This window comes from Equus asinus, chromosome X (assembly GCF_041296235.1).
Source record: "Equus asinus isolate D_3611 breed Donkey chromosome X, EquAss-T2T_v2, whole genome shotgun sequence".
Taxonomy (NCBI): Eukaryota; Metazoa; Chordata; class Mammalia; order Perissodactyla; family Equidae; genus Equus; species Equus asinus.
Window position 1 is genome coordinate 39,033,782 of NC_091820.1, and position 108,575 is coordinate 39,142,356.

General features: G+C 50.2%; 7 protein-coding genes and 1 long non-coding RNA gene across 19 annotated transcripts; 7 read left to right on the forward strand and 1 right to left on the reverse strand.

Moving 5' to 3' along the window:
• The first annotated feature begins 2,665 nt into the window (after positions 1 to 2,665).
• GRIPAP1 (GRIP1 associated protein 1) lies at positions 2,666 to 24,486 on the forward strand. The gene is made up of 26 exons (XM_014834574.3): positions 2,666 to 2,744; positions 4,813 to 4,879; positions 5,020 to 5,081; positions 6,067 to 6,093; positions 6,995 to 7,102; positions 10,400 to 10,550; positions 11,319 to 11,503; positions 11,698 to 11,745; positions 12,453 to 12,484; positions 12,587 to 12,634; positions 12,766 to 12,865; positions 14,169 to 14,246; positions 14,467 to 14,559; positions 15,262 to 15,396; positions 16,171 to 16,266; positions 16,545 to 16,757; positions 16,892 to 17,005; positions 17,819 to 17,896; positions 17,999 to 18,094; positions 18,220 to 18,276; positions 18,381 to 18,480; positions 20,041 to 20,171; positions 21,738 to 21,860; positions 21,998 to 22,091; positions 22,928 to 23,082; positions 23,936 to 24,486. Exons 1-26 carry the CDS (start codon positions 2,703 to 2,705, stop codon positions 24,026 to 24,028), a joined length of 2,526 nt encoding a protein of 841 aa, XP_014690060.1. The 5' UTR covers positions 2,666 to 2,702; the 3' UTR covers positions 24,029 to 24,486.
• Positions 24,487 to 26,211: 1,725 nt separating this feature from the next.
• KCND1 (potassium voltage-gated channel subfamily D member 1) lies at positions 26,212 to 34,252 on the forward strand. Of its 4 annotated transcripts, none has more exons than XM_070502945.1 (8): positions 26,212 to 26,337; positions 27,665 to 28,906; positions 30,617 to 30,779; positions 30,874 to 30,957; positions 31,045 to 31,143; positions 31,415 to 31,665; positions 32,745 to 32,923; positions 34,022 to 34,252. In XM_070502945.1, the coding sequence occupies exons 2-8, from the start codon at positions 27,786 to 27,788 to the stop codon at positions 34,132 to 34,134; spliced, it is 2,010 nt and encodes a 669-aa protein (XP_070359046.1). In that variant the 5' UTR covers positions 26,212 to 26,337; positions 27,665 to 27,785; the 3' UTR covers positions 34,135 to 34,252. The 4 variants fall into 4 exon arrangements, with proteins under 4 accessions (XP_070359046.1, XP_070359049.1, XP_070359047.1 ...); XM_070502946.1 differs by having other exon boundaries at positions 26,231 to 26,337; positions 27,751 to 28,906; XM_070502948.1 differs by lacking the exon at positions 34,022 to 34,252 and having other exon boundaries at positions 26,222 to 26,337; positions 32,745 to 33,106.
• Positions 34,253 to 36,722: 2,470 nt separating this feature from the next.
• Positions 36,723 to 63,405, forward strand: OTUD5 (OTU deubiquitinase 5). Of its 4 annotated transcripts, XM_070502950.1 has the most exons (10): positions 36,725 to 37,044; positions 37,226 to 38,090; positions 48,311 to 48,404; positions 55,994 to 56,058; positions 56,146 to 56,302; positions 56,401 to 56,549; positions 59,966 to 60,169; positions 61,648 to 61,849; positions 61,938 to 62,051; positions 62,337 to 63,405. In XM_070502950.1, the coding sequence occupies exons 2-10, from the start codon at positions 37,497 to 37,499 to the stop codon at positions 62,456 to 62,458; spliced, it is 1,701 nt and encodes a 566-aa protein (XP_070359051.1). In that variant the 5' UTR covers positions 36,725 to 37,044; positions 37,226 to 37,496; the 3' UTR covers positions 62,459 to 63,405. The 4 variants fall into 4 exon arrangements, with proteins under 4 accessions (XP_070359050.1, XP_070359053.1, XP_070359051.1 ...); XM_070502949.1 differs by having other exon boundaries at positions 36,723 to 38,090; positions 62,334 to 63,405; XM_070502952.1 differs by having other exon boundaries at positions 36,723 to 38,090; positions 48,314 to 48,404.
• Positions 63,406 to 66,358: 2,953 nt separating this feature from the next.
• Positions 66,359 to 71,530, forward strand: PIM2 (Pim-2 proto-oncogene, serine/threonine kinase). Its single transcript, XM_014834559.3, has 6 exons — positions 66,359 to 66,656; positions 66,804 to 66,913; positions 67,640 to 67,690; positions 69,217 to 69,589; positions 70,088 to 70,264; positions 70,363 to 71,530. Exons 1-6 carry the CDS (start codon positions 66,596 to 66,598, stop codon positions 70,524 to 70,526), a joined length of 936 nt encoding a protein of 311 aa, XP_014690045.2. The 5' UTR covers positions 66,359 to 66,595; the 3' UTR covers positions 70,527 to 71,530.
• Positions 71,531 to 72,710: 1,180 nt separating this feature from the next.
• SLC35A2 (solute carrier family 35 member A2) lies at positions 72,711 to 80,477 on the forward strand. 3 transcript variants are annotated; one of them, XM_014834564.3, is made up of 5 exons: positions 72,711 to 72,927; positions 74,473 to 74,655; positions 77,010 to 77,161; positions 78,689 to 78,835; positions 80,162 to 80,439. In XM_014834564.3, exons 1-5 carry the CDS (start codon positions 72,837 to 72,839, stop codon positions 80,288 to 80,290), a joined length of 702 nt encoding a protein of 233 aa, XP_014690050.1. In that variant the 5' UTR covers positions 72,711 to 72,836; the 3' UTR covers positions 80,291 to 80,439. The 3 variants fall into 3 exon arrangements, with proteins under 3 accessions (XP_014690050.1, XP_014690048.1, XP_014690047.1); XM_014834561.3 differs by having other exon boundaries at positions 72,730 to 72,927; positions 78,099 to 78,835; positions 80,162 to 80,477; XM_014834562.3 differs by lacking the exon at positions 74,473 to 74,655 and having other exon boundaries at positions 72,720 to 72,927; positions 78,099 to 78,835; positions 80,162 to 80,476.
• Positions 80,478 to 80,528: 51 nt separating this feature from the next.
• On the reverse strand, positions 80,529 to 84,603 carry PQBP1 (polyglutamine binding protein 1). 2 transcript variants are annotated; one of them, XM_014834567.3, is made up of 7 exons: positions 84,465 to 84,603; positions 83,977 to 84,061; positions 82,044 to 82,155; positions 81,692 to 81,804; positions 81,191 to 81,496; positions 80,907 to 80,970; positions 80,529 to 80,744 (listed from the first exon to the last, which is right to left on the reverse strand). In XM_014834567.3, the coding sequence occupies exons 2-7, from the start codon at positions 84,041 to 84,043 to the stop codon at positions 80,588 to 80,590; spliced, it is 819 nt and encodes a 272-aa protein (XP_014690053.1). In that variant the 5' UTR covers positions 84,044 to 84,061; positions 84,465 to 84,603; the 3' UTR covers positions 80,529 to 80,587. The 2 variants fall into 2 exon arrangements, with proteins under 2 accessions (XP_014690053.1, XP_014690052.1); XM_014834566.3 differs by lacking the exon at positions 84,465 to 84,603 and adding an exon at positions 84,248 to 84,390.
• Positions 84,474 to 88,432, forward strand: TIMM17B (translocase of inner mitochondrial membrane 17B). 3 transcript variants are annotated; one of them, XM_070502954.1, is made up of 6 exons: positions 84,474 to 84,573; positions 85,694 to 85,793; positions 86,815 to 86,878; positions 87,664 to 87,792; positions 87,879 to 87,989; positions 88,078 to 88,432. In XM_070502954.1, the coding sequence occupies exons 2-6, from the start codon at positions 85,734 to 85,736 to the stop codon at positions 88,164 to 88,166; spliced, it is 453 nt and encodes a 150-aa protein (XP_070359055.1). In that variant the 5' UTR covers positions 84,474 to 84,573; positions 85,694 to 85,733; the 3' UTR covers positions 88,167 to 88,432. The 3 variants fall into 3 exon arrangements, with proteins under 3 accessions (XP_070359055.1, XP_014690054.1, XP_014690055.1); XM_014834568.3 differs by lacking the exon at positions 84,474 to 84,573 and adding an exon at positions 84,685 to 84,825; XM_014834569.3 differs by lacking the exon at positions 84,474 to 84,573 and adding an exon at positions 84,890 to 85,030.
• Positions 88,433 to 93,475: 5,043 nt separating this feature from the next.
• LOC139042779 (uncharacterized) lies at positions 93,476 to 100,893 on the forward strand. Its single transcript, XR_011499885.1, has 3 exons — positions 93,476 to 93,593; positions 99,606 to 99,709; positions 100,772 to 100,893. It is a non-coding gene; the product is annotated as an uncharacterized lncRNA (long non-coding RNA).
• The last annotated feature ends 7,682 nt before the right edge of the window (positions 100,894 to 108,575 follow it).

The following is a 108,575-nucleotide window of genomic DNA, read 5'->3' on the forward strand; positions in this document are numbered from 1 at the left end:
AAAAAAACTACAATGAGATACCATTTCTTACCTCTCAGATCGGAGACAATTTATAAATACAACAACACAGTCTGTTGGAGAGGCTGTGGAGAAACAGGCACTCGAATACCTTGCTAGTGGGAATGAAACTGAACAGCCCTTTTGGGAGGAAATTTGGAAACACATAACAAAACTACATATGCACTTTTTGATGCATATCAAATAATAAATAATAAATAAATTATTTATTAGATAATTTATTTATTAGATTTATTAGATTTATCAGATAATAAAAAATAGATATATGTACAAGGGTGTTCTTTTTGGCATTGTTTATAATTGCAAAATATTGAAAATAACTTACATGGGCAAACATAGGAGAGTGGTTAAATTATGCTACATCTATAAGATGGGGTACTATGTAGCTGCAAGGAGACACTATCAAATGAAAAATGCAAAGTATGCTACCATTCATGTAGGATAAGTAAGATATACAGGTATTGGCTCATTCGTGCAAAAGGAAACACAGAAAGGATAAGGCAGAAAGCAAACAGATTGGTTACCTCAACAAGAGTGGGAGGGGCAAAATGGGATTCAAACAGAAGCAAAGGGACCTAACCGAATTTCAAATGATTCACACAGCCTCACTGAAGAGGCCTGGGAGGGGGAGAACTAACCCAAGTATTTATCTATTTATTTTTTTTTGGTGAGGAAGATTGGCCCTGAGCTAAGATCTGTGCCCGTCTTCTTCCATTTTGCATGTGGGATGTCACCACAGCATGGCTTCATGAGTGGAGCATAGGTGGGCACCTGGATCTGGACCTGAGAACCCTAGACTGCCGAAGAGAGTGCACGAAATTAACCACTACGCCACTGGGTGGCCCCCCAAGTAATTTTTGAACACAGTATTTTGACTACCATCAGATTAAAGACAAAAGGAACTGCATCAAATATTGAAACTGTAGTAGGCTTACTAAACAAGTATTTTGACTATAGACCACCATGAGCCTAAAGACAAAAGAAACTGTAAAAACAAGTATTGACCTCTAGTTGGTAGATTAGTTTTTCACAGCCTTATGCGTTAGCAATTCTGGTTACTTAATGTGTAGTATATGATTACACAAATAAGTAAACTTATTGTAAATAATGGGAGCCAGTTTTCTTCCTGTTGGAAAAGGGATTTACAAATGTGGAAAGTGAGAAAACTAGAATGAACCTTGAGTTGTTGAGTTGAAATGGAAGGTATTAATAATGAATTTATGTTTTAAAAATATATATACCTATAGCAATATATATAAATAGACACAGATACGTGTGTACAGATGGATTAGAATACATACATATATTTCCTAGCTTTGTACACTGAGAGGTTCTAGAAACAATTACACCCTAGTAGCAATGAACACTTTCTCAACTGGGGCTGAAAAAGAATAAGGTGAATCTGGATCATCTTGTAGTGCCAGAAAGCAAGGAAGTGCTAAAAAAAATAAACGAAAAATGATGGGGCATGTCAAAGAGACACAAGTCGACTTGAAGAAGCTCCCACTGGCCAAATCTGGGACAATTTGAGGGTTAAAGGAAATAATGATAGTGATTGATTATAATTCATTGAATAAAATAAGAACATGAGTCTGTATAAATATAAATACATAAATGGGGGAGAAGAGAAAGCTCTTCCTTATAGTAGAATAGCAACTAATAAATATTAAAAGAATGTTGGTGTTAGAAAATCATCAACGGATGCTGAAGCCAACGGTTCAAAAATTTTATATAGAGAGAATGTTAAAGCAAAGGTGGCAAAATGTAAACAATTGGTGAATCTGGGTAAAGGGTACATGGAATTCCCTTGTACCATTCTTGCTTTTCTGTACGTTGAAACTGACAGCAAAATTAAGTCACCGCCACATCCCCCTCCAAAAAAAGGAAAGATAAAGAAAATAGGGAGTATTTTAGTACTGGAATGTTGTTGCTAAACATACTTCCTAACTTTTTTCTTTCTCAAATAAAAACTACTGCTTGGGTGGCAGGTTTGTAGAGGGGGCCCGGGAAGCTTAAGAGAGGCCTATAATGCATTTTAATACTTATTTGGATGTTCCTGGTGTTTCGCCATCCTGTTTTTCTTTTGTTTTGTTTGTTTTTTAAATGAAGCTGTTTCGTTTGACTCACTGCCATCCTTTCAGGTATTTTAAATTTACTGGTGGCTAGGCATTTACCTAACGATGTGCACCATCCTGTTAATAAAATCAGCGTCAATTTTTTCTTTAAAGGCTAGGGGCTCCACAAGAGGCGGGATTCCCCTTTGGGGTCACCCGGAGGAGGGCGGGATCAAGACCTGCGCGAAGCTTCCGCTTTCATTTCTACGGTTATTAAGTCAACAATTCTCATTAAAGGAGTACCGCGGAAGGGTGATTTTCTGTCGGCACACACTTCCCTAGCGACGAGTCCACCTATAGCACAGGGATGCCATAGTGTCGCATCACAATGGGTAGTCTAAAAGAGCTCAAAAGTCAGATCAGATGACCTAGATTCTGGTAAAACATTAAATTGCAATTCATCTGACCTGTCAGTTTCATTCTCTTCTCTCCGTCTCCAAAATGCTGAACTTCCGGAGTAGACTCCTCCCCCTCCATTCCTGGCCAGTGGTTTGGTCCGATCCTAATACTGACAGGGGGGACGAACTGCGTCTGCGCAGAAAGCTGTTGGGGGGGGTGGGGGGGAGGAACATGGCGCAAGCTCTGTCTGAGGAGGAGTTTCAGCGGATGCAGGTGCCACTCGCCGGGGAAAAGACCACCGGACTAGGCGACGGGGGGCGGGGTAGAGAGAAATCGTGCCACCGGCTCTGAGAAGGGGTTGGTTGGGATGGACCTTGAGTCTAAGGGGTTGGTCTGGAGAAGGGAAACTGAGGCTCTGAGTGGTGAGACTGTTGGATTCCTAGATACTGTTGGGTTCTGAGGGGTTGGATTCTATTAGCCTTATGGGCGGAGGGGAGAGTCCTAGAATGGGCGATACTTAGACCTGGCAGGGACGAGACCCTTGGGCCCGTGCGAGGGCCACCATGGGTGGGTGATGATAATGCTGGGCTTCAAGGGAAGGAGATTTTGAGAGGGCGAAACCATTTTGTCTGGAGAGGAAGGAAGCAGGCGTTGGGCCGTTTGCGTCATTGTGGGGGGAGCCCTTGAAAGGGCAATACCATTACCCAGTAGGAGGTGGAAGTTTTTGTGGGAGGCACCACTATGCCAGGGGATTGGGGAAAGACCCCACATGGTGTCCTTGTTCCTGGGAGGTGGAGATCCTGTGTGAGTGGTGGTAATGTATCCCAAGAAGGGGTGGTATCATTGGATGATTAGGGGTGATCCCTTTAGGCCTGGGGTGAAGAAGGCCCTGAATAGGTAATACCATTAATCCATGTTGGGGAGAGGACCAGAGAAGATGAAAGAGTGATACCTTGGATGGTATGGAGGGGAGATCACGGGGCTTTGGGGAGGTATCCTGTCTGGGTACTCTGACCACTTGATTCTTTTGGGGAGTAGTCTGAGATGAGATGAAAGGCCAGAGTGGGCCCTTGTTGAGAGAGTTCCTTACTGGGAAAGGCCGTTGGATTCTGTGTGTGGGGAGACTGAAAGGGGGAAACCCTGAGTAGGGTCCTATGGGAGGAGAGGAGGAACTCTGAGTGAGGACAGGTAATGGGGAATTGTCCCTGTGTGAGGGATCCTGAAGGTGGAAGGGTGAGATCATTGGACCGCAAAAGGGGAAGACCTCTGTAACTTGTGCAGGGGATTCTGAGTGAGTAAGAGTAATCCAACTGGCCCATCCAAGTACTTGTGGAGGAAAGACCCTGAAGGATATAGGGCCATCGCATTGGGTCATAACTGGGGAGATCTTGAGGGGTGTGGGGGACTCTTGAGTGAGGAAGATTGATTCCATTGGGCCATGAATGAGGGAAAAAACACTGGGCTCTGATGGATGGGGACTCCAAATGGGTGCCAAGGATGTTCCAATTGGATCAGGACTGGGGGAGACAGATCACTGGGTCCAGGAGAGGACAGGGACAGGAAAGATTCTGTAGAGGCCAAGCCTTCTTACCTTTAGCAGACCACCAGGGGGTGGAGGCTGGTGCCATAGGAGGGAGACATAGGTCTTGGTGGGGAAAGGGACAGTGGTTCTGGGAAGAACTGGCCTCAGTGCCCTACAGGGCTCATAAGCAGGGGTATACTGTTTGGAATGGCCCTTACTTCACTTTCCCTCGATTCTTGAAAGGGGTCTGGCCATGTTTTGAGAGTCTTGTGAGTGGGCACCCTGAGCAGCCCCCTTTTACTCAGTGAAATTGGTCAGGAGAATACCAGGCCCTCTTCCCTTGGGAAAGAGGGAGGAAGGCAAGCTCCTGCCCCCTGCTCTGGCCAAGAAGATAGACAACACTCACTCCTGACAGAAAGACAGAACAATGTTTAATGTGTGATGAGGTCAGCCAGGATGAAGAGGAGGAACTTTATCCTATGGGACTAGAGAGCCATGGAACACACATGAGCAAGAGCCTGACTGGGTCAGCACTCTGTCATGGCCTGAGTGCAGAGTGGATTGGAAAGGGAGAGGTGGAAGCAGCAGAGAGACGGAGAGGTGAGACTGGCTGTGGTTATAAGTAGAAGCGGAGAAGGTGGGACAGGGGCTGAGGGGCTGGAAAGTCATTTAGGATGCAGCGTGCACAGGTCTTAAGAGTGACTAAAGAGGCACATGGAGGGCAGCAGTGTCCGTGGGGCTCAGGGGATTGGCTCTCTCATGGTGAGGGTAGGGGGACATTCCTGACCAAGTCATTTCTCTTCCTTGCTTCCCTCTAAGGCTCAGCTCCTGGAACTCCGGACAAACAACTACCAGCTTTCAGATGAACTACGCAAGAATGGTGTTGGTGAGCCAAGAGGGTCTCATTAGATAGGGGTGGCTCTGGGGGACAGAGGCTAAGGGAAAGAGCCTCAGAGGCCTGGCAGGAAGACTTGTCAGCTCCTTGCCACTGACTGAGGCTGAGACTCCCTGCTTTCCCCACACCAGAACTCACCAGCCTTCGACAGAAGGTCGCCTACCTGGATAAGGAGTTCAGCAAAGCTCAGAAGGTACCTCCCTCCACCCACTCACCCACCTGTGCTTCCCTGTAGCCATCTGACTCACTCATCTATCCAGTGACCACCTACAGTGAACCAGACCTCATGTTACATGCTGTCATTAGTCATTCAAAAAATTCTCATGGAGTCTCTTTAGTCTGCTACTTCTATGTAATCCTGCTTGATTTATTAATTTTAATTTACTCTGAATTCATTTTTAATTTAAATTACTTATTCACTGACTTTTAACTGAATAGTCAAATCTATCAGTAAATCTGCCTTGAATCTGCCTCCTATCCTCCACTCTCGCTCCTGCCTTGTGCTCCTACTTCCCATCCCTGCCCTGGTCCTGTTGGTAAAGTGAGACTAAACCTACCTCTCAGATCCTCTGAAGACGAGATAGCATAGAACCTATTGTGGCCCCTCGAGGCATTCAGGGCCCTTCTTTGTCTCTTTCTTCACTGCTCTGTCCCCTTGCATAGCACAATGTTATACATAGAACGTGCTCCATAACTATGTGTTAGATGAAGGAATACAGAATGCAGAAAGTCTGGCAGTCAGGAAGCTGGGCTTCTCTTTGGTGGGGTGCTGATTCCCCAACCTTGCAATGCCCTTGGCTGCCCAGAACGGGAGCAGCAGTTTCCACGGTGCGTGGGAGGGATCCACATAGACGTATTTGGACAGATACAGCAATGAAGCCACACAGTTTCTGAGCCTGGAGACCCAGCCCATGAAGGGTTGAATACTAAGACCTATGAACAGCCTCAAGAGTTTAGAGGAAAAGATAAGCAGAGTGCTCCTTCATACACTTCCTCTATTGCTCCATCATTCCTGTGGGCTACAAATTGTCATGCAAATTCTGTGCTTGAAGATATTCCCATCCCCCAACCCCTGTTATCATTGGCCGCCCTTGACACTTGCCACAATGTCACCATACCCTAGTGAGGGAGTCCATCTCTGTACGCCTTATCTCTCTTCCCACCCTTCTTACCTTTAGGCACTGAGCAAGAGCAAGAAAGCTCAGGTAAGGGGAGCCATGGGGTGAATGTGTCTGGGAGACTGTGTCTTAGAGGGGATGTTTCTGTATGCTGGGTTCTCCTTGTGCTGGCCTTTCTTTCTCTTTGTGTGCACTTGCATCTGTGACTACCTCACTGCCATGTGTTTCTCTGTCTGTCTTTGTTTTCCTGTGTTTGTCTCTCACTCCATGTGTCTCTCTCCGTGTCTTTCCTTCTCTCTTTCTATCTCTTTATCCTTCTCTCTGAGTCTCTCTCTGTCTCAGTCTTCCTGTTCCTCTCTCTCTCTCTGACTCTTATTTCTCTCCCCAACCTTCTCTTTGTCACTCCCTCACCTGTTCCCATCTCTCCCATCATTTCTCTCTTTTTATCTTTCCCTGTCTTTATCTCTCTCTTTCTCTCTGGCTTCTTGTTTTTCTCTCCCCCATTTCTCTGCCTCTTCCTGAGTTCTTTCTTTCCCTGACCCCCCTCTCTCTTCTCTCTCTGTTCTGTTCTCCTCTTGTTGATCTCTCTATTCCTATCTCTCTATCTTCCTGCCTTTTCTTTTTCTCTCTCTCGCTGCCCATCCCTCTGTCTTCCTCTCTCTATCCCCCTTTCCACATTTCTCTCTAATTCCCCTCTCCCCTATTTCTATCTACCCTTCTTTTTCCTCTCACTCTCTCCCCCCATGTCCCTCTTTCCCTCCCTATCGTCCCTTCTCTCTACCTCCCATGTCCCTCTTTCTCCCTCCCTGTCTCCTCTTTTATCCCTCCCTGTATCTCTCTCTCCCACTATCTTCTGATTTCACCCATCTCATTCTCTGTACCCTGTGTTCTTCCCCCAATGTCATTTTCTCCCTTTCTCTGTTTCTTTGCCCTACCTCTCCATCCTTTGTTCCCCTGTTGGAGACCTGGCCCCTGTCTGCCACTGCAGGAAGTCGAGGGGCTGTTGAGTGAAAATGAGATGCTACAGGCAAAGCTGCACAGCCAGGAGGAGGACTTCCGTTTGCAGAACAGCACGCTTATGGCTGAGTTCAGCAAGGTACTAGTGCCCGGGATAGCCGAGGGGACTCTGAGGAGTAGGGGCCTCCTGGGCTGAAGCCGGAGGGCAGCTGAGGGTGGTTGGACAGAGGCTGGCCCTGGACCACTGTCCATGGTGCTGAAACAGGTGCTGGATCTCTGCTGGGGGGCAGCAATCTGACAGATAGGGCCACCCACTGTGCTGGGATGAGAAGACTGCAAGCCCTGAGGTCAGCTGGTTCCTGGCCAAGTCACTCCTTTTCTCTGAGCTACAAGTCTCCTTGTGTATATTTTGGGGCTGATGCTATGGAGCCCCAGGGCGCTGAGGGGTCTTAGGTAAAGTTATGCTTAACATGGGATGGAAAGATATTCGAGCTGCTTCCCTGTTCTCTTCCTTCCCTTCATCTGACATGAGCCTGGGGTTCTAGTTCTTCTAGATAAATCATCCTGGATTGGATAATTCTGTCTCCTCACTGATTTTAGTGTCCTGGCTGTTTCTAAACCGACTGGGTAGTTGAAAACATTGTCTTTTGTTCCCTTATCTGTCTTCTGTATCCATGGTCAGTAATTTTCTAAGTTTTTGGTGTGTTTTAAGGAAAAAATCTCACAGCAGTAAAAATGGTATTTCCAAGGCTCTCCCTGAGAATGTAGTACTTAAGACCTTAAAAAAACAAAACAAACCAAAAAAACAACCTTTATGCAGGTACAATACCAGGAGAGGCAACTGAGCAAGTCGTAGTTAAGAGCTAGAAGGCCTGCATTAAACTCTTGGCTCTATCTTTTACTAACTGTAACCTTGAGCAAGTCACTTGTCCTGCCAGTTTCTTGGTTCCAAAATGTCTAAAATGGAAATGATAATAATGACAGTACCTGCCTGGCAGAGCTTTTGTGAGAATTGAATGGGTTAATGTCTGTAAACCACTTAGAACAGAGCCTTGCAGGTAGTATCAACTATGTAAGTGTTAGTTACTAATAGTATCCTTTTACTAATTCACCTTCCCACTAAAATATTTCTTGACTATTTAAGAGTTTTATATCTATTCTGTGGCCCTGCCTTCCCTCAACCCTTACCACCTTTCACCTGCTGTATTCCCACAGCCTTCTTGCTGGTCTCCTCGTTTCTAGCTTCTTCTACCAGTCCAAGCCATAAAGGTTTTCCTGACCCACAGGTCTTACCACATCACTCCTTTAAACAACACCTCCCAGTGGATCCTTGCCCCCAACAGTTCAGAGCCCCTGGTGCTCACATAACAGCCAACCTCCTTGCCTTGCTTCTCACTGCTTCCTGCCTCCAGCCTCAATGGTATCGTGATTTCTTGTGGTGTGAGGCAGAGGCAGGCATCTCCATAAATCCTGCTTGTCTTTCCCAGCACCTGCCCTGGGCAAGGCCCTGGGCCAGATATAGAACCTCCTCTATAGTCCCCCTTCTCCTCCTCCCAGGAACTGCAAGTGCTTACAGAGAGACCTGGGTTCAAGGCCTGCCTCCACCACTTATTTGCCAAGATATTTCCAGTCAATTGTTACTTCAACAAATAGTTATTGAACACCCACTCTGTGCTCTGTGTTTTGGAAATAGTTGTGAGCAGCACAGAATGGTCCCACTCTTGGGTAGCTTACATTCTGGGGTTGGATGGGGAGACGGATGATAACATAGTAAACAAATAGTACTGATCGCTGACAGTTATAGAGCATTTCCTGTGTGCCAGGTCCTGTTTGATGTGCTTTACATTACTCACTCATTTAATCCTCGCAACAAACCTGTGAAATATTACTAATAGTATCTCTATTTAACAGATGAGGAAAACAGCACCAGAGGATAAAGTAATTTGTCCCAAGGTCACACGGCTAGTAAGTGGCAGAGTAGAAATTCACATCCAAGCAGTCTGGTTTCAGAATTTGTGCTTGTGACCCTGCTCCAAAATAAAATTTAATTGTCAATCATAGTTTATGATCCAAAATTTTTCAGGGCTTTAAGAAATTGCAAACATATTAGGCAAATTTCATTGTGATTAGGTGAGAAAGAAGCGAACAGAGTGCTGTGCTGGAGAGTATTGGAATTTCTGTGTTGGGGAATACTACTTGAAAGGGGACATTTTAGCAGAGCCCTGAAGGATGCAAAGAAGCCAGTCATGTGAAGAACTGGATGAAAGGAATAGTATTCTCAGTAAAAAGTATTCCAGGCAATAAAATAAAAATCTCTGTGGGCCTCCGTATTCTCATTTGAAAATGGGAACAGAGGATCTTTTCTTTTTTTATTATTATTTTTTTATCTTTTTACATTTATGTTTTTAAAGATCTTATTTTTCCTTTTTCTCCCAAAGCCCCCGGGTACATAGTTGTGTATTTTTAGTTGTGGGTCCTGCTAGTTGTGGCATGTGGGACGCCACCTCAGCATGGCCTGATGAGCCATGCCATGTCCGCGCCCAGGATCCGAGCTGGCGAAACCCTGGGCTGCCGCAGCGGAGCGCGCAAACTTAACCACTCAGCCACAGGGCCAGCCCAAGAGGATCTTGTCAGGTCTGCTGTGAGAACTGTATTTTAGCCAGGAGTTGAGCACGGGGCTGGCTTAGTCTTATTTGCATTGTACACCTCTCCAAGACCAAAGGCTGACAGTGGGGAGCTGAGGGCAGTGGTGGCTCTGGAAATGCCCTAAAAGCTGTCTGGTGGCTAGGCTTCCAGACACAGACCCCTCTACAGAAGAGAGCTGGCAGTGGGGCTGTCCATGATGCTGACGTCTTGGACCAGCAACTTCTAGAGGAGCCTGAGGCCTTGGATTGCGACTGTGAGGCTGGGAGTGGGCAAGCAGAAAATTGTTCTCAGTATTCTCAATCCTCTGTGACTCTGCCACTGAACAGATGTGTGAATTTGAAGTCGTTTATGGGGCCGGCCCGGTGGTGCAGTGGTTAAGTGTGCACGTTCCGCTTCTCAGCAGCCCAGGGTTCGCCGGCCCGTATCCCGGGTGCAGACATGGCACCGCTTGGCAAAAAGCCATGCTGTGGTAGGCATCCCACGTATAAAGTAGAGGAAGATGGGCACGGATGTTAGCTCAGGGCCAGTCTTCCTCGGCAAAAAGAGGAAGATTGGCAGTAGTTAGCTCAGGGCTGATCTTCCTCAAAAAAAAAAAAAATAGAAGTTGTTTAACATCTGTGTCTCAGTTTCCTTATCTCTGAAGTGGGGATAAAGAATAATGAAAGCATCTATGTCACAGGGGCATTATGGGAATTAAATAAATTGTAAAGTGCATGGGCCAAGTGCTATATTTCAGTGAATGTTGTTCTGATTCTCTACTTTTCTGCTACCTCACTCTTCCCTTGCTAAGCTCTGCAGCCAGATGGAACAGCTGGAGCAGGAGAACCAGCGACTGAAGGATGGGGCTGCCAGGGCAGGGGCTGTCCAAGCTGGGAGCCTTGTGGATGGGGAGCTGCTAAGACTGCAGGCGGAGAACACAGCCTTGCAGAAGAACGTGGCAGGTGCATGGAGGCCCTCCTGGGGATGTGGGAGGTTGGGGCTTGAGGAGGGTGTTGTCCTCCTGGGGGTAGGGGAGAGGTTTCAGAATCAGGCTTGGCCCTGCTGTGAACGAGTGTATGACTTTGGACAAACCATTTCACCTCTCTGGGCCAGGCCTTCCTCATCTACAAAGTACATGTAGTGATGTCCACCACCTGGAAGATTGTGGTAGAGATAAGAGGTGGTATCTTTCTGAGTTTAGTTCAATGCCTGGTACCTAGCAAATGTTACAGATTAGCAGATTGAACACCAGAAAGGAGATGTTTGCTAAATGGAGAAAGTGAATGAAGGGGCATTGGGAGGATTCTGACTTTTGGAGAGCAGCTGGGGCTTGCGGGGTGGTGGGTGGTAGTTTGGTGATCAGGAGAGAGACTTTGTAGAATGTGGCTGGGGATTAGGAGGTTATAGGAGTATTCAGCTGTGAGTAGGGGTTGGAGGATGGTGGGCGTCACCTTGGAGGACTATGGATGGGGCTTGGGGGATGGAGGGTGGGGCGTGGGAAACCAGCTTGGACTGATTTGATGGTAGACAGGATTTCAGTGGTTGGGGGGCTTAAAAGATTTATGAGAGGTGTGGATGGAGCTGAACCTTTGTTTTGTAGGCTTGTGATCATTTGGGGCAGGGTCTCTGCTGCCTGAGGGGTCAAAGACCAATTTTTCCCTCTATTTGAGGCATGGCAGGGGTCTTCGGAGACCACCTTATCCATCATATATCTCACTTCTACCCACCAGCCCTGCAGGAGCGCTATGGGAAAGAGGCCAGGAGGTCCCCACCTGCCAGTGAGGGCCAAGGGGACCCCCCGGGGGGCCCAGCCCCCGCTGTCCCGGCCCCCATGCCGTTGGCAGAAGTGGAACTGAAATGGGAAATGGAGAAGGAGGAAAAGAGGTTGCTCTGGGAGCAACTGCAAGGCTTGGAGGTAAATCTGGGTCTGTTGGGACTGGGGTGCCAAGAGGCAGGCAGATGCTGTAGCTCTGCCTGTGGTCCCACAGAGATGTCTGTGACATCACCACCTCAGTGGGTTGATGGATTAGGGAGGCAGGAGGGCAGAGAAGGCACAGGCCTTACCTCCCCCTTGCTGATAAGAACCCCCTCCCTCATCCTTTCCTGCAGAGCTTGAAGCAGGCCGAAACGTCCAGGTTGCAGGAGGAACTTGCTAAGGTGGGGCTGCTGATCTTTCCCTGGACTTTGCCCTATCCCACTCCCCAACTGCCATGCTTCCCCTGGCAGGGCAGAAGGGGCAAAGTACCCCCTCAAAGCCTCAGTTTCATCATTTGTGAAATGGAGAGACTCACATTTATGTCTCAGAGTTTCTTTCAACATGGAGTGGGCTAATGTGGTCACTTTCTGTCTTGTGCGTGGCAGACCCCATCCCTTCCTTCTATGTCCTCCTTGCTTTGCTTGTTCATCCATCTGTCCATCCATCCATCTATCTATCCATCCAAGCATTTGTAGACTGCTGGCTTTTGTCTTAGGAACTGGAGACCCAGTGGTGAGGCAGCCAATCATGGTCCTGCCTTCCGGGCCTCCCAGCCTCGCCATTCTGTGTCGTGGCCATTGGTCAATGTGTTGGGGGCATAAATACTGGGCTTTGAAGTCTGAGGGAGCTGGCTGGAGATCTTACTGCTGCTGCTGACCAGCTGGGCAACCAAATGACTTAACCCTTCTGAGATTCAGTTTCCACATTTGTAAAACCAGTAGTACTCACTTCTCAGGACTGTTTTGAGGATTCCGTGAGATAACATAAGTAAATTTTGGCTTCCAAGAAGGACTTAGTAAGAAGTATCTGTAAATGTTAAGTTTATTTTTGTCTTTGTTAATATTATTCTCATTGTTATTACTTGTCTGCACCCCCTCCCCCACCCCAGCTCTCCGAGAAACTGAAAAAGAAACAAGAAAGGTAAATTTCTTTTTTCCAGAGTTGGGGGAAGGGTTTTTGGGGGACTAGGGAGAAGATTGACTTGTGGAACTGGCCCATCTATGTCTGTCTTTCTGTGCCTAGTTTTTGCCGTCTGCAGACAGAAAAGGAGACACTATTCACTGACAGCCGGTAACTACCGGGGCTGGAGGTGTTGGTGGGCAATGGGAACAGTGCCTAGCAAAATTAACTGAAGACCACAGGGGCAGAGCTGGGGGACTGGGCCTCAGGCCATGGTCACTGCGCCCTCCCCTCACTCCCAGGAACAAGATTGAGGAGTTACAACAGCGGAAGGAAGCTGATCTCAAAGCCCAGTTGGCTCGAACTCAGAAGCTGCAGCAGGAACTCGAGGCTGCCAATCAAGTGAGTGGCTGGGTTCTGAGATCGCTGGGATAAGGACCAGGGCTGGGAATCCTGGGAGTTCTGAGACTAGCTGGGAAGTCTGACATTTCCTGCGCTGGAAATTTAGGGACTGAATGGGTCCTGGGCCCCCCAGGAGCTAGGAAAACAGGAACCAGGGAGCCCCGAGACCCCTAGGAGTTGGGCTAGGAGTCTGCATGAATCGAAGATCTCAGGGGACCTGAGGACTTTGGGGCTGTGTGCCACAAGTTTAGATGAATCTGAAACTCTGGAGGATTGGAGACAGGAGTCTGGAGAAAGCCATGGTCACTGGGGACAGGAGTTGGAGTGAGTCCGAACTCCCTGGAGGTTGGGTGACTTTGAGACCTCTAATGGCTGAGTAGATGCAAAGACTTTCAAGGGTGGGACAGTGGGGCATGGAGGCTAAGTGCATTTGAGACCCTCATGGTATAGGGGCTGATTTGGGTCTGAGACACCCAGGAAGTTGTGTCACATGGGCTAAGTGGTCCTGAGACCTCTGGGGGCCGTGAATAAAAAGTTGGTGAGTCTGAGACATCCATAGACTGGAGCAAAAGTCTAGGTGGGTCTGAGGCTCCTGAGGGTTGGGGGTTGGGTGACTAAAGCTTCTAGGCTTCCTGCTAGAGTGGATGAGTCTGAGATCCCTTGGATTGGGGGATATGGTGGCTTGTGGGTCTAAGGCCCCTAGGAGCTGAGGACAGAAGCCTGGGTAAAGCTGGATCTTCAGTTAGCTGGGTCCGAAGATCCCCAGAGACTGGGGACAGGAGTGGCAGATAGGGGGTCAGTCTGAGACCTCACCAGGAGCAGGGAACTGGAAGACTGTATGAGTTTGAGACCTCTGTGGTCTGGAGCTGTGAGTTTGGGTGGGTCTGAGACTTTTGGGAGCTAGGGACATGGGGGTTGAGTATGCCAGAACCCCCGGGGGTTGGGGTCAGGAGTCTGGGTGAAGCTGTAGTCCCTAGGGGCTGAGTGTGTCAGAGAATCCTGGGGCCTCTGAGCTGGAATCTGGGTGAGTGACCTCTTATGGATGGGGGCTGAGTGAGTTTGAAATCCGCAGGAACCTAGGTGTTTTCTGAAATGCTTGGAGCTGGTATATAGGGGTGTCTGAGGTCCCTGGTGGTAATGACTTAGCGTCTGGGTGAGCCTGAGATCTCTGATGGCTGGGTAGTCCAAGACCCTTAAGTGCTGGGGACAAGCTGTCAGGTGGTCAAAGAGGGAGTCTGTATGGTTATATGCACCCCGGGGAGGCTGAGATCTGGAATGGGCTCCCCTGACGTGGTCCCCACAGAGCTTGGCAGAGCTGAGGGATCAGCAGCAGGGGGAGCGCCTGGAGCATGCAGCAGCTGTGCGAGCCCTGCAAGATCAGGTACATTGTACTGTGTGGGTTCTGGGAGGTGGAGGTAAGGGTGGGGGCAGCCTCAGTGAGTATTGTACAGGGAGGCAAGGCCCCGGGGGTGCTCCTTCCCCTGGTCGTGGTTCGTGTGTGTGTGTTTGTGTGTGTGTGTGTGTCCTTTCTTTCTTGACTGCGGGTAGGTCCTGTCCCCCTGTTCTGGACCCACTCTCACCTGTTTTTGGGATGAGGCCAGGTGTCCATCCAGAATGCAGGTGCACAGGAACAAGTGGAAGGACTTTTGGCTGAGAACAATGCCCTGAGGACTAACCTGGCTGCCCTGGAGCAGGTACAGGACATCTGGGAGCCCTCTCTGATCCCTCCCCAGTTCCCCATCTCCCTCTGCTTCTGATCCACATCCGGGCAGGGTAATCTGGACCTCATGCTGTTCTCCTGCCTCTGTTTCCATTTCATTTTCAGCTTCTTTCTGTTGGCTTCCACCCCTCTTCTCTCTGACCATCCATCCCTGCTTCTCTTGCATTTTAGTTTCTCTCCAGTGAAGTGCAAGAAGTATGTTAACCTTAAGTGTATACTCAGTGAATCATCTCTGTCTGTCCATCTATCTATCTCCATGCAGCCACCACCCAAATCAAGATATAGAGCATTTTCAGCACCTCAGAAGGTCCCTTTTACCCCTTCCTCAATCAACACTTCCCCACAAGTAACCAGTTCTCTGACCTCCAGCAACAGATTAGTTTTGCTTGTTCTTTAACTTTGTGCAAATGGAATCAGACACCCATTTTTGTGTCTGGCTTCTTTCCTGCGGCATTGTATCTGTTCTTTTATCTCTGTGTAGTATTCCATTGTACGAATATACCACATTTATTCGTTCCCCTGTTGATCTCTTTCTCTCGCCATTTGTCTCTTTGAAATTCTTTCTCTCTCCTCTTGGCTCTCTTTCCACCTCTCCCTGGAACTGGGAGGTTCACACCCTGTGACTGGCCCCTGGGGCCCCTTTCACTCTGCTTCCCATCACCACCACTTTCTCCAGATCCAAACTTCAAAGACCCAAGAACTCAATATGCTCCGGGAACAGACTACTGGGCTGACGGCTGAGTTGCAGCAGCGGCAGACTGAGTATGAGGACCTCATGGGACAGAAAGATGACCTCAACTCCCAGCTCCAGGTGATGCCTCTGGTTCCAACCTGTCTTCTCATTCCCTAGTGCTGGCTCAGTGAAATTTCCCATGAGGTGTAGTAGGAAGGCAATGGAGTCCGGAGGACCTGGGTTCCAGTCTGGCTCCGTAACTTATTAGCACCTGTGCGTTCTAGACCAAGCTGTTTCCCTCCTCTGAGACTGAGCCTCCTCAGTTAGGATAGCCATTCTGATTCCATAATAGAAAACAGGATAGTAATGGTTTCTATTAAATAAGATAGAAGTTTAGTTCTCTCATGTAAGAGTCCAGGTAGGTTGTCCAGGGATGGAACGATGGCTTTCTAATTACCAGTGACCCAGGTTCCCCTACATTGCTGTTCTGTCACCTTCAACACAAGACTTCTATCTTGGCATTCCAAGATGCTTGCTCAAGCTCCCCTACCATCATGTTTGTACTCTGTCTGGAAGGCAGGAGGAAATGAGGAAGGGCCCAGCATGCCCCTTTCCTTTATGAACATAACCTAAGTTACACTCACCACTTCTGCATACAAAAATTAATGGCCACACCTAACTGCAAGGGAGGCGGGAAACGTCAGCTGGACGACCAAGTGCCCAACTGCAAAGTCTATCAATAGGGAAGGAGGGGGAGCAGCTGACAGTCTCTGCCATGTTTCTCATCTAGCAGTGGAGAGATTAGCGCTCACTTTTCCAGGGTTAAGGGAGATGGTGTACCAGAAGTGTCTTGGGTGACTTGCATCTCCTGGGGGCTGTTTATCAAACTCACTCGCTTTGTCCCTGCATTAGGAGTCATTACGGGCCAATAGTCGGCTGCTGGAACAGCTTCAAGAAATTGGGCAGGAGAAGGAGCAGTTGACCCAGGAACTACAGGAGGCTCGGAAGGTGGGCAGCGCTGGGCAGCCGGGAGGCTACAGGGGGAGGGGCTGTTGACCTGGTCTGCAGGGATGGGCCCGGTGATATGGCCAAACCCACGGGAATGGGAGGGGACGGAAAGTGACCAGTTCCCTGAGGATGAGTGAGTGACTTAGCCAGTTCTGTGGGGATGGGGAGGAGGTGGAGTTTGGCTCATTCCTTGGGCCTGGGGAGAGGGTGGTGGGCCTTGTTTGGCGCTGGGGGAGGAGGTTGACTGACATCCTCCTGCCCACCCTCCTGGCCCCCAGAGTGCTGAGAAGCGGAAGGCCATGCTGGATGAGCTAGCGATGGAGACGCTGCAGGAGAAGTCCCAGCACAAAGAGGAGCTGGGAGCAGTCCGACTACGGCATGAGAAGGAGGTGCTGGGTGTGCGGGCCCGCTATGAGCGTGAGCTCCGCGAGCTGCATGAAGACAAGAAGCGGCAGGAGGAGGAGCTGCGGGGGCAGATCCGCGAGGAGAAGGTGGGTGGGTAGATGATGGTACCCTTCTGCCCATGAAACCTGGGGACCACAGCATTGCTGATGGGCCAGGTGATGGCGGGGGTGAGGTGCCCGCTCCTCTGCTTGCTGGCCCCTGATGCTCTGCCCTCTCCCAGGCCCGATCACGGGAGCTGGAGACTCTCCAGCAGACGGTGGAAGAACTTCAAGCTCAGGTTCACTCTATGGATGGAGCTAAGGGCTGGTTTGAACGGCGCTTGAAGGAAGCCGAGGTGAGTTGGTGCCTGGTGAGGCAGGGAGCCTGGTCAAGGGGCACCCATGCCAAACTAGGGGGGCAGGAGTGGTGAAACCCTGGAACTTTCCGAGATGCCCTGGACTTGAGAGCAACCCCTGCAGCCCCCCTAGCTCACCAGCAGCCCTCTGGAGGGGATCCAGGGATGGCCAACAGTAGGGCAGAATGTCAGATCTGCACATTTGAAAAGGCACCTCTTCCTTCTGAAACTGTACTCTGTCATGGAATTATCATAATATACTGATTTTGTTTGAACAAGAACTTTTACTACCTTTTTCTGGAAAACTCATGATAATACATGAGGCGATAACACATAGCAGAGAAGAGTATAGATGCTAGAGCCAGTTGTTTGCCTGGGTTTTCAATCCTGGCTGGGCCACTTTCTAGCTGTGTGACCTTGGATGAGATATCTGACCTCTCTGTGGCCCATTTTCATGCTCAGTAAAAAAGGGCTAACAGTAATACCTGCTGTCTAGGTGTCATGGGAGGGTTATAGGAGGTGAGTTAATATATGTAAAATCCCTACAACAGTCCTGGCATGCAGTAGGTGCTGTGTTCTGTTTTATTAAAATAAAATGTAAACGCTAACATCGGTCTTCGATGTGAACGGCAGAGCCCTAGACGGGACACTTCCGCATACCGCCTAAAGGCGCGCGGTATTCCCTGCAGGCGTGTCTTTTCTGCATACCTGGGAGCCCCTGCTGCAGTCCCTCACACCCTCACTGGGCGTGCTGTCTTCTTGGGGTGCGATGTCCTTTGGGGGCCGTGGCCAGGCTTGGGACTTGTCTCGTAGGAATCTCTGCAGCAGCAGCAGCAGGAACAAGAGGAAGCCCTCAAGCAGTGTCGGGAGCAGCACGCGGGCGAGCTGAAGGTGCCTCCTACAGCATGATGTTCCTCTCTCTGGGGAGGGCCAGGCCCTGCTGGGGAGACCGAGGTTTCCCAGCTGAGGCTTGAGCTGCCTTCTGCTTTGCAGAGCAAGGAGGAGGAGCTACAGAGGGTGCGGGACCAGCTCCAGCAGGCCCAGGAGGAGCAGGACTGCCACCTGAAGACCATCAGCAGCCTGAAGCAGGTCACTGTTCCCGCCACGGTCCTCAGACCCAGCCCAGGCCTCAGCGTGCAGTGATGGGGCAGGGAAGGAGCACACTGCATGCAGCCATTCCGGCACCCTCCAGCCATGCTTTCTCTATCCCTCAGGAGGTGAAGGACACAGTGGATGGGCAGCGAATCCTGGAGAAGAAGGGCAGTGCCGCGGTACGATGGGGAGGTATCCCAGCACGGCCCCCTCCTGGCCTGTGGCCCTCCACCTATGGGCCCACTGGGCCTCAGCCCCCATCTTTCCCTCTGTTCCCCCACAGCTCAAGGACCTCAAGCGGCAGCTGCACCTGGAGCGGAAACGGGCAGATAAACTGCAGGAGCGGCTGCAGGACATCCTCACCAACAGCAAGAGCCGCTCGGGTGAGGGACCGGACGGCAGGGGAGGCTGAGGCGTGGGGGAGGCAGGGGAGGCAGGGGAGGTTGAGGCGGGGGGAGGCAGAGCTTGGACCTGAAGGCCGGAGCTGCTTCGCATACCTCACTCCGCCAGGCTCTCCTGCGTCTCCCTTCCCTCCTGAACTTGGTCTGTCTTTTGCTTTTTCTCTCCATCTGTCTCTCCTTTCTCTCTCTGCGTTATCTCTTTCTGTGTCTCTGTCTCCTTTTTGCTGTGTCTCGTTTTCTCCCTCTGCCTCCTTGTGTCATCTCTGTCTGTCTCTGCTTTTCTCTCCCTGCTTTCTTTCTCTAGTACTCTTCTTCTCTCCTCCCACCTTTTTCTTCTCTCTGTTCCTTTCTCACTTTCTTTCTCTCTTTCTGTCTTTCTTCTTCCTCTCTTGTCTGTGTCTCTGTCTGTCTTCCCACTACCCCTTCGTACAGACTTTTACACCTCACCCAGTGTCTAAATCTCTTGTATCCATTCTCTCATTCTATAAATAGGGACTAAGCCCCCACGCTCACGTCCAGGGTCCCTGATAGGAAATCCCCAAGTCTCGGTCCTCTGGGAGCTAGAAAGACAGACTTACAATCAGGCAGCAACACTGCAGTGTGATCATTATGCAGCTAAAATCCATGTTATTTCTGCCACTTTAGGCAGAAGACAAACCGAAAATCTTGAGTTGCTTCAGACTTTTTTTAGAAGGAAATGGCCTATACATATGTTTACGTAACTCAGTAAGATGCAGTGATGGCCCTGGTGCATCTCCCATATCACAAGCTCAGAGGAAACTTGCTCCCTTGTCCCCCCCGCAGCCATCCGGCCCTTGCTGGAGATCCTGGGGATGTGGTGTCAGCCCTTCTCCCAGAAGCAGCTGCAAGAGCAAGAGGCCCAAGCTCAGTGGCCATGTTTTAAGTGACATGGCAAAAACCGATGTCTCTCTCACCAAATCAGTGTCTCTCCGAGGCACTCAGTCTCCTGAAGTAACCTCTCTTTATAAAGGAGGAGTTTTGTTTCTGTTTTGTTACAGATTGATGTATGAATCAACAGACAGATTTGAATTGTGTGCCATACATCCTCCTTGTCCGTTAGATGAAATTCAGATTTAAGTGCATGGCTATGAGAGTCTGGCTCCATCTTTTACTGTCTCTGCTCTGACTCGTGTCCTTACCCAGGGTCTCTGTTTGCCTCTATCGTCTGTTCCGGCTTGTTGTCTCTCTGGTGTTTTCTCTCTGCACGTAGGTGTGCCCCATGCCCTCTGCAGCTGTCCATACCCTGAGTCTGAGTGCGTATGCCACTTTACGCCTGTGTGTGTCCACATCACCATCTTCTCCCCATCTCTTCACCTTTGTTTCTCTTCTGGTGTGTGTGTTTGCCTAGAGAGGCAGCTCCTTTTTCTGTTTCTGCCTCTCCCTACCCTTCTGTCTGCATCTGTCTTTCCCCATGCCTAAGTGTCTCTTTGCCTCTTTCCATCTCTGGCAAATCTATTTCTGCCTCTTCCTGCCCTGGGACCCTGGGGGATTGAGGCTCAGGTTTCTCTTCCCTCTGCCCAGGCCTTGAGGAGCTGGTTCTCTCAGAGATGAATTCACCAAGCCGGACCCAGACTGGGGACAGCAGTAGCGTCTCCTCCTTCAGCTACCGGGAGATCTTGCGGGAGAAGGAGAGCTCTACTGTTCCAGCCAGGGTAAGGGGCAAGGAAGAGCCTACAGCCCCAGCTTCTCCTGCCCAAACTCTAGGGCCCTCCTTTTTCCCTCCCCTGCAACCATCTCCTACTCTGGGCCCAGCACACACGTTTTCTTGTCAACTTTTCCCCAAGCTCACCATCTTGAATTCAGGTTGCTAAATGGGTGGTGGGCAAATTATTCTCTCTGTCCCTCGGTTTCATCATCTGTGGGCTAATTCCACCTTTCCTGCTGCCATAAAATATGTGGCTCATAGTAGGTGTGTCATCCATGTAGGAGGTCCTTTTGTCCAACTTATGATTATCACTTATTGTTATTGTCGTCTATCATGTCAGTGTCCTTGCCAGCCATTTTTATTTTTATTATTCTGTAAGTAGTATGTGTGCATTGTAGAAAAATTGTAAAAACACAAACAAGCAGAGCCAGTCCTACTGGCCTAATGGTTAAAGTTCAGTGCTCTCACTGCTTCAGCTGCCCGGGTCCAGCTCCCTGTCATGGAACCACACCACCCATCTGTCAGTGGCCATGCTGTGACGGCACCTCACATAGAAAAACTAGGACTTACAACTAGGATACACAACCATGCACTGGGGCTTTGGGGAGAGGAAAAAAAAGAGGAAGATTGGCAACAGAGGTTAGCTCAGGACGAATCCTCCCCTGAAACAAAAAATCACAAACAAGCAAACAATTTTTTTTTCAGGGGAAGATTCAACCTAAGCTAACATCTGTTGCCAATCTTCCTCCTTTTTCTTCCTCCCCCTGCCCTGCCCTGCACACCCCAGCAAAGCCCCAGTACATAGTTGTGTATAGTTGTAAATTCTTCTGGTTCTTCTATGTGAGCTGCTGCCATAGCATAGCAAAGATCTTTTTTTAAATCCAAAGAAATCACACCTTCACCATCCGGTGGTCACCACTATAAACCCTTAGTTCATATCCTTCCAGACCTCTCTTTTTTTAAAACCTAAATGAAATTATAAATAACCTGTTTTTGTTCAGCTGATCTCCACCTTCCCAATTTGGTAAATTTTCATCTCATCTAATACTTTGACCTTAATCAGATTTCTCTAGTTGGCCCCAAAGTGTCCTTTATTGCTGGTTGTATGAAAACCAGCATTCTGTTTCAGAGCACATGGTGCATCTGGTTGCTTTATGCCCCGTAAGTCTCTTGAACCTAGTGTGGGCCCTTTTTTTATGACACCAAACTGTAGAAGAGACCAGCCCAGTTGACTTGCAGAAAGTGTCCCACTTTTTGGATTCTCCTGCTGGCTTCCTGGTGGTATCATTGAGCCTGTTCTTCTCTCCCCTGGTTTTCCTGTCAACTGGGAGGTAGATCTCATTTGCCGCAGGCTCTCTCTTCATCCTCTCAATAAGGCTATGGTGTGGGAGTTCCTGTCACCCCCTTTAGGCCAAGGGGTATCCAGAGTCTCTGAAGCTGCCAAAACTTGCCTACAGCCCCAGTTGCAGAGCCCACCCCCTGCCCCTGGCTTGGTTCTCCTTCTCAGCCCCTGATCGTATCCGGGGCAGTGGTGCTGAGTCTGGGCTAGCCTCTCCCCTCCTCTTCCCTGCAGTCCTTATCCAGCAGCCCCCAGGCCCAGCCCCCGCGGCCAGCAGAGCTGTCAGATGAGGAAGTGGCTGAGCTCTTTCAGCGCCTGGCAGAGACACAGCAGGAGAAATGGATGCTGGAGGAGAAGGTGCTGTCTGCCTGCTCATCCCCACTTGGTGTGCCCTTGGCAAGGAGGCCGGGGTAGGGGGGGTGTCTGGCTGGGCCCCTCCTCATGTGTGAACATGCGCAGTTGAGGGGTCTGAGGTGGGCTGGGACACCTTGCAGGTGAAGCACCTGGAGGTGAGCAGCGCCTCCATGGCAGAGGACCTCTGCCGGAAGAGCGCCATCATTGAGACCTACGTCATGGACAGCCGGATCGGTCAGTGGCCCCTCCCCAGCCCTCATGGCTCATCCGGCCTCTCACCCGCTCCCTCCTTCCCCACTGTCCAGTGCTGCGGCTTCTCTCCTCTCCTCTTGAAACTCAGCAAAGTTACCGACAAGACCACAGCCCGCGGAGGGGAGAGCAGGGCAAGCCTGTGCCTGTGTGTCTTTCTCTCTGTTCTCTTATCTCGGCTCCTCCCTCTCTCCGGGCCTCTGTTCTCTCTCCACTCTCCTATCTCTAGCTGTCTCTCTGACCTCTGTTTGTCTCTTCCTCTTCTCTCTCATTCCCTTCTCTCTTCTCCCTGTCTCTCCTTTCTGCCCCATCCCCCTCCATCTTTTCTCACTGTTCCTGCCTGTTGATATTGTTACATTTCTCGAAATTTTCATTCTCTGTACATGTATCCCTTCTGGGGTCCTTATCTCTTCCTCTCCTGTCTCCCTCCCCTCTCCCACCTTCTCTCCTCTTTCTTCCCCCCTCCCCCGGCTTTGGTTTCTTTACTCCTTTTTTTCAAACCTTCTCCTCTCTCTTGTTTCCTTATTAATTGGAATAATACCAACTGAGACATGCTGCGGGTTGACTGTGTGTTCTGTGCTTCACATGCAGTCGTATACGTGTCTCCAGCTCCATGAATTAGTTATTATCCTCATTTCTCAGGGCCGCACAGCTAATAAGTGACAGCCAGGTTTTACATGGTAAAGCTTTTGCCCCCTACATTACATGGCTTCTTCCCGACTTTTCTTCCCCGCTCTCTGTTTCCCTCTTTTCTGCCCTGTCTCTCTCTGTCTCTCCTCCGGCTCTGCCGAGAGGGTGGTTCTCAGCCTGGGCCCTTGCAGATGTGTCTGTGGCAGCAGGCCACACAGACCGCAGCGGGCTGGGCAGCGTCCTGAGAGACCTAGTGAAGCCAGGCGACGAGAACCTTCGAGAGATGAACAAGAAACTTCAGAACATGCTGGAGGAGCAGCTCACCAAGAATATGCACTTGCACAAGGCGAGTGTGACCTACCAGCCTACCCATCTGTCCATCTGACCACCTGCCTACCCAACCACACAGCCCCTGGTCATCTGCCAGTCCCCTAATTCACCCACCCCATTCACCGACCCTTCACCCTCATCTTCATATCCTCCAATCAACTTACTATCAATTTGGTCTTACTCTCCCCTCTGTCCTCACCTCTACCCACTCATCCATTCATACATACATTCACCCAACTCTCCCATCAACCCACCCTACCATTTGCCCATCTGCCCCCTACCCATTTGATCATCTGCCCCACGTCTTTCCACCCGTTTCCTGACGTACTGCTCTCTCTCTTAGCTACTCATCAATCACCCCTTGTCTTACCTTTCACCCACCTGCCCAGCGACCTGCCTGCCTGCTTGTTGTCCTCCATCTGTCCTCTTGTTTGCCTACCATGGATCTCCCATATGTTCACCCACATGTCCACTTGCCCATCCTGCCACCCAAATATTTCCCCCGTCTCTGGGGGAGTCAGAAAGAATGCAGACCCAGCCCTGGTCTCTGAGAAGCAAGCTCACCATTTAGTAGAAAAGAAGGTGGCGAGGGTGGGGGTTGTATCCTCCAGCCGCAGCATGCACAGCAGGCAGTCCACTCCCACATCCATATCCCTAGCTCCAGAGGTTCCCCACCCCCTCATACACACACACCTTTTCCAAGCCCAGCCCACTGCTCGGGGCTCTGTGAGTTTCTCCAAATACCTTCCTGTCTCAGGCTAGACATAGCTGGGCATTGATTAATGGGGTGAGAAGGACAACACCCCAGGCTTGGGGAGGGAGCCTCCTTGTCACCTTCTCTGGCCCCTGATGGCTCGTTTGTTTCTTAGGACATGGAAGTCCTGTCCCAGGAAATTGTGCGGCTCAGCAAGGAGTGCGTGGGGTCCTCTGACCCAGACCTAGAACCAGGAGAAGCCAGCTAAAGACCTGCAGGCTGCATTCCCTCCCCTACCCACTCCCCAGGACACCATTTCCTCGGGCTGTGGTGGGAAAATGGGGGCTGGTGCCAAAATCAAATATGTTGGGAGACTGGACATTAAAGGGGTTGGAGGCCTGATGGCTGGTGTTAGTGACCCTGTCCTAGGGCAGAGGTCCCTGGGGAGTGGGGATTGTGAGGGGAGGGGCAGGGATTTCTCCTCCTCCTTGGCCCTGCCTCCCAGGGGCCTTTGCCTTCATCTCTGCATGAGCTCTCCCTCCCAGAGACCAACTCTTTTTTATTTTATTTTATTTTTTAATTTATGTCTGGAAGCCTGGCTACTCTGCATTTGGGATTGGGGATGTTGGGTGGGGCACGGTCCATGTTCAGCATTCTAGCAACGTGTGTGTGTGTCTGTAAAGGCTGTGCAGCCAAAATACCATCTGGCCAGATGGGCCCACCCATTGACTGTGTGCTCTCATTCTTTCTAACCTGGAGGGATGTGCTTGGGGTGGGGGGAGGTCTCTGGCTGCAATTTTACTCTCCCTCCCCCACCCTCACCTGGCATGTCTCCAGTTAGTGCTGACCAGCCCCTCAAACTGAGTGGAACAGAAATATCTACAGATAATGTATGTGGGTGGATGTGTATGGGGCGTGGGTGTAGATGAGTGGACAGATGGGCAGATGGATAAGTGGTTGGATGGACTGATGGATAAATAAGTGGAAGGTTGCATGGATCGATGATGGATAAGTTGGGAAATGGACAGATGAATGGATAGGTGATTGGATGAATAAATGGGTAGATGGATTGGTAGTTAGATAGGTAGGGGATGGACAGGTGGGGGATGTAAGTGGACAGATGGATGGCTAGGGGAATGCATGGATGGATGAGTAATGAATGGAAAGAGTAAAGAGGTGAATAAATGATGGGCAGGGCTATGGATGGATGGACAGATAGATGGGTGGAGGGGGATACATATGGATAGGTTGGTGAATAGTTAGGTGGATGGAGTGAATATACAAATGGATGAGTGAGTAGGTGGGTGAATTAAAGACTAAATGGACAGATGGGCACGTAGAGGGCTTGGTAGAGTGGTTGTGTGGGTGGGAGAATGGATGGATAGGTAGGTGGTGGGTGGGTGGAGGGATGGAGAAATGGACAGATCAAGAGTGTGATGAGTGAGCAAATGGAGGATTGTATGGGTGGGTAAATGGATTGAAAGGCTAAAACTGGCCGTGCGTTACTGCTCCCCCATCGCCACACACCTTCAATTACTAAAGATGAGGCCGCCTCTGTGTGCCATGCCCTGTGCCATCCCCTTTCACATCACTCTACTGAATGCTCCCACAACACTATCGAGTTGGGGTAACTGTTCGACAACTGAGGAAACAATGCAAGTCACTTGCTCAACAACACAGCAAGTCAATGGCAAAGCTGGGGTTTGAACCCACCAATGCTGGAGGCACTGGGTACCCAGTACTCTTGCCACTCAGGAGCAGAGCCCTCCAGGGGAGGAGGTATGATTTGAGGCTCCTGGATGTGGACAGATGAGACAGACTGCCCTTCAGAGTGGGGCCTTCCTGGGAGAGAACCTGGTATGGGGGTGGGACCTGGCTTGTCCCCACATGCACTCCCCTTACCGCCCATTTCACATCTGAAAACGGGAGGACAGGGCTCCAGCCCCACAACAGCAGTCTTGGTTAGAGCAGGGCTCTAACCCATGGCCCCCCCACCCAGGGAATAGCTTTGGGGGCCTGGCCATCTAGAGAAATGCCCCCCACCAATTTTCCCCTCACCTCCCCCTTCTTCAGCTCTTTTACAGCCTGGGGGGCAGGGAGGGGACACAGCGCTGCATCATTCCCCGTGGCACTCCGCTGTGGGGCCATTAACAGACGCCTCTCCATCGATCGGATCTGCTAAGTGCTGCTGATTCAGACGGGTGGGGGTGGGGACCCCTGGGGGCAGAGTGGGGTAGGAGCTGGGCAGGAAGATGGGGGAGTCCAGGAAGGAGGTGGGGAGAACTGGCAAAGCTCCCTGCCACCCCCATTTTCCAGATGACGCGACTGAGGCCCAACCAGCTTTGTAAGAGGCGGAGTCTCCCCAGGGTCCCTCTCGTGCTGTCCTAGGGGAGGGGGCTCTGGGAGCCACGAGGCCCCTCCCTGCCTCTCTCTCCATCTCCCGGCAAGCTCAGAGGGGCGGGGAGAGAGAGCCAGAGGAGGAGGAGAACTCGGGCAGCTCTGCAGAGGGGGGCAGGAGCTCCGGTGTTTGGTACCCCCAGCCCCACCGCTGTGGCCGCTGCTGCAGCGGGGACACAGGTGAGGACGGCCCTATGGGGAGGGGGAGGGGGCCACTAGCAGCGCTGTCCTTGTCATTCCCTGGTCCAGCCCCCACACCCTAACCCATCCTGGGACAGTCCCCAGGGGTCCTGCTGGACCTTGTCCTTCCAGAGCCTCCTTCCAGGGACCCAGCCCCCTCCCCCTGCCTTGCTGTCTTCTCCTCTCCCAGGCCTGGCTGTGGCTGTTTCTCCTCTTCCTTCTCCTTCTGCTGCCGCTGCTGCCACTGCCACTGCCGCTGCCCGGCACACACCGCCAGCCCCTCGGGGTGTGGTTTCCCCAGACCAGCCCCCAACGGTGGGACGCAGACTTATCCTGGCCTCCCCCATCAGCCTCCTGCAAGGCCCAGCAGCCCCCACTTCCTAGAGACACACCCAACTCCCTTTCAACATCCCACCCAGCTCTCCAACCCATTTTGGGGGGGACCCCCTCCTCCTGTTACCTTAGTCTTTTTCAATCCTCTGGGTTCTCTGGGGCTGTGCCCAACTTCCTTCCAGTTGAGCCCCAGCCCCGCGGGATTCCCCAGCCTTTCCTCCCGCCGGAACTCTTGAGAGGGCACACCAGGCTTTCTCAGCCCCCCTAGGTACCCCTCGCCCCGAGAGACCTCTCAGCCTCTGAAAAATAACCCAGCCCCATATCTACCCCTTTAGATACCCCACTCCCTTTTCCAGCCCCACTAGGGGGCCCCACCTCTCCTTCCTTCCCCAGAACTCCTGTAGAGTGTAGACACCACCCCCCCCAGGCTATTCTTGGCAGCTCTAGGCACTCCCAAGACACCTTTCAGCCTCTTTCCAACCTCCTGGCTCTATAGCCACCCCTTACATGCACCGACCCCTTTCCTAGATCCACGAGGGCGCTCCAACCCCCTTATCTTTTCCCCAGAAGTCTTGAGGGTGTAGACAACCCTCTTCACCTTTTTCAGACCCTCTCGAACCCCCTCCAGACACTCAGCCTCTTTCAAACACCTCTGGTCCCATTTCTCCCCTCTGAATGCCCCAATCCTCTCTCCAGCCCCGCTAAGGGGTCCAGTTCCTTCTTCCTTCCCTCAGAACTCTTGAGAGTGTGGACAACTCCCCAGTGTTTCTTGCCTGCCCCTCAGACACCCCCAGACATCTCTCAGGCACATGCTGACCCTTCTAGAATCATCTCAGTGGCTCTAAACACTCCCTCAGATCCTTCTTGGCCCCTCTAGAAGCCCGTTTTCAGTTCCTAAAGACATCCCGCAGGTCCTTCCCAGACCCTCTAAATGCCCCGAAAGCCCCTGCCTGTCTCTCTAGTTCCTCCTCCTGGTTCATCTTGGCCTCTCTAGACATCCCCAGTTTCCTTGTGCGAGTGGCCCAGGGCCTCTCCAAGCTCCCACCATCCTGGAGACAGCCACATTTTCCTAACGGCCAGCCTCCCAAGTCTCCGCGGGCCTGGGGCTCGGCACGATGGCGGCAGGTGTGGCCACGTGGCTGCCTTTCGCGCGTGCTGCCGCGGTGGGCTGGCTGCCCCTGGCCCAGCAGCCCCTGCCCCCGGCGCCGGGGGTGAAGGCATCTCGAGGGGATGAGGTTCTGGTGGTGAACGTGAGCGGACGACGCTTCGAGACATGGAAGAACACGCTGGACCGCTACCCGGACACCTTATTGGGCAGTTCGGAGAAGGAGTTCTTCTATGACGCCGACTCGGGCGAGTACTTCTTCGATCGCGACCCGGACATGTTCCGGCACGTCCTGAACTTCTACCGCACGGGCAGGCTGCACTGCCCGCGGCAGGAGTGCATCCAGGCCTTCGACGAAGAGCTGGCCTTCTACGGCCTGGTGCCGGAGCTCGTGGGCGACTGCTGCCTTGAAGAGTACCGGGACCGCAAGAAGGAGAACGCCGAGCGCCTGGCGGAGGACGAGGAGGCCGAGCAGGCGGGCGATGGCCCGACCCTGCCGGCCGGCAGCTCCCTGCGCCAGCGGCTCTGGCGGGCCTTCGAGAACCCACACACGAGCACCGCGGCCCTCGTTTTCTACTATGTGACCGGCTTTTTCATAGCCGTGTCGGTCATCGCCAACGTGGTCGAGACCATCCCGTGCCGCGGCCCCACGCGGCGGCCCCCGCGGGAGCAGCCGTGCGGCGACCGCTTTCCCCTGGCCTTCTTCTGCATGGACACGGCCTGTGTGCTCATCTTCACGGGCGAGTACCTCCTGCGGCTCTTCGCCGCCCCCAGCCGCTGCCGCTTCCTGCGGAGTGTAATGAGCCTCATCGACGTGGTGGCCATCCTGCCCTACTACATCGGGCTTTTCGTGCCCAAGAACGAGGATGTCTCGGGCGCCTTTGTCACCCTGCGTGTGTTCCGGGTGTTCCGCATCTTCAAGTTCTCCAGGCACTCACAGGGCTTGCGGATTCTGGGCTACACACTCAAGAGCTGTGCCTCGGAGCTGGGCTTTCTCCTCTTTTCCCTTACCATGGCCATCATCATCTTCGCCACTGTCATGTTTTATGCCGAGAAGGGCACAAACAAGACCAACTTTACTAGCATCCCTGCGGCCTTCTGGTATACCATTGTCACCATGACCACACTTGGGTGAGTGCAGACTCTGTGTTGGGAGCTGCCCCATCAGTCAGTTACACTCACCTTTCTGTAAAATTAAGGTTAGAGAAATGATCTCTTTCTATTTGAGCTTCAGTTTGCTCATCTGTAAAAACTGAGGGAGTTGGACTAATCTCCAAATCCCTCCCAGCTCTGACAATTCCTTGATTTTCCAGGACAAGAGACTTAGGTTCAAGGATTGTCTTAGCTGCACTCTTTCTGTTGACCTTGTATTCTCTAGGCCTGCTTTCTCCTCTGTAAAATGAGAAATGACAATCCCCTCACCAGGTTGAGGGAATTCAATGATATCATGGTTGTGCAAGTTCTCTGAATGTTTCTAGTGCAAGATAAATACGGTACTAGCTTTCTATCACCCCTTTTTCCATCTTGAGGACTCCATTTTTCCCAACCCTCTAGAATCATCTGTTGTGTGAGGCACTACCTCTGTGGCTTCGTGATTCCTTGATGTTCCCCAAAACAAGATCTTTTCAGCATTACTTTTTTATTGCCAATCCTTGAGAGGGACCGGTTGGGATAATAGCATCAAATGGAATCACCAAACTCAGGTTATTCTTAAAGACATTGTCTAGGGCAGATATTGTAATCCTTTTCTAAACTTCCATCATTGGGATTAGGGATACAGTTGCTGCTCAGTATCTGCTGAATGGATGAATTGGGGTTGCTCAGTACCTTAATACAGAGACACAAAAATTGATGAGGTTTCTAAGGGTAGAAATGAATTCTGGTTGGAGATTCAGGGTTGGATCGACAAACAAATACTAAGCCCTGAGAATGAGTTGGAACTGGGTATTTTGTTACTTTGTACCCCCTTCAGTCCTCACAACAGCCCTAGGAGAGTGAGTGGCTGCCCGTGTCTCATAGTTGAGGACACCGTCTGAGATGACACATCACAGAACCAGAAGTGGCCAAGTTGGAGAGACTTTTAATTGAGTCAAAATAAAGAAATCAGGAAGAACCACCCTGTGGGGGAGGGGTACACAGCCTGAGCGAAGGCTGAAAACTGCAGAGGCTGCGTTTCCATGGAGGGGTCTGATTGGTCCTATGGTTAGAACAAAAGTATGCTCTGTGATCTTGAGCAAGTCAGTTATGAACCTCCCTGAGCTTCGGTTTCCCCCTCTGTGAAACAAGTTGGAAAGGTTGGCTCTGCTCTATCTCCATGGGACGGGGAGTGGCATGGAGAAAGGGAAGGGGGAGTTTCAAGGCTCCTCCCTATTTTTTCATGTGAGGACAGTTTCAAGGCTTCCCCTGGGGGAATAAGAAGGGGTCCTACCTAGAGAAGGTAAGACAGATGCATGCAAACCCAACAGAGCACTGCTCTCAGGACTCAGAGCCCCTCAGCTGGCCTGTGGTGGTGGGACTCCCCCTACCAGGAGGTTATATTTACTGCCTGTGACTTCCTCCTTCTCCCTATGCTTGGTATTAATAGATTTCCAGCTGACTCAGATGCCCAGTGTGCAGCTCAGATGGGGGCAGCAGATGGTAGGGGTGAGGGCCCGTTTCCCATTTGACCCCCACTAGTGGCCAGAGAGGTCATTCCTCACATTTTGCAGAGCAAGAAACGGAGGCTCAAAGAGTTTGAGTGCCTGACCAGGTTCGCAGAGTGAGCTGGGTTGGATGGGATGGAGTGGGGGACTGAGAGGTGGGTACTTTTCTTGACCTTGGCCTACCTGCCCCCCACCCCAGCTACGGAGACATGGTGCCTAGCACCATCGCTGGCAAGATTTTCGGGTCCATCTGCTCACTCAGTGGCGTCTTGGTCATTGCTCTGCCTGTGCCAGTCATTGTGTCCAACTTTAGCCGCATCTACCACCAGAACCAGCGTGCTGACAAGCGCCGAGCACAGCAGGTAACAGCACCTTCCACCTGAGTCCCTCCTATTCCCCACAGCCCAGGCCAGTCTACTACGCTTGGGTTTCCTTTATCTCCTCCTCTCTCTGTAGAAGGTGCGCTTGGCAAGAATCCGGTTGGCAAAGAGTGGTACCACCAATGCCTTCCTGCAGTACAAGCAGAACGGGGGCCTTGAGGTGAGTAGGGGCCCGGATTGGGTTGGGGGTGAGCGTTGATGGGAGGAGGAAGGTGCTGACCTCGTCCCTCTGCTCCATCCACTCCAGGACAGTGGCAGTGGGGAGGAACAGGCACTGTGCGTCAGGAACCGTTCTGCTTTTGAGCAGCAACATCACCACTTGCTTCATTGTCTAGAGAAGACGACGGTGAGGCCTAATGAGAGGTGACATGGCAGAATGAAGGGGGTCCCTCTGCTGCCAAGGCAGCTCCCTCCATGGGATGGGAGGCTCACCACTAACTGCAGAAACCACACAGGGCTTCCTGGAAGAGCCCCAATAGAGCTGAGCCTTGAAGGGTGGACAAGGGAAGGGAAGAGAGAGCAACTTCCAGAAAGGAAGAAAGAGCCTAAGCAAAAGCCTAGGGGTAGAGTCAGCTCCTGTGTGGTGCCTTGTGACCCTCTCTCCCTTCTGCCCACAGTGCCATGAGTTCACAGATGAGCTAACCTTCAGTGAGACTCTGGGTGCTGTCTCGCTGGGTGGCCGCACCAGCCGCAGCACCTCTGTGTCCTCCCAGCCAGTGGGGCCTGGCAGCCTGCTGTCCTCTTGCTGCCCCCGCAGGGCCAAGCGCCGTGCCATCCGCCTTGCCAACTCCACTGCCTCGGTCAGCCGTGGCAGCATGCAAGAGCTGGACACACTAGCAGGGCTACGGAGGAGCCCTGCCCCTCAGAGGTAAGGACCCCCCACCTGCTGGCTACCCCTGGGGAAGCTCAGAGCTTGGACCAGGGGATACGAGATTTCATGATTCCAGGTCTAGCAAGTCAAGCTTGAACCCAAACTCCAAGCTAGGAGCTTGGGCTTATCTTGCCTGGAAACCCTAGTTCTTCATTTGTTCTTTCAACATTTATTGAGCATCTACTATGTGCCAGGCACAGTTTAAGGCATTTTGCAGTTCACTATAGGAGTTTAGTCACTTTAGGCAGTGAATAGAACAGACAGAAATCCCTGACCTTCTGGAACTTAAATTCTAGTGGGATGAGACAGTTAATAAACAAATACTGTACACAGATGATATAGTATGCTAAGTGCCAAGGAGAAAAATAAATCAGGGATGGGGGATAGAGAGTGTAGAACAGGGTGTGATGCAGTTTTAATAGTGTGCTCAGGGAAAGCTTTGCTGAGGTGATGTCTGAGCCAAGACCTGAAGGAGGTGAGGGAGTGAGCCATGTAGATATCTACAAGAGCTTTCCAGGCAGAGCAAACAGCCTATGCAAAGGCCCTGAGGCAGGAATGGGTCTGCATGTTAAGAGACACAGCCGGGAAGCTACTGTGAGTAGAGGAGTGACTGAGGGGGAGAGTGGTAGGAGGTAAAGTCAGAAAGGAACAGGGACCAAATTTTGTATATCTTACTATCAACTATTGTGAGGGTTTTGGCATTGTAAAGAGTAACCATAATAGATAACATTTTTGTGTGTGTGCTCATTATGTTCCAGGCACTATTCTGAGCACTTTGTATCATTTATTATCTCATTTAATCTCTCCAGCTACCCTATGAGGTAGGAAACACTGTGATTCCCATGTTACAGATGAGAGAAAAGAGAATTTGAGAGTGGTTACAGGGGGAGCAGGATTCGACCCCAGGACTATCTGACTCCAGAGCCCTCACTCTGTACCACCATAATGGAGGGGTCAGGGAAAGCATTTAGCACAGTGCCAGGGACTCAGTAGGTGCTCAATAAATGTCATGATTGCCGTGGCAAGTATTAGGATGACTTTTTAAGAAACTTCCATTTTCCCACCCTTATCTACAGCCGCTCAAGCCTCAATGCCAAGCCCCATGACAGCCTTGACCTGAACTGCGAAAGCCGGGACTTCGTGGCTGCCATCATCAGTATCCCTACCCCTCCTGCCAACACCCCGGATGAGAGCCAACCTTCCTCCCCTGGCGGCAGCGGCAGGGCCAGCAGCACCCTCAGGAACTCCAGCCTGGGTACCCCTTGCCTCCTCCCCGAGACCGTCAAGATCTCTTCCCTGTGAGGGGCAGGCCTGGCCATCCAGAGGGCCCTCTTGATTCTTGGGGACTCCTTTCCAAAGCCATATTTTGGAGAGGCAGAGAGGGGCAGGCCTAGGGACCCCTTCTGCCCCCCACTGAGAACTATGCAATGGAGTTTCGTGGAATGGCCTACCTGGTGGGGAAGTAGCCAGGGAATGGGAAACTGCCCCCATCCCAGACAGTTTTCCTGGTGGGGGCCAAAGCGCTGGGCTTCCTCAGGCCCCTGGCCTCCTTGCCTCAGCACAATGGGACTGGCCCCTCTCCTCCAGCTGGCCTCCTGCATGCTCCTCCCCTCGGGCCCTTGGGGTCCCACCTGACATCTGAGCTCTGGCCTAAGAAGGAGAGGTGAGACTTCCTCTTCTCTCTGGCTGGGCTATGGAGGTTTGGAGGTTCAGAGGAGAGAACCCTCATGTCTGATCTGGCCTCTAGGAGAGGTCCCCACCCTCCACCAGGCCCAATAACTCTCAAATTCTGAAGCTTGGAATGCAACCACAGGCTTCATGGGCTGTGCCTCAGCAGTGACCTGCCACCCCCAGACCTTGGCTCAGGGGTCAGGCTGCCTCTCCCAACACACACAGATAGCACAAACATCACCTCCCTTCCCTGGCTGCTGGAAATGGGTTCCCGCAAGCCCGTCCTCTGCTGGGCCCCCAGCCAACTCTAGCAATAGCAGTTGCTGCCGTAACATTATGCAAAGCCTCTGCCCAGTTTGCTGCAGCATTTACATCTGCCCTAATCAGAGGGGCACCTCTAACTCCTCCTCCTCTCTTCTCTGGTTTGCTTCCTTCCTGGGTTGGGCTGGAGTCTGGACTGGCTGAGATAAGACCCGGCAGCCAGCAAGAGCAGGGCTGTGTTTGGAGATCGTGGGCTGATTCCATGTTCTCGGGCAGGAGTCCAGCATCAGGGCTGGGGCCCGGGTTGTTCCTGAACTCTGGGAGTTTTAGGAGGCAGGAGGAACTTATTGATCTCCTCCTCCTCCCCCACAATGCCTTTTCACATATTCCTCTCTCTTCTCCCTCTTGGGTCACCTTCCAGAACTCTGTGTCTGCTCTCAGGCTGAAATCTGGCATCATCTCAGGTTCCCTGTTCCCAGCGCTGTCCCTGTGGAGTTGGAGGCTGACAAAGATGTAGTTTCCATCAGTCAATAAAACTGAGAGGAGAGATGAGGATGAGCACCTCCTGGCTCTGTGGGTTTGGGGGCTGGGTTGGACTAGGGGGTTAAAAATACTCTGATTTCAATTCCTTTCAACTAGTAGAAGCGCTAGTGTGGGTAAAGGTATGGGAGGTGGATGGTTGGTGACGTGTTCTAGAAGATGGGGATCTAGGAGAAATGAAAGGGTGGTTTGAAGAGTTGAATCTACAGCCAGCAAGGCAGGCTAGGAGGTCCAGAGGCATGCTCCTTGAACATCATCTGCTCCAGCTCCCTCACTCACAGATGGGGAAACTGAGACCCAGAGCAGCACACGCTTCATTAGAGTAGACTTAAACCCAGGCTTCCTAACAGCAAACAGCTCTGAACTGAACCCTGATGAAAAGCATCTCAGTTTGGCAAAATGCCCTTCCTTGTGGATGTCTCCTACATTCTCTCTTCTGGGCTACTGGGTACACTAGGCTAGTGTGTGACTGAGCTCTGTGGAGGACTGAGAAGACAGACCTTGGATTCAGGTCGACCTGGGTTCCAATCCCTGGGTGAGAAAATCACTTCTCTTGCCTCAGGTTGCTAATCTGTGAAATAATCATTCATTTATTTACCAAGTATTTATTAACTGCATATCATGTGCTAGCCCTAGGGATACAAAGATGGGCAAAGAAGACATCATCTCTCATCCACAGAGGTGAGCAGGGAAGGCAGACAATTAAGCAGTTATAATATAGTACAGTAGAACTAAGGTGGATGGATTATAGAAGCATGTAGATGGCAGGAGAACCTAACCTGGCCGACACACGAAGAATGAGTTGGAGTTAGCCAGGCAAAAGACAAGGATGAAAATGTTTCAGGCAGAAGGAATAGTATGTGCAATGAATGACCTGGCGGTTAGAGAGCAAGCTCAGGGCCTTCGGGGAACTGAAATTAGTTCAGTACAGCTGGGGAGGAGAGTGTGGCTGTGATGAGGGTGAGGATGTAGAGGTAGGCCAGATTAGAAAAGGCATTTGAAGCTATGATACAGATTTGGGACTTCATCCTAAGAATGATGGGGACCTCTGAAGGCTTATGAACGGGAATGTCCTTCTTAGGTTTGTTTCAGAAGGATCATTCTGGCTGTGGAGAGTGGATTATAGAGAAACGGTCCCAGAGGGAAGAAGAGCAGTGAGGAGGCTTTTGCAGAAGTCCAGTTGGAAGGTGATTGCGGCTTGGACCAGGTAGTGGCAGTGAGTTGGAGAGTCAAGAGATTTGAGAAAGAGAATTGGCAGGATTTGGGACTGACAGGTATGCAAGAGTTGAGAAAGAGGGAGCAGTCAAGGTTGACTTCCAGGTTTCTAGCTTGGGCAAAGGCTGGACGGGGGGTGCTATTCACTGTCAAAGGGAACATCAAAGCTGTTAGTGCACAGTGCCAGGTACATAGTAAGTACTTGGTGAAGGTTAGCTACAATTCTTATCGTAAGTTCAGGTTTAGATATGTAGTGCTAGCCAAATATCCAGTAGGGAGGGGGGATGTATGGGTCAAGTGAGATTGTCATGAGAAGATTCCATGTGATAATGTGCATGGGCATTTGGCACAGTGCCCTGAACACGACAGGCCCAGTAAACGTCAGTCTTCTCCTCTCACTGTCTCATGAGCAGAAAACACCCCACAGTAGCCTGTTTATTACTGACATCCTTCAGGGAAGAATTTCAACTAGGGTTGGCATCTGAAGGGAGAAGTTTAGGTGGCACTCAGAAAGGCTTTCTGATGGTCTCTCTGTCAACCTGTTGTATGGCTTCACTCCTAAGACTGGCAGCAAGTCCTCACCTCTCACGACACCTTCTTGGTTCATGAGTTCATCGAACCCCCTAACTACTCCCTGAGATAGTCTGGGTAGGCATTATCAACCCCGTTTTACACATAGAGAAACCCAAATTTGAGACACAACGACTTGCTCGAGGTCATACAGTCGGTAATGGTCCATCGGCGCCTGAAACTGAGGTCCTCCAGACTCCCAAGCCTGAGATCCTTTCTGCTGCACTGTCATGCAGACTAATTTATTGAGCACTTACTACGTGCTAGGTACAGCACCAAGCCCTTTACAAGCATTAATCTCTGATCTTAAAAATGGAATTATCATTGCCATTTTACAGAGAAGTAGAATTTGAGGATGGAGGGTGTTAAATGACTCGCCAAAGATCACTCAGGAGGGTGACAGCTAGGATTAGCCTGTTGCTCTCCAGCCGCTCAGTAGCAGGGATTTTACCAACCTCATTACGAGACGCTGGCTGGTGACAGAGCTGGTTCATAAACCTTTTTGCTCGATCCAGGTAAACTCAGTTTCAGCAAAAGGGCTGTGCCGCGCCTGCGCACTAGCGACAGGGGCGGGGAGGTCAACCCGAGGGCGAGAATGCGGTGGTGCCAAAGTAGGCGTGTCTACTTCCCCAACACCCGCTGTCTCCACGGTGCACGTCTGTCCCAAGGTTGGCCTTCCGACTTGAGTGACGGCATCTCTTAGCCAATCATCGCAGAACTCAGCCTGTTGCCAGGGTGAAGCGGCGCCCTCCTCCCCGTCAGATGTGGATTTGCAGGCGGGTGGGACCGGAAGTGACGCTTCAGGGGATTGCTGTGCTCTGGGAGTGTTGACATTTTCGTCAGTCCGACTGACTGCGGCCAAGTTGGAAGCCTGGAAGGGAGGCGCTTTTAAAATCACCGTGCGCGGGGCAGGCCACGCTGTCCTGTCACAATACTCCTGTCTGCGAGTCAGAGCCTCGGGGAGAGAAGTAAAGAGCAGGACAGGGCCAACGAGAAGAAAGGCAAGGAACAAGGGTGCCGACTTTGACTGAAATCTGAGACGGAGGGCACGGAAGGGCGAGCGCTGGCCTCTGATTGGCACGTGGGCGTCATCGAAGACCCACGCAGCTGCTTTGATTGGTTGGTGCCCGTAATTGTTGTGGTGGCGGCGAAGATTTTGCCCACGTACTTCCGAGAGAGAGGCGGGGGTTGTGCCCTGGCGCGCGTGCGCAGCGTCCCGGGGCCCCACCCGGTAGTTCAAGAACCTGCGAGGGGGCGGGGCGAAGAGGTGCTTGTTTTGGTTCTGTTTCCTCTGAAGCAGAAGGCCGGAACGAGCGTAGCAATCAACTTGCTGGACTTGAAGAGAAGGCGACGACAAATTCGTCGCGGTACCTTCAGCTTGGACTTCACATCCGGGTTCTCCCGCCGCGTGACCCGCGCGCCGCCGACGGTTCGCAAACCGGTGCCTCGATCTCTTTATCCGGGTCCCGCCGATCCCGTCGTGCTTCGCGCACCCCAGTAGCCCCCTCATCCGGGTTCTCTCCCGGCGTGCCCCGCGCCGGGTTTGCTGGGGGGTACTCGGCGGTGCCGCCATGACTATTCTCCCCAAAAAGAAACCGCCGCCTCCCGACTCTGACCCCGCTAACGAGCCGTCGCCGCCCGTGCCGCTGCCCCCGGCGCCGCGCCGCGGCGGGGCTGTGGGCGTGGGCGGCGGCGGCACGGGCGTGGGCGGTGGCGACCGCGACCGTGAGTCGGGCGTTGTAGGGGCCCGTACCCGGGCCTCGCCACCGCCTCAGGGCCCGCTACCGGGGCCACCGGGTGCGCTTCACCGCTGGGCGCTGGCCGTGCCGCCAGGCGCTGTGGCAGGCCCCCGGCCACAGCAGGCCTCTCCTCCTCCTTGCGGGGGCCCTGGCGGTCCCGGCGGCGGTCCCGGTGACGCGCTGGGTGCAGCGGCGGCAGGTGTGGGCGCGGCGGGCGTGGTGGTGGGTGTGGGCGGTGGTGTAGGCGTGGGCAGCTGCTGCTCTGGGCCTGGTCACAGCAAGCGGCGGCGTCAAGCCCCCGGGGTTGGCGCGGTTGGCGGGGGCAGCCCTGAGCGTGAGGAGGTCGGCGCGGGTTACAACAGTGAGGACGAGTATGAAGCAGCTGCAGCACGCATCGAGGCCATGGACCCTGCCACCGTCGAGCAGGTATGGGCTGGGGATGACAGGTGAGTGAGTATGGTCGATGGGATCCCCAGACTGGGTAGGGACCCCAGGAAGGTTGTTTGAGATCAGGGCAAGGGACCTATGTCTTTTTCCTGAGCTTGGCATTCTTTTCTCTGGTGGTAGGGATATGAGAGGCCCTCTTCCTCTCCTCCGGGACTTGGGGTTAGAGGCCCCAGATAAGTTGGAGGACCTAAAGATGGGATCTGTGGTCACTTCTAGGACCCCTAGTTGTCATTCCAGGCCGTGGAACCTCATCATGTAGGGCCAGTAGGTGGCAACTCCCCAGGAGACTCAGGCAGGATGGAATGCCTCCTCAGAAGGGAGTCTCATGACTCTCCAAGGAACCTTGGTCTGTGTTCACTCGTTTTAAGATTTTTTTTTCTGTGGGATAAGAGTCTAAGATTCCCCCTCCAGGGAACACGAGTAAGGTGGAGACCTCAGAGATGTCTGAGTGTCCCCAAGATACCTAAACCTTTTCAGGGGTTTGAGACACTATATAGGACAAACTGCCCCCCCCTTCTCCTTTTCAGGGTAACGCAGCACAGGACCACTCATCACTGGGGTCTGAGACCTCCTCAAGGGTCCTAAGCCTGCCTTCAAGGGCCTGAGACTCCCTCTTCTAGAATCATGGGCCTAACACACACATATACATCTCCTTTAGAGAGGGATTTTCTGAGCTTTCCTCCGAGAATATAAGATTTCTTTCAGGGAGATAAGATTCCCTTCATTTTGGGGACAAGGACCAAAATCAACACCCAGGGACCAGAAAGTCTACTAGGGCACATGAGACTCGTCCCCTTTCTAAGTGACAAGGGTCTGTGCTTTCTCTCAGTGGTCTCAGACTTCTTGGGGGCAAGAGTGAATCTCTGTCCAGGAGCTTAAGCTTCTTTTAAGGGGTAGACCTTCGGTTTCCCCCCTGCGCTGAGCCTTTCTTCAAGAAAATGAGACTCATTGTTTTGGATACTGGAGCCTAAGATCCCCCTGCTTATGGACTGGGGCTTTTGGAGACTGGGTCTGAAGCCTCTTCAGGAGACTGATATCCCCCATAGGTCCCAGGCAAGGTGAGGTCTTTAGGGTACCTTTCTCCTCAAGAACTGGTCTGAGTGTTCTTGGGGATCTGAGACCCCCACACAAAGGGGTTTGAGGTCCTTCTACCTGAATTATGAAGGACTGAAACACATCTTGGGGACATAACAGCAGTCTCTTCCCTTTAACAGGGATAGGAACACACACGCACGCGCCTGAGCTTCTTGTCAGGACATGAGATCCCTGCCTTGGGAACTTGAGCCTGAGACCACTCTTCAGGGGACATGGGCAGCATGGAGTCCCAGAGGTGGAATCTGAGGCCTCTCCATGGATCTAAGCCTGCCTTTAAGGGCTTGAGACGCGGGATGCCAAGGACACTTGAACTTTCCCTCAAGGACAAGAGGCCCATACATACCCCAGTGACTGGTGTGTCTCTAGAGATGAGGTCTGAGCTTCCCCATCAAGGAACATAAGTCACCCCTCAGGAACAGGGAAACTCCCCCGACCAGAATGGAGGCCTGAGACCCTTCCTTTGGGGCATGGATACAGAGTCCCTCGAGAATAGTGTCCTGAGCCTCCCCTCAAGAGTTAGAACTTTCTCTCAGGTGCGTGAGACACTTCTCCCACCTTAGGACCTGAGACCTGAGGCTGCCCTGAGAGTACTGATTGTCACCTCACTTCAGATAATACTCCAGTCATAGGGTCTTCTTAGAGACATAAGATTTCCTGCCTTGGGGACTTGAGCCTAAGACCACCCTCCATTTGTGAACTAAGTCCTGAGAACTGCCCACTCCCCTTGGGGACATGGGTAAAATGGGATTCTAAGGAAAAGAGTCTGAGCGTCTTCCCAGGGGCCTAAGCTTCCTCTTAGGGACAAGAGACCTTTCACCTTAGGGAAGGGCCTGTACCCCACCCCCTACCTTGGTTATGAAGCTCTCCATTTCCCCCCAACCAGGCAGTCCTTTCTCACCAGGAGAGGGACATGAGGTCTTCCCCAGTGTGGCCTGAGGCCTCCTCCGTTGGACAGAAAGACTTGGGTGCTCTTCATGGTCATAAGAACCCCTCACCTGAGCCCCCCAGGCCAGAAAAGTCCCCCTACTTTCTATGAGAAGGTTGTCAGGTGCTGGGGACGTGAGGACTGAGGCCTCTCCCCGAGAACTAGGAGATGTTTTCAGCCTCTCTGACCCAGCTCCACTTGCTTCTCAATTCCAGGATCAGGGAAATATTCTGAGCTTCCTGAATTGCTTTCAACAAGCTTTTTTCTTCCAGAGACAGGGAGGGGTTTGGAATATCCCCACTCCAGGGAAGTTCTTCACCTATATTCCTCTCCCCCTTGGCTCAAGTAAATCTTGCTGTACTTCACAGGGGTCAGGGCCTTGAGTCCCCTGTCCGCGTTCCCTTTCCACCCTTACCACTTCCCCAGGCAGGATAAATCATCTGGACCCCACAGGGTCAGGACTAGGAGTTGTTTCTTCTCTCCCTGGTTGGGGTAAAGTCTGCCTCTCTTCCTTCACAGAAAGAGGGAGTGATACATCCCTGGTCCCAGGGACAGAGAGGAAGAAAGTTGTGTATTGCAATGGTGACCCTTTGCATCTCCTAGGCTGGGAGTTCCTTCCTTGTCCCCATAAGAACATCCAACTAAAGCTCTGCGGTTGCACAATACCTTCCCTTCCCAATGACAGAGGAGAGGCTTCCTGTCCTCCCACTTCCTGGGACAAAAGGAGGAAGAAGATGCTTCTCCCTGCCTTACCTGGTCCAACTTGGGACCTTCTGGGAATGAGAAGGGGAGAGATTCTTCCTGCCGCCCCAGTCTTGGTCCTGAACTGTCACTAGGGGCATTTGTAGCCTGGAGGACAATTAGATCCCTTGTCCTCTTAGATCCCTTGTTGAAAGGGGAGTTGTTGAAGGGAGCCCAGGTGGTGAATCTGGTCCTTATTCTGACTACTCAGACTTCCTGTCTGTCTCAATGTTGTGACTGCACCTCTACTGCCTTCAAGAGTCCTTTTGGCACCCGGGGCCCCGTGCTAAGGAGGTGGGGATGTCAGGGGTTCCCTTTCCTGGGCATGGCTGCCTTGCTGAGAGTCTACCATAGGAAAAGAATGGCTTAAAAGCATCCTGAGTTTGAGGAGCCCACAGGACATTTTGAGAAGGGGACATGCTCGCTGAGGTGGTGTGAGAAGCTAGACCTGGCACTGTCGCCCGGATGCCTGGGTTTGCACTCTCTCTGCTGGGGCTTTGCTGGATGAACCAGAATAGTTTTGCCTGTGCTCTCTGGGCCTCAGTTTCCTCCTTGGTCAGGTAAGGAGCTGTTGAGGTGTCAGTTAGCTTTGGGATTTTAGGGAACTCACACCAAAGCCCTCTGGACCTGAAGTTGACAAAGAATGGTGGATCTTTTGAGGAAGAACTGAGTTCCTCCCCCTCTCTCCCTTCCCAGCCATCTAAGCTTTGTGGGCAGGACAAGCAGCCTGCTCAGCGTGAGGCTCAGGGTTGGTGGACAGTGATTTTTGTGGCCAGGTGTGCTGTGGTGAATAAGCTTGGGGGTTACCTGTCAGTGGGCCTGTTGGGTGGTGTGGAGGTAGGGGTCTGTGTGGAAAGAGTTTGGGCTTTGGAGCTGGGCAGGTCTGAGTTCAAACCCCAGGGTCTCCTGCTTGGCTGCTTTATGGCTTTAGCAAACTCTCAGCCGCCTTTTTTGCAAAAAGTCCATCCTTGTCCAGGGTTATTGAGTGTGAATACCTGAGCTGGCCCAGGTCACACCTTGGCTGATTCTTCTCTTGTGGTTTCCTCAAGATATCTGGGTTCTTCCTAGGAGCCTTTGTAACGAACTGATCTTTGTTAGCAGAGACCCTTCATTTGGCATCCAGCAACCTGCCGCTTCCTCTCCTTAGGAGGCAGAGTGGTATAGCAGGAAGTGGTCCCTGGCAAGGCGGTCTGGGTTTGAGTCCTGTATGTTTGGGCAGTTCCCTTTTTCTGGGCCTTGGTTTCTCCATCCATAAAATGGGTAGTGGTGAGGAGGGAGGTTGGACTCACTGCTCTGAAGCTAGTCGTAATCTCTTTAATTCCCTGCTCCTCACTCCCCCAACCCACTGTGAAAATTTTGAGTGGGGCCCTTTGGCTTTTGGGGATGTGCTATGAAGTTTCAAGCAGTGTTCAGCTTCCTTCTCCCTGGCCAATGCTATAGGCCCTTGGGTTTTTTTTTATTTTAACAGCTTTATTGAGATATAATTCACACACCATACAAATTCACCAATTTAAAGTGTACAATTCAGTGGCTTTTAGTGTATTTACATGTTATGCATCTATCACCATGACCAATCAATTTTAGAATATTTTCATCACCTCAGAAAGAAACCCTGCGGCAGCATCATGCCCCAGGTCCCTCATCCCCTCCCAGCCCCTGGCAACCACTAATCTGCTTTTTGTCTTGATTGATTTGTCTGTTCTGCATGTTTCAAGTAAGTGTAATCAGACAATATGCGGTTCCTTGTGACTCGCTCCTTTCACTTAGTGTAATCTTTTCAAGGCTCATCCATGTCGTAGTATGCATCAGTACCTCATTTCTTTTTGTTGCAGAATAATAGAATCTCCTTTTTTTAATCCCCCCAATCTCAGTGGCCTGGCAATAGGTTTGGGGCCTTGCTTGTTTCCCATTCTTCGCCCTGGAGAGCTTGCGTTGGTCCTTAGAGAGCAGTGCGTCTGTCTGTTTCTCATTAGATGGCTTGCCTATGTTTTGCCCATGGAGCTGAGCCAGTGTTCCTGGGTGTTTTTGAGGAGAAAGGGGTGGTCTTGGCATGAGGCTTGCTGAGACAGAGCTGTGAAGCCCAGAATACTAAACACCTCTTGGCCAAGGTCTCTAGGAAGACATCTGTCCACGAGCTGCCACTGCTGCTGCCATCTTCCCCTGCCCCCTCCCCCTTTCAGTGGCAGCTCATTCATCCATAGGCTCATTCAGTCAGTAGCTTCCCAGGCTGGGAGGGGGAATTCCAAGCCCCTGCTGCCTTAATTCTAACCCTCATCTGGAGGAATGTTAGAGAGGTGGATCCGTGGGATGGGAGCCGTGCCACATTGCCTCACAGTTCACACCAGGGACTAATACAAGGAGGTTGTATTAGTTTCTCGTGGCTGCTGTGACAAATTACCACAAATTGGGTGGATTAAAACAACAGAAATTTATTCTCTCACAGTTCTGGAGGCCAGAAGTACAAAATCAGTTTCATTGGGCCACAATCAAGGTATTGGCAGGACCTCACTCCCTCCAGAGGCTCTAGAGGAGAATCTAGTCCTCTTCCAGCTTCTGGTCGCTGCCGGTATTCCTTGGTTTGTGACCACGTTACTCCAGCCTCTGCCTGACTTCACATCGTCTTCTCCTCTGTGTATGTGTAGTCTCCTCTTCTGTCTGTGTTGAATCTTGCTCTGCCATTCTAGGGACACTTGTGACTGCGTTTCGGTCCCACTTGGATATGCCAAGATAATCTTCCCATCTGAAGATCCATAATTTAATCACACCTGCAAAGACCCTCCTTCCTTACGAAGTGACATTTACAGGTTCCAGGGATTAGGGCCTGATATCTTTGGATGGTCATTATTCAGCCTACTGCAGGGGCGTTCTTGTTTCCCTTCCAGGAAGGGGAAGAGAAGATTAAGTGCTTTCCTACTAGGCAAAATCCTGTAATATTTGAGTTTGCTCAAGATTTCTGTTATTGGGAGGCTTGTTATCCCATTTCACAGAGTGGAAAACGGTGGCTCAGAGCACTTCATCACATGGCTAATAAGTCGCGGGGCTGGATTGAAATCTAAGTCAGTTGGGTCTCACAGCTTGCTTCAATGTCTCTTGGGCCTTTGAACCAGTAGGTTGCAGAGTCTTGCACCTGGGATCCCCTGGTGTTAGAAAGCTTTGCCCAGCCCCTTTGTGGAAGCTCAGAGATGTGGAGGGACTTGCCCACAGGCTCAGCAGTGGGCTTGCAAGATTCAGGGTGTGGACTTGTCAGGCTAGGGCATTGATGTAGCTTAAACTTATCTATGGCTTGGCCAGCCCCCACCCCTCACTCCCACCAGTCCTTCCTTCCCGGGCCATTTTCCTAAATAACTCCCAGGTTGGTACTTTCTTGGAGGTTTCCATCCAGCTAGGGGAAGGAGGAGACTGCTAGGAGCTCCTGGAACTCTCTAAACTCTTTCTGGAACCCAGGACCATGATTTCTCTGTTTTTGTTTTGTTTTTCTTTTTTTTGGCGAGGAAGATTGGCCCTGAACTAATATTGATGCCAGTCCTCCTCTATTTTGTATGTGGGATACTGCCACAGCATGGCTTAATGAGCAGTGTGTAGGTTCGCACCTGAGATCCAAACCCATGAACCTCAGGCCACCAAAGTGGAACATGCAAATTTAACCACTGTGCCACCAGGCTAGCCCCATGACTTCCCTGTTTTCTCTCTCCAAAGGGAAAGAGGGAAGGGGTTTCAGCCAGAGCCCAAGCTCTTTTCTTTTCTTTTCTTTTCTTTTCTTTTTGCTGAGGAAGATTAGCCTTGAGCTAACATCTGCTACCAGTCGTCTTTTTTGCTTGAGGAATGTTAGCCCTGAGCTAACATTTGTGCCAGTCTTCCTCCACTTTATATGTGGGTCGCTGCCACAGCATGGCTGACAAGTGGTATAGGTCCGTGCCCGGGATCCAAACTGGTGAACCTGGGCCGTGAAAGTAGAGCATACCAAACTTAACCACTACACCACAGGGCTGGCCCCAGAGCCCAAGCTCTTAAGGCTGCTGGTACCAGAGCCAGTGGACGGCTGGTGGTCTGGCCTCCAGATCCAGGCCTAGATGCCAGTGTGGCTGCCCCAGGACCAAAGCCCTGCTTGGGCAAGGGGTGTGCTGAGGCCTCCTTCATTTTTAGGGACAAACCAGGATTTTCCCAGGATGGGCTGTCAGGTATATCTCCATGCTGTGGCTCATGAGGCCTTCCCTGTTACCTTTACACTGGGTTTGCTGGTGCCCAAGCCCTAGCTCCTTTCTGCTTTTTGTAAAACGAGGATAATGCTTCCTGCCACCTGGACTGTGGTAAGGACAATTAAATGAGGTCACCTTCTGCATCTGGCACCTGGCATGGGGCAGGCATTCAGCTAATATGAGTTTATCTTTCTTCCTGGCCCCTGCCCTGCTTACCTGCCTAGTCCTCCCCAGGATTTTAGCTCTGCTGAATTCATTGCTGGGCCTCTGGCATCCCTGGTGCTTTGTGCAGGAGTGACTTCTTATCCAACTAACAAGCATTTCTGGAGGTCTTGGCGTTTTAGTCCTTTGCTCAAGTGGCATCTCCTCTCAGGTGCCAGCCTTAATGACTAGTCAGGTCCCTTTCCTCTTGGTGTTTCACAGCACCCCTGTGTTCACCTCTTTCACAGCCCTGCTCACACTTTGTGTGATCATTGCCTGTTTCCCTGGCCCTCTAGCAGTTTGTGAGCTTATCAAGGTTAGAGACCAAGTCTGACTGATTTCTCTGTCCTCATTGCCAGCCCAGGGTCTGACTTAGTAGCTGCCTGGTAAACCTTTATTGGATGAATAAGTAAGAGCTCCTCTCATCCTCTTTGATTTCCTTTCCCCTCTCGATCTTCCTTCCCCGGCTACATCCGGGAGCAGGAGGTTTCTGTGTGCCCTCTTTTTTAGAACTTCTTTCTGTTCAGTGTGGGGCTATAGTCATAAGTTGCAGCTTCCCTGCTAGAGACCCCTGGCTAGGGCAGACGCCCTGGTGCTAAGAGATGGCTGACCCTGCAGGGCAGGGATGGCTTTGGGGGAACTGGCCAGAGTGTGCTAGTTCGCAGCCTCTGGGGCAGGAGGGGCACCTGGACTGCTGGAATGTTGTGCACAAACAAGAGGCTTTGTGCTGCCCATGGAAGCCCATTAAGGGCTTCCAGGTGCCTTTGTCATCTCTGGGAAGCCAGCCACACCTTCCTGGGGTGTGGGCCTTGATGGTGGGGCTGCTGGGTATTCCCCTGTCACCCCCTCTTCATCCCCTCCCGTCCAGCCGCTCGTCTGGGACTTTCTGAGGGCCTCTAAGTTGTACGTCATCTCTGTACTGGACTTGCCCCCTCTTCTGTGACTGTGACCACCTCACCAGTGTATGGTACCTTATTTACAAAGTCTTCTCAGGTCCTGAAGCTCCTCTACGCCTCTTGACAGCTCTGTCAGATAGATCACATGTACCCCATTTGACGGGAAACTGAGGCTTGGAGAGTTCAGGTAGCTTACCTAAAATCACGAAGCAAGTGAGTGACAGAGCAGAGATTGGAACCCAGAGCTTTTGGCCTCCAAACCTTGTGTTTCCTACTTTCCCAGGAATTCCTCTCACTTGAGCTGGGGGAAAATGGCCTGCAGAGAGATGATCCCCTCTGTCTGGTCGGCATTAGCTCGGATCCCATAAATCCTTGGGCAGGGTGGTGTCCCCAAGGGGCAGGCTTGGAATTTCTGGTCCCTAGTCCTGATGTTAGATCAAACTGGCTGCTTCTGGTGACCAGCAGAGGGCGCGAGGGGCCTGGGAAAGGTCTTCTGTTTCTGATTTGTTTTGTTTTCAAATGGAAAATATATTTTAAGTGACTTGTGGACATTATTTTTTTGACTAGACTTTATTTTTTAGAGCAGTTTTTGATTCACAGCAAAATTGAGTAGAAGGTACAGGGAATTCCCATATACCCCTGCCCCGACACATGCGTAGCCTCCTGTATTATCAAAGTCCCCACCAGAGTGTTACATTTGTTACAATCAGTGAACCTCCATGGATACATCAGAATCACCCAAAGTCCATAGTTTACATTAGGGTTCACTCTTGGTGTACATTCTGTGGGTGTGTACAAATGTATAACAACATGTACCCATCGTCATAGTATCACACAGTAGTTTCACTGCCCTAAAAATCCTGTGTTCCACCTGTTTATCTCTCAATTATTTTTTTTTTATTTTTGTGAAGAAGATTAGCCCTGAGCTAACATCTGCTACCAATTCTCCTCTTTTTGCTGAGGAAGACTGGCCCTGAGCTAACATCCATGCCCATCTTCCTCTACTTTCTATGTGGGACGCCTACCACAGCATGGCTTGGCAAGCGGTGCGTAGGTCCACACCCAAGATCCGAACTGGCGAACCCCAGGCCACTGAAGCAGAACATGTGAACTTAACCACTGTGGCCCTGGGCTGTCCCCTCTCCATTATTTTTTGAAAGAACATCTGAAAATGCACATTTGTACAGGTTTACTTAACTCAAACCTTCGGGGCCAGACGTGCTTTGGAATTTAGAGGAATCTCAGAATTTATAAAAGTCATCTGGGGTGTATACTGTGTATTATGTAACACTCCTGGTGGGGTCTTTGGTAGCACCTCATAATTGAATACCTGAATGTTTCTGCGTGGAAATGTATGAATATGCACTGCCAAGTGGGATAAATAGGTTCCTGTCAGCTCAGGTCAGGTTATAATGCCAAATGAGTTAGATAAAGACGTTTAGCTTTCAAAACTTTCTGAGTTTTGGAATTTTGGACAAAGGATTATATATCTCTTATACAGAAGGAGGTGAAGTAAAATCATCTGTACTATCAACACTGGGGGATGATATTTTGTTGTATAGCCTTCCCAACTTTGTGTGCATGTGTGTTTCTGTACGTACGCATATACATATATGTTAAACGTGTTCAATCACAAGTGAGATCATACTTTGCATATATTTTGCCTTATACAATTTATTTTGGAATTCCCTAGCTATATGTAGGGCTGGGGATCTAGGCTGTTGCCAGTCACTCCCTCCTCAACATCTCTCCTACCCCAAGAAGCTAGGTGAAATTCCTTGAGGTAAAGCCAGGTTCTCCCCCACCCAGGTACTCGCCAGGTCTGGGCCTCTGGCTGCCTAGGGGAAGGCCCAGCATTGCATTCCCAGCATGGTCAGCGGGGGTCAGAATGCAGATGGGACCTCTGCCCTCAGGGCAGCTGGAGCCCCTCTGGTAGCAAGTCGTCTGCTCACACCATGACTGATTCCCTAGAAGAAAGCATCTCCTCCTGCTCTACATGCACAGAATGGTTAAGCAGGGCTGAGAACTTGACCCTGCTCAGTGTCCTCTCAGCCAGTCAGCTGGGCCCCTCAGGAGCTCGAGGACAGGGCCCTGGGGAGGGGGTACAGGCTTTTCCTGTTGCTGACCCCCACCTCTTCCCTCCAGCAGGAGCACTGGTTTGAAAAAGCCCTGCGAGACAAGAAGGGCTTCATCATCAAGCAGATGAAGGAGGACGGCGCCTGTCTCTTCCGGGCTGTCGGTGAGTCTCTGCCTCAGCCTTCAAGGGCCTAGGGCTGCCCCTGAGCTGTGTCCCAGTCGTCAGGAGTAAGCCCTGAGACAGCGCTGGAGGCAGAGTTACCTGGTCTTTTAGGAACTCCAGGCCCCAGCCTCAAGTTACCATCTGGCCTCTAGCCCTCGGTCATGAGGCAGTGTGGTGGTGTGAGAGTAATAATAACAGCCATAATAGTGCTAAAGAAAATAATGTTACTTAGGGACAGATCACTCAGGCACTACAGGAAACCCTTTTTAATTCTCCCCTGAGCTAGGTAAGCGTAGGAACTCTTGCTTCCATTTGTCAGATTAGAAAAGCAGCTCAGAGACTGGGGAGTGACTTGCCCAGGGTCCGATAGTACATGATAGAGTCGGGAGTCGGAGTCTGGGTTAGGTTAGTCTGAGGCCCATGCTCAACCACAGCACACTGCTGTCACCCTGGAATCATAGAAATTCTTTTAAACTTACACAAAAGTAGAGAGAATAGCGAACCCTTGTGTGTACCCATCATTCATCTTCAAAATAATCATCACCACATGGCCAGCCTTGTTTCGTCACTACCCTGCCTACTCTTTTTCACTCTCCTGAAACGAGTTTTTTTTAGCAAAACCCCAACATTGGATCATTTCATTTGTAAATTTTTCTGTACATTTCTCTGATAGATAAGGACTCTTTCTCTCTCTCTGCTTTTTTTTTTAACATAACCAAAATGCCATTGTTGTACCTAACAAAATTAATGATTCCTTAATACCATCTATTGAGTCTGCGCTAGATCCTTGAGGCCCCTCTGGCTCTGAATCTGTGACCCAACAAGCAATAGTGAGGTCCTGTGCTAGTGTCCAGGGGAAGCTGGGAGTGTGGTCTGATCTTCCCTTTGGGGCTCTGATATCTACTAAGGAAAAGTGCCCTCAGTTAGGATCTTTGAGCTAGGTGTCAGAAGCCTCAAGTTCTAGTTCGGGCCCTGACCCATAACTTCCATTTTCCCATCTGTGAAATGGTGTTGATTCTGACGAGCTCCTTGAATCCCTTCTGGGTCTGCTATTCCCTTAGTCTGTGGGTACCCCTGGTGTCTACTGGGGGCCTGGACTGACTCAGACTCTACTTCTGCTGTGGCGCTGATTCTTGGTGTGACCTTGGGCAAGCAGCTCTTCTGTCCTGAGCCTGTTTCCTCATCTGTAACAGGAGGCTAAAAGACTCAGTGTTGTAATAGTTAAATGAGATTACTTCAGTAAATCCCTTTAGTTCCTGACACATAGTAGGCCCTCGTGGAGCAATAGCATTGGTAAAGCCTGAATGCTGTTCTCCGTGGTGCCTCAGAGCCACAAACGTTTGTTGAATGGGTGAAAGAAAGTTAGGTGGGGTGAACAGTTGCCTCTTCATTCTACCAAGCAGAAGAGGCTCAGGCATGGACTCTTCTGGGCTGGGGAAAATCCCAGCCCTCCTACTCCTGTGGCTCAAGTCTGTGTTCTCCCTGGAACATTTCCTAGAGAAAGAGCTGGATTTTGGGGGCATCTTGGACCAAGGGAAGGCAAAGAAAGAATAGATGGGGGCCTGTTAGGTGCTAGGCCCTGTGCTGAGACTTCAGGCTGGATGTGAGGTAAGCAGGGCTGCTGGCGGAGTGAGGGTCAGAGAATGCAGTGGAGCACTGGGGTCTTGGGCAGTCTTTGAAGCAAACCTTGGGGCTAGTGAGGACTTGGCTTGTGTAGTAACCCATATGAAGAGCAATATTTGCATGTGGGTCCATCTAGTTGTTCTCTCCAGATACCCTCTGACCCTTCGCTCCCCGTTGGGGCTTCCAGAAAGGGGCCTGAGCTTACAGGAAGAGCTATCCATGGCAGGTTGAAGGCCTTTCCCTATCAGCACTATGGCTGCCCATTTCCCCTGACTGGGCTGCCTTTGGCTTTTCTCTGTAAAACCTGAGAAGCTCCATGGTCTCTCCCCAGAAGTACATGGCCCCTTGGTCTCTAGGCCTCATCTGGAGGTTTCCCTGGGGCAGAGTGCACAAGACATGTGCCTAGGAAGGGGCCTTTGTCCTTAGGCTTTCTGCTGTTTCTCTGCTTCCAGCCTATCTTGGACAGGGACAGGTGGTAGTCTCCCTAGGCTCTAGTGAGAAGGCCTTCAGGTTCTAACTTCCTGCCACACATTGAATAGTGAAAGGAGCACATAACTGAGGGTTGGAATTGTAGGGGGGCATTGCAGACCTAGAGGCCACTCCGTTGTTCCTCGACCCCTGACTGTTTGCTAGGTATTCACCTCGGTGCTTCAGGTTCGTCTGCAAAATTGAGACATGAGAATATTGAGGCTTGGGAAAGGGAAATGATATGCTCAGGGTTATTAGTGGCAGAGCTGGCATGGGGACCCAGAGGTGTCTAAAGGACACATTCTTCCTATGACCCTGGGAAAGCCCTAGTTTCTTAGCTGTTGACTAGTTGGGTGATGTCAGCTGTATTCCTTGACCTCTCTGGCCCTCACTTCCTCTAACTAGGAGCCTCTGGCCCTCTACTGTTGGGAATCCTGAGGCAGGTGGCTTCCTACCCTCTGAGGTCTGGACGTCCTGGTTGTGAACCAGTACCCACTGCTTGTGCCCAAATCTCTCCCACTATGCCCTATTGGGGACTCAAGAGTATCAGCGAAGGTTTGGGTGGAGTGGAAGTGGGAACCTGAGTCCCAGAGGTATCCTGTGGTCCGCCCTGCCTCTGCTATGCTCAGATAACCTCCTCCTGGAAACGTGAGTCTGCATCTCTTCTCCCTCCCTCTCCCCATATGGTTTTGACTCAGCAAAAACCTTTGGCCCTGGCTCTGGCCTCTGTGGGCAAAGTGGAGGCCACATGTGTTTGTGTCTGCATGGGCCATGGGGAAGCAGCTGGGGCTGTGCATATTACAGCAGTGGGTCCAGAAACATTAGCTAGGTCCACTCTGCTGGGCCTTTTGGTCTTGGAACACGGACCATCAGCATCAGAGGGATGGATCTTAGATCAATTTTGACTGTTTTATAAATGGGGAAACTGAGGCCTCAAGAGAAAGCCAGGAGCCTCTTATCTAAATGACACAGCCAGTGTCAGAACATCGGTGTTTGAGGTTGAGCCAGGCCAGAAGGGGAAGATTCCCATGGGCCACCATGTACACAAAGTTCCATTGGCCTCTCTGCCCTGCCTCCTTCAGTTTTCCCATCTTTGCCTCAGGAATCCTTGAGGCATCTCAGAGACTAGGCTATCAAGGGGGCCAAGTCCTGCTGTCTCCCCTCACTGAGTATGTGCCAGTTGGGGTAGTTGGGGCCACGGGCCATGTGTGCACCGCAGCTGCTTGATAGGTGAGGCCTTTTTCCTGGCTCATCTCCTCAGTGGGGCCAGGAGGGAAGTGGGGAACGGACCAGGTCCCTCTCCTCCTGCTGCTGTGTGTACACACATTTGTGTGGTTTGTTTTTAGATTCCCTGCAGACGCCAAGCTTCCTTTTCTGTCTGCAGCAGAACTTGCTGTGGCTCTTCCAGCAGGCAGACAGGCAGCAGCCTGGTTGAGAGGCAGTTCCCAGGTGCCTCTAAAACAAATGGTAGGGCTCTGTACTTAAACTCCTTTAGATAGCCCAGCCTCTCCTATCTTGCTTATTCACACAATTCCTCGGCAAATAGTACATTTTGGGGAACCTGAGGAGGAAGGATTTTACAGAGGTTCGGGGGACCTTCCCCCAGGTAGCAGGGGAGAGGGAGGTCGGAGCAAGTCTGTTAGAACTATTAGCTGTTCTCCCCTCCCACCCACTCCTGGTGAAGGCTAGGAAGGAGGTGGCAGGGTCCTCAATTTGTACTGCCTCGAATCTTGTCCAGCCTTCAGTCTTTCCTGGTTGGCAGTAAGGGCATCTACTTGTTGAATGTAGTAGTTCTCTGTAGTTATGAGGGTCGTTGTGTGAGTATTTGACCTCACGGAACATCTTTGGCAGGATCTGCTAACTGTGTGCCTGTGCACATGTGCATTTCTGTGTTAGTGTCTCTGTATGCTCAGAGAAAGGATAGAAGTGGGGTGTGGGGAGGTAAGCTTCATGCTGAGCTCTGTGGCCCTAGTGAGGGATACAGCCCCTGATATCTGTAATCGCTGCCCATTCCTAGGCCTTTCCTGGGTTCCAACTGATTTCTTCTTGTGCTGGTAGGGAAACTGAGGCAGACAGGATCAGGCCTGCCCCCGGGGAGTCAGGTGGCTAAGGTCATAGCTGGGTTGGCGATGGTGGTAATGTCACCTGCGGCATCCATGCTTAAAGTCACCAGTTACTCCTTGAGATCCTGGCCTCACCTTCACCCTCCCTAATGTGTGACCTTGGGCCAGCTGTGCTGCATTTCTGTACCTTTAGTATCCCTCCTGTGTAAAGTAGGGTTTTTTTAAGTGAGGATGGAATGAGTTGGAATGTGAAAAGGCCTTGGTGGAACCAATTGTAGCATTGTACTGAGGATTTCCGAGCCCTGTTTGGATTGGGGACAGAGGTGAGGTAGTGGGGGACTCCCTTCCAGCTGGACTCTGGGAGGGGAGAGCAGGTGCAGATTGCCCACAAGTGCAGCGTCAGCAAGAGGAGGAGTTTCAGTTTCTATCAAAACAAGTTCTCTGAATTCCCCTACCTCGGCAGGTCCATTGGGCCCTTTTCCCCACCTCAGCCCCCACCGGGAAGTCCAGCCCAGCCCCTAGTCCCATGTGCCAACCTTCTGGGAGGAGGAGGGCTTTCTGGAGGACAGAGGTGGGGCTAGCAAAGTCAGACAAGCACTTCCTCAGTGAGGACTTCCTCTGTTCTTAGCCCTGCGCTGGACGTTTTTCCCACTTGTCATTGAAAAGATCCTTCTACTCTCCCTCGTTGGGGAGGTACTATTGCTCTCTTTCCTTGGTTCAGAGGTGTGCATTTTCTTCCATATCAGTGATCCCCAAACTAGAATACTTCTTAGAATCAGTGAGGTGAGTCCCCCCTGCAAAAGTTGTGACATGTACCATAACCACCTATCAGTGCGTCTTAGAATCAAGGAGAAAAGGTGATATTTTATGTTTTACAGATAAGTAGAGAAGATCATACCTTGCCCACACTTAAGGACTGTGTTTTATGAAGCCTGTATTATTGATTTTGATGTTAATTTGGTTGCTAAAGATTTGAACTACGGGCACAGAAGGTAGGCCTGTGGACCTTTGGATTCGGTAAAGGTAGATAGCCAGTCCTCCCTACACAAGGAGGGACAGCCTAGACTCTGAGTTTGGGGCTTTCCTCTGGCTGAGGAAGTGCAGCAGAAATGAGGAAGGGTAGCTAGCTATCTGAAGGAGTCATCGTCCTCCTCATGACAGACGGAGCCCCGTTTCTTGAACACCTAGTATGCATCAGGTGTTTGGTAAACCACCACCTCTAGTCTTGACAGCCCCCTGTGAGAGGAAGAAGAGTTACTCTCCCCACTTTATGGATGAGGACGTTGCGGCCCAGAGAGGTTAAAGGGCTTGTCGATTCCACACAGCTAGGAGGCAGCAGAGCCTTTCTGCCAGGCGGAGGGATCAATGGCAGGGAAATGGATAGGGTTCTCCCCCAGCTCCCTTCGTTGTCCCACAGTCTCCCCTCTTTCCCCCATTTTCTTGCATCCGGCGTCTAGCTCCAGGTAGATCTATCTCTCAGGCCTGGAATGCCAATTGACCCTTCCCTAGGAACATCTCAGCCACCTCCCTCAGCTTGGCAGGCCAACCCCTATTTAACCTCTTCGCTCCCATCTCAGTTCCTGTTTACTGCAGCTGCTAACAGCACTGCCTCCTCGGCACCCCGAGCTCATTTTACAGAAATAGCTCCTCAAGCAGCTCCGGCAGCCACAGCGGGCTCTGTGGTCCTGGCTTCTAAGAAAGACAGCAGCAGGGGGCCCCCAGCCTGTGCGCAGGGCATGTGACTTGCTGGAAGTGCCACTGGGGGGGTGGGGAAGAGTGTGGCCACAGAACCCACATCCTTGTTTACATCGGTGAAGGGGCTACCCCTTCCCGCCTTCACAACCCCCCCTCCCCCTCAGGTCTCTGCACCTCCAAGAGGACGTGAGACAGGCATGGGCCCCGTTTTCTCTCTCAGAGCAGCCTTTTTCTCCTTATCTCACAGAACCCTCCAGGGAGGGAAGGGGAGGGCAGCGAAGGCGTTCTTCTGGCGATTCTTCACAGAGGTAGACTGGCTGTCATGGAAGAACTCTGCGGTGTTCCCTACGGGACCTGACCCTGCCCCAGTGCCCCAGGGAGATCCCATCAGAGCAACGGTCCTCCGGGGAGACAAAGGGAAATTCCCTCTTCGTCTTAGCCAGTGGACATCAGGCGTGCCTCGTCTTCAAGCCCACTTAAATTTCCTAGGGAGAAGACTCCCTGGCTCCCCCAGCCTATCCATCCACTCAGCAAACTGCTCCCGATTTCCTGCACTGTATCAGGTCCTGAGCTGGGAGTGGCCTTGGGTGTGAACTACCCTCTGCGGGAGCCCAGTGTGTCAGGCAAATGAAGTCTGTACACACCTTTGATGAATCTGGTGATAGAGGTGCCCCAGAGGGTGGGGAGGGTGGGTAACTGTATTAAAGAACACATTGGTGTTTGACAAGTAGGCAGCCAAGGAGGACGGAGAGAACGTCCTGAAAAAAGGGAATGGCATGTGTGAAGATCCTCAAGCAAGGCAGAGGGAGCTGGGTCTTATTTTGACCAAAACCCCATGACGCCTGGACTGTTTGGGCCACGGGCTGCCCTTCGTGAATTAAGCTTAAGTTAGGTGCAAGTGTGTCTTCTCTCTTACTAGACTATGTGCTGCTTGCGGGCAGGGGCAGGATTTTACTCTGTCACCTTCACAGTGCCCCACATTCAGGCCGCAGTACAGGGAAGGGGACTCTGATTTACTGAGTGGCTGCTTTGTCCCAAGCCAGTCACTTTACACTCATTATCTCAGTCCCACAAAAGGCTGCCAGGGAGTTATCTAGCTTGTTCCCATTTTACGTGTGAGGCATATGAGGATCAGAACAGTTGGGTCACTTGCCTCTGGTCATTTAGCTCACTAGTACCTGACAGAACCGGGCTTAGAGCCCAGTTGTTTTTCTTTTTCTTTTCTCTTTCCTTTTTTTTTTCTTTTTTTTTTTCCCACCTAGAAAGGCCATGCTGACTCCTAGGAGTCAGGAAAACTGAATTCTGGAGTTTGAATCTATTACACACTGACTTTCTCTGTGACCTTGGTCAAGCCATAAACTCTCCCTGAGCCTCAGTTTCCTCATGTGAAGAGTAAAGGGGGGGATGTGGAATTGATGGTGCTTGAGGCCACTTATGGGACTTTAAATGTTTGTTGACTTGCCTGAGTGGCCGGGTAAGCCCTAGACAAAGTCATCTGCCCAAGAGGCCTGTGGTTGTGTCCCTCTCACCTGTACTCGCTTGTTCTTAAAGACTATCCCTGCCTTCCTCTTTTTCCATGATCCCATTCTACCCCACAAGGCCAAGAACTCGCCAGGCCTTGGGGTAGGAAAGGGAGTTTCCCTGGCCCCCAGCCCTCCACTCTCAAGGCTGTTCTGTGACTCTTAACTTTTCTCTGGTGGCAGCTCTGACCCCAGCCTCTCCTTTCTTCTGTCCCCACAGCTGACCAGGTGTATGGAGACCAGGACATGCATGAGGTTGTGCGAAAGCACTGCATGGACTATCTGGTGAGACCTCGCAGAGGCCTTGGGGTGGGGGCAGAGTAGGAGGATTTCCTCCCCACACAGACCTTGACCCTCTGATCTATTCTACAGATGAAGAATGCTGACTACTTCTCCAACTATGTCACAGAAGACTTCACCACCTACATCAACCGGAAGCGGAAAAACAATTGCCATGGCAACCACATTGAGATGCAGGCCATGGCAGAGATGTACAACCGGCCTGTGGAGGTGTACCAGTACAGCACAGGTACTTCTGTGGTGGGTAGGTCAGCGACTGATTGCACTTGGTCTAAGCTCGCCCTACATCTCCCACTGTGGATACTCCCTCCTTCTCTCTCTCTGCAGAACCCATCAACACATTCCATGGGATCCATCAAAACGAGGATGAACCCATCCGTGTCAGCTATCATCGGAATATCCACTACAATTCAGTGGTGAATCCCAACAAGGCCACCATTGGTGTGGGGTTGGGCCTGCCATCATTCAAACCAGGGGTAAGCGGGTCACCGTGCCCAGGATAGCTACTGGATATAGAGGCCAAAAACCTTTCTTGGGGTCTCAGTTCTGCCCCTAGCCCACAGAAACATCCTGTCCGCTCTCTGAGTTGGTCCTGAGGTCACACCTCTGTAAAATTAGGGAGTTACCCAAGGTGATCTGTCAGGGCTCATTCTGTGGTCTCCGTTTGTCTGTCTGATCTGGCTCCACCCATCTTTTCTGCCTGTTGAGGGTTGGCATTTTGGGATATGGAATCACATTTGGGAGCTGTAAGCCAGGGCTTGTTCTGGGTGTCTTGGCACTCTCGTGGATCCTCCTCTGAAACTCAGCAGTTATAGACAGCTGTGGTCACAGAGACTTGGAGTGCAGGCCTGGCCCCACCACTTACTGACTATGGGATCTAGAGCAGATTATACAAGTAATCTGGGCTGGCAGAAAGCACCTAGCACTGAGCCTGGTGCCTATTAGGTGCTCAGAAGGTGGCAGTAGATTTTCCCAGCACACACTGACAAATTCTCATTATCTCTCTCATAAACAGTCATCTGCTGGGGATTTTGATATCTTGTATTCAGGTTTCACTTCCTACAAACAGAAAGTGCCCCTGCCTCATTTTAGGAAACACACACCCTAACACCAACACACCCTCCAACATAGGATTTTTGTTTTGTTTTTTAAATAAACTTTTAATTTTAGAACAGTTCTAGATTTACAGAATTATTGTGATTAGAGAATTCCCATATACTGCACTCTGATTAACATATTAAAATAGTACATTTGTCGCAATTAATGAACCAATATTGATATATTAACTAAAGATCATGCTTTATACAAATTACCTCAGTTTTTCCCTAATGATCTTACCTGTTCCAGGATTCCATGCAGGATACCATATTACGTTTAGTTGTCATGTCTCCCTGGCTCCTCTTGGCTGTGACAGTTTCTCCGAATTTCCTTGTTTTTGCTTTTGATCTGTTTACAGATTCTATAGTTTTACCTTTTCTAGAGTGTCATATAATTGGAATCATACAGTACATAGTTTTTTCGGAGTGTTTATATTTTTCACATAACACCATACACTTAAGATTCATCCATGACTTTTTGTGGTTTGAGCTGTCGTTTCTTTTTCCTGTTTTTAAAATTGTAAATGCCTTGTTTTTTTATTTATAGACTTGATTGTTTAGAATAGTTTTAGATTTACAGAAAAATTGAGAAGATACAGAGTTCCCATATATCCTCCTCCCTCTTGCACACAGTTTCGCTATTAACATAGCAGATGACTGTGTAACATTCGTTACAATATATGAGCCAATGTTGATACTTTTTTTTTTTTTTGAGGAAGATTAGCCCTGAGCTAACATCCGTGCCCATCTTCCTCTACTTTATATGTGGGACGCGTACCACAGCATGGCGTGCCAAGTGGTGCCATGTCCATACCCGGCATCTGAACCAGCGAACCCCGGGCCGCTGAGAAGCAGAACGTGGGAACTTAACCGCTGCGCGCCAGGCCGGCCCCTCGATACATTATTACTAACTGAAGTCATTATGTCTCTTTAGGCTCCCTTTTCTCACACTTTCATGTTTTTGATAACCTTGACAGTTTTGAGGAGTACTGGTCAAGCATATCGTAGGATGTTTCATTTCTGGAATTTGTCTGATATTTTTCTCATCATTAGACTGGAGTTATGGGTTTTAGGGAGCAAGATCACATTGGTAAAGTGCCATTCTCATCACATCATTTCAACAGTATGTACTGTGAACATGGTTTATGATTGTTGATGTTGACTTTGATCATCTGGCAAAAGTAGTGTTTGTTGGGTTTCCTCCACTATAAAATTACTCTTTACCCCAACCCCTTTTCCATACTGTACTATTTGGAAGGAAGTCATTATGTACAGCCCACACTTAAGAAGTAGGGGTTATGCTTCATCTCTTGAGGGCAGAGTATCTACATAAATTATTTGGAATTATTCTACAAGGGAGATTTGTCTTTTGTTCCCCATTTATTAATTTATTCAGTCATTTATATTAATATAGACTCACAGGTATTTATTTTCCACTTTTATATTTTGGGTTGTAATCCAATATTGTTTTTATTCTGATGCTCCAGTTGTTCCAGTTTTGACTATTGGCCGCTCTCTTAGTTGGTTCCTGCATCTCTGTGACATATTCCCATCATTGTGGTGGTGGTTTGTAAAAAAATTTGTTTTGTTTGTTTTGATTACTTCCCTACTTTCTGGCACTACAAGATGCTCCAGGCTCATCTTGTATACTTCTTGCCCCGGTTCTAAAACCAGCCATTTCTCCAGGGAGTCCTGGTTCCTTTTATTGAAGAATGGTATTAGAAACCAAGATCTAGGTGCTGAGTGTGCTCCTTGATGCTGGGGTGCCCTTGCTTCTAGGTCCTTTGAGCTGACAGAGCAAGGAGATATATATGTGTATAGTAATATGTGTGTATACTAATCGGTGTGTATACACATATCTAGAAACATTTCTATATGTAACCATCTGTATACACAGGAAGCTACAGTTCTTACTGATATCTCCGACTGATAGGGACCTCTGTTTTAATTTGCAGTTCTCTAATGACAGATCTTTTCATGTGCTTATTTGCCATCTGTATATCATCTTTGGTGAAATTGTATGTTTAGATTTTTTTGCCCATTTGTTAAATTGGCTTGTTCTAACATAGAGTTTTAAATACTTTTTGGACTGTTACCCGTAGGTAAAAAATTACATTTTACATCATTGCTTAGTGCGCACACACATTGGTGTGTAGTGTGCCTATGTGCATTAAAATAATGTTGAGTTTCATTGAACAATACTTAGTCCCTGGTATACGCTGTGATATTTTTTATTTCATTTTTTAAAATTCTGTTGTATCACACAGCCTGACAAAGAGCACTCCCATACAGTGTCCCACAGCTCAGCATCCCACACCATGCTGATACTGTCCTCTCATCCCTTAAATGCCCAAATGCTCCCTCTGCCCTGCACACACACAGCTAACTAACTTCTCAGGTGAAGTTTTCTCCTTGTCCCATCTGGGCATAGATGAGGAAGGCCTCAGCATTATGAAACTGAGTCATCGCTGGGTGAGGCCTCTTTAAATTCTGGCCTAGGCTGAAGGGTACCTGACTGCCCCAGACTTAATATTTCAGTTGAGGCATCTTGGGGTTGGGAGCAGGGCTTCTGAGTGTAGAAGGTTGGAATGACAGGTCCCACAAACCAGGCCTGCCTTCCGCTAGTCCCTGATGAATAGGCAGCCTGCCCACAGAGGTGCTTAGTAAGAGTACCTGCGTTCCTTCCTGTCTCCTCTCTTCTGGGCCTGTGAGACTACATCCCTGAGCCAGTTCTGGCTCTTGACCGAGTTCAGAGTATCACCCCACATGCCTCTTCCTTCTCCCCCTGCTTGCAGTTTGCAGAGCAGTCCCTGATGAAGAATGCCATAAAAACATCAGAGGAGTCATGGATTGAACAGCAGATGCTGGAAGACAAGAAGCGGGCCACAGACTGGGAGGCCACAAATGAGGCTATTGAGGAGCAGGTGGCTCGAGAATCCTACCTGCAGTGGCTGCGGGATCAGGAGAAACAGGCCCGCCAGGTCCGCGGCCCCAGCCAGGTTGGTCCTGGGCTCTGTCACTGGCCTGGCCAAGAACCCATTACTTAGCAGGCTCTCTCCCCAAATAGGCAGAAAAAAATTAAGCGGTTTTGACATCTGGCAGAGAAGGAAGCTCTCAGCCCCATCTCTACCTCATCTTGGCCTTAGTCTTGGCGTTATGCCTTAGAACTCTCAACATTGGTGCAGAACAAGCTCTTAAGGAGTGTGAGGGAAGGGAGGTGGTGACATGTGGGATTGATGAGACAAACTTTTGTTGAACGTCCTCGTGTGCCAGGCCCTGTGCTGAGGATGTAAAATCAGGTCTGGCCTGCACCACCCTCAATGATCCCCTGTCTGTTGAGGGAGACAGACACATCAGTGGGGTCCTTGCCCCTGGCTGGGAGACGAGTGGAGATGGGGGCTCTGGTCAGTCTTTGCACATGAATGTTGAATTTTTAGGGCAGGGAGGGGGCAGGGAAGATGGGCATTTGAGGAATCACAAGGAGTTTAGAGTGGTTATAGATTTTGGCAAGAGCTGAGTAATGGTTCAACAAATATTTATTGCAGGTCTGTGCCAGGCACTGTTCTCAGTGTATGGGGGTACATTGGTGAGCTGGGCAGGCCCAGATCCCTGTCCTTGTGATGCTTACATTTTTGCAGAGTGGAACAAAATAAACAATGAACACAATGAATAAATTAGTTGAGAGGTAGTATGGATGAAAACAGTAGAGCAAGGTAAAGGGGATGAGTAGGGCTGCGCGGGGCTGGGAGTTCACAGTATTAGATAACGTGGTCAGGGTAGGCCTCAGAGCAGGTGAGATTTGAGCAAAAGCTTGCAGAAGGTGAGGGAGTTAGCTAACTGCATGCGCGAGGGAAGGCAGAGGGCCAGCTAGAGCAAAGGCCCTGAGGTAGCACATACCTGGTGTGATTCAGGAGCAGCTCGGAGGTCAGTGTGACTGAACAGAATGTTGTAGTAGATGAAGTCAGAGGTGGTGGGGGCAAGATTGGGGAGTGGCTTATGGGCCTTGGTGAGGACTTTGGCTTTTACTCTGAATGACGCAGAAGCCATGGGAGGGTTGTGAGCAGAGGAAGGACTGGATCTGACTTAGGATTTAACAGGGTCTCCCTGACTACTGAGTGCAGAATGGAGTCTAGGGGGCAGGAGTGGAAGCTGGACACCAGCAAGGAGGTGGCTACTACAGTAGTCTTGGTGACTGAGGACAGTGCTGGCAAGGGAGGGGCTGTGAAGGGAATAGATTGTGGATCTGTTTCGAAGGCGGAGCTAACAGGTTTCCTGTCAGATTGGCTTTAATGGTATGAGGCAGGGTTAAGGAGCTTACCTTCGTCCTGTGGTACGTTGTGTGACCAGGAATGATGGTGGCCTACGCAGAGGCTGTATCCTAGCTGGGACTCCGGGAGGGAGTGAGCCCTCAGGGATTTGGGCAGAGGAGGGTCACAACTGGTGTTGGTCCTTACTTCCTCCTCCTCCCACACCACAGCCCCGGAAAGCCAGCGCCACCTGCAGTTCTGCCACAGCAGCAGCCTCCAGTGGCTTGGAGGAGTGGACCAGCCGGTCCCCACGGCAGCGGAGTTCAGCCTCATCACCTGAGCACCCTGAGCTGCATGCCGAGCTGGGCATCAAGCCCCCTTCCCCAAGCACTGTCTTAGCTCTTGCCAAACCTCCTTCGCCCTGTGCACCAGGTCAGTGACTTACTGATAGGGAGTATGCAAGGGTTAGGAGGCACTGCCTAGTTCCTGGGCCTTGCCTCTGACTGTCCATCTGCCCCAGGTACAAGCAGCCAGTTCTCAGCAGGGGCCGACCGGGCTACTTCCCCCCTCGTGTCCCTGTACCCTGCTCTGGAGTGCCGAGCCCTCATTCAGCAGATGTCCCCCTCCGCCTTTGGTAAGCCTCCTCTGTCTAGGGGCCAGGGGCCAGCTGGGAGTTGGGGAGAGATGGAAGAAGCGGCAAGTCCTGAGAGGGGGATTCTGGAGCCTTTGGCTATCTCCCCAAGAAAAGGGAATTTTTCAGGCCCAAGGGATCTGTCCCTGAGGGGATCTGAGTGGGGTTTCGTAGGCCTGGAGGAGCCTTCTCCTTAGAGGAGTGAGAGGGGCCAAGGATCAGTGACGGGCGAGGAGAATACAGGCTGAGCGTGCTTCATCATCCTTTTTCCTTCCTCTTGCCCAGCAGGTTTGAACGACTGGGATGACGATGAGATCCTCGCATCGGTGCTGGCCGTGTCCCAACAGGAATACCTAGACAGTATGAAGAAAAACAAAGTGCACAGAGACCCACCCCCAGACAAGAGCTGATGGAGACCCAGAGACTGGAGACCGCCTCCCAACCCTCACCGCTCCTGCCCTCTGGTGCCACCCCACCTTCTGTGGCTTTCTTCCCTTTTGCCTTCTTCCTTCTTCCCTCTCTCCTTTCTTTTTCCTCCTCCCCACTTCCCTCTGGCTGGCCCACCCCTGCACCTCCTCTCATTGCTGCCACCACCACCATCACCTGTCTCTTCGCCAGCTGACGTGCCCTGTTGCCCCCTGCACAGCACCATCCCTGCATTCCACAGGGGACTCGGGCAAGGGTGCCGAAGGTAGGCGAGAGGCACACAAAGACAAACTACCTGGCAGCCAGGCAGCCCCGAGGAGAGAGATTCAGACAGAGGAAAGTCTCCCTGCCCCTTCTTCCTTCCAAGATCAGATAAACTTGTTACCCTACCTCCACAGGGAGGTGGGAGGAAGAAGTGGGAAATTCCCCTTCCCAGTACCCCAAGAATGTCTGAGCCTTCAATGTTGGATTTTTTCTTTATTAAAGTGTACTTTTATCTTATAAAATCAACCAATCAAAAATGATGTAGACAACAGCATTGGCTCTATGAAGGCGGCATCTTTCTGGTTTGGGGGCAGGCAGGCCATGTGGCACAGAGGGGCCACAAAGATGGGGTTTCTATCTCTGGCCTCTAGCTCTGTGGAGGTGGGCAGGGTCTGGAGTGTGAGCCGGGGTGGGAGGCAGGGGTGGCAGGTGTCACGTGGGCTTTGGACAATGAAACTCTGACCTTGCTGCATTCCTTTTGCTTCCACCACCACCAGTCTCTGGAATCTCGGGGTGGGGGGCACCTTTGAGGATCATGGCCGCCACCCAGGATTTGAGTGTGGGGAGTGGGAGCTGCCTCAGCAGATGGGGCACCCGTGCCCTGCAGGTGTTGACAAGATCCGCCATCTGTATTGTCCTTGGCACAATAAAACCAAATGTCAGTTTCCCCTGAGCACCTCTGTTCTGTGTGGGGCAGGGGGTTGGGGGTGCCTCTGGGCAGAGGTGGTGATGACGTAGGACTTGGCTTGACCTCTGAGGGCCACATGCTCTCCGGTAGGGTCTGTGGGGTCCCAGAGTTTGTTCATATTTGATTCACTGCTTACTAAACCACCTTCTGGTCCTGTTACCACCAAGAAAGCTTCGTCTTTGCCTGCTGCCCCTGCCTCAGTACTGGCACAGGATGTAGCCTGCCCACCTCATTTCCTGGGGTGTGTAATAGGAGCAGAGGACTGGGAGCTGGAGGGCAGGGACTGAACTTGCAACTTCTCTGCCTGCCTCTCGTCCCATAAATGTTCACTCTTTCCTTCTGATTGCTTGATGAGGAAAAGCTTTGGAAAGGCACAACGGACACTTCATAGCAACATGAGTTTAATGGAAATGACCAGTGGGGTCTTCGAACGTGGTGGCGAACACTGGGTTTTACAAGCTGAGGAATGGCTAAACCCTTTTTTGTTGTTCATGTCCCCCAGTGCTCTGACACTTCTGTCCCTGCCCTTCCTAGGGGTAAAGCCAAGGCAGAGAAGGATGGCTGGCCCCCAGGTTTTGTCACATGTCTTTTTTGCTGTGCCTCAATAACGGGGCCCCTGTGGAAGGATGCGCATCCAGCTCTGCAGGTGAGGGCGTGGCTGGCTGAGTGGCTGTCTGTGGGGTGTCTCTGTGGAGTCCACCGGTCAAGCACGTGTCTGTCGGAGAATTGGTTTGAAACCTTCCTCGGCTTTTTCTACCTTTGTAGCCTTGGTCAAATCACAGGCTCTCTGAGTTTCAAGTGTTCCGTGTGTACGACAGGGGTGATTAATGTCTCCTACCTCATGCTCTCTCTGGTTGTGAGCATTGAGAGAATGCATATGGTCAACATAATGCATAATGGCACAGTGCCTAGCACATTCTGAGAGCTCAAGTGTTAGCAGATATTATTTTTTATCCTAATGTTGAAGTTTCTGTACCCTTTGGCCCCTGTATACCTCTTCTTGCTGCTTTGTCCAGTTTCCTTGGCCATTGCCGAGAATTTGCCCTTCCCCTGTCCCGAGCCCCCAACCTTGTCTTTCAAGACTACCTGGGTCACCTTCTGAGAAGCCCTGTGTGACCCCATTCACATTCTCACCTCTATTTATGAATATGTCTTTACTCTTTTACTCCACTAACTGTACTATCAACTTCCTGGGCAAGAGCTATGATGCCTGACTTATCTGTGTATCTCTAATATCTGCATCCCCGCCAGGGCCTGGCAGGCTTACAGTAGACCCTGAATAAATGTTGGATGAATAAGGGAGAATACATGTCTGTATTTGCTTTTTGAGTGTTGCCTATGTGTGTGTGACTGTGGTGAGTCCAAGTTTTCATGCACTTCTCAGTGTCTAGTCGTGTGTGTGACGAGGGCTTGTTTCCAGGTGTGTCAGATGGTGACTGAGTGTGGGACTCTATCTCTGACAGTTTGTGTCTGTTTCTGAGAAAAGTGCATGTCTGCGTGGGTCTGTCTGTGACAGCGCATCTGTGGTTTCTTTCTGATGGAGTGGATGTCCGTTTGTATTCCTGTGACAGATTCTGGTTAGCTATTTCTGGACAGTTTCAGTGACAATGCTGCATGTCTGCTGGTGTGTGTGTATATGTGACTGGGTCTGTCCATGTCTGTGTTTGTGACACTGCCCATCTATGTGGCTCAGTCACGAGTACATGTTGGCCTTTGGAGCGATGCATGTGTGTCTTTGGAGCATCTGTGTGTCTTCCTGTGACAGACTCTGGGTCTCTCATTTCTGGGACAGTACAAGTCTTTCTGTGACAGTGCATCTCTGACAGTGCCAGCATCTGTGACAAGTTCTGGTGGTGTGTCTGACAAGGACATTTCTGTGTCATTGTCACATGGTAGTGTAGGTGTATGTGAATCTCTCTGGAATGCCTGTCTTTGTAGCTGTATCTCTGGGTGTCATTCTGGGACATAACTTTTTCTGGCAGCATGCCTGCCTGACAGTAGATGTGTCTCTGTGACGGTGCATATCTGCATGTGTGTCTAGGACAAGTTTACATGAATGTATCTGACAGTACATATGTGTGTATCTCATATGGTACTTCTGTGTGTGTGTCTTGGGAGTGCATGTCTGCCTGCAGCGTGAGGCCTATTTTTCCCAAATTTGTGACTGAGGATATTTTAGCTCTGCGAGCTCTCTGTTTCTCTCTCATCTGGAGGCACACCCCCAAACCACCACCACTCTGGCTTGCTCCCACCCCCTGCCGTTCCAGATTCTAGACCTGCTGACTGGGCTCACGGCCAGATTTAGCCAGGTCTGTCTAGGTTACGGGCTCCAGAAACACCCCACAGGCCGCTGCCTCCAGGCGTGGGAACGCTGCCTTTGATCAGCGCATCCTCCGCGGTGGTGGTTAGGGGGGTTACCCCTCCCTGGCAGCTGGACAGGTTCTTCCAGGATTCTCAGCTTCAGTTTTGGGTCGGAGGCCGCCGGTCGCCTAGAGGGCTCTGGTCCTGGGTGAGGAGCACTCCTAGGAGAGAGGGTCCAAGCCACAGGCCCAGATTCTTAGAAGCCAGGCCTGGCGTTATCTCCGCGCTAATCTCGAGGCAGTGGCGGCAAACCAACTTCCTAGGAAAGGAGGCGGTGCAGTTATTTTTTTAAGTTTATATCTATATATACACACATGCACACACATATATAAAAACAACCCCGCGCAACAACCAAAACAAATGCGGTTGCTGCAAAGGGATTCCCAGAACCAGCTTCCTCTTCGCCCGCCCCCCTCGTTTGCATGCAGGCCCCGCCCCCGCGGAAGATCCGGGGATGTATTTGCATAAGGGGGTACTTGAAGCGTTGCGGGTGGTATGCAAATAGGGACTGGCTCCGATTGGCTGGGGGACAGCAGGTGCCTCGTCCGGATTGATCAAAGCCAAGTAGGCGGGGCTGTCGCCCGGGGCGACTCTCTCGGGAGGCGCGTGCCCCGGCTCAGTAGCGTTGGGGCTGGCGCGCGCGGCGAATCTTAACATTGCGCCGTTTGCAGGCGCTTCTGGGCCACCAGTTTCCCTACCTTCCACCCTGGCGCCCCCCAGTCCTGGCTCCCCGGCCTCGCTGCCCCGGGCGTCCACGCCCTGCGGGCTCAGCGGGCTCAGCGGGCTCAATCTGCGCAGCGCCTCCTCCATGTTGACCAAGCCTCTGCAGGGGCTCCCGGTGGCCCCCGTGACCCCCACGACGCCGCCAGGTGAGCGAGGCTCCCCTACCGCGACTAGGCCAGGAGGGCTGAAGTGGTTGAGGGCTGCGCGAAGGGAGGGGGGAGGGGAAGAGGGGAGAGGGTCGCGGCCGGGCTTAGCACGCCGCCACCCTGAATTCCTCGTCTCCGCCTGCGTAGGAGGCAAGGATCGGGAAGCGTTCGAGGCCGAGTACCGACTCGGCCCCCTCCTGGGTAAGGGCGGCTTTGGCACCGTCTTCGCAGGACATCGCGTCACAGATCGACTCCAGGTATTCACCACGAGGGTCTTGGGAGGATCAGGTGTGCGCATGGCGGAGGCGGGAGTCCCGGGGCTGGGATGCTAATTGACCAGGGAATGAGCTTACAATGGTGTGTGTGGTAGGGTCATGAGGACCAGGATCCGGGTTGCTGGGGGTGTTCGAGGGTGCACGCGCGCGTGCGCGCGCGCGTGTATGTGTGTGTGTGTGTGCGTGTGTGGCGGTCCAGGTGGGTATGTGGGGGATAGGGGGGTTCAGGGCAGGGCGTCTGGAGGTACAAAGAGTGAGACGGGGGAGTGCGGGTCATGAGGTCTCTAGACCCTGGGATTCGGGGCATGTGTTTATGTGTGAGAAGACGGGGACCTAGAGCTGAGATTTTGGGGATTTTGGAGGCAGGTGTCGAGTGTGGAGTCGAGAGGCCCAGGACCCCGATACAGAGTTGGGGTGTCCTGGAGCTGGATAGGAAGATCGAGGGCTTGGGGTGTTTAGGAAATTCGGAACTCAGGACCTGGAGTCCTGAGTGAGGGGTCCTGAAGCCTGAGAAGGGAGAGCCCAGGGCCAATGATGGTGAGAGAGGTGAACTTGGTTCTGGAGATTTGGAGGGCAGGGGAGAAGCCCCAGCTCATTTTGGGTTGGGTGTGGTGTGGTTAGGACCAGAAAGACTAGGGTGAGGGTCAAGACTGGGAGGGGTCTGGGGGGGTTATCTGCTGGCCCCCTCACCTCAGCCCTCCTCTCCAGGTGGCCATCAAAGTGATTCCCCGGAATCGTGTGCTGGGCTGGTCCCCCTTGGTGAGTATCTTTGGAGTCCTTCCCGACCTGGCGACGCCATCTCTGGCGATGGACTCACCCCCTTGCCTTTCTACGCTTGTATGACTCCTTGGGCCCTGTAACGGTGAGAACACTCCTACCAGCCCATGTTTATTCCCCTGTGGTGCCATCCACACCTCCATACAGTTCTGACTCACCCCAATTCCCCTAGAGCCCTGGATTCTCCCCTCCGACCCCCCTTTCTCATCTTCCCTCCAAACGCTGCCTCAGGGGCTGCCCGCAGGGCATGCTGGTGGGGAAAGGGGGGCAGAGGTCACTGGTTGCCATGGTGACGGTGGCTGCCTCTCTTCTGCCGTTGGAGCGCTAACGGACAACAGGGCGGGTCTGGGCAAGTTGTAGAGGCGGGAGCGCCCCCTGGCGGCCTCTGGGAAGCCTGCGCCTGCGCAGCCTGTGAGACTCAGAGGGAGACACTGCGCCTGCGCAAGCGGCATTTTCATCACCGTGAGAAAACCTGTCTGAGGCTGTGCAAGTCGGTGGCCTGGCCAGGAGAGGGCCCCACCTCAGGCAGGAAGGCGGCTTCTGGCAGTCTCTGTGCCCGTGCAGGGCTTCTAGAGTGGGGCTGCTTTTGTGGCCAGCAACATTTATTATGCCTTTTATTGAGCACCAACTGAATGTCACAGCCATTGCTTTTTTTGTTGTTTATAATGTGGTTCATTATAAAAGCTTACAGTGTTCCAAGTCTCACTAAATACTTTCAGTCAGCATGGTTCTAGGTGCTTGGTGACAGTGACAAAATATCATATGACAGCATTATTGAGTTCTTACTTTGTGCCAGTACCTTTGCAATTAATAACTTTCAGCTATTTAACAAATGTATATTGAGCATCTGCTGTGTGCCAGGCACAGTTCTAGGCACTTGGCAAAATATTAGATTTATTGAGAGCTCATTTTATGCTAGGTCCTTTTCTACTAGTTGTTTTCACCTATTTAAAAAATATATATTGAGCCCTACCCTGTTACCCAACACTGTTGTTAGCGCTTGAGCTGTGTCAGTGAACAAAACAGACAAACCATTACATGGTAATATTATTTATTGAGTGCTAACTCTGTGCCAGACTCTGCTATAAAGTGCTTTTATCTATTTAACAAACATTAATTGAGCACCTGCTGTGTGTAAAGTACTCTTCTTCTCTCTCTGGAGATGTCATTGAACAAAACAGATAAAATATTACACAGTACTGTTCATCAGTTGCTGCTTCTGCTGAAGACCTTTTGTTAAGCACCACTTTCATTTATTCTTCAAGTATTTACTGAGCTCCTATGTGCATAGGCATGAGCATAGGCTTTTGGCTCAATTCACCTTCCCAATGGCCGTGTGAGTTTAAGCCCTTAAGACCAGGAAACTGAGGCCCAGGGAGGAAAGTGGATTGCTCAAGGCCACACAATCAGGAGGCTGAGGGGCTCTGATTTAAGTTCCGGTGAGAAGCCAGCCTGAGAGCTGCTGGCCTGATGTGTGTTCTCTTTTCTCTCCCTGCTTCCCCCCACAGTCAGACTCAGTCACATGCCCACTAGAAGTGGCCCTGCTGTGGAAGGTGGGTGCAGGTGGTGGACACCCTGGTGTGATTCGCCTGCTTGACTGGTTTGAGACACCAGAGGGCTTCATGTTGGTCCTTGAGCGGCCTTTGCCCGCCCAGGATCTCTTTGACTACATCACAGAGCAGGGCCCGTTGGGTGAAGGCCGAAGCCGCTGCCTCTTTGCCCAGGTAGTGGCAGCCGTTCGGCACTGCCACGCCCGTGGAGTTGTCCATCGTGACATCAAGGACGAGAACATCCTGATGGACCTCCGCCGGGGCTGTGCCAAACTCATCGATTTTGGTTCTGGTGCCCTGCTTCACGATGAACCCTACACTGACTTTGATGGTAAGCCTTCCCTAAATCTCAGTGGGGAGATTTTTTTACCCTTTATCTTTATGGCCTCTTGACCTTTGACCTCCAGTGCTAAGGTGTCCTGTAACCCTTGATCTATAATACACCTTTATAAGCTTCTCGATTTTTAACATTGAGGACTCTCAAGCCTTGCCCCCTGATAAAGTCCATCTTCTGACAGTGCCCTGACCTTGTTCTGGGCTCTTACTCTGCTGAGGGGATCCTGTTATTATCCTGAGTGTTCTTTTTCTGGGAAGGGGATCCTACTTTTAAGTGCTTTAATCTGTTGAGGGTAATCTGCTGTTATCTTAACTGCTCTTTTTCTGGTGATGAGATCCTGCTGTTCTATTTAAAGAGCTCCTATTCTGGTAAGGGGACCCTGCTCATACAGTGAGTTACTTAATTCTGGTGAGGGGAGCCTACTTTCTGGGGAGGGTGGGGTGGGAAGAAGGACATTATCAGAGAGTGGTCTAACCTCTGGCTTGTGTTCAGGGACAAGGGTGTACAGCCCCCCGGAGTGGATCTCTCATCACCAGTACCACGCGCTCCCAGCCACTGTCTGGTCACTCGGTATCCTCCTCTATGACATGGTGTGTGGGGACATTCCCTTCGAGAGGGACCAGGAGATTCTGGAGGCTGAGCTCCACTTCCCTGCCCATGTCTCCCCAGGTGAGGCCCTCACTGGCCCCAGCCCAGTGGACTCCGTCCCTCCCAGGGACTGGTGCCCGCAACCTACTGCTAATCTCCTGTGTGCTTCTGCTCTGCAGACTGCTGTGCCCTAATCCGCCGGTGCCTGGCCCCCAAGCCCTCTGCCCGACCCTCACTGGAGGAGATCCTGCTGGACCCCTGGATGCAGACACCAGCCGAGGATGCACCCCTCAATGCCCCCAAAGGAGGTCCCACCCCTTTGGCCTGGTCCCTGCTGCCCTAGTCCTGGCCAGGCCCCCACTAGTTGGAATAGCCATCCCACGGCCATGCCACAGGGATAGATGGACATATGTTGATCTGGTTTTACAGGTCACTAAAAATTCAGTGTTACTAGGGTCAGAGATTGGGGATCAAAGGTCAGAAGACATAAGCCAGGTCTGCCCAGTCCCCATCCCAATCCTGCTAAGGAGCCTTCCTCCCAGAATTTATGGTCTCTTATTCTGGAGAGGGGACTTCCTTCCTTCTCATTTTGCTAAGGGTGTTTATTTGGTTGAAGTTACTTTTGTTCTGAGCCCCAGGACACTTATTCTGATGAGTTGTAACCCCTATACTGGCACCTCCTGCCACCACCACACAAACTTAGTTGAAATGCTCTCACTTGGGCAAGGGTGCTTTCCTTCCAATACCCTAGCAGCTCTTATTAGCAAAGGGACCCTTTCCCCGAGCCCAGGGTCTCATATTCAGTGAAGCTGCTTGCCTACCTCAGCCCAGGGTTGCTTATTCTGGGGGAGGTAATGCCCTATTGTTATCCTGGGGTTATTAGTGGTTTTTTTTCTTTTTCTTTCTTTTGGTGAGGGGACCCTACTCTGTTATCCCAAGTGCTCTTATTCTGGTGAAGAGAACCCTACTTCCATGATTTGGGAAGAAATGGGTGATGGACACCACCAGAGTCCACTAGGATGGGGTGGATGGTTTTTTGAGGGATGGGGTGGGGGAAATAAGTCTTGTTGTTTGTTCTCCTGGGGCCCTCCCTCTCCACCTTTTTCAATTCTTGCTGCCTCCTTCTGAGCCAGGATTGTCCAGTTGCTGAAATGTAAATACTTATGTATTAGGCGGAGGGGAGCTCCAACTGTGTCCTCCTCTCCCTTCTCCCTCTGCCTGGGTTATTTAAAAAGCCATGTGTGGAAACTCACTATTTAATAAATGTAATAGAATCAGAAGCGACTGGCCATTTGTAGATGCAGCAAGGAAACCCACTATTTAATAAACGTAATAGAATCACAAGTGACTGGCTGTTTGTAGATGTTGTGGGGCATTTGTGTATGCTGAGCCAAGAGGGAGATGAACTGGATCTCCTCTGCCTTCAGGAAGCCTCAGTCTTGTGGTGCCATCCTAAAGATGTTTTATCGGTTCATTTCAGCAGGACCACAAAGAAAAACTGTTGACCACTCCCCTCCCCCCAGCTCTTATGTAGCACCCAGTATGTGCAGAAGGGCTCTGTTGGAGAAATATTGTAGACCTTGAGGATGTTTGGACACATCCCCAAATCAAAGGTGGCCAGCTCGGAGGCAGAAAAACCTCCTCCTTTCCCCTGATCCCAGGGGAGGAAATAAATCGCTTCCCCATGGGGAAGAAGAGCCTTCTCAAGGCACCGGTGAGGGTGGGTCCGGGTTGAGCGCTGACAGGAATCTCTCCAGCCCGTCCTTGTTTTTTAATAACACGCGGGTGTAGTCACCCGTTTTGCCCTTACCTTTTCACCTCTCCCTTGCCTTCTTACCTGCTCATCCCTCTCATCGCTCCTTTCTCAACTCTTAATTTACCTGCCCTGCCCTATTCTATCTTGGTTTCACTTGTCCTGACCTCAGCTGTACCTTCTCTTGCCCTGCTTCCAAAAGCTAACCTGTGAGCCTCTCACCTGCTGGCTTACGTGTCCCTTTCTTTCTTGTTGTCCATCCTTAGTGGTGACTCACTTGTCCTCTCTTCTCTCAGTCTCAATTCTCCTGTGCCTTTTCATTTGGATAGCCTCTACTGCTCTGCTTTTATCTGCTAGCGTACTTGCCTGGCCCTCACCTGCCCCGCCCCCTCAAAGTCCCATTTCCCTCCCAGACGCCCGAGGGCTCTCCAGGAGGCGGGCCCTCACCGGGGATGGGAAAGAGGAACTTCAGTCCAACCCGGGAGCACCTAGGAGTTTTGATGCGCAAAGGGCGGTGCCATCTGGAGAAGGTGCCAATAAAGAGCCAAGATGGGAGAGGAGCAGCCGAACCAATGAGACGGGGAGACGGGATGGGCGGGTGATATGGAAAGCGGAGTGAATGAAGACAAGGGCGGGTCTAGTAACGGGAATGGGCCAATGAGGCTCTGCAAGGATGGCGGGAGGCTGAGCTGGCCGCGTGCCCAGTCTCCCGATCCCGACGGAATTTGGAAATCCAGAGACCGCTGTCTTCCATTCAGTGTTCAGGAGCGGACCAGGAAAGCCACTGCTAGAGCCAGCCCCTCACTCGCCCCAGCCCCACCCCGAGAGGCCCGGAAGCGGAAGTGACGGACACGGAAGTGGCCTGCTGTTGCCGAGGGGACGGGCCAGGCAGATGCCAACATGGCAGCGGTTGGGTCTGGCGGTTCTACCGCGGCGGCCGGGCCAGGGGCTGTCTCCGCGGGGACGTTGGAGCCTGGGACCGCGAGTGCGGGTGAGACAGGCTGTGGCTGAGCAGTCGGCGGCGGGGCGGGGGTCGGGATCGCTGGGGGAGTGGTCAGGAAGGTTCCTTACTGAAGCGAGAGGGAGCATCCCGTATGGACCGACTTTTGTGTGTGTGTGTGTGTGTGTGTGTGTGTGTGGTGGGGAGGAGGGGAGGGAGGACGGAGCGGATCATTGTGAGTGTTGGGGGGGAAGAGACCATTCTGAGGGTGATGGGGGGGTCCCTTCCAAGTATGGAAAGTAGAGACCATTCTGAGTCTGGGGGAGTTATTTTCCTTTGGGGAGGCTAAGACCATTCTGAGTGTGTGTGAGGTCTGTCCTTATAGAAGGGAGAGAGCGTTCCTAGGGTGGAAGAGTTCTTATAGAAGGGAGAGGCTATTCTGAATGTAGTGGTTTCTTCCTTATAAAGGGACAGAGGCTGTTGTGAGTTAGGGTGGGGCGGTCCTTCCTTATATGACTTAGAGAGTCCATTTTGAGGATAGGGATGTCCTTCATTATATGGAGAGAAGACCGTTCTGGGGGTCCCTTCCTAATGGAGGTAGAGTTCGTTGTGTGTTGGAGTGGGAGGGTCCTTCCTTATATGGTGGAGAAAGGACGTTCTGAGGGTGCTGGGTTCTTCCTTATAAGCGGGGAGAGTTCATTGTGAGTGTGAGTGGAACTAGGAATAATTCCTTGGCTGGAGGTAGGGGGATGTGGTGGTGGGAGGATGACTGGACCATGTGGAGTATAGGGAAATATTTCCTTATATCGTTCAGGGAACCGGACCATTCTTGGTGGAGTAACCATTCATTATATGGGTTCAATCCTTGGGACAGTGGGGGAATCATTTCTTATATTTGTTAGCCCATCCTGGGTCAAGAGTGATCAGTCATCATAGGAAAGAGGGATTGGAGAGACCATTCTGAGTGTGGGGGAATGGAATAATTTATTAGATGGGAGAAAGATGGTTCCTTAGGGGGTGGACATGTCCTATAGAGTGGTCTCATTCCCTCTGTTGGGGTATCATTCTTTACATGGGACAATCCCTCATTTAATAGAAGCATCATTTCATGTAAATCTTCAGTTTGCACGTCCATAAAATGAGAATCCTTATAGTTCCTTTGGAGATCAAAGCGATATAGGGGTCTGTTGAGGTAATCCATATAAATCCCTTAGCCCAGTGTTAGGCACACAGTAAGCACACAATAAATGTCGAGAATATAGTTGGTATTCTGTCCAGGGGAGAGTTGCTTCTTACTCAGGAGAGGGAGAGAGGGAGCCGAGGTGGATCTCCAGGGCCTGCCTCAGCCATTTCCTGACACCTCAGCAAGGATTCCAGGTATGGGCTGGACACTGGGCGGGGCCCACTTTGCCTTTCTGGCTCTTCCTGCCTGTGGCTGAGGCACAGAAGCAAGCAGGCGGGATCAGACCCCCACTGGGTCCGGACAGGCAGGCCGAGGGAGGAGGATCCTGGTTAAGGAGAGGAGAGGGTGGTGGTGTGGCTATACCCCAGCAGCTTCTGACTCCTTCTTCCCCCTTGCTCCTTCCATTCTCACAGCTCACCGGCGCCTCAAATACATATCCCTAGCTGTGCTGGTGGTCCAGAATGCCTCCCTCATCCTCAGCATCCGCTATGCCCGCACGCTGCCTGGGGACCGCTTCTTTGCCACCACTGCTGTGGTCATGGCCGAAGTGCTCAAAGGTCTCACCTGCCTGCTGCTGCTCTTCGCACAGAAGAGGGGTACGAGCCAGGGAGGGAGTCTATGCTGGGGCTGGTGGGTGGGACTCCGTGCGTGTGTGTGTGTACCCGCACCCACTTTGGGGGCTTGCTGGGGGAGTAGTCCCGTGTCTGTGAAACTGCCTGGGGAGTGTGTAAGTGCAGCTAAGCTGCCTTGTCCCTCCAGCCACACTTTTATAGCCCTAAGCCCCGGGAGCTGGCCTGTGTGGATCGTAGGACTGAGACAGTCTGTGCAACAGGTGACCTTTACGTGACTTATTTACTTCTCTTTAACTTTCATAATGGAGAATTTCAAACACATACAAAATCGGAGAGGATGATAAAATAGTAAAATATCCGTGTACCCATCCCCCAGATTTAACAGTTATCAACTCATGGCCACTCTGCCATTGAAGGGCATCAATGATGATTCACTCACTGCCAATCTGTATGCCTGCCCACCTATCTCCCTGAACTATGTCCCAGAGGAAGTCTTATTTTGAAGTAAATCCCCTGGTATTATCTTGAATAAATATTTTGGTACATTTAGAAAAAATAACTGCAATGTCTAAAAACCATCTATCAAAAAATTACCAATAATTTTATAAGTTAATAAAATAATCAAATATCCAGTCAATGTTCAAATTTCAAATTTAAACAATGTTCAATGTTCGAGTGATTTCTCAAATGTCATAAAAGTATTTAAAAATTGGTTTGAATCAGGCTTATATAGGTCAGCGTTGGTGATTGGTTAATGGCTTCTAGGGCTGTTAACCTCTAGATTCCCCTCCAACTCTTTTTTTTACTCTCTGCAGTTAATTTCTTGAAGAAATCAGGTTGTTTGTCTTATATACTTCGGGTAGCCTGGATCGTGCTGACTGCCTTCTTGTGGTATTGTTTCACGTGTTCTCCTTTCCTCTATATTTCCTATAAGTTGAGTTTCTACTAATTTAAACCCCTCCCCGAAGGCTGCCTGCTTTAAAATGTTGCCCAGTCGTTTCTCTATAAAGGCCTTGGATGCGCCTCTGCCCTCTGTGTTTACACTGAAGAAAGCATTTGTACCTGCTCATTAGCTCCCCAGCCCTGGGAGGCAGCAGGTTAGGAACCCACCCGCTGTGTCCTTGATTGATTCTGAGACACATCTGAGGGAACTGTGTGGCAGGCCCTGCTTCGGCTGTGGAGGTGGATGTGTTAGAGTGCAGACGTGCATCTTGCCCTCATAGGGCTGACATTTTACATGGGGAAAAACAAATAGCTACAAACTTAATCACAGGCTTTCATCTTTTATCTGCAATTTCAAACCCCCTCCCCCAATTTTTTTTCCTGAATTAGCTTGGTGGCAAAACTTGGCCTGACCTGATGTGGGGCTCTTGGTGTGTTTGTGTTTTTTATTTTTCCCATTTGGTGTGAATATTTATACAAGTCACTGCAGAAATATGAGTGTGCTTGATTATGGTGTGCAGCCCCATATATATGGGGTGTGTTATGTGAAGTATGTGGTATATATATCTACCATGTTACCTCTGTAACACCTGGAAATTTCTGAACACCAAAATCTCTGGGCCCAGGAATTTGGGGTAGGAGATGAGAGACCAGTGACTACTCCTGGGATTAATGCCGGAAGGGCAAGGGCAGGGTTTTGTCACGGGAGTTCCTGCAATGACCTTTTGCAGTGGTTGTGGGGTTTTCCCTGAGGAGTGACACTCAGCTGAGACTTAAATAATGAACTGTAAAAAAGTGGGGTGAGCTTTGCAGAGGCTTCATGATATCAGAAAGTATTCTCATTTATTGATTGGAGCAGGTCTCAACCGGGCTTTCTGCTTAATAGTCAAGCCTGCATTCTTCCACGTGGCAGGGGCAACTGTTGGTGTGGGTAGGGCTGACAGAAAGATGCCACCAAGTAGGAGATGGCCCCAGCCGTCAGGCAGCTCAGGGACCAGTAAGGAGCTAGGACAGGTCTAAAAGTTGAGTCTAAAACTTCCCCTCTGTTCAGTAAACAGTCCCCCACCCACACTCCTAGGGCATCTACTGCATAAGCTCCTAGTTAATGCTGGTAATTTCACTGTACAAAACGTGTGTTGAGTGCTTGCCCTGAATGGGGCTCTGTGCCAGGGAGGTCGGCTGTAAGATGAATGAAATATGGTCTGTGATTCTTGGACACAGTGTTAAGGATGATTCTTTCGTGTCCGTTAAACTGAGTATCCGAAAGGCCCGCTGGAGACGTGGTTGTACTGTAGAGAACTTGAGAGCACAGACCTCGTTCTAGCCCTCGGAGTCGAAGTGCGGTGGGGAGACACAGGACCGTCCCGGTCCTGGCCCTCAGGGGATCCCCATCTTTGGTAGTCGGTGCTAAAAAGGGCTCTTCTCCCCCCACCTAGGTAACGTGAAGCACCTAGTTCTCTTCCTCCATGAGGCTGTCCTGGTACAGTATGTGGACACACTCAAGCTCGCAGTGCCCTCTCTCATCTACACCTTGCAGAATAACCTCCAGTATGTTGCCATCTCCAACCTGCCAGCTGCCACTTTCCAGGTGAGCCCCAAGCCCAGCCAGTTCCACTGGGGTGGGGTATATAGAAGGCTGAGGGGGGCTGCAGAGAGCGGGAGCTGTGTCACCTTTAGAATGTCCTTGGAACTCCCTCAACCTCGTCTGTGAGAATTGGGAATGGAATTGGTAATAGCTACTCACTGAGATGCTGGGATGATTAAAAGAAATAATACTTGGGAAGAGCCCTTGGTTGGCAAGAGATAAGCTGTAGGTTATTTGCAGGCAGCCTTGTGAAATGGTTCAAGAGCCTGGATTCTGGGACCAGGCTGCCTGGGTATAAATCCCAGCTCTGCTCTTCCCAGCTCTGTAATATTAGGCAAGTCACTTAACCTCTCTGTGCCTTAGTTTTCTCATCTTTAAATTGGACGTGACAATAGTGCCCACTTCATACGTGAGGATTAAATGAACAAATTCATGTGAAGTACTTAGACCCAAGACCCGGCATAGAGTGAGCGCTATGTAAATGTTTCCTGACATTTTTGTTGTGCCTGACTCATTTGCATCAACACGAATTTATCAAGACCTCCCTCAGCACAAAGTCTACCATTCATTCATCACCTGGTGTGTGAGATGTTGCACATACAGCAGCTGTATCTTAAAGGTGATGATGTCAGGGGTCAGACAGGGCAAATGCTTTGTTCCTCGTCAGAGAGCCAGAAAATGGGGTAGGGATGTGGACTTGGGTGTGGCCTGGGCCTTCCTTGCGCAGCCATCCTCCTGTGTGCTTTCTGGGAGACACTGCAGAGCTATTTAGCTGCATCTCAGTTGATGGCCAGTAGCTAGACATTTTTGCTGTCTTTACTGTCATCTACCCCACCCTGTCCCTCCATTGTGCCAGGGGGCCCGTAGTGGATGCTGGCCGCCGTGTGCACATGTTGGGGGTTGGGGACAGCCCTCAGTGCCTTCCATATGCCACTCGCAGGTGACGTACCAGCTGAAGATCCTGACCACGGCCCTGTTCTCCGTGTTCATGCTGAACCGCAGCCTCTCCCGGCTGCAGTGGGCCTCCCTGCTGCTCCTCTTCACTGGCGTCGCCATTGTCCAGGCACAGCAAGCCGGTGGGGGTGGCCCACGGCCACCGGACCAGAACCCTGGGGCAGGCCTAGCGGCTGTTGTGGCCTCCTGTCTGTCCTCGGGCTTCGCAGGTGTCTACTTTGAGAAGATCCTCAAAGGCAGTTCAGGCTCCGTGTGGCTGCGCAACCTGCAGCTGGGCCTCTTTGGCACAGCCCTGGGCCTGGTGGGGCTCTGGTGGGCTGAAGGCACTGCCGTGGCCCGCCGCGGCTTCTTTTTTGGGTACACGCCTGCCGTCTGGGGTGTGGTACTCAACCAGGCCTTTGGTGGGCTATTGGTGGCTGTCGTTGTCAAGTACGCCGACAACATCCTCAAGGGCTTTGCCACCTCCCTGTCCATTGTGCTGTCCACCGTTGCCTCCATTCGCCTCTTTGGCTTCCACGTGGACCTCTTGTTTACCCTCGGCGCTGGGCTGGTCATCGGTGCCGTCTACCTCTACAGCCTCCCCCGAGGTGCAGCCAAAGCCATAGCTTCCACCTCCGCCTCCGCCTCCGGGCCCTGCACTCACCAGCAGCCTCCGGGGCAGCCGCCGCCCCCGCAGCTGTCTTCCCACCGTGGAGACCTCAGCACGGAGCCCTTTCTGCCAAAGTCAGTGCTGGTGAAGTGAGGGCTGGTGGCGGTGGGGGGAGACAGGGAGGGGGACTGGGTGGAGGGTGTTGGGCATTTGCAGGACCCAAGTCGCCACTGGGGCCTGGCTCCTCTGGGGTTGGAAGAGTTTTTCTCCCAGGTCACAGAGACTTCTGGAGGGGCGTGGGACTAGGCGGGGGGTCATGTGAACCCTTCCTTGTAGGCTGACCTTCCTCCCCTGGAGGGAGTTTTTAGAGCTGCCTCCTCTGCCCCAGTCTAAGCCATCTGGGGACCGGGTCAGGGGTGTTGTCATTCAAGGCCTTTTGGTCTGACCCCCTCATTTGGGGGGGGGTGTCCCCTCATGCCTGGGAGAATCCCTCCCAGCAATCCCACAGCCTTTTTAAGGACAAAATGGACAAAAATCCTACAGCTCTTTGATAATGACTACCTGTGGGGTTCGGTTTTCCATAGCTTGAGGCCCTCTCTCCTCCCTCACAACCACACTGGATCATGCTAGCAGCTCAGTCTTTTTGTGGCCTTGGGGCAGCTTCCCTGACAGGAGACCCTTGAAAATGGGCCTCTTGTGAGCACCCAAGGGGAGAGGACAGGGTGAGAGCTGAGGGGTGAGAGCTGAGATTTTCGCATCAGCCCATTCTGGGGGAGGGTGCAGACGTGGCCATTTGGTTTTTAGTGGGTTGGGGATTTGTGGTGCAATCAGGTAATTAATGATCCAGGGTGTGGGAAAAGCGTGGAGGGGAGGTCATTGAAGTGGCGGAATCTCACTGAATCTAAGACACTGTCAATTGCCGGATGCACGGTTATCATCTGAGACGTCCTGAGAGGAAAAGTAAAGCTGCTGACCACACTCTTGGTACCCCACTGGCTGTATGAGGCACCCTACTTCGTGAGGGGGGGTGTCTTAAAATTGCTGAAATGTGGAACCTGCCCCCTGCACTCCCCAAAGCTTATTAACCCCTTAACTGTCTCCCAGGGTGTGCGTGTGGATGTGTGCGCGCGTGTGCATGGAAGATGCCTGGGCTGTCTTTGCTATATGTAAATAGGGCCGTTGGATTTTTATTTTTGATTAATTTGTTCTGATTTTTGGGTTTGTTTTCTAAAGAATTGTAACGAACAAATGTCAGGATACCCGATGCCAAATAAAGATGTTGTATTTATCTAGTCCACGTGTAGCTTTCTGACCCAGAGGACCCGCTCTCTCTGCGTGGGCTCTATTACTAACCGCAGGACTACCAGCTGCACTACTGTCGCTCTCGCTTGCTCACCACGCCCGCCTGCCAGCCCACCCCAGCTTTCTGTGTTTTTCTTTCCTCCCCGTTCCCACCACAGGTTGCTCACCAAGGTGAAGGGTTCGTAGCCGCTGGGATTGAAGACGCTGGCCTGGCCTCGTTCTCCTTTCTTGCCCTGGCTCAGCCGGGACCAAACCCTCTGATCAGTATTAGGGGTGGGGGGAGGTAGACACCAAACCCCCTGTCCCCACCACCCCCGCCCCCATGCAGGGCAGCAGTCATGACTAAACTCTCTGGTAATGAGGGCCTGGAGAGGACCCACCTTGGCTCCCAGCCCCTGCCGCCCCCCGTCCCTGCCACCCCCCACACTATTTCTTAGGTGAGTTTTTGCAAATAAAATGTGTTTTGCATCTTGCTGGCTTGGGTTGGGAAGCCTCGAAAGTGCGAGGGAAGAAAGCATTCAGGCCTTGTGGGCATGATCCACCAAAAAGCTTTTATTACAAAGCCCGGGGGTAGCACGGGGGGCTCAGTCCTGTTGCTTGGTTCGGGAGGCCTCGGCGTTGGCCCTGAGCACAGCCCCTGGGGACGGGTAGGGGCGCTGCTGGAAGAGGGGCCCAGCTGCTGTCGTATCTGCACCCGTCTTGGCCTCGTTCCGCTTGGGGAGTCCGGTTGACCATGTGCCCCTGGAGGTGACAGAAGATCAGGGGGTGAGAATACGGGATGTAGTAGGCCCCCCCCCCCCCCCACTGATGACTGCGGGAAGGAGACAGTGAGGAAGAAAGGAATGGTCGCTGGTGTGGTGAGTCACAAGGCAAGAGAAGGGGTTGTGAGCGGTTGTCACTCACCGGGGTGCATCCGAGTACGAGCTGGGGTCCATGGGGTCTAACTCTTCATCCTTCCGGCTCGCCGCTGTCGAAGTAGGTGGCAGAGTGAGGTCTTCAGTGGAGGCACAAGGAGCCTCTGATCACTGAGTTCCCCATCCCAGGAAGAAATGGAGCCTGCGGCCGCGACAACCCACACCACCTTCTCCCAGATCCCACGTTTAGGCATCAAGGGAAGTGAGGGCTTCCTTCCATCATGCACCCCGGCTCTCCCTCGCCTCACCCCAGTCCCGGCCCTGTCAGCTTACCCTTCTTGCTCTTGGGGTAGGGAGCTAGCTCCTCCCGGCGATGGTGGCGCCGTTCTTTGCTCTCTTCTCGGTCTGCCTTGTCATACCCACGGTCCCGGTCCCGATCCCTGTCCCGCTCTCTCTCTCTGTCCACCTTGTCATAGCCTCGCTCTCGGTCTCGGTCAGACTTCTCGTGGCCCCGGTCTAACTTCTCGTGGCCCCGGTCTGACTTCTCGTGGCCCCGATCTGACTTCTCGTGGCCCCGGTCTGACTTCTCATGGCCCCGGTCTGACTTCTCATGGCTCCGGTCCAGCTTCTCTTCAGCATCTGGGGACATGAAAGCTTTGAAGTGACCTTCCTCCTCCCATCTCAGGACCTAGCAGCCTCTGCCTTTGGCAACCTCCCTGGCCTGAGCTGGGCCTGCCTGTCTCACCTGACCCTCCTGGATCCACCATCATTCACCTGACCCCTCTCTGAGAACTGCTAGAAGCCCTCGAGGCACGCTTGCATCTGCCAACTCACCTGCGTTACTGCTCCTGAGCTTCTTGGCAGATTTGGTAACAACGGAGTTGGGGTCATGTGGGGAGAGCCAGGACACGAGGTCTGTGTCCACATTCCAGTAGTAAGGGAGCCCGCTGCGGGGCAGTGGGAGAGTGGGAGGGAGGGAGAAAAGGAATGTCAGCATGGATGTTCCCCCTTTGTAGCCTCAACTCCTGTCTCCCCCATCTCTGCCTATACCTGCCCCACGTCAGGACCCCATGGGGAGGACCTCCATCTCTTCCCCTGTGTCCTCCATTTACCCCAAGGCCAGGGACGGCACAGGAAGGATGAAGTCAGAAGTCAGCTCCCCTCCCCGCCAGGTCCCCAGGCTCACCAGGATGGGTCGAACACTTTGTACCAACTTGGTGGCAGGCCCTCCAACCGGGTAGCCTCATAGTCCACAGGATCATCGTCGTAGTCCTCGGCAATGATCTCTTCCTCCGGTTCTGGCAGGGCAGGGAGGGGGAGAGCAGTGAGGAGCAGGGGGATTCTCACCCTACACTTAGGGCCTGGGGAGACGCTCACAGTCACAGAGCGCGTGCGCCAGGTCTCAGCTGCCCTGGCAAATCTCACTCACATTCCAAATCCAAGTATCTGAATATACAGATTTACCAAAAAATGTACCTAAATCTGTTCTATTTCTGGGTTCACATAAGATATGATATATTGTTACCCAAACCAATCTGGTTTCAGAGTTTAGAAAGGGCTTCATCACCAAATGGATCCATATTTATTCAGGTCCTGAGTTCAGGTAGTTAACTGACACCACACTATCCAAACCTATTTGGATAAAATGAGTTTGAACAGCAAGGGGTTTATGTGAAATTATGTCCAGCTCTCTTCAGCTCCCAAGCTTGGCAAATATGGGGTTTCTGACTCCTGTATATTGAGTAGCAAGAGTCTGGACAGCAAGGGGTTATCTAGACACTGAGTCTATTCAGCTCCTGAGGCCTGACACACAGTAAGCACACAACAGTTGTCAGTTCATATCAGTAAAATAAAAAAGGTGTAGGCTGTCAGCCCAGTATCTGGCCCTCAGTAGGCCTAGCACAGATTTCAGCTGTGGAGATAACTAACAATGAAATGTACAGACAGACCTTGGCGATGTTGCAGGTCTGGTTCCAGACCACCACAATAAAGCGAATATTGCAATAAAGTGAGTCACACACGGATTTTTTGGTTTCCCAATGCATATAAAAGTTAGGTTTACACTATACTGTAGTCTAGTAAGTGTGCAGTAGTATTATATCTAAAGAAACAACGTATGTACCTTAATTAAAAATACTTTATTGCTAAAAAATGCTAGCCAGCCTTCAGTGAGTTGTAATCTTTTTTGCTGGTGGAGGGTCTTATAAAAAACACATTATCCGCAAAGCACGATAAAATGAAGTATGCCCCTATATGTCAGCAACACCATAGTGTCTGTCACACAGTAGGCCCAAAACAGATGTCAGCTATAATCATCAGTATTTTTAATAAGATATATACGGTCAGCACAGTGCCTGGTACTCAAGAGGCTGAAAATAAATATCAATGATCATTATCAGTATTATTAACTACAAGATCTATGTCTGGCACACAGTAGGCTTGTAATAGATGTCATTTATCAATAAGGTGAAAATAAGATGTATTTTCCAGTGCCTGGCATACTGCAGTCCAAAACTGATGCCACCTTTTACTATTATTGACAATAAGGTCTAAATATTAGCAGCAGCAGCACAGTAGGCCTACATGATACATCCTATCATTATTTTATACTGTTAACCATAATGTGTATGCCAGGCACTTAGTAGACCCAAAATACATGTCAGCTATTGATGTAGTGAACAATAAAACAATAAAAATCACCGGCACAGTGCCTGACACCATGGGAGGTCTGACGTAACGTCATCAGTATGGTAGAGAACAAAGTAGTAGCATCCTGCCACTGTACGTGGCACATGCACAGGAGACTGCAGATGTCAGCTACCTTTACTATTAGGTACTTTGTAACCACTTCCATGGATCGATTGATGGATTATACCTGGCATACAGTAGGCCCAAAACAGTCATCAGCTGTCAGTATTAAGGATGAAATGTCTATCTCCCCCGTGCCCGGCACGTGGTAGGAATCGCTGTCAGGAATCCATATTTTTAACCATGAAATGCCTGCCACCCCGCTGCTCGGTGCACAGTAGGCCCATGCTAGTTATCAAGTGGCAGTATCAACAACAAAGTGCCTGTCCAGCCTGGCGCACGGTAGGTCCAGCTGCTCTTAGCTCTCTCACCGGGCTCAAGATGTTTGAGGATGCCTCTCTTGGCCAAGCGGGTCTGTAGCGCAACGGGAAGCGGCATAGTGGGTACCAGACCGACCTAGGGACAGACAGACACTCTAAAAACCAGCGCAGATGAGGACTGCAATCTGGAGCCTGTAACCAAGTGCCTCCCCCGAGCAAGCACTCATCTGGACCCCCACCTCCCCACCAGCACCAATAGCTGGGCGGACAGAATCTACGCGCGAAAATGTGGGAGAGATGGCAATATCACCAAAACTCTCACCAATCCTCCCCGGCGGGCCCAGCGCTCCATAACCGGGTTCCTAGCTCAGGCTCCACCCACCGCCGAGGGGGTCAAGCGCAGCTCCCCCGCGCCCCAGAAATGGGTTCACCCAACGTCCCCCAAAGACTGCCGGGTAGGAGGAACCAAATCGCTGGGGTGGGGGAGGAGACTGCAGTACTTCCTCTAGCTCCAAAAAATGCGCCCACCCCGACGTTACCAATACAGTCACGTGGGTAGCAGAAGACTGTCAGGCCGGTCGCCTCGCTCTGGTTGCTGCTATGATCACCAGGACCCCACGACTCTCTTCTGCCAAAGCACTGAACGAGGTACTCTCTCCCCAAGCCTTGGAGTAACTGGGTGACGCTCAGGCTGCGGTGAACAGATGACGCAAACCGGGGTGACCAATGAGAGCATGCCTTTGGCCTGCCTTATGGCCAAACGACCCAATCATTGCCCTGGAAGAGGTGGAGCGCTAGAGGGCCTGGGTGCGTTTCCAATGGGGGCGTGGCCCGGTCGGGGTTTAGCCAGACTGCGCTGCCGGACGCCGGCGCCATGGAGGAGTACGCTCGGGAGCCTTGGTACGGCGATGGGCACAGGCATCGGGACTGTTGCTGCGGCGCCACGGCCAGCTGTGGGAGGCGGGCGGGGGAGGCACCGGCCACACAGCGCCACGTCCCAGACTCGGGAGACGCTTAGAAACTTGTCTCCTTCGCTCCCGTCCACTTGATTCCTCTCACTCGGGCTCCGTTAAGAGAGGCCACAGCTGTGTGCCTGGAAGAGAAGGTGCGGTGCCGGACGAGACACTCCACGTTTCCCCTGATTACGTATACCCCAGTCCCTCTTTGTTAACGAAAAGACACGGTGGTCGAAACCATTCCAGCCTGGGCGGGGGGGCGGCGTTGAGCGGAAATACCCGGGGTTACCACGCGGGGTTTTTCCCAGGTCGCTTTAGTTAGTGGGGGCGGGGCCTGGATGAACCTATTCTGGGCAAGGAGGGGGTGCTGGGTCCTCCCCCACGTTCTGCTCTTGGTTTTTTCTATGTGTCACGGTTAAAAAAGAGAGAAGAGGGCGGGGCTTGATTGGATGTGCTCCTTGTCGGAGAAGGGAGTGCGACCCTGTACTACTTTAATAGCAATACTACCTAGTTAACACTTATAAAGCGCTTGTTTAAACGTGCTAACTCTTTGTATCAATTCATTTAATCTTTGATAGTAGTAAAGCTGATTCCTTGGTTGACTGCGAAGGGGAGGGTAGGACAGGGCGAAGACTACTGTTTTTCCTCCTTTGCACTATTTCTTGCTTACATGAGGGGAAAAATAATCTCATTATTATTTGAAGTGCTAATTCCTTTTCAAGAGACTTGGTTTCTTCCATTTGGAAGGAGTCCCTGTGATATGGCGTGGGGGAGGGCTCACATTAACCCCGTCCCCCCCTTCCCGTTTGCAGCCCATGGCGGATTGTGGATGATTGCGGTGGAGCCTTCACTATGGGTGTCATCGGCGGCGGAGTCTTCCAGGCCATCAAGGGCTTCCGTAATGCCCCTGTCGTGAGTCCTGGCCTTCCCTGGGTGGTGCCAGGGTCCTGCCCTGCCCGCATGGGCTACTGCTCTGAAAAGTGCATGGAACTGCCGGTCACGTGCCCTTACTCATTCTGGTTCCTGCTTGCCTACTGTGTGCCAGGCCTAACTCCAGGATATGAGGTTTGGGGGGGAACTGCAATCATGACCTCTGTACCTCACCGCCCACCCAACTGGAGCTCCTTTGGAAACTCTGTGCTGTCAAAATGGTCATGCCAAATCCTAAATGGTGTGCAAAGCCGGACAGATTTTACCTAGAGGCAGATTCCCGGTCAGAAATCTGGATAGAGGGAAGTGACAGGAGGTTAATTGGCAGAGGGAGGGCAGCCTCAAAGTTGAGAAAATGCTTTTAATTTAACAAAAGCAATTCTGTCTACCTCCCCTCCGGGAGATCTCATCAAATGTCATGGCTTTAAACGGCATCCCTTTGCCAGGGTCTCTGCAGTTGATGTCTCTAGCCCTGTCCCTCCCCTCAACTCCTGGAACTCTGTTTCCTGACTCTTTGCTTGAGTTTCTCCCTCTCATCCTCAAGGTCTCAGCACAAATGCTCCCTCCTTAAAGAGGCCTTTCCTGACCCCTCGGCCCCTGTGGGATCTCTTCGTCCTGTTTCCTTTAGAGTGCATGTTGCTGTCTGAAGCTATTGTTTCTCTGCACCCTCTCTCGGGATCTGTCTCTGCCGCTACCCTGTGAGCTCTGAGAGGGCAGGGGCCAGGTCTGCCTGGTTCACTGCTCTGTCCCTGCGGACAGCAGAGTGCCTGGCACATAGGTGCTCAGTAATCATTGAGTGAAAGAATGAGCACTTCCCAGCCCAGCTCTGAGAACGCCTATGCTGGGGTGCTCCCAGTCCCCTCGTTCCTGGCTGCTTCTCCACGTCTCTCCCCTTGATACTCCTGACAGCTCTCCCACCGCCTTCCCTCTCTTGAAAGCTAGAAACCCTGTCTGCCAGTGGCCTCAGTCCCGCTCTGACGCCCCGCCCCTCGCTTTCTCCCAGGGAGTCCGGCACCGGCTGAGAGGTAGTGTGAACGCTGTGAGGATCCGAGCCCCCCAGATTGGAGGTGAGAGCCCTGCGGAGACATAGGAGATGTGATGGCAAAGTTGGGAGTGGCTGCTCCTTTGGGTCTAGACTGCAAGCTGGGGGTCCAGAGTCTAGGCTCAACTCTGCCTAGGCTTTCCTGGGGGAGTGATGTTTCCAAACAATTTAATATGAGTGAGTTCTGGAGTTTAAACCAGGCCCTCGCTCTTCCCTGCTGTGTGACCTTGGGCTAGTGGCTTAACCTCACTGAACCTCATCTGTAACATGGGGATGACGATAACAGTAACCACCTCGGTCGTTTTGTGATTTATGTAGTTTACATAATACTTACTAAGTGCGAGTTGCTCTGGTAAGCACTTTAATAATATTAACTAATTTAAAGTTTCAGAAGTCAAATAGCATGCAGTGCCTAGATCAGGTCCTGGCACACAGTAAGGCCTCCGTAAACATTTTAACTATCCTGTTGTTATTGGGCTTTGCTGACCTCTTTCCTTCTCCCTGAAACCAAGATCAGAATTTCGACAGTTATAAAGATCACAGTTGCTCTGTTCAAAGCCATATAGAAGATAAACCTGCTTTTAAACACTTGTTACTCCCTTTGAAGGGGAAGGGAGTGTCAATGGTGATTATAGACAGCTTGAAGGAGCTCCCACAGGGACAGATGGGGACTATCCGCTACCCCCTTTGCATGTGCGTTTTTCTCCCCATTCTTTGCCAGAGTATTCAGGCCTTGGAAGTCCCCAGACCCTGAGCCGTGGATTCTCAGCATACCCCAGGAACACTAATTAGGACTTGGTCCCCCTGCAGGTAGCTTCGCAGTGTGGGGGGGCCTGTTCTCCACCATCGACTGCGGCCTCGTGCGGCTGCGGGGCAAGGAGGATCCCTGGAACTCCATCACCAGCGGAGCGTTGACCGGGGCTGTGCTGGCTGCGCGCAGTAAGTGCCCCATCCCCCGGCCCCAGCCCCTTCCACCCTGTTCTACCTGCCCTCACCTCTCTGTCCCTGCCTCCTCACTCCTCCAGGTGGCCCGTTGGCCATGGTGGGCTCAGCCATGATGGGGGGCATTCTGTTGGCCCTCATCGAGGGTGTTGGCATCCTCCTCACGCGCTACACTGCCCAGCAGTTCCGCAATGGTGAGTACCTGGGGAAGCTGGTCAGGGAGGGGGGACATGGTCTCCCCAGCCTCCTCCACTCACCTTTGCCTCATTCTCCCCTCTCCAGCACCCCCATTCCTGGAGGACCCCAGCCAGCTGCCCCCTAAGGAGGGTACCCCAGCCCCAGGCTATCCCAGCTATCAGCAGTACCACTGAGGATGCGACCGCCTGTCACCGCCACCATGGGAGCTCCTCCTCGGTTCCCTCCCCGATGATCTACCTCGAAGGGAGGGCTGGCTCCCAGTTGGCCCTGGGACCTTCCAGAGAGGGCCTCTACTCTGCTACCTTGTCCCAGGGTGGGGGTGGGGCACCCCAGCTGCCCTGACAGGGCACCCCAGCCCCACACTCACATGTAACAAGCTCTCACCCCAGTCCTTCCTTGTGGCGCCCTGATGAGTATTTAAAGCTAGTTTTCAAATGTCTATGTATGTACTCCTTGAGGTACCCATGGGACAAGGGCAGAGTCCTCTTCAGGGACTTGGAAGCCCTAGCATTTGGAGTCGCACAGAGTGGGCTCTAGTAAATGTTTGTGGGATGAATGAGCAGGAGGGGAGTAAATCAAGATGCGAATAGGAACATGAATAGGGGTGTGTGGGGGCCAAGTGATGAATCATAACAGACAGAGGAACAGGCTTGGGAAAGAAGGGAGTGAATGCAAGGATTGCTGGGCTGGAGCGGGTAGCTTTGCATGTTGCATACCCAACCCCCACACGCATGCACACCAACACCTCTGGCCCCGCCCCCCTTGCCCCCATTGCCAAGGCTGAGAAATCTGACCTCACAATGAACTGTCTTTCTGGATACCACTCCCCTCATTGTGAAGGCGGTCCCCCTCCATGTGGCCTCACCGTGGACCTGGGATGGAAGCAAGGGTCAGGGCGACCCGGCCTCCGGGAAGGTGCCCTGTGTCAGTCTCTGTTCTGCACCATAGAGATGCTTCTGTTCTGCGATGCTCAGTGTTGTCAGTATTTTTTTTAAGGGAAACCACAAAATCACTGGAAATGAGTTTTCATTTTGGGATGGGAGAGTTATGGGAAAGAGATTTTTCTGGATGGACACAGCCCCCAACATGTCTCTTCCATGCAAACCCTGACTCACAGGGCAAACATTGTCTCTGCTGGGGTGCAAATGCTCCAGTGCAAGTGGCCTCGTGGGAGACAGGAAAACTCCCTTTTGTGTAAGGCATCAAAGAGGTGGAAATGCCCTCTCTCAAGAAAATCAGCTCCCTGGGGTTGCAAATGCTGCGTCCTTGGGCCTCCTAAGGCCCCAACGGGGAACTGGCGGTCCCTAGTGGTAGCAGAACTACAACACTGCCTGCTTGATTGACTCAGTGCCAGGCCGTGCACAGCCACCCGACTGAGGGCCCCAGGGAGGGCAGGTTGGGGATACTGGGCACCCAGCACACAGCTCTCGCAGGGCCCCAGCCTCAAACACGTGGCTCCGCCAGCAGCAGCGACACACACCCCTGTGTAGGATGCGGTGCAAATCAGACCAGGGCTGCCACCCTTCTATTTCCTGGCCGCTTCCTCTGGTCTTGCCCTTTCTGTACGCCCGGGTCCCGCGCTTCCTCACCTCCAGGTTCCATCCACCCCCAGTATTTCCAGACCCCACTCTGCTCCTATCAAACACCACCCCACTAGCTCCTCTGGGCCTTCCCCTTCCAGGAGCCCACAGGTTCCACCCCTCTCAGGCTGCCCTGGCGCGTGTCTTCAGGCCCCGCCCCTTGGTTCCTTCTGGCTCCGCCCCCTCAGGCTCCACCCTCCCCTTCCTACCTTTCAACCCTGCCCTCTAAGGTTCCTGTGGACCCTACCTGCTTTCTATATGGACTCGGGCACTTCTGAGGCCCTGTCCCTACTGTATGTCCCTGGTCCCCTCCAAATGGGCCCCGCCCCTTCAAGCCCCCTCCTCAGCAGCCTCTAGACCCTACCTCTTCGTATCTTCGGGCCTCGCCTTCTCCCGCTCCTAAGGTCCCGCCCCTTCGGGTACCTCAAACCCCCGGGGGCTCCGCCCTCCTTTCTCGCCCCTGGGACCCTGTTTTCCGTCCCCGGTTCTGGAAAGTGGGTGGACCCCCCGGGCGGTGGAGCGGTTCATGGCTACCTTCGGGGCCTTTTCTGGCTCCTCGGGCCGCTGGCTGGCGCGGGGTGGGACCAGTAGCAGGTTTAGCGGAGGACTGGGCTTAGAAACCGAGGCTTGGGGCTTCGGGGGAGAGTCGTAGGGCGTCACCCGGCCCCTAGTTGGGGCTGGAGCGTCCGGAGTTGCCCAGGTCTCCGGAGCTGGGCCTGGGTCCTCAGGGCCCGTCCCCCGCCTGGCTGCGGGCCTGCTTCTCTTCCTAAAAGAAGGGAATGCGGGGTCAGCCCCGCCGGAGGGACTGCAGAGGGCGAGAGAAGGCGGGAGATACACGGAGAGTGAGACAGAAACAGAGATGGAGAGAGAAATAGAAACAGACATACACCTGGGGAGGTGGAGACATTAATGAAGATGTAGAAAGAGATGGAGGCAGAGAGAGACATACAAAAGATAATCGAAAAGAGACAGAGACACGAAGAAAGGGCAGAGACGGTAAGAGAAAGAAGCTGTGTGAGTCAGAAACGCAGGTAGGGCTGTGGGAAGACCCTCAGCGTCAGATGGAGACAAACGCAGGAGAGAAGGCAAGAGGGCGAGGAGGCAGTGTGGAGTTGTGAGCTGGATTGAGGGGCTGGGCCGACAGGGCTGTCAGGCCAGGCCTCCTCAGGCCACCTGCCCACTTACCCTCTAGCTGAGGGGCCTCAGAGAGGCAGAGAGATGCCCGACCTGCGTCCTTTCTTTCTCTCTAGCGGTCTCTCTCACTCCGTCTCTAATTTAATCCTGTCCTCTTCCAACAAGGATTCCACCGGCTCTCGCTCACCTTCTTCCTCCCTGTCTTCTTTCCTGCTTCCTCCCTGCCTTAGCCTCACCTCTGCCTCTGTGTGTCTTGATCTGGCCCCCAGCCCTCCTTCCCCATTTCTCTGCTTTGATCTCCCTGGCTGGTGGCTCTCACACTCTCTTTTGCCATCCACCTGGGAGCGGGGGCGAGAGGTGGGGAGGAAAATATTTGGTGAGCTAGGAGGGTTAGAGGGGTGGACGGAATCAGGGAAGAACAAGGGCGTCCAGCCCTCAGCAGGGTGGGGAAATCCCCCTGTCCACTTCCTCAGGCAGGGGCCCTGAGAGGCTGGGGAGAGAGACCTGGGGAAATCAAAGACAGACAGGGAGAGAGAGAATAGAAAGGCTAGCGAGAGAGACATAGATACCAAGAGGAAGAGAAGCCAGAATGTACAGAGACATCAAAGGAGAGACAGAGATGCAGAAAAAGAGATACCGAAAGAGAGAAAAGGATATAGTACAGCACGTAAAAAAGAGAGAGGAAAGAGTTAAAGCGAGGAGACAGATGGAGATTGGGCGAGTTAGACAGACAGAGGTAGCAAACAAGAGAAACAGGGGCAGAGAGAGTCAGAACAAGACAGAGAAGGTAGAGACAGCAGAGCGTCAGAACAGAGAGTGGGAGAGAGAAAGTAAGAGAGACAAGAGAGCTGGGCGCACACACCTTACCCCGAGTCTGGGGTTGCTGGGCTGAGCACTCTTATTTCCTCTGTTCTCTTCGTGGCAGTGGAGATCCTGGCCTGACTGGGCAGGACAGCTCCGATATCCCCACCCCCACCACCCCAGGTCATCAAGGTGGGTGGGAGGGCCGCCCCCCCTGGGGATACACCTTTAGAGATAATGCCCTGAGATTGGGAACCGGGAGGAATCTCAAGGAGCCATTTAGGGCCAACCTCTGGAACCGACCAGTGGGGGCCGTCTCTGGGGAATCTGCAGTGTCGTCAGAGTACCTGCAAGCATGTGGAAGAGGAAGGCTGTGCCAATGATCGCTTCAGAGGTGATGGGGAAACCTTCCTTTGTTACCCTGATTATACATAGGAGGAAAGCGAAAGCACGAAGCGGTAATGCAACTGGCCCATGGTTGTACTGCCTGAAAGTGGCAAAGCGTTTATATCCTTATTTACAGTGCTTCGAGTTTCCGAAGGGCACTGCCACAGCATGGCTGATGAGTGCAGTAGGTGCACGCCCGGGCTGCCAAAGCATTGTGGAACCTTAACCACTCAGCCATGGGGCTGGCCCCAAGGATTTTTTTTTTTTTTAATTTCAGTGAAATAATGAACATGTTGTATTTTCCTTCACAAAAGGAAATCTCAATTCCTTTAGGATCTGCCCCCACTGAACCCCATTTCCTTAGTAGTTTCAGTCCACACAGGCTCTCTGCACATCCTTCATTTTCCCCCTGCTGGAGTCTAACTTCTGGAGACTTACAGAGGACATGGGGAGAATGAGCTGTCCTTGGAGGTCATTTCTTCACACAGGCATCTTCTGAGATGTGCCAGATCCTGTGTGGTCTTCAGGTGTTGATCCATGCCTGATGCTTCTGCTTTATCCCTCAAACTGGCTAGAGGATACCTCCAGGTCCACCTCTCTCTCGGTTAAATCTGTGTCCCTCAGGACAATAGGAAATATTGCTTGGTCTCCCCAAGCATAGTGGGAGCTTGATGGTTTTGTGTGGCCCATCTTCCTAGATCAACATACGGAGGTATCTATCCCCAAAAGACATAGTCAGCTTCAAAACATGTAATTGATAAAGGATGACTAGCCACAATATATAAAGAGCTCCTACAAAATAATAAGAAAAAGACAAACAACCCAATAGAAAAGCAAACAAAGGATATGAACAAAATCTTACAAAAGATGAAACTCAAATGGCCAATAATATATGAAAATATGCTTACAGTAAATCAGAGAGCTGTGTATTAAAGCATCAAAATACTATTTCATAATCAGAAGGGCAAAAATTTTTTAATCTGATAATACCAAGTGTTGCTAAGGATTTCTAGAAACAAGGTGTCTCATTCACAGCTGATGGGAGTGTAGTGGAGACAACAATCATTTTGGAAAACTGTTTGGCAGTAGCTACTACAGCTGCATATATGCACAGTTATCACCCAATGATGCCACCTCTAGGTATACACCTAACAGAAATGTGTTCAAGTGTTAACCAAAGCCATGTACAAGAATGTTTACAGCAGCTTTATTCATAATAACCCCAAAGTGAAAACTACCTAAATTTGCACCAACCAAAGAACAAATCAATAAATTATGGTGTATTCGCACAATGTAGAATGTATACTACAGAGCAACGTGCTGGAGACAAGCCTCCACGGGTTTCTCATGTTCCTGCACGGTCCAGGCCTTCCGAGCAGAGGGTATGTTTGAACAGTTTTGAAAATTAAAGATAGTGCATCCTCCCGGAAAGATTTAGAGACAATTCAAGATAATAAACCTAGAAATGCCCTTCCCACCTCAACCAGGAGACTGCTGAAATCCCAGGGTAGCGAGTCATCTCTGCCTGGGAGGGGAGGGCAGTCAAGTGTGTCAGCAGCTTCATAAAAGCTCAGAGTCTCCTCATTTCAGGTTCCTCTCCTGGAGTGCAGCTCACTGCACGTGAGGAAACAGCTGGCCCTGTGCAAATTGGGGCAGGAGGAACCAGCGTAGGTACTGCTCTGGCAGATGCTTTTTGCTGTGAGTAATAAATGGTCTATTTTTCTAACACATGGGTCTTGGGGGTGTGTGTGTGTGTGTGTGTGCGCGCAAAACCGTGGCAGGCTAACTTGTTAGCTTGAGAGTAGGGTAAAACCTCAGACCCTTCTCAGTTCTGACTTAACACCACGAAAATGAACAAATCATGATTCCATGTGGGTGACATGGATGAATCTCTTCATCTTGGGCAAAAGCAGCTGCCGGACAGAAAAGAATGCATACGTATGATTCCCTTTAGACAGAGTTCATGTCAGGTTAAGTTGAGCCATGCTGTTATCAGTCAGGGTGGTGGTTACTCTGGGGTGGGCAGTAACTGGAAGCGGGCACCAGGGCGGCATGTGACATGAGCTACTGGTCAGGTTCTCTTTCTTCCTCTGGTGGCCGGTTATGCGTGTATTCAGTTGGGGAACACTTATCAGCTTGTACCCTTATAACGTGCACCTTTCTGTATGCATATTATACCTTACTGAAGGGTTAAATATGGACTAGAGCCACATGTATCAACTTGGATCATTCCTGAACCTACAATATGAGACAGAAGAAGGAAAGTTGAAGACTGCTATGTAGAGTATTTTTAAACAAGTCAAAAAAAACCCATGCAAACAAGATATGCAGTTTATGGATCCCTAATTGCATAACAGAAGAATAAAATACGCAAGAGAATGACCGGTGATCAATTCGGGATTGCAGTTACCTCACAGGAGGGAGGGGGAAGGAGGGAACTGGGTAGGGGAATCTCGTAGGTTTCAGCTGGAGGTAAAATATTTTGTTTCTTAAAGAAAAAACTTGGGGGCTGGCCCAGTGGCATAGTGGTTAAGTTCGTGCACTCTGCTTCGGTGGCCTGGGGTTCACAGGTTTGGATCCTGGGTGTTGGACCCAGCACCACTCCTCAGGCCACGCTGTGGCGGCGCCCTACATAAAGTGGAGGAAGATTGGCACAGATGTTAGCTCAGCGACAACCTTCCTCAAGCAACAAGAGGAGGATTGGCGAGAGATGTTAGCTCGGGGCCAATCTTCCTCACAAAAAAAAAAAGAAAAAAAACTTGAAGCAAGTGACAAAATGTTGACAGTTCACAGGTATTCATTATATTATTTTCTTATACAGATTACTGTGCTTTTGAAGTATTTAATAATTTAGGAGATTAAAAAGAATCCTACTGGTGTTAAATTGAATTTATAGATTAGTTTGGGGACACATTTATCCAATGTTGATTCTTCATGCCTGCAACATGATGTCTCTCCCTGTTTATTCAGATCACGTTTTCTTTCTTCTGTAAAAAATGTGTAGAGCTCATACTTTTCATGCTTAATATATGCATTTTGTTACCATGATGAACAGTATCCTTTTCTATTGCATTTTCTGATTTTAAGTGTCTGTAAAGGAAGGCTATTCAATTTTGTATTCAGTCTCGTTTTGGTCACCTTGCTCACTTATCTTATTAGGTCCAAAAGTTTTTTAGACGATTCTCTTGGATTTTCTAAGTGAATAATGTCAATGGGCTTCAGCCAAAAACTACCATTCTGGTAGTTGAACTACCACTAGTAGTTAAACAAGGTTGGGTTTATTAGCTCATTGCAGTGACGGAGAACAGAAATCATGGAGAAGCACGGGCGTCTCAGTTAAGGGTGTTAGGAAAGCCATTACAAGATCTGGGTTTGTGTTAGATGCGTTTGTGTTGAGTCCTCTGATGTGACAAGGGTTGCATGGTGGCATTTAAGACTCTGGACAGGCTACACGGGCCAAATGCACCCCAGACAGTTCCCGGAAGTGAGATGATCAGTCCTGGTAAGAGACCCTGGAGACCGGGGCCTCGATGGCCAAACCCAGGCCACGGAAACCCGTCCAGAGTCCAGCTGGCCTCTCGTGAGAGCCTGGTGGCTTTTTCTTTTGGCCTCATCAGAAATGGTTCTGCTCAACCTGGAGTATGTGTGAGCGCAGCGAGAAGGGTGTGCGGAAGCGTCCCCTCGCCCTGGGCGACGCCACAGGAAATCAGGGGCTAGCAACTGCTCAGGACGACTCTGGCCGGTGAATTTAAAGCCAAACCGCTTTGGTGGGCTGCTGGAGTAGAAGTGGTGTCGTTTATGGCATCTGCTAAGGGCAGAGCCGGGTTTGGGACCACCTTTCCTCACTGTGGGACTGCCGCTCACACGAAGAGGGTCCAGCGATCCCTCCTGGGAGCTCTTCTGAGTAGCAGATGCTTGCCTCGTTTTTGGAGATCTCTGGATAGCCTCAGGAAAGCATGGACCACAGGAGGGTGGTAGTTTGAAATATCTGAATACGTGGAACAAATACCCTGAATACACAGGATAAGTTAGTGTACATCAGGCAGGTGTAAGCCCACTGTCTACTTAAGGAGCGACAAGTTTCCTAGTAGAGCACAGACTGTATTGGGAGCATCTGTCTCATTTATCACAGCAGAAAAGGGCCATTTGTACCCCCGCAAGAGGGACGGAGTTCTCGAATGGAGTTAAACAGTAGCAGCCAAACAGGCTGGCGTGTCCCTGAAGAGAACAAAGTGCCCCAGCGTTAGCTCCCAGTCCTGACAGGCTAGCTCTTGCTGACGGGCGTGGAATGACCTCAGCAGAAGCATTCTGTGAGGACGACGTCCAGTTTTTACAAGATCAAAGTTTGGGATTAATTTTTTGAGGGAAATGTAAGTACCAGAAGGGACCTATAGAAAGAAACAGCTATTCAATTTTTATTAGCGTTTCAGGTAGATGTGTGGGTGTGTTGGGGGTGGGGGAGATCCAGCAAGCAAATTCAGAGTAGTAGCCACGGTCTGAGAAAACACACACGAATTTTGCTTTTTTCTTAAATGATAGAGAGCGACCACAGGATGTCAAAAGTAACGGGATGAGAATAAGGGAGATCATACTGAGAGACATTTTAGTTGGTTACTAAGAGGATGTCAAACGTACAATAATAGACAAGATTAACAGTGGAATGAAAACAGAAAAAGGATGCTGAAGAATCAGAAAATTAATCTTGTTCCCTCATCTTGGGCAGAAGCTGTCCGCCTCTGCTGTCATCAGCTTCTGGAAAATTCCTAAGAATCCTCAGTTTGAAGCCTATTAATAAGATCTTTTCCATTGCGTCTCAGGGGCAGCTTGAACTTGTTAGGGAGACTTCTGGAAGCATCATATGAATCTCTAGTAATATTAAATTACATTGGCATGTAATAAATAGAATCTAGCATTCGAAAAGTGAAATCACAAAACGTGTGGGGTAGTCTGTTATTAACTCAGAAGTAACTAATGAGGGGTGGTCCCCAGAGGAAGTAGATCTTTCTGCCATGAAGGCTCGTGGCAACACTGTAGTCCCTGGAAGTTTGAGGGTTTCTCAGAAGTTTGTTGATTTTACTTTTAGAATTCCACTAGGTCTCTCTACTTTTTCTGAAGATGATGGATGCTAATGGCTGTAGAGTTTCTGAGAAAGTTAAAACTTTAAAAGAGTTTTTAAATAACAGCGTTATTTTAAAGAGTGCAATGCGTGTCCCTGCTACTGGAGAGATAAGTTGAGATTTCCCAAGTTGGGAATACAAAACCAAGCAATTTCCTCTACCATTACAGCGGTAGCTCTCCGGCAAGGAAAAGCTCAATTTGTTAGCACGATCTAAGTAGCTGAGGTAAATACAGCCAGTGGTTAACATAGGTCAGCATAAGGGAAGCCATCTTGTAGAAGGAAGGCATGCTGGAACTGTAGATGACCCTGATTCACCAGACTCCCCTCCCCCCCCCCACCCCCCCGCACAAACACACACTTCTCAATAACGCTTTAGTTTGCACAAAGCCTAGATAAGTAAGCACCTGCTTGTGAGGAATATGCATGCTCTGCTGTTTTTGTACCCTGGCTTATGCATAAACCTCCCTATTGTGATAAGGCAATAACTTCGCTCTTTAAGTTTTCTCAGGAATGCAACGACCTCTGGGAAAGAGCCTTATGGTGATATCCATCGCCAGTGACAGGAGAAAGAGATGATCTGGTGTCTCAATTTTACTACACTATATGCTCAACATTCTGAGACCCCCCCCCCTTTTCAGCCCATTTCCCCTATATAACTGCTTCAAAATTTTGTTGTTTTAAGAAGATTCCTTGGGACATTAGTCTACCCTCTTCCCCCTTGCTAGAAAGCTGTAATAAAAAAACCCTTTCTCTCCTACCACCTTGCCTCTGGACTGTTGGCTTGTCTTTGTTACAAGTAGAAGACCCCTTTTGACAGTAACAAATTCACCTGGAAAATAAACCACAACCAAAACGTGCTCATGGCTCCTTTGGAGGTGTTCAAAAGGGCCTTGAGTCTTTGGTTCCTACTCATGTCCTACCTTAACAGTCTTTGTCATGATTGTGTCATTGGAGGTATGACACACAAGGGGATCATCTCAGCAAAGCCCTCAAAGTTACCCCATCAATGTTGGTTCAGTATCGAGGCCATTTTCTCTCTGCTATCGCAGCTAATATCATGAAGCATTTTGCCAACCTCCACTCCTCCTAAGACTATCTCAGGTGATGGCAAGCCGTATAGACATTCCTTCATTTGTTGTCCATTTTGATAAGCGTTCCTGGAGTGGCTTCAGATGACTATGAAATTATCACCATAAAAGGCTAATTATCTTCCCTCTGAAAGGAGAGAGGAAAAATTTTGGCTGCAGGAAAACACAATTTGACATAAATGTACTCAAAAGAGGATTATTACATCTGATTTAAACAATAATTCAGGACCCTGACAATTACATCAAGGCATACTATTAAAATGTCAGCACTTCTTTTTTTTTTCTAAACTTTTTATTAAGATTATGATAGTTTACAACCTTGTGAAATTTCAGTTGTACATTATTGTCAGTCATATTGTAGGTGCACCACTTCACCCTTTGTGCCCTCCCCCCCCCCCACCTTTCCCCGGTAACCACCGATCAGTTCACTTTGTTTCTATGTTTAACTTCCACCTATGAGTGGAGTCATACAGAGTTCATCTTTCTCTGTCTGGCTTATTTCACTTAACATAATACCCTCAAGGTCCATCCGTGTTGTTGTGAATGGGACGATTTTATCCTTTTTATGACTGAGTAGTATTACACTGTATATAGATACCATATCTTCTTTATCCAATCATCAGTTGATGGGCACTTAGGTTGCTTCCACATCTTGGCTATTGTAAATAATGCTGTGATGAACATAGGGGTGCATGGGACTTTTGGAATTGCTGATTTCAGGTTCTTTGGATAGATACCCAGTAGTGGGATGGCTGGGTCATAAGGTATTTCTATTTTTAATTTTTTGAGAAATCTCCATACTGTTTTCCATGGTGGCTGCACCAGTTTGCATTCCCACCAACAGTGTATGAGGGTTCCTTTTTCTCCACAACCTCTCCAACATTTGTCACTTTTTGCTTTGGATATTTTTGCCATTCTAACAGGTGTAAGGTGATATCTTAGTGTCGTTTTGATTTGCATTTCCCTGATGATTAGTGATGACGAGCATCTTTTCATGTGTCTATTGGCCATCCTTATATCTTCTTTGGAGAAATGTCTGGTCATGTCCCCTGCCCATTTTTTGATCGGGTTATTTGATTTTTTGTTGTTGAGTTGTGTGAGTTCTTTATATAGTATGGAGATTAACCCTTTGTTGGATATATGACTTGCAAATATTTTTTCCCAGTTGGTGGGTTGTTTTTTTGTTTCAATCCTGTTTTCCCTTGCCTTGAAGAAGCTCTTTAGTCTGATGAAGTCCCATTTGTTTATTCTTTCTATTGTTTCCCTCATCTGAGGAGTTATGGTGTCCGAAAAGATTCTTTTGAAACTGATGTCAAAGAGTGTACTGCCTATATTCTCTTCTAGAAGACTTATTGTTTCAGGCCTAATCTTTAGGTCTTTGATCCATTTTGAGTTTATTTTTGTGAATGGTGAAAAAGAATGGTTAATTTTCATTCTTTTACATGTGGCTGTCCAGTTTTCCCAGCACCATTTCTTGAAGAGACTTTCTTTTCTCCATTACAGGCCCTCAGCTCCTTTGTTGAAGATTAGTTGTCCATACAAATGTCAGCACTTCTTAATCTCCAAATACAGAAGTGAAGAGGAGGGTGTCTCCTTCGTGAAACAAGGTGACCTCTTTCTTTTAGATAGATAAAACAATCTCTTCCTGTGGATTTCTACCCTTTTTGTTCTAAGGCATCTCACAAATGAACAATCTTGTTCATGGCAAAAGTTTTCCAAAGTGGTTACTTCAATCCCCAAATTTCCTTGGTGAAATTATGCCAGTCAGAGAGATAAACATATGTGTTGACATTACAGTGAGAAAACATGAAGGAAGCAGGTGCTTGGCCTGGAAGAGGCACGGTTTTAGACTGAGAAGATCCCAGGAGAATTGCAGTGTTCCAGAAGGGTGGCGCTTGTGTGACTTGGTGTCTCCAGATTTTGGCCAAAGGCCAATCGTCACCAATTATGTGCCAGGAATAAAAACTCTTCTGATTCTGGGCAGATGAAACTAAACAAAGCAATTCTCAGGGACACAAAAATAAGATTGAGGAAGAAATTCACATAAGCTGTTTTTCCAAATTTTTTTATTGTGGTGAAATAACATAAAATTTACCATCTTAACTGTTTGGGTTTTTTTAAAAGATTTTATTTTTTCCCTTTTTCTCCCCAAAGCCCCCCGGTACATAGTTGTATATTCTTCGTTGTGGGTCTTTCTAGTTGTGGCATGTGGGACGCTGCCTCAGCGTGGTTTGATGAGCAGTGCCACGTCCGTGCCCAGGATTCGAACCAACGAAACACTGGGCCGCCTGCAGCAGAGCGCACGAACTTAACCGCTCGGCCACGAGGCCAGCCCCCCATCTTAACTGTTTTTAAGTGTACAGTTCAGTGGTATTAAATACGTTCATAATGTTCAACTGTCACTACCATCCATCTCCGTAACTCTTTTCATCTTGTAAAACTGAAACTCTGTCCCCATTAAACAACGACTCCGCACTCCCCCTCCCCCAGCCCCTGGCACCCACCATTCTACTCTCTGTCCCTATGAATTGCACTACTCTAAAGTACTTCCTATAAATGGAATCGTAGAGTATTTGGGGTTTTTTTTGTAACCGGCTTATTTCATTTTGGATAATGTCTTTCAAGTTTCATCCATGTTGTAATGTGTCAGAATTTCCTTCCTTTTTCAGGCTGAATGATATTCCATTGTACACATGGACCACATTTTGCTTATCCGTTCATCCACTGATGGACACTTGGGCTGCCTCCACGTTTTAGCTGTTGTGAATGATGCTGCTATGAACACGGTGTACGAATCTCTCTCTGAGCCCTGCTTCCACGTAAGGTTTTCTAATGGTGATTCAAGGCACGTTTGTCCAAAAGATACTGGTCTCAGGAGACCTTCTGAACCCCTCAGCCCCCAGGGCCAGCTCAGTAAAGATGTATCAGGGCTATGCTCATTCTCTCTCTATAGACTTTTCCTTCTGTTGCAAAATAACGTTCAACTGTGTAACTAAATGTAACACTCATACTATACAAGTAGAAAGACCATAGGAGCAGGTGGTAAAAGGCTAGAAAACAATTTTACCAAGCAACAATACATATCAGATCAGATAAACAAAGTCCCGGGCATCCTTATTCCTAGGAAAACAAACAAATCCAATGCCAAAGAGCCTCACTGGAATTGAAATGTCTATGTTCAATTCACTGTGAACTTACTCCCAGGTGACTTAACTAGCTGGAGACACGAGGGGTTTCAGATCCGTGCACTATTACTGAGTTGACGGTCACAGTCCAGGGCAGCTAGAGCTTCAGCTGAATCCCAGCGAAGCCTGCATTTGGTCAAAGACCATCAGGACACAGCTGTAATCAAACTAAGATGGGTTTATTGGCTTGCGGCAATGAGGGAGACCATACACCATGGGGAACCACGGAGTATCTGAAAAAGGAGTGTTAGAAATGTTATTATTGGATTTGAGCTTATGTTAGGTGGTTTTTTAGTTTTCAGTGCACAAGTCTTACACTTAGTTCATTAAATTTATTTCTAAGTGTTCTTGTTCTTTCTGATGCTTTGGCAAATGGAATTGTTTTCTTAATTTCATTTTTGGATTGTTCATTGCTAGTGTAGAAATACAATTCAGTTTTGTAATATTGATCTTGTATCCTGAAACCTTGCAGGTCTTATTTATTAGCTGTAATGGTTTTGTTGTGGATTCCTTGAGATTGTCCGTGTACAAAATCATGTCATTTGCAAGCAGAAATAATTTCACTTCCGTCTTTCCAATATGGATGCTTTTTTCTTGCCTAATTGCCCTGGCCAGAACCTTCCGTACAACGTTGAAGAGAAGTGGTGAGAGGGAACATCCTTGTCTTGTTCCTGATCCTTGGGAGGAAAGCTTTTAGTCTTTCACCATTAAGTATAATGTTAGCTGTGGAGTTTCTGTCCTTTACTGAGATGATCGTGTGGTTCTTGTCCTTTATTCTATTGGCGTGGTCTAATACGTTAATAGATTTCAGATGTTAAGCCAACCTTACATTTCTGAGATAAATCCCTCTTGGTCATGGTATGTAATCCTTTTGATGTGTTGCTGGATTTGGTTTGCTAGGATTTTTTACAGAATTTCTGAGTCCATATTCATAAGAGATATCAGTCTGTAGTTTTCTAGCGATGTTTTTATCTGATTTTACTTTTGGCCTCATCAAATGAGTTGCAAAATGTTCTCTCCTCTTTTGTAAAAGTTTGTGAAGGATTGCTATTAATTCTTTAGATACTTGGTAGAATTCACCAGTGAAGACATCTCATCCTGAGCATCTCTGTGGGAAGTTTAAAAATTATTAATTGATTAATAATTAATTTAAATTATTATTAATTAATTTCAGTAGTACGCAGAAACTTTGCTCCAATATAGCTCTGTTCCTTCTCTCCTCCTTTTCCCTATTATTGTCAGGCAAATTACATCTTTATACTTTATAAGTGCATCAAAACAATTTCATAATTATTGCTTTATGCAGTTGTCTTTTAAATTAGATAACAGAGGAAAAGAGTTACAAAGTATGTGTTTACACTGTCCCGTATCTTTACCTGGGTAGTTACCTTTACCTGCGTTCTTTATTTCTTCATGTGGATTTGAGTTACCATCTAGTGTCCTTTCAATTCAGCGTGCACGAACCCCTTTAGTATTTCTTGTGGGATAAGCCTGTTAGTGATGTTTTTGTTTACCTGGAAATGTATTCCCTTCTTCCTCATTTAAAAAATATTTTTGCTTGTGGTAAAATACACATAACGTGTAATTTCTCCTTCATTTTTAAAGGACATCTTTGCTGGATGTAGAGTTTGTGGTTGGTGGTCATTTTCTTTAAGCGCTTGGAACACGTCGTCTCACTGCCCCCGGTCTCTGTGGTTTCTGCTGAGAAGTCAGCTGTTAGTCTGGTGCTATCCTTGTATGTGATGAGTTATTTTTCTCATGTTGCTTTCAGGATTTTCTCTTTGTACTTTAGCTTTTGACAGTTTGACTATTATATGTAGAGATATGGATCTCCTTTAGTTTATCCAACTTGGTGTTTGTTGAGCTCTTGGATGGGTGGATTAATGTTATTCACCAAATTTGGGAAGTTTCTTGCCATTACTTCTTTTTTTCCAGTTCATACTTTTGTAATTCTTTCAGAGGTACATGAAAAATAATCTGAATTATATATCTCCTAAAGGATCTTATTTTGCCCTCATACTTTAATACTAGATTGACTGAGTACACAGTTTTAGCTTAAAAAATTCCCCTCATAGATTTTATGATATCGCACCATTGTGTTCTAGTACCCGTGTTGACTGAGAAAACTCTGATGCTTCTCTATTTTTTCAGGTGATCTATTTTATGTCTTTAGAAGCTTCTTCTTTACCCTTGGAGTTTTAAATTTCCCCAGGGTCAATCAATTAGTCAAATAGTACGTGCATACTTTATGTCGGTTACGGTGACAGGGGGATACAGCCATGAACACTACAGATGGCATCTCTGCTCTTATTTATAGAACTTCCATTCTAATGGGGGAAGGAGGAAGACAAGTAACAAATACATAAATACGGGTTTCAGTGAACACAGTAAAGGGAATGAACAGGGTCTAATGTGAGAGAGTAACGTCTGGAGGACGGGGCTGCTGTTTACATAAAGTGCTCAAGGGAGCAGCTGATGCTAAATAAGCATAGCATGTGCAAATGCACTAAGGAAGGAAAGATGCATATTGAATTTTCAACATCAATCTTTCATGGCCTTTAACTTTCCTCTTCCATTGTCTATCTCTTGGTCTTTGGATCCTCATATTTAAGACACTTCTTCAAAATTATCTTCCAGATTACTAATTCTGTCTTCAATTGTGTCCATTCTACATATTCAGCCCTGTGTCTGCTGATTGCTCTTTTCACAGCAGCTTCTTTTTCAAAAAACTATTTTTTTAGAAAAGTTTTAGGTTTACTGCAAAATTGAGAGGAAGATACAGAGATTTCCCACACATAGCCTCCTCTTATTTTGTGAGTGTAGTATCCATATTTAAGAAGTTTCCATATTTCTTCGGTTATCTTTGTTTCCTCTCATTTGTTCCTGTTCCATTTATTATTAGTCCTTCTGTTTTGTGCCATTGGTTTTTCTTGAATGAATTAATTCAATACTCTATGCGCACTTATTGAGCACCTGCTATATGCCAGGCGTGGGAATGCAATGGGGAAGAAATCAAAGACATTGTTCCCTAGAAACTTACGTTGTAGCTGGGGAAACTGTGTAAAGAAATATGGAGATAACCTTATGAAGGGAAGTGACAAGTACTATGATGGAAAATAAAGGAGACTACAGAGGACAGAGGCCTTTAAGTAGAGAGACCAGGGTAGCCTCTCTGAGGGGTGATGTCTAAACAAAGACCAGAATGAAATGAGGGAACAAGCCACGTGCAAAGCGAACAAGTCCAAAGCCCCTGAAGTTGTGAATATGCTCGGCATGTGTGAAGAACCGCAAGGAGGCCAGAGTGGTGAGAGCAGAGTGAGTGAGGGGGACAGTGGTAGGAAGTGAGGTTGGAGAGGTGACAGGGGCTAGGTCTCACAGGGCCTTGTGGACCATGGGCTTTATGTGGTACCATGGACTTTACCTTTTATTCTTATGGGAGCCAGGGGAAAGTTCTAAGTAGATAAGGGACATTACTTGAGTTAGAGTAGGATCCCTCTGGCAGCTATGAGGAAAAGAGACTGTGCGGGGGCACAAGAGGAAGCAGGGCGACTAGCGAGGAGGCTGCTGGAGGGGCCAAATGGCTGAGCGTGGTGCTGGCAGTGGAGGGGTGAGAAGGGGTTGGATTATGGATCTATTTTGAAGGTGGAGCCAACATGATTTCCTCAGAGACTAGATGTAGGAGTGAGAAAGGAGGAGTCAAGGGTGCTTCATGGTTTTTTTTTTTTGTTTTTTTTTTTACAGGTTTTATTTTTCCTTTTTCTCCCCAAAGCCCCCCGGTACATAGGTGTGTATTTTTAGTTGTGGGTCCTTCTAGTTGTGGCATGTGGGATGCTGCCCCAGTATGGCCTGATGAGTCATGCCATGTCGGCGCCCAGGATTCGATCCTGCGAAACACTGGGCCATCGAAGTGGAGCGCGCGAACCCAACCACTCGGCCACGGGGTCGGCGCCTGCTTCATGGTTTTTGACCTGAGAAGCTGGGTGAATGATAGACCATTTACTGAGGTGGGGGAAACTGAGGGAGGAGTAGGGTTATTTTTGGTGGAGGGGCAGGCCTTGGAGGCAGTAAATCAATAGGTCAATGTGGGGGAGGTTAACATCCAAGTGGAAATGTCGAGGAGGCAGTTGGAGTTCGAATCTGGAGAGGCCCAGGCTAGAGATACGAATGAGGGAGTAAAAGTGAATAAATGCTATTTGAAGGAAAGAGTGACAGAGAGCTCTGGAGGATCTCACACCGGCTATTAAATGTTCCAGTCTGAGGCAACACACGCCACTTCCACTGACAACTCATGGCTCCCCTCAGTCCTGAGGAAGTGCGATCCTACCACGTGCCACGGTCCTGGAAGGGAGGAAAACATACCGGCAAACAGCATGAATGACCACCACCGCGAGTCAGTGGACTTGTTTTTACTTCTGCAAAACTTCCCCACTCTCCCCCGGCTGTTTGAGTTGTGCTTCCCTTGGCTCTTTTTTCCGCATAGCTTGATTCCATCTGCAAGCTCTCTTCTAGAGAATCCCTCAGAATATCTAGTCCCCTGATGGCTTCCTTTCTTGAAAAGCATCACCGAAGATTTTCTTTTTGGTGTACTTTTGGAGTTGCTTTGGTGGGATTTGGGGAAGGAAGGAAGGTAGATTGTGTGCTCACCAGACCATTTTGCTACCCTCTCCCAGAAAGCTTAAAAATACAGCAAATCAGAATGTGGTACTGCTGTGCTCCAGCCTCACCAGCCTGCCTTCATTCACAGCCTTGACACGCCACGCTGCTTCTCACCTTTGACCATTTCCTTGCGCCTTCCCTCTGCCTGAAATGCTTCTCCCTTATACCCATCTCCCTGGGTATCTTCTCCTCGACTTTTAGCTCTAAGCATAGACACCCTTTCTCAGGGGGAATTTTCCCAGACCCCTTCCACTATGGGTGGTAGATCCTCTTGCCACTGGGACTTGAGGACGCCAGTGTAGAGGCTTAATTTGGTTAAGTGCTGCCAGACAAGTGTCCAGAAAGCTGCTCAGACTCTCGCCAACAGTACATGAAGGTTCCTATACCCCCACATGCCTGCCAACACTTTGTGCGATTCAGTTTTCTAATTTTTGCCAATATGATGGGTCTAAAGTAATATTTCACTATTTTAAAAAAAATTTTACTCCTCTAATCATTAGTAGAATTGAGCACGTCTTCATATGCCTTCATAACTCCATGGGTTTCCTCTTGCGTAACCTATCTGTTCCTATCCTTTGTCCATTTTTCTTTGGGGTTCCTGTCTTTTTCTTGCTGATTTCCTAAAGTCCCCTTCATATTCTGGATGTTTAACCTCTTGTCACTTCACACATAGCAAATATCATTACCCAGCCTGTCATGTCTATTAACTTTGTGTGTGGGGTCTTTCGTTAGACAGAAACTGTAAATTTTGATGTGTACATTGTCATTAACATTCTTCCCTGTGGTTTGTGCTTTTGAAGTTTTGTTCAAGATGTCCTTCCCCATCCCTAGGTCACATGATATATTTTCTTCCTTTAATTTACAGTTTTTTCTTTTCCATTAAGGTCTTTAACCCATCTGGAGTTATTGTTTGTATATGGCGTGAGGTAAGGCTCCAGCTAATCTTCCTAACACCGTCTACCTTCTGGCTTGGGAACACATCCTAACATCTGGTAGATAAAGCCCACCTTCGTCACTCCTCTTTTTCAGAATTGATTTAGCCATTCACAGACCTTTCTTCTTTTATATAGATATTTATTTATTGAGATATAATTCACATCCCATAAAGTTCACCATTTTAAAATGCACGATTCAAAGGTTTTTAGTATATTTACTAAGTTGTGCTGTCATCACCACTATCTAATACCAGAACATTTTTATCACCTCAAAAGGAAACCCTGTACCCATTAGTAGTCACTCCCCATGCCATTCCATTCCCTCAGGACCTGGCAACCACTCCTCAATTTTCTATCTCTACGGACTTGCCAGTTCTGGACATTTCACATAAATGGATTCGTGCAATGTGTGGCTTTTTGTGTCTGGCTTCTTTCACTTAGCATATTTTCAAGTTTTACCTATATTGCAGCATATGTTGTTGCTTCATTTCTTTTTACAGATGACAATATTCCGTTGTATGGATACACCTCATTTTGTCCATTCATTTATCAGTTGATGGACATTTGGGTTGTTTTTACTTTTTGGCTATTATGAAAAATACACAAGTTTTTGTGTGGACTCTTTATATACATTTACAAATAAGTTTTATTAATTTTCCTTAAAATATTCACCTGGGACTTAAGTTGAGATTATATTGAAATTATATATTAATTTGGAGATAATTGAAATCTTTATAATATGAAATAGTCTCATCCTAGAGCATGAAATGTGTCTTCATTTATTCAGATCATCTTTTATACCTTTTAATGAAGTTTTAACATTTTCTCTATAGAGATCTTATTTATCCCATTTATATTAGTTTTCTATTGCTATGTAACAATATTACCACACACTTCTCAGTTTAAAAACAACATACTTACAATAACATTAACTCACAGTTTCTCTGGCTCAGGAGTCAGGGCAGGGCTTAACTGGGTTCTCTGCTTAGGGTCTCACAAAGCTGAAATGAAGGTGTTGACTAGGGCTGCAGTTTCATCTGAGGCTTGACTGGGGAAGGATCTGCTTCCAAGCTCACTGAAGTTCTTGGCAGAATTCAAGTCCTTGTGATTGCAGGACTGGGGGCTTTGATTTCTTGCTGGCTGTCAGCTGAAGGCCAACCTCAGCTCCTAGAGGCCACCCTCTATTCCTTGCTATGTGAGGTTCCTCAAAGTGGCCACTTATTTCATTAAAGCCAGAAAAGGAGTGGGAGTTGCTTCACAAGATGGTCGTTTCAATCTCATTTTTAACATAATTATGTACAGGCAGTCATGTACATCTGGTCACCTTTGGTCATGCACACACTCAAGGAGAAGGGATTACACAAGGATGTGAACACCAGAAGGCAAGGATCATGGGAGCCATCCTAAGTGTATGTCCATTACACCATCCCTGGGTATATAACCTTTAGGTCAATAAGGAGATGAGTATAAGAATTTTCATTGTAAAGTTGTTTGTAATACTGAGGAGATGGAGGCAGTTAGAATCAATGAATTAGATATACTCACAGCAACATAAATGGATCTTTCTTTTCTTCACTTTTAATTTATGCCATTACCATACTTTGTTTTAATTCCAAAAGGAAGATATCTTTATTTTTATCTGATTATAATAGTAATACATATTCATTGCAACAGAAAACGGAGAAAAATGTAAAGGA

Bases quoted from the DNA above. Each gene is read 5' to 3' on its own strand.
- GRIPAP1 (XM_014834574.3), top strand. From the start codon at position 2,703: ATGGCGCAAGCTCTGTCTGAGGAGGAGTTTCAGCGGATGCAG. The intron at 11,504-11,697 runs GTAAATCTGGGT...CCTTTCCTGCAG, and splicing joins AGCAACTGCAAGGCTTGGAG to AGCTTGAAGCAGGCCGAAAC. The intron at 21,861-21,997 runs GTGCTGTCTGCC...GACACCTTGCAG, and splicing joins AATGGATGCTGGAGGAGAAG to GTGAAGCACCTGGAGGTGAG.
- KCND1 (XM_070502945.1), top strand. From the start codon at position 27,786: ATGGCGGCAGGTGTGGCCACGTGGCTGCCTTTCGCGCGTGCTGCCGCG. The intron at 30,958-31,044 runs GTGAGTAGGGGC...CATCCACTCCAG, and splicing joins AGCAGAACGGGGGCCTTGAG to GACAGTGGCAGTGGGGAGGA. The intron at 31,666-32,744 runs GTAAGGACCCCC...CCTTATCTACAG, and splicing joins AGGAGCCCTGCCCCTCAGAG to CCGCTCAAGCCTCAATGCCA.
- OTUD5 (XM_070502949.1), top strand. From the start codon at position 37,497: ATGACTATTCTCCCCAAAAAGAAACCGCCGCCTCCCGACTCTGACCCC. The intron at 38,091-48,310 runs GTATGGGCTGGG...TCTTCCCTCCAG, and splicing joins ACCCTGCCACCGTCGAGCAG to CAGGAGCACTGGTTTGAAAA. The intron at 56,303-56,400 runs GTACTTCTGTGG...CTCTCTCTGCAG, and splicing joins GGTGTACCAGTACAGCACAG to AACCCATCAACACATTCCAT.
- PIM2 (XM_014834559.3), top strand. From the start codon at position 66,596: ATGTTGACCAAGCCTCTGCAGGGGCTCCCGGTGGCCCCCGTGACCCCC. The intron at 69,590-70,087 runs GTAAGCCTTCCC...GCTTGTGTTCAG, and splicing joins ACCCTACACTGACTTTGATG to GGACAAGGGTGTACAGCCCC. The intron at 70,265-70,362 runs GTGAGGCCCTCA...TCTGCTCTGCAG, and splicing joins CCCTGCCCATGTCTCCCCAG to ACTGCTGTGCCCTAATCCGC.
- SLC35A2 (XM_014834561.3), top strand. From the start codon at position 72,837: ATGGCAGCGGTTGGGTCTGGCGGTTCTACCGCGGCGGCCGGGCCAGGG. The intron at 74,656-77,009 runs GTACGAGCCAGG...CCCCCCACCTAG, and splicing joins GCTCTTCGCACAGAAGAGGG to GTAACGTGAAGCACCTAGTT. The intron at 77,162-78,098 runs GTGAGCCCCAAG...TGCCACTCGCAG, and splicing joins TGCCAGCTGCCACTTTCCAG to GTGACGTACCAGCTGAAGAT.
- PQBP1 (XM_014834566.3), bottom strand. From the start codon at position 84,277: ATGGAGCGCTGGGCCCGCCGGGGAGGATTG. The intron at 84,062-84,247 runs GTGAGAGTTTTG...GTCTGTCCCTAG, and splicing joins GGGCCCGCCGGGGAGGATTG to GTCGGTCTGGTACCCACTAT. The intron at 80,745-80,906 runs GTGAGTGACAAC...TGTCACCTCCAG, and splicing joins TCGTACTCGGATGCACCCCG to GGGCACATGGTCAACCGGAC.
- TIMM17B (XM_014834568.3), top strand. From the start codon at position 84,800: ATGGAGGAGTACGCTCGGGAGCCTTG. The intron at 87,793-87,878 runs GTAAGTGCCCCA...TCACTCCTCCAG, and splicing joins GGCTGTGCTGGCTGCGCGCA to GTGGCCCGTTGGCCATGGTG. The intron at 87,990-88,077 runs GTGAGTACCTGG...TCCCCTCTCCAG, and splicing joins TGCCCAGCAGTTCCGCAATG to CACCCCCATTCCTGGAGGAC.